The following is a 144179-nucleotide window of genomic DNA, read 5'->3' as shown; positions in this document are numbered from 1 at the left end:
GGGACACTCGTATACAGTATAATATACTGTATGTCTATATGTACAGTATGTACTGTATGTATGTGTTGTATGGTGTATGTTGCATGGTGCATGTCAAATGTTGCATGTCACATGTTGCATGTTGTTGCATGTTGTCGCATGTAGCACGTTGCATGTGCAGCGCCCCAGAGTCCTGGTCGTTGCAGTAATGTCGCTCTGCCACTAAGGGGAGTGATGTTACGTCTGATTGCACTAAAGGAGTTTCTCTGACCAGGTAACACTCACACTACACTTCACACTCCGGCCACCAGGGGGGGTGGTTCTATCTAGTAGGCCACTCCTCACACTCTGGTAAAACTGGGGGTTGGACAGGAAGACAGAGAGAGAAGTAACTGGGAAGAGCTAGTGAGAGGACCTGTCAGGGATGGGATCCTGGCAGACTCCTAAGAGCAGAACTAACCAGTGAACAACGGGAATACAGAAAAGAGGCATTAGGACCAGAAGGAGTCGTGCTGTTAGACCGAGGCAACATCCTTCTGAGGCGCAAACAGTCGGTGGCCGGAACGCCGAGCAAGTAAGAGACTCTAAGTACTACTGCAAACCACGGCCGGACAGCCAATTATAGGTTGGCTGTCTCACACAAATCACCTAAGCAGACAACGGAGGCAGCTGTGGGAGAGGGGCGACTCTAGGGTCCCGGAAGAACTCCAGGCCTACCCCGTCATACGGGTGCGTCCTACCATATCATCTGGGGGGACGGAGAGAACGAACATCAGAGACAGACAGACTCAGTTGTGAGGACTATCCCGGGAGCTCAGCAGGGAAGGACTACAACACACAGCGTTAGAAGGTAGACACTGATTCCCACCTGTAAAGAGAACTCCTGATGTGCCTTTGGACCGGCCGGTCTCTGACAGCCCTGTTGACAGCGCTCTGGACTGAGGATTCTAAAACCTTCAGTAAAGAGGTAAAGAGACTGCAACCTGGTGTCCTCGTTATTTACTACGACCTACACTGCACCGCAATATCACCACCATTTACCACCACCTTTCACTGGATGCCCCTCAGCAGGGTCACGGACCGGGTCTAGCCACCGTGACAACCCCAGAACAGAGACTCAGAGGCCCGATACCAGGTACCCCTTGGCCCTGCGGCAGTGGGGGCGCTCCACATGTTGTCGCATTTTGCATGTTGTCGCATGTTGTTGCATGTCACATGATGCATGTTGTCGCATGTTGCATGTTGTCGCATGTTGCCCCATATTGCATGTTGTCGCATGTTGCATGTTATTGCATTTTGACGCATGTTGCATGTTGTTGCATGTTACATGTTGCATGTCACACCTCATATTGCATGTTGTCGCATGTTGCATGTCACATGTTGTCGCATGTTGCATATCGTCGCATGTCGTATGTTGTCGCATGTTTCATGTTGTCGCATGTTTCATGTCACATGTTTCATGTTGTCGCATGTTGCATGTCGTTGCATGTCGTCACATGTTGTCGCATCTTGCATGTCGCATGTTGTTGCATGTAGCATGCCATCGCATGTTGTTGCATGTTGTCGCATGTTTCATGTTGTCGCATGTTGCATGTTGTCGCATGTTGCATGTTGTCACATGTTGCATGTTGTCACATGTTGCATGTCGTCGCATGTTTCATGTTGCATGTTGTCACATGTTGTATGTTGTCGCATGTTGCATGTTGTCGCATGTTACATGTCACACGTCTCATGTTGCATGTCACATGCCGCGTGTTGCATGTTGTCGCATGTAGCATGTTGCATGTCATCGCATGTTGCATGTCACATGTCATTGCATGTTGCATGTTGTCGCATGTTTCATGTTGTCGCATCTTGCATGTCGCATGTTGTTGCATGTCGCATGTAGCATGCCTTTGCATGTTGTCGCGTGTTGCCTGTTGTCACATGTTGCATGTTGTCGCATGTTATTGCATGGTACATGTTGTATGTCGTTTGTTGCATGTCGTATGGTGTATGTTGTGTGTTGTAAACTGACAGGAGACAATGGCTCCTGCTGTGTATCACTGAGGTTACCTCAGTTCAGGGTCTCACTTTATGGCATTGCTGCGTGGGAACTTTCTCACACAGCAGTGCCACAAGTGAGACTAAGGACTATTTTTTACAGTGGCGGAGGAATACAGTGCGGAATGATACCTTTCCTTCATTGTATTCCTGGAGCTCCTGGTGAGCGGTCGCATCAGCTGATGCTGCTGCTCTCCACTGGAGATCGTCGTGGGACACTCGAATACAGTATAATGTACTGTAAGTCTATATGGATGTATGTACTGTATGTATGTGTTGTATGGTGTATGTTGCATGGTGCATGTCAAATGTTGCATGTCGCATGTTGTCGCATGTTGTCGCATGTAGCATGTTGTCGCATGTAGCATGTTGTTGCATGTCACATGATGCATGTTGTCGCATGTTGCATGTCGTCGCATGTTGCCCCATGTTGTCGCATGTTGCATGTCATCGCATTTTGACGCATGTCGCATGTTGTCGCATGTTACATGTTGCATGTCACACCTCATGTTGCATGTTGTCGTATGTTGCATGTCACATGTTGTCGCATGTTGCATGTCGTCGCATGTCGTATGTTGTCGCATGTTTCATGTTGTTGCATGTTTCATGTCGCATGTTTCATGTTGTCGCATGTTGCATGTCGTTGCATGTCATCACATGTTGACGCATCTTGCATGTCGCATGTTGTTGCATGTTGTCGCATGTTTCATGTTGTCGCATGTTGCATCATGTCGCATGTTGCATGTTGTCGCATGTTGCATGTTGCATGTTGTCACATGTTGTTGTATGTTGTTGCATGTCGCATGTTGTCGCATGTTACATGTCGCATGTCACACGTCTCATGTTGCATGTGGCATGCCACGTGTTGCATGTTGTCGCATGTAGCATGTCACATGTTGACGCATGTTGCATGTCGTCGCATGTTGCATGTCGCATGTCATTGCATGTTGCATGTCGTCGCATATTTCATGTTGTCGCATCTTGCATGTCGCATGTTGTTGCATGTCGCATGTAGCATGCCGTTGCATGTTGTCGCATGTTGCCTGTTGTCACATGTTGCATGTTGTCGCATGTTGTTGCATGGTACATGTTGTATGTCGTTTGTTGCATGTCGTATGGTGTATGTTGTGTGTTGTAAACTGACAGGAGACAATGGCTCCTGCTGTGTATCACTGAGGTTACCTCAGTTCAGGGTCTCACTTTATGGCATTGCTGCGTGGGAACTTTCTCACACAGCAGTGCCACAAGTGAGACTAGGGACTATTTTTTACAGTGGCGGAGGAATACAGTGCGGAAGGATACCTTTCCTTCATTGTATTCCTGGAGCTCCTGGTGAGCGGTCGCATCAGCTGATGCTGCTGCTCTCCACTGGAGATTGTCGTGGGACACTCGAATACAGTATAATGTACTGTAAGTCTATATGTATGTACTGTATGTATGTGTTGTATGGTGTATATTGCATGGTGCATGTCAAATGTTGCATGTCGCATGTTGTTGCATGTTGTCGCATGTAGCACGTTGCATGTTGTCGCATGTAGCATGTTGTCGCATGTTGTTGCATGTCACATGAAGCATGTTGTTGCATGTCGTCGCATGTTGCATGTTGCATGTTGTCGCATGTTGCATGTTGTCGCATGTTGCATGTCATAGTGTTTTGATGCATGTCGCATGTTGTCGCATGTTACATGTTGCATGTCGCACCTCATGTCGCATGTTGCATGTTGTCGCATGTTGAATGTCACATGTTGTCGTATGTTGCATGTCGTCGCATGTTTCATGTTGTTGCATGTTTCATGTTGTCGCATGTTTCATGTCGTTGCATGTCGTCGCATGTTGTCACATCTTGCATGTCGCATGTTGTTGCATGTTGCATGCCGTTGCATGTTTCATGTTGTCGCATGTTGCATGTTGTCGCATGTTGTCCCATGTTGCATGTCGCATGTCGTCGCATGTTTCATGTTGTCGCATGTTGCATGTCATCGTATGTCATCGCATGTTGCATGTTGTCGCATGTTGCATGTCGCATGTTGCCGCATGTCGCTTGTCGCATTTGTCGCATGTTGCAAGTCGCATGTCACACATTGCATGTCGCATGTTGCATGTTGCATGCCGCGTGTTGCATGTTGTCGCTTGTTGCATGTCACATGTTGTCGCATGTAGCATGTTTCATGTTGTCGCATGTCATCACATGTTGCATGTCGTCGCATGTTTCATGTTGTCACATGTCGTCGCATCTTGCATGTCATTGCATCTTGCATGTCGCATGTTGTTGCATGTCGAATGTAGCATGCCGTCGCATGTTGTCACATGTTGCATGTTGTCGCATGTTGTTGCATGGTACATGTTGTATGTCGTTTGTTGCATGTCGTATGTTGTATGGTGTATGTTGTGTTGTAAACTGACAGGAGACAATGGCTCCTGCTGTGTATCACTCAGGTTACCTCAGTTCAGGGTCTCACTTTATGGCATTGCTGCGTGGGAACTTTCTCACAGCAGTGCCACAAGTGAGACTAGGGACTATTTTTTACAGTGGCGGAGGAATACAGTGCGGAAGGATACCTTTCCTTCATTGTATTCCTGGAGCTCCTGGTGAGCGGTCGCATCAGCTGATGCTGCTGCTCTCCACTGGAGATCGTCGTGGGACACTCGAATACAGTATAATGTACTGTAAGTCTATATGTATGTACTGTATGTATGTGTTTTATGGTGTATGTTGCATGGTGCATGTCAAATGTTGCATGTTGCATGTCGCATGTTGTTGCATGTTGTCGCATGTAGCATGTTGCATGTTTTCGCATGTTGTATGTTGTCACATGTCACATGATGCATGTCGTCACATGTTGCATGTCGTCGCATGTTGCATGTTGTCGCATGTTGCATGTCATCGCATTTTGACGCATGACGCATGTTGTCGCATGTTACATGTTGCATGTCGCACCTCATGTCGCATGTTGCATGTTGTCGCATGTTGCATGATGCATGTTGTTGCATGTTGCATGTTGTTGCATGTTGCATGTTGTCGCATGTTGCATGTTGTCGCATGTTGCATGTCATCGTATTTTGACACATGTCGCATGTTGTCGCATGTTACATGTTGCATGTCGCGCCTCATGCCGCATGTTGTCGCATGTTGCATGTCACATGTCGTCGCATGTTTCATGTCGTCGCATGTTTCATGTTGTCGCATGTTTCATGTTGTCGCATGTTTCATGTCGTTGCATGTTGTCGCATCTTGGATGTCGCATGTTGTTGCATGTTGCATGCCGTTGCATGTTGTTGCATGTTGTCGAATGTTGCATGTTGTCGCATGTTGTCCCATGTTGCATGTTTTCGCATGTTGTCGCATGTTGCATGTCGCATATCGTCGCATGTTTCATGTTGTCGCATGTTGCATGTCATCGCATGTTGCATGTTGTCGCATGTTGCATGTCGCATGTTGCCGCATGTCGCTTGTCGCATTTGTCGCATGTTGCATCTTGTCGCATGTTGCATCTTGTCGCATGTTACAAGTCGCATGTCACACATTGCATGTTGCATGTCGCATGTTGCATGTCGCATGCCGCGTGTTGCATGTTGTCACATGTTGCATGTCACATGTTGTCGCATGTAGCATGTTTCATGTCGCATGTCATCGCATGTTGCATGTCGTCGCATGTTTCATGTTGTCACATGTTGTCGCATCTTGCATGTCGCATGTTGTTGCATGTCGCATGTAGCATGCCATCGCATGTTGTCACATGTTGCATGTTGTCGCATGTTGTTGCATGGTACATGTTGTTTGTCGTTTGTTGCATGTCGTATGTTGTATGGTGTATGTTGTGTGTTGTAAACTGACAGGAGACAATGGCTCCTGCTGTGTATCACTGAGGTTACCTCAGTTCAGGGGCTCACTTTATGGCATTGCTGCGTGGGAACTTTCTCACACAGCAGTGCCACAAGTGAGACTAGGGACTATTTTTTACAGTGGCGGAGGAATACAGTGCGGAAGGATACCTTTCCTTCATTGTATTCCTGGAGCTCCTGGAGAGTGGTCGCATCAGCTGATGCTGCTGCTCTCCACTGGAGATTGTCGTGGGACACTCGTATACAGTATAATGTACTGTATGTCTATATGTATGTACTGTATGTATGTGTTGTATGGTGTATGTTGCATGGTGCATGTCAAATGTTGCATGTCACATGTTGTTGCATGTAGCATGTTGTCGCATGTAGCATGTTGCATGTTGTCGCATTTTGCATGTTGTCGCATATTGTTGCATGTCACATGATGTCGCATGTTGTCACATGTCGCATGTCATCGCATGTTGCATGTCGCCCCATGTTGCATGTTGTCGCATGTTGCATGTTGTCGCATGTTGCATGTCGTCGCATTTTAACGCATGTTGCATGTCGCACGTCTCATGTTGCATGCCGCATGTTGTTGCATGTCACATGTTGTCGCATGTCACATGTTGCATGTTGTCGCATGTTGTTGCATGTCACATGTCGCATGTCATCGTATGTCATCGCATGTTGCATGTCGCATGTCGCATGCCGTCGCATGTTGTCGCATGTTGTTGCATGGTACATCTTGTATGTCGTTTGTTGCATGTCGTATGTTGTATGGTGTATGTTATGTGTTGTATGTGCACACAGTGTAGACGAGTCCAGCTCTGCTACATCTGGATGCCTGACATCCGGATGTAGCAGAGCCTGTAGATGATCGCCGGGGATAACTCTCCAGCGATCACCTACACTACTGCGTTCTTGCAAACAGCTGATCAGCTGAACCAGACTAGTGACCGGAGATAACTGCCGGTCACATGCACGGCAGTTCTCGCGATAACATAAGTTATTGTGAGAACTGCAGTGGACGAGGGACTTCCGGCGGCGGGACAGGTGAGCCGGCAGACATGCATAGTAATCTGCGTGTACGCAGTTTCTACGCATGTGACTAATCATTAGATGCGATTTTATCGCATCTAATGATAGTCTATGGTAAATTTACGGCACAGCTTTGTAAACAGACATGCTGCGTTCTGAAAAGACGCACCGCATGTCCATTTATGTGGGTCTGTCGCCTGCGTGTTTTACCGTTTAGTGGAGACGGGATTTCATGAAATCCCCTCCACTATGCTGTAACATCTGGACTCTGCGTGTTTGACGCTGCGGCTCTACGCAGCGTCAAACACGCAGCATTTCCTGAACGTGGAAACATACCCTTACAGTACAGATTTTGCTCACTTGTTTGAGGGTGCCATGTTAAATTGACAGAGCCCCTGAGGTGCCAGAACAGCAGAACCCCCCCTCCCCCCATAAGTTACCCCATTTTACCAATTAAACCTCTCAATGAATTCATCTAGGGGTGCAGTGATTATATTTATACCACAGGTGTCAAAAACTTTTATACCATTGGGAAGTGAAGAAAAAATAATTTACATTTTTACCACCAAGATTGTGTCAGCCCCAAGTTTTACATATTCACGCTGGGAAATGGGTAAAAATGGCACCAGAATTTATCCCACAATTTCTGCTGAATTTAGACATATCCCATATGTGGCTGTACAGCATACTGAGTGACTCTGGAGGGGCAGAATGCTATTTGCCTCCTGGAGGCATCTACTCAGATGTTCCAAGACTAGTTTGTGGATTACATATAAAGAGCCCCTAAGTGCTAGAAAAGCAGAATCCCCCCCTCAAATGACCCCATTTTGGAAAGTATTACCCTTTGGGAATTTATCAACAGATGTAGTGACGATTTTGACTCCATGGGTGTTTTCCAGAAACAGGCAGTAGTGGATGTTGCTAAGTGAAAATTGCAAACTGCGGTTGTAGTGACAGTACATTATGCCCAGCTCATGCTTCTAGAGACACGCACCTGTAAATTAGGCAGGCTTTCATCACTACATAAATCCCAAACATGTGGGAGCTATATGTGGTTTAGGCACACTGGGGCTCAGAAGGGAGAGGGGCATTTGGATATTGGAGCAGAGAATTTGCTGAATTTCTTTTGGAGGGTGAGGAGTCATTTTGCTTTTCCAGAGCCTTTGTGCTACCAGTAACGTGGAAGCCCCCCTTTATTTCTGTTAACAGATGACAGATCTGAGTGGGGTCTTGCTTTTCTTGTGGATTGAGTGGAAGTTTTTATTGGGAACATTTTACATAATGTTTGGGATCACATTTGTCCAGCGCTCTACGCTGACCACTTACTTTGGAGTTTCCATCTAAATTTGTGGGTGATGTGATTCAGACATACCTCCCAACTTTTGAAAAAGGGAAAGAGGCACACAGTGCTCCATACTGTATTATGGCCACACAGTGTTCCATACTGTATGATGGCCACACAGTGCTCCATACTGTATAATGGCTACACATAGTGCTCCATACTGTATAATGGCCCCACATGGTGCTCCATACTGTATAATGGCCACACATTATGCTCTATACTGTATAATGGCCACACATGATGCTCTATACTGTATAATGGCCACACATGATGCTCCATACTGTATAATGGCCACACATGATGCTCTGTACAGTATAATGGCCCCACATGATGCTGCATACGGTATACTTGCCCCTCGTGATGCTCCGTACAGTAATTGGGCCCACATAGTTACATAGTTACATAGTTATTAAGGTTGAAGGAAGACTGTAAGTCCATCTAGTTCAACCCATAGCCTAACCTAACATGTCCTAACATGTTGATCCAGGGGAAGGCAAAAAAACCCCATGTGGCAAAGAGTAACTCCACCATGGGGAAAAAAATTCCTTCCCGTCTCCACATACGGCAATCAGACTAGTTCCCTGGATCAACGCCTTATCAAGGAATCTAGTGTATATACCCTGTAACATTATACTTTTCCAGAAAGGCATCCAGTTCCCTCTTAAATTTAATTAATGAATCACTCATTACAACATCATACGGCAGAGAGTTCCATAGTCTCACTGCTCTTACAGTAAAGAATCCGCGTCTGTTATTATGCTTAAACCTTCTTTCCTCCAGACGTAGAGGATGCCCCCTTGTCCCTGTCTCAGGTCTATGATTAAAAAGATCATCAGAAAGGTCTTTGTACTGTCCCCTCATATATTTATACATTAACATAAGATCACCCCTTAGTCTTCGTTTTTCCAAACTAAATAGCCCCAAGTGTAATAACCTATCTTGGTATTGCAGACCCCTCAGTCCTCTAATAACCTTGGTCGCTCTTCTCTGCACCCGCTCCAGTTCAGCTATGTCTTTCTTATACACCGGAGACCAGAACTGTGCACAGTATTCTAAGTGTGGTCGAACTAGTGACTTGTATAGAGGTAAAATTATGTTCTCCTCATGAGCATCTATGCCTCTTTTAATACATCCCATTATTTTATTTGCCTTTGTAGCAGCTGCCTGACACTGGCCACTGAATATGAGTTTGTCATCCACCCATACACCCAGGTCTTTTTCATTGACGGTTTTGCCCAGAGTTTTAGAATTAAGCACATAGTTATACATCTTATTACTTCTACCCAAGTGCATGACCTTACATTTATCCCCATTAAAGCTCATTTGCCATTTATCAGCCCAAGCTTCTAGTTTACATAAATTATCCTGTAATATAAAATTGTCCTCCCCTGTATTGATTACCCTGCAGAGTTTAGTGTCATCTGCAAATATTGAAATTCTACTCTGAATGCCCCCTACAAGGTCATTAATAAATATGTTAAAAAGAAGAGGGCCCAATACTGACCCCTGTGGTACCCCACTGCTAACCGTGACCCAGTCCGAGTGTGCTCCATTAATAACCACCCTTTGTTTCCTATCCCTGAGCCAGCTCTCAACCCACTTACACATATTTTCCCCTATCCCCATTACTCTCATTTTATGTAACAACCTTTTGTGTGGCACCGTATCAAAAGCTTTGGAAAAGTCCATATATACTACGTCCACTGGGTTCCCTTGGTCCAGTCCTGAACTTACCTCTTCATAGAAGCTGATCAAATTAGTCTGACATGAACGGTCCCTAGTAAACCCGTGCTGATACTGGGTCATGAGGTTATTCCTCTTCAGATACTCCAGCATAGCATCCCTTAGAATGCCCTCCAGGATTTTACCCACAGTAGAGGTTAAACTTACTGGCCTATAATTACCGAGTTCAGTTTTTGCCCCTTTTTTGAATATTGGCACCACATTTGCTATACGCCAGTCCTGTGGTACAGACCCTGTTATTATGGAGTCTTTAAAGATTAAAAATAATGGTCTATCAATGACTGTACTTAGTTCCTGCAGTACTCGGGAGTGTATCCCATCCGGGCCCGGAGATTTGTCAATTTTAGTTATTTTTAGACGCCGCTGTACTTCCTGCTGGGTTAAGCAGGTGACATTTAATGGGGAATTTTTATCACTAGTCATTTTGTCTGCCATGGGATTTTCTTTTGTAAATACTGATGAAAAAAAGTCATTTAGCATATTGGCTTTTTCCTCATCCTCATCCACCATTTCACCCAGACTATTTTTAAGGGGGCCAACACTGTCATTTTTTAGTTTCTTACTATTTATATAGTTAAAGAATATTTTGGGATTATTTTTACTCTCTCTGGCAATGAGTCTCTCTGTCTCAATCTTTGCTGCCTTGATTTGCTTTTTACAGAATGTATTTAATTTTCTGTATTTATTTAATGCCTCCTCACTACCTACTTCCTTTAATTCTCTAAATGCTTTCTTTTTGTCCCTTATTGCGCTCCTTACAGCTCTATTTAGCCATATTGGTTTCCTCCTATTTCTAGTATGTTTATTCCCATACGGTATATACTGTGCACAGGTCCTATCCAGGATGCTAATAAATGTCTCCCATTTTCTTTGTGTATTTTTGTGTCTCAGGATATCGTCCCAGTTAATTGCACCAAGATCCTCTCTCATCCGTTGGAAATTTGCCCTCCTGAAGTTTAGTGTCCTTGTCACCCCCCTACTACCCATCTTATTAAAGGTTACATGAAAACTTATTATTTTGTGATCACTATTCCCCAAGTGACCCCCAACCCTTATATTTGATATGCGGTCTGGCCTGTTGGTTAATATTAGGTCTAGCAGTGCCCCCCTTCTTGTTGGGTCCTGAACCAGTTGTGAAAGGTAATTGTCTCTCATAGTTGTCAAAAACTGATTACCTTTGCTGGAACTGCAGGTTTCTGTTCCCCAATCTATTTCAGGGTAGTTGAAGTCCCCCATAATAATGACTTCTCCTTGAGTCGCAGCTTCATCTATTTGCTTTACGAGGATATTCTCCATTGCTTCCATTAGTTTTGGAGATTTATAACAAACCCCTATCAGTAATTTATTATTTTTTCCCCCTCCCCTTATCTCCACCCACAGGGACTCTACATTTTCATTAAATTCACCTATATTATCACGCAGGATGGGTTTTAAGGAAGATTTTACATATAGACACACCCCTCCCCCTCGCTTATCTGTACGGTCATTTCTGAACAGGCTATAGCCCTGCAAGATAACAGCCCAGTCATGGCTCTCATCCAGCCACGTCTCAGATATCCCCACCATGTCATAATTATGCTCCAACAACATTAGTTCTAATTCATCCATTTTGTTGGCGAGGCTTCTGGCATTAGTATACATGCACTTGATGTTACTCTCTGTACCTCTATTCTTTCTTAAATTACTAACTGTTCTAACCCCACCCCCCATGCCACCGCCACCCCCAACTTCCTTATTTGTGTCACATGATGATGCATACTGTATAATGGCCTCACATGATGCTTTGTACAGTATAATGGCCCCACATGATGCTGGGTACAGTGCAATGGCCCCACATGATGCTGCGTACAGTATAATGGCCACACATGGTTACCCCACCCCTTTATTGCCCTCACACCCCCATCATTGCCTTCTCCATCATTACACACATACACACACACACACCTTTTAGCGAGCTCCCTCGCAGCAGCCGGCATCTTCCACTCCCGCGGCGTTGAATGATGTCATCCAGCCATGCCGCACCGCTGACTGCTCACGTCGCTGCAGCTTCGGTACGCCACTGATAAAGACCTCTCCGTGTCTCCCGTGCCAGTCAGTGTCAAAGCAAGGAGCATTATCTGCTCTGATCCGACACAGCTAGTGTCCGCTCCATACGCCCTCGTACACATGCGGTTCCGCTTTGTACACTTCGTACACACACACGGCTCCGCTCCGTACACCTTGCATGCTCCGCTCCGTACACCTCATACAAACGCGGCTGCACTCCGTACACCTCGTACACCCGCAGCTGCGCTCTGTACACCTCGTACACCCGCGGCTGTGCTCCGTACACCTCATACACCCGCGGCTGCTGTTATGGTTCTCAATGGCAAGAGAACATAGCCCAGCAAACATAAGAACTAGCTCTTGGAAGGATGGAAACTAAACTGACCATGAACTAAACCTGCCGCACAACTAACAGTAGCCGGGTAGCGTAGCCTGCGTTTTATCCCTAGACGCCCAGCGCCGGCCGGAGGACTAACTAATCCTAGCAGAGGAAAATATAGTCCTGGCTCACCTCTAGAGAAATTTCCCCGAAAGGCAGACAGAGGCCCCCACAAATATTGGCGGTGATTTTAGATGAAATGACAAACGTAGTATGAAAATAGGTTTAGCAAAATTGAGGTCCGCTTACTAGATAGCAGGAAGACAGAAAGGGCACTTTCATGGTCAGCTGAAAACCCTATCAAAACACCATCCTGAAATTACTTTAAGACTCTAGTATTAACTCATAACATCAGAGTGGCAATTTCAGATCACAAGAGCTTTCCAGACACAGAAACGAAACTACAGCTGTGAACTGGAACAAAATGCAAAAACAAACAAGGACTAAAGTCCAACTTAGCTGGGAGTTGTCTAGCAGCAGGAACATGCACAGAAAGGCTTCTGATTACAATGTTGACCGGCATGGAAGTGACAGAGGAGCAAGGCTAAATAGCGACTCCCACATCCTGATGGAAACAGGTGAACAGAGAGGATGATGCACACCAGTTCAATTCCACCAGTGGCCACCGGGGGAGCCCAAAATCCAATTTCACAACAGTACCCCCCCCTCAAGGAGGGGGCACCGAACCCTCACCAGAACCACCAGGGCGATCAGGATGAGCCCTATGAAAGGCACGGACCAAATCGGAGGCATGAACATCAGAGGCAGTCACCCAAGAATTATCCTCCTGAACGTATCCCTTCCATTTGACCAGATACTGGAGTTTCCGTCTGGAAACACGGGAGTCCAAGATTTTTTCCACAACGTACTCCAACTCGCCCTCAACCAACACCGGAGCAGGAGGCTCAACGGAAGGCACAACCGGTACCTCATACCTGCGCAATAATGACCGATGAAAAACATTATGAATAGAAAAAGATGCAGGGAGGTCCAAACGGAAGGACACAGGGTTAAGAATCTCCAATATCTTGTACGGGCCGATGAACCGAGGCTTAAACTTGGGAGAAGAAACCCTCATAGGGACAAAACGAGAAGACAACCACACCAAGTCCCCAACACAAAGCCGAGGACCAACCCGACGCCGGCGGTTGGCAAAAAGCTGAGTCTTCTCCTGGGACAACTTCAAATTGTCCACTACATGCCCCCAAATCTGATGCAACCTCTCCACCACAGCATCCACTCCAGGACAATCCGAAGATTCCACCTGACCAGAAGAAAATCGAGGATGAAACCCCGAATTACAGAAAAAGGGAGACACCAAGGTGGCAGAGCTGGCCCGATTATTGAGGGCAAACTCCGCTAAAGGCAAAAAAGCAACCCAATCATCCTGATCTGCAGACACAAAACACCTCAAATATGTCTCCAAGGTCTGATTCGTCCGCTCGGTCTGGCCATTAGTCTGAGGATGGAAAGCAGACGAGAAAGACAAATCTATGCCCATCCTAGCACAGAATGCTCGCCAAAATCTAGACACGAATTGGGTACCTCTGTGAGAAACGATATTCTCCGGAATACCATGCAAACGGACCACATTTTGAAAAAACAGAGGAACCAACTCGGAAGAAGAAGGCAACTTAGGCAGGGGAACCAAATGGACCATCTTAGAGAAACGATCACACACCACCCAGATGACAGACATCTTCTGAGAAACAGGAAGATCCGAAATAAAATCCATCGAGATGTGCGTCCAGGGCCTCTTCGGGATAGGCAAGGGCAACAATAATCCACTAGCCCGAGAACAACAAGGCTTGGCCCGAGCACAAACGTCACAAGACTGCACGAAGCCTCGCACATCTCGAGACAGGGAAGGCCACCAGAAGGACCTTGCCACCAAATCCCTGGTACCAAAGATTCCAGGATGACCTGCCAACGCAGAAGAATGAACCTCAGAAATGACTTTACTGGTCCAATCATCAGGAACAAACAGTCTACCAGGTGGGCAACGATCAGGTCTATCCGCCTGAAACTCCTGCAAGGCCCGCCGCAGGTCTGGAGAAACGGCAGACAATATCACTCCATCCTTAAGGATACCTGTAGGTTCAGAATTACCAGGGGAGTCAGGCTCAAAACTCCTAGAAAGGGCATCCGCCTTAACATTCTTAGAACCCGGCAGGTAGGACACCACAAAATTAAACCGAGAGAAAAACAACGACCAGCGCGCCTGTCTAGGATTCAGGCGTCTGGCGGACTCAAGATAAATTAGATTTTTGTGGTCAGTCAATACCACCACCTGATGTCTAGCCCCCTCAAGCCAATGACGCCACTCCTCAAAAGCCCACTTCATGGCCAAAAGCTCCCGATTCCCAACATCATAATTCCGCTCGGCGGGCGAAAATTTACGCGAGAAAAAAGCACAAGGTCTCATCACGGAGCAATCGGAACTTCTCTGCGACAAAACCGCCCCAGCTCCGATTTCAGAAGCGTCGACCTCAACCTGAAAAGGAAGAGCAACATCAGGTTGACGCAACACAGGGGCGGAAGAAAAGCGGCGCTTAAGCTCCCGAAAGGCCTCCACAGCAGCAGGGGACCAATCAGCAACATCAGCACCCTTCTTAGTCAAATCAGTCAATGGTTTAACAACATCAGAAAAACCAGCAATAAATCGACGATAAAAGTTAGCAAAGCCCAAAAATTTCTGAAGACTCTTAAGAGAAGAGGGTTGCGTCCAATCACAAATAGCCTGAACCTTGACAGGATCCATCTCGATGGAAGAGGGGGAAAAAATATATCCCAAAAAGGAAATCTTTTGAACCCCAAAAACGCACTTAGAACCCTTCACACACAAGGAATTAGACCGCAAAACCTGAAAAACCCTCCTGACCTGCTGGACATGAGAGTCCCAGTCATCCGAAAAAATCAAAATATCATCCAGATACACAATCATAAATTTATCCAAATAATGTCATGCATAAAGGACTGAAAGACTGAAGGGGCATTTGAAAGACCAAAAGGCATCACCAAATACTCAAAGTGGCCCTCGGGCGTATTAAATGCGGTTTTCCACTCATCCCCCTGCTTAATTCGCACCAAATTATACGCCCCACGGAGATCTATCTTAGAGAACCACTTGGCCCCCTTTATGCGAGCAAACAAATCAGTCAGCAGTGGCAACGGATATTGATATTTAACCGTGATTTTATTCAAAAGCCGATAATCAATGCACGGCCTCAAAGAGCCATCTTTCTTAGCCACAAAGAAAAAACCGGCTCCTAAGGGAGATGACGAAGGACGAATATGTCCCTTTTCCAAGGACTCCTTTATATATTCTCGCATAGCAGCATGTTCAGGCACAGACAGATTAAATAAACGACCCTTAGGGTATTTACTACCCGGAATCAAATCTATGGCACAATCGCACTCCCGGTGCGGAGGTAATGAACCAAGCTTAGGTTCTTCAAAAACGTCACGATATTCAGTCAAGAATTCAGGAATCTCAGAGGGAATAGATGATGAAATGGAAACCACAGGTACGTCCCCATGCGTCCCCTTACATCCCCAGCTTAACACAGACATAGCTTTCCAGTCAAGGACTGGGTTATGAGATTGCAGCCATGGCAATCCAAGCACCAACACATCATGTAGGTTATACAGCACAAGAAAGCGAATAATCTCCTGGTGATCCGGATTAATCCGCATAGTTACTTGTGTCCAGTATTGTGGTTTATTGCTAGCCAATGGGGTGGAGTCAATCCCCTTCAGGGGTATAGGAGTTTCAAGAGGCTCCAAATCATAACCACAGCGTTTGGCAAAGGACCAATCCATAAGACTCAAAGCGGCGCCAGAGTCGACATAGGCATCCGCGGTAATAGATGATAAAGAACAAATCAGGGTCACAGATAGAATAAACTTAGACTGTAAAGTGCCAATTGAAACAGACTTATCAAGCTTCTTAGTACGCTTAGAGCATGCTGATATAACATGAGTTGAATCACCGCAATAGAAGCACAACCCATTTTTTCGTCTAAAATTCTGCCGTTCACTTCTGGACAGAATTCTATCACATTGCATATTCTCTGGCGTCTTCTCAGTAGACACCGCCAAATGGTGCACAGGTTTGCGCTCCCGCAGACGCCTATCGATCTGGATAGCCATTGTCATGGACTCATTCAGACCCGCAGGCACAGGAAACCCCACCATAACATCCTTAATGGCATCAGAGAGACTCTCTCTGAAATTCGCCGCCAGGGCACACTCATTCCACTGAGTAAGCACAGCCCATTTACGGAATTTCTGGCAGTATATTTCAGCTTCGTCTTGCCCCTGAGATAGGGACATCAAGGCCTTTTCCGCCTGAAGTTCTAACTGAGGTTCCTCATAAAGCAACCCCAAGGCCAGAAAAAACGCATCCACATTGAGCAACGCAGGATCCCCTGGAGCCAATGCAAAAGCCCAATCCTGAGGGTCGCCCCGGAGCAAGGAAATCACAATCCTGACCTGCTGAGCAGGATCTCCAGCAGAGCGAGATTTCAGGGACAAAAACAACTTGCAATTATTTTTGAAATTTTGAAAGCAAGATCTATTCCCCGAGAAAAATTCAGGCAAAGGAATTCTAGGTTCAGATATAGGAACATGAACAACAAAATCTTGTAAATTTTGAACTTTCGTGGTGAGATTATTCAAACCTGCAGCTAAACTCTGAATATCCATTTTAAACAGGTGAACACAGAGCCATTCCAGGATTAGAAGGAGAGAGAGAGAGAAAGGCTGCAATATAGGCAGACTTGCAAGAGATTCAATTACAAGCACACTCAGAACTGAAGGAAAAAAAAAAATAAAAATCTTCAGCAGACTTCTCTTTTCTCTCCTTTCTCTGTCAATTAATTTAACCCTTTCTGGCCGGTCAAACTGTTATGGTTCTCAATGGCAAGAGAACATAGCCCAGCAAACATAAGAACTAGCTCTTGGAAGGATGGAAACTAAACTGACCATGAACTAAACCTGCCGCACAACTAACAGTAGCCGGGTAGCGTAGCCTGCGTTTTATCCCTAGACGCCCAGCGCCGGCCGGATGACTAACTAATCCTGGCAGAGGAAAATATAGTCCTGGCTCACCTCTAGAGAAATTTTCCCGAAAGGCAGACAGAGGCCCCCACAAATATTGGCGGTGATTTTAGATGAAATGACAAACGTAGTATGAAAATAGGTTTAGCAAAATTGAGGTCCGCTTACTAGATAGCAGGAAGACAGAAAGGGCACTTTCATGGTCAGCTGAAAACCCTATCAAAACACCATCCTGAAATTACTTTAAGACTCTAGTATTAACTCATAACATCAGAGTGGCAATTTCAGATCACAAGAGCTTTCCAGACACAGAAACGAAACTACAGCTGTGAACTGGAACAAAATGCAAAAACAAACAAGGACTAAAGTCCAACTTAGCTGGGAGTTGTCTAGCAGCAGGAACATGCACAGAAAGGCTTCTGATTACAATGTTGACCGGCATGGAAGTGACAGAGGAGCAAGGCTAAATAGCGACTCCCACATCCTGATGGAAACAGGTGAACAGAGAGGATGATGCACACCAGTTCAATTCCACCAGTGGCCACCGGGGGAGCCCAAAATCCAATTTCACAACAGGCTGCGCTCTGTACACCTTGTACACCCGCGGCTGCGCTGCGCTCCGTACACCTCGTACACCCGCGGCTGCGCTCCGTACACCTCGTACACACGCGGCTGCGCTCCGTACACCTCGTTCACACGCGGCTGCGCTCCGTACACCTCGTACACACGCGGCTGTGCTACATCCACACTGTAAACACCTCCTGACCCCACACATAAACTTACCTTCATCCAGCACCATGACAGCCAGCAGAGTCCTGCATGCATAAACGGAGGCCCCGATCATGTGACCCCTGACTCCTCCCCTCTTGTGACCTCATCACAGGTGCTGTGCGCACAGAGCAGCCACATATGTGGTGTGCAGCTCTGCGGGTGGGGTCTTGCTTTTTTTGTGGATTGAGTGGAAGTTTTTATTGGGAACATTTCACATAATGTTTGTGATCACATTTGTCCGGCGCTCTACGCTGACCACTTACTTTGGAGTTTCCATCTAAATTTGTGGGTGATGTGATTCAGACATACCTCCCAACTTTTGAAGAAGGGAAAGAGGGACAAAGTTTGCAGCGCGCCACAGCAAATTTTAGGCCACGCCTCTGACCACACCCATTTCACAACTAGTCACACCCATATCCACACCCCAACCACACCCATTTAGCACTGCTGATGACACTGTTTCATAAACAATAATTATAAACAAAAAATATGGTCACACAGTGCTCCATATTGTATAATGGCCACAGTGCTCCATACTGTTTAATGGCCACACAGTGCTCCATACTGTATAATGGCCACACAGCGTTCCATACTGTATAATGGCCACACAGTGCTTCATACTGTATAATGGCTACACATAGTGCTCCATACTGTATAATGGCCCCACATGGTGCTCCATACTGTATAATGGCCCCACATGGTGCTCCATACTGTAGAATGGCCCCACATTATGCTATATACTGTAAAATGGCCACACATGATGCTCCATACTGTATAATGACCACACATGATGCTCCATACTGTATATTGGCCACAGTGCTCCATACTGTATAATAACCACACATCATGCTCTATACTGTATAATGATCACACATGATGCTTTATACTGTATAATGGCCACACATGATTCTCCATACTGTTAAATGGCCACACATGATGCTCCATACTGTATAATGGCCACGCAGTGCTCCATATTGTATAATGGCCACACATGATGCTGCGTACAGTATAATGGCCCCACATGATGATGCATACAGTATACTTGCTCCTCGTGATGCGCCATACAGTATAATGGGCCCACATGATGATGCATACTGTATAATGGCCTCACATGATGCTTTGTACAGTATAATGGCCCCGCATGATGCTGGGTACAGTGCAATGGCCCCACATGATGCTGCATACAGTATAATGGCCACACATGGTTACCCCACCCCATCATTGCCCTCACACCCCATCATTGCCTTCTCTATCATTACACACACACACACCTTTTAGCATGCTCCCTCGCAGCAGCCGGCATCTTCCACTCCCGCGGTGCTGAATGATGTCATCCAGCCATGCAGCACTGCTGACTGCTCACATCGCTGCAGCTTCGGTATGCCACTGATAAAGACCTCTCCGTGTCTCCCGTGCCAGTCAGTGTCAGAGCAAGGAGCATTATCTTCTCTGATCCGACACAGCTAGCGTCCGCTCCATACACCTCGTACACATGCGGTTTCGCTTCGTACACTTTGTACACATATGGCTCTGCTCCATACACCTCGTACACACGTGGCTGCGCTCCGTACACATGCGGCTGTGCTCCGTACACCTCGCACACCCACGGCTGCGCTCTCTGCAGTCCCTCTGTTCCAGCTGTCCTTGTGTCTCCGCAGTGCTCTTCTATCCTGAATCCCTGCGGCATTCCGTCTGTCACGATTCACACCGTGACCGTCACCCCTACGTCATGGATTGGGGTGACTTTAGGCCAACAGACGCTATCACATGTGCAGGGGTGCTTATCTTAGTTATCCCTCCACTGCTAACAATGTGATGAAAACACACAAGGTTATTGACCTATCGCTTTACAGCAGGAGCTTATTTTAGTTATCCCACTGCTCTACAATATACCACGAATTGCAGGGATTTATGTATATCCCGCTTTACAGTTCCGCTTGAACTTGCAGCTCTCTGGCGCCCCCTTACCCTCAGGTCATATTAGGTACTGCACCTAGGGTAATTAGTCACCAGCAAGGCTGCCTGCTTGGTACTAGCTATTGGGCACGCTGCAGCGAGGCGATATAACTACTCCCACTCAGGCAGGAACAATAATTAAAAACGCCGCCGTCACTACAACGACTCCCAAAGGCACAGAGCAAGGTATGCTGCCACCAGCTTCGATTAAACGGGTCTGAAGCTAACCCAAAACAGTAGCGTAATTCTCTTCAGAAGACTTAGGGTACGTTTTAGAGCAGGAAGAACGAAAACTAGTAGTTTAAATATTTACTCCGAAAGAAGGCAGCGTTTATGAAAATATTACAAGGATGTTACGATATGAGACAATTGAAAATATGTACAAGGTAATTATAAAAATAACAGGGGTTAAATGAGAAATTTAACACTTACATGTGTTCAGAACAGTGCAGGCAACCAGGCTAGTGGGCGGAGTTCCCATATGTCCCAGTTCATCAGGGCTAGCAGTCAGGGCTCCTCAGGTAAGACTCAAGGCTGGGGTGCCTTGCAAAAACTTATAGCTCAGCCTGATGACATTATTAAAAGGGTTGGTTTACCCAAACCCTCCCCTCTCATCAGATTTACCAAATTTAACACAAATTTGTATAATGCTCGTATCTCCACTCCAGAACATGTCAGAATCCCAGCACACCCTTCATTCATCTTCTTTTACCATTGGCTTTCTTTTGGTACTAAATTCGGGCTTGTTGGGTCACCCGGTTCCGGAGAAATCCGTACTCTGTCCCTGTTGGAATTAAAGGCTCATGCTTCCAGTGGCTGACAGATCCACCGACGGAGATTCGCAATATATACTTATTATTTTTGTAGCCCAAATCGGTGGCCCAATATCTTATAACAGAACAAAGAACCGTATGTCTTTGAGAGGCATATCAGACCACTTTCAGCTGGAGGGAGATTTGTGCTGCCACAAGTGCAATAAACCTTCCTGGCTTGGGGGCAGGGCAGAGCATTGAGAAGAATAGCTTCACACACATTCCAGCAAGTAAAACAGAGTGAAGGGGGGTCAATGCCCACCCTATATGTGCTGGCAAGAGAAACTAAAACTTATATTATACATTAACCTCACACCTCCCCATTTTGGTCTGCGCTACAGAGGCAGAACCCCTCGGTATGCCTCCATGCGCACCTCAGTAGTTTCACCCTGGTGGGACAGTCCATCTGCATTGCCATGCTCCCTGCCCATTTGGTGTTCAATGGTGAAGTCAAACTTGAAGGGTAAGGCTCCAGCGTAGCAACCTTCCACTGGTTCCGCACATGGTGTTTAGCCAGCGCAGAGGGTGTTGGTCGGACAACACAGTGAAGGCACGGCCGTACAAGTAGGGCTGCAAGCGCTGCAGGGCCCAGACTATGGCCAGGCACTCCTTCTCAATGGTGGAGTAGGCCACTTCCCTCGGCAAAAGTTTCCGGCTCAGGTATAACACGGGGTGCTCTTGGTCCTCTGAGTCAACCTGGCTGAGCACAGCACCAAGGCCAGACTCACTGGCATCGGTCTGCACCAAGAACGGTCGACTGCTGTCAACTGCCCTCATCACAGGGGCGTTGCACAGCGCGGTTTTCAATGCCTGTAAGGCCCCCTCACAGCCATCGGTTCTGTTGACGATGTGGGGTAGCTTCTTCCTGGTGAGGTACGTCAAAGGTTTTGCCAGGCTACTATAGTGCTGTACGAAGCGCCTATAGTACCCTGCAGTGCCCAGGAAGGACATCACCTGTTTCTTGGTCCTGGGGGTGGGCCAGTTCACGATCGCTCCCATTTTCTCAGGCTCTGGCTTTGGGGTGCCACCGCCTACCCAGTGCCCCAGGTAGTGGACCTCACTCATGCCCATCTGGCACTTTCCCGGCTTGATAGTCAAGCCAGCTCGGTGAATTCGCCTGAGCACCTCCTCGAGATGCTGCAGGTGTTTCTCCCAGGAGGAACTGAAGACGGCAATGTCATCCAAGTACGCCATGGCGTACTTCTCCAGTCCCTGAAGCAGGAGGTTGACCATCCGGTGGAAAGTCGCAGGGGAATTCTTCATGCCGAAGAGCATGACCATGGACTTGTACAGTCCAAAGGGTGTGATAAAGGCGGACTTCTCCTGCGCCTCGGGGCTCAGGGGAATCTGCCAGTATCCTCGACTCAGATCCATTATTGTCAGGTATTTTGCGCCAGCTAGCCTCTCAAGCAGCTCCTCGATGCGTGGCATTGGGTGCGCGTCAGAGGCTGTGATGGCATTGAGCCCCCTGTAGTCCACGCAGAACTGGGTGCTTCGGTCCTTCTTGGGCACGAGAACTACAGGTGAGGCTCACACGCTCTTTGACCGTCGAATTACCCCCAGCTGTACCATCTCATCGATTTCCTGGCGCATAACCTGCTGCACCTGGTCAGAGATTCGATAGGGTGTTCGCCGTAGTGGGGCATGATTCCCAGTGTCCACCTCATGGACTGCTAACTCAGTCCTTCCAGGTCGGTTGGAGAACTTGACCCGGAAGGGTTCCAGCGTGGTTTGCAACTGTAACCGCTGGGGTTCGGTTAGCGAGGCACTTACCTCCAGGTCCTCAATGGACCCACTGGCGTTGGCTTGGTCCAGCATGTCCAGGGGGGGTGTCTTCCTCCCCGTCTTCGGGCAGGCTGCAGACCGGTAGGACGAAAGGTTCACGTTCGTGATGAGCCTTCATCATGTTGATGTGAAAGGCCTTTCGCCTACCCCGAGCATGGTCAAGTGTGACCACGTAGGTGAGTGGGTTGAGCTGTTGGTGGATGATGTACAGGCCCTCCCAGGCTGCCTGAAGCTTATCCTTTGGTATGGGGACCGGACCAGCACCCACACCTTTTGACCCATGTGGTAGGTCCCCTCCGGGGCGTTCTGGTCGTACCAGTGCTTCTGGTCAGCCTGAGCCTGCGTCATGTTGTCATTGCACCAACTGCGTCAAGGTCTGCATCTTGTCACGGAAGCGCATGACATACTCCACTATGGACACTTCAGAAGGGTTCGGCTCCTCTTCCCAGGATTCTCTGACCAACCCAAGGGGTCCCTGGACTCGCCTGATGTACAGGAGCTCGAAGGGGGAGAACCCCGTCGAGGCCTGCGGAACCTCTCGGCAAGCGAATAGCAGGTGGGGGAGGTACCGCTCCCAGTCGCGCCCTTGGGTCTCAACCAGCATGCGTAGCATCTGTTTGAGGGTACCATTGAAGCGTTCACACAAGCCATTGGTCTGTTGGTGATACGCACTCGATACCAGGTGCTTCACCTGCATTCTCTTATAGAGAGCCTGCACTAGGCGAGACATGAATTGGGTCCCTTGATCAGTAAGCATCTCCCTGGGAAATCCTACACATGAAAAGATAGCCAACAGGGCATCCGCCACCTTATCTGCCCTAGTTGACGACAGAGCTACTGCCTCTGGGTACCGGGTAACGTAGTCTACCACAGTAAGGATGTACTGCTTTCCAAAGCTGCTGGAGACGGCCAGCGGGCCCACAATGTCCACCGTGACCCTCTGGAAAGGCTCCTCTATCACTGGCAAAGGGATCAGGGGAGCCTTAAGAGCAGGCCCCGCCTTCCCCACTCTTTGACAGGTGGTACAGGAGCGGCAGTAGTTTGACACATCTGTCCCCATCTTAGGCCAATAGAAGTGTTGAGACAGCCGGGCCTTAGTTTTGCTGATCCCCAAGTGTCCAGCTAGCGGGATCTCATGGGCAATCCATAACTACTCACCCTGGAATTGCTGCGGGACGACCAGCTGTCTTTCCCTCAACCACTCCTTTTGCGATTTTCCGGGTACTGTCTCCCGATACAACCTTCCTCGTTCCCAGAACGCCCTCTCCTTATCAGTCACAGAGGTGGGCGTCTCAGCGATGTACCTCAAATTCTCCAGGCTCGCATCTGTGTGCAGAGCAGCCAGAAACTCCTGGCTAGGGGAAGCCAGAAGCGAAGTCAGGGTCCCTTCCCCATGGGAACCCTCTGGGACCTGCTCTGGGTCCACCTCTGGTTCAGTCACAACGATGACTGAGGAGAGTCCAGAAGGCAGACAGTTATCTGTGTTCCTGGCACTCTGACTGCGGGTGACAGCAGCTACGTAGGCTGTCTCCCCGGGGATTTCTACAGACCCATCAGCCAGGGCTGCTATGGGCTCTACCTCCCCATCCACCCCCATTACCTCAGGAGCAGTGCTACTTATGGGCCAGTTACCTTCTTCGGTGGCACTGGTCACTTTCATGGCATCACCTTTCTCACGGTTCCCATGTATCTCCCCATTTCCTGTAGCACCGACACTTGCCCCTGCTAGGAGTTCCTCAGCCGTCTCACTCCGCAGAGCGACGGGGCTGAGCATTCCTGTACCTATGGACACATCAACCTTCACAGAAAAATCATTATCAGCTTCAGTTGGCACAGGTACAACATTTTCACCATCAATCCTAGGGAAAAAATGGTTATCAGATGCATCATTACAAGATAATGCATGGTCAGGTAACACATGCGATTTCCCATCATCATCATCAGGGTTAATGTTACCCTTATTAGCAGATTGGAGAGGGGTGTCAGGAGCGTAGTATGCTACCATCCTCCCCAAATCAGTCCCCAACAAAACATCAGTGGGCAAATTATCAGAGAGCCCCATTTCCTTCACCCCGCTACCGGCACCCCAATCAATGTAAACCCGGGCCATTGGCAAGGGACAGCTGATGCCCCCAATCCTAGTGACAGTTAGGGTTTTCCCCGGAATGATTTCTTCAGGGGCCTCCAGTTCGGGTCGGATGAGGGTTCATTCAGCCCCGGTGTCCTTGAGGCCTGTAGCAACATGGCCTCCCACGGTGACGTGCTGTACATTGTCACACACCCTCCCAGCCACCCCACCCACCAGAAGAACTGCTGCATTAGGCCCTGGGGCCTTGGATGGGGGGGTTCTTCGGCTTGTCTGGACAGTGGGGACTGATTTGACCAGTCCGCTTGCAGAAGAAACACTGGCAAGGTTCGGTGGTAGGTCTGGTGCTATTGGCCACGGGGACAAGGACCTCTGTTGTGTTGGCTGGCAGGGGCACTGCGCTGCTTTTGTCATGTCTATGGGTTCTCTGTCCATCACGAACTGTCGTACCTCAGCTGGGCAAAGACGTAAGAACTGGTCTTTGATCATCAGGTCTCCCAGCTGCTCAAAGGTGGTCACTGACAGTCCTTGGATCCACTGGTGAAAGTGGGTCCTGAGTCCATGCACCACATTGCCGTAGCTGTCTTGTGGGCCACGTTGGAGGTCCCGGAACTTTCTATGGTACACCTCGGGTGTAAGCTGGTACTTGGCTATGAGGGCCTGCTTGATGGCCTCATAGTCACCATCTTGTTCTTGAGGGAGGGCAGCAAACGCCTCCAGAGCTTTGCCTCTCAGCCCTGGTGTCAGGTATCGTGCCCATTCGTCTGTAGGCAGCTGGTACTGTCTGCAGGCTTTCTCAAAGGCCCGCAGAAAAGTGTCCAAGTCCCCGTCCTTTTCCATAACAGGAAAGTGATCGGGCCGGGGCTTCGGTATCTGAGCGCTGCTGGGCTCACGGCTCTGGGCGGTGGAGGGTATCCCCCCTGCTGGAGCATCTCCAGTTCATGGACTCGCTGGGCTTGGCGCTCGGCTCGCTCCTGGTATTGCTGGATCAGCTGCAGAGGTCCAACACGGTCATCGTCTAATTCACCCTGATTGCTAATAGGGTCGGCATTCAGTGGTTGGACCTCTGCTGCAGCACCATGTTCGCTTGTGCTGGCTTCTGAGGCCACTGGGCTCTGACAGTGGTCTAGAGTGGCTTCCCATTGCACCAGATCTGCGACCAGTTGGGCTTTGTTTTTGCCACGGGAGTTCAGGCCATGGTACGTGCATATCCCCCAGCAAGAGTGTCCTTTTTCTGCTGGGTGTACCAGGCTTCCCCTTTCGCAGCCATGATAATTACCAGTACGCACAATTGTCTCAGGACTAATAAACACTGAGTTCATTCTCCAAACTTATTTGACCAGAGTTCTCGCAAGAACTTTGCAAGTTTTTAGTGAGAGGAATGATTGCTCAAACCAAATCACTAATGCTCTAAGATCCCACCGCACTGCCACCAATTTGTCACGATTCACACCGTGACCGTCACCCCTACGTCACGGATCGGGGTGACTTTAGGCCAACAGATGGCTATCACATGTGCAGGGGGGCTTATCTTAATTATCCCTCCACTGCTAACAATGTGATGAAAACACACAAGGTTATTGACCTATCACTTTACAGCAGGGCCTTATTTTAGTTATCCCACTGCTCTACAATATACCACGAACTTCAGGGATTTATGTATATCCTGCTTTACAGTTCCACTTGAACTTGCAGCTCTCTGGCGCCCCCTTACCCTCAGGTCAGATTAGGTTCTGCACCTAGGGTGATTAGTCACCAGAAAGGCTGCCTGCTTGGTACTGGCTATTGGGCACGCTGCAGTGAGGCGATATAACTACTCCCACTCAGGCAGGAACAATAATTAACAACGCCGCCGTCTCTACAACGACTCCCAAAGGCACAGAGCAAGGTATGCTGCCACCAGCTTCGATTAAACGGGTCCGAAGCTAACCCAAAACAGTAGCGTAATTCTCTTTAGAAGACTTAGGGTACGTTTTAGAGCAGGAAGAACGAAAACTAGTAGTTTAAATATTTACTCCGAAAGAAGGCAGTGTTTATAAAAATATTACAAGGATGTTACGATATGAGACAATTGAAAATATGTACAAGGTAATTATAAAAATAACAGGGGTTAAATGAGAAATTTAACACTTACATGTGTTCAGAACAGTGCAGGCAACCAGGCTAGTGGGCGGAGTTCCCATATGTCCCAGTTCATCAGGGCTAGCAGTCAGGGCTCCTCAGGTAAGACTCAAGGCTGGGGTGCCTTGCAGAAACTTATAGCTCAGCCTGATGACATCACTAAAAGGGTTGGCTTACCCAGACCCTCCCCTCTCATCAGATTTACCAAATTTAACACAAATTTGTATAATGCTCGTATCTCCACTCCAGAACATGTCAGAATCCCAGCACACCCCTCATTCATCTTTTACCATTGGCTTTCTATTGGTACTAAATTCGGTCTCGTTGGGTCGCCCAGTTCTGGAGAAATCCGTACTCTGTCCCTGTTGGAATTAAAGGCTCATGCTTTCAGTGGCTGACAGATCCGTCGATGGAGATTCGCAATATATACTTATTATTTTTGTAGCCCAAATCGGTGGCCCAATATCTTACTATAACAGAACAAAGAACCGCATGTCTTTGAGAGGGATATCAGACCAGTTTCAGCTGGAGGGAGATTTGTGCCGCTACAAGCGCAATAAACCTTCCTGGCTTGGGGGCAGGGCAGAGCATTGAGAAGAATAGCTTCACACACATTCCAGAAAGCAAAACACAGAGTGAAGGGGGGTCAACGCCCACCCTATATGTGCTGGCAAGAGAAACTAAAACTTATATTATACATTAACCTCACACCGTCTGTCCTGTGTCCTTGCCATTCCTGCCTGTTTCAGGTTCTCTTCCACTTCTCTGGCCCTTTGTCTCTATTTTCCTCTCCCCTTTACCTCCTTGGTCCTCCAGCTTCCGTGGCGATAGTCCCTCATGCTCCTGCCCCTAACGCTCCCTGTATAGGGGGTGGTCAATCTGGTCAGCTCGTCCGTGAGGGGATCATCGTCACGGTCCAGAGGGTCCACCTATTTACCTGAGAATCCTCACAATAATTTCCCATCACGTCATCGTTCCCGCTCTTTCTCCTTTTAGTTGGTGGCACCAACTTCCATAATCTCCTTGAATGACATCACCTCAGACTTGGCTGGCAATACAGGAATCTCACGCTGGATAATTCTTCTCTCCCGTTACCTCCGATCCATACAAATTGCCTGGGTCGTGGCCTCCTCCAGGGACCTGGGTGGCGTATGAAGGGCCAGAGCATCCTTGAGAAGATCAGAAAGTCCTCTCTCAAACAGGCATCTCAGAGCAGAGTCACCCCAAGACACCTCAACTGACCACCACCTAAACTCAGGACAATACTGTTCAGCAGTGAGTTCATTCTGGAAGAGACCCATGATCATGTCCTCTGCTACCCTGACCCAGTCTGGTTCATCATAAATCAGTCCCAAAGTCTCAAAGATTCTGTCCACAGACACGTTCAGGGGCAGAAGCAGGTAAAGCGAAAGCCCACAACTGAGGTCCCCCCCGCAGTAAGGAAATGATTATCCCAACCCGCTCACTCTCATCTCCAGCAGATTGGGGTCTAAGAGAAAAAAATAGCTTGAAACTCTCCATAAAAGTATGGAATCTCTCCCTCTCCCCGAAGAAGGGATCTGGGAGCTTGACTGTAGGTTCAGGAGAGTACAATGAGACATCAACAGAGTTAGAGTGTTTACAGTCAATCTGCAATGATTTTACTGTGTCAGAAAGCTCCCTTTGCAGGTGGTTATGAGACGAGGCTAAGGCCCTCTGTTCAACAAACAGGTCTTGTATCATCACTCTCAAACTGTCCATTTGATCCACCAAGGTATGGAGCGGATCCATAGAATACGGAGCACAGAAAAAAAATGCAGAATTCCCTTTAAATGTATTAGGTCAGCTATAATGTCATGCTGCTGCAGTGCAGTATAACGCAGCCTCCACCAGAGTGGGCTTGAGAGGGAAGTGAGACTGCGTACACAGAGAAGCACCACAGAACAGCAGCCCAGGTGCCACCAAGTGGTGAGAGAGTGGTCAGACAATCCGAGTCAAAACACAATCAGAGGCAGAAGTACCAAAAGGGATAAGCAGTAAACATGGTCAGGAACAAGCAAGGAGGTTCAGCAGCAGTCAGAAGCGGATAAGACAAAGTCAGAAGGCAGACGTGAGTCCGAAAACGAGCCAAGACAGGAACCAGAGAATCAAACAGACAAACAGGGAAATGCTGGGAAAAGGGCAGATAGAGGGAGTCAACAGACACGGGGCAAGTCAGGGACCACAGCAGGACAAATCAAGAGCTACCAGACTCAGGTTCACATGCCGAAGGCAGAACTATAGCTGACACCGCCAGCAGGATACATGGGAAGCAAATAGCAAACATGAACTCAGAATGAGGCAGAGCAAAGTTAATCCTTGACATTATCCGCCCGGAAAAAGGGCAGACAAGATTAACCCTGGAACGGATCTTGACACCCGTCCTGTCTACCAGCTGTGCAATATCCAATTCCTGGCCGCTGTGACTCTTTAAGTCCATCCCTGCTTCCCTGCACCACTTAGGGGGTCTACTGCTGTGGCTCAGGTGTCTGTCCTGGAGTGGTACCTGGCATCCACCTGGGTCCAAATCTAAACACCCCATCAAGAGCTCTAGTGAAGAACCAAGTGGTCACTTAGTTATACCCCTCCAGGCTCTCCTCGGACTGTGGCACAGTGGTTCCACAACACATGCGTAATATGTATATTGAACAATCAGAAACGCGATCATAATTCAAATGCAAAGCTGACTTTTAACTGTATAGACACAATATAAATAAACATTAAAATGATTGCTAAAATAGTGTTCCTTTATTCTCCACTGCTAACTACCTTCTCCAAACTGAGTGACTTGTGCACTCTTAGCTGCCTAACATTCCTATCCTGTCTGGACCTGTGAGGCAGTTTACCTCCTGGGCTCCTAATAATGACAAATGTATTTAACAAAAATGTAGAGAAGAGAAACATACAGGTGCTTCTCACAAAATTAGAATATCATCAGAAAGTTAATTTATTTCAGTTCAATACAAAAAGTGAAACTCATATATTATATAGAGTCATCACAAAAAGAGTGATCTATTTCAAGTGTTTATTTCTGTTAATGTTGATGATTATGGTTTACAGCCAATGAAGGCCCCAAAGTCATTATCTCAGTAAATTAGAATACTTTATACCACGAGCTTGAAAAATTATTTTAAAATCTGAAATGTTGACCTACTGAAATGTATGTTCATTAAATGCACTCAATACTTGGTCAGGGCTCCTTTGGCATCAATTACTGAATCAATGCAGCGTGGCAAGAAAGGCGATCAGACTGTGGCACTGCTGAGGTGTTAAGGAAGCTCAGGTTACTTTGACAGCAGCCTTCAGCTCGTCTGCATTGTTGGGTCTGGTGTTTCTCATCTTCCTCTTGCCAATGCCCCATACATTCTCTATGGAGTTAAGGTCAGACGAGTTTGCTGGCCAATCAAGTACAGTAATATTGCTGTTTTTAAACCTGCTATTGGTACTGGTATGAAGTGCTCTAAAATTTCCTGGTAGACGGCTGCGCTGACTTTGGCCTTGATAAACCACAGTGGACCTACACCAGCAGATGACATGGCTCCCCAAACCAACACTGATTGTAGAAACTTCACAGTAGACCTCAAGCAGCTTGGATTGTGTGCCTCTCCACTCTTTCTCCAAACTCTGGGATCTAGATTTCCAAATGAAATGCGAAATTTACTTTCATCTGGAAACAACACCTTTGACCATTGAGCAACAGTCCAGTTCTTTTTCTCCTTGGCCCAGGTAAGACGCTTCTGGTGTTCTCTATTGGTCATGAGTGGCTTGACACAAGGAATGTGACATTTGAATCCCATGTCCTGGATACGTCTGTGTGTGGTGGCTCTTGAAGCAATTACTCCAGCAGCGATTCCTTCCTTGTGAATCTCCCCCAAAATTTTGAATGACCTTTTCTTAACAATCCTTTCAAGGTTCAAGCACACCCCATATACAGCACAACACCCTCCATATACAGCACAGCACCTCCCATATACAGCACAGCACCCCCAATATACAGCACCCCTATATACAATACAGCACAGGACCCCCATATACAGCACAGGACCCCTCATATACAGCACAGCATCCTTCATATACAGCACAGGACCCTCATATACAGCACTCCCCACATACAGCACAGCACCCCCCACATACTGCACCCACCACATACAGCACAGCACCCCCATATACACCACAGCACCCCTATATACAGCATAGCATCCCCATATACAGCATAGCACCCCCATATACAGCACCTGGAGTCTGATGAACACAGACACAGTCACTTGATGCAGAGAGGTAGAATGACTCACAGATGGACCAGTCATTCACACTCCCTGGCTGGAGGGGGCGGATGCAGAGGAGGCAGAGTCAATTGCTGCTGTATTGAAAGTGAAAGTGCAACCAGGCAGTCTCCTCCCTCTCATGTCCCGACCGCAGCTTGCTCTTCTGACTCACTGACAACACACAGAAATGCACGCAGGAACAGGTCACCAAGTGATCTGACTGTAGGGGCGGTGCCACACTGCTGCCCCCTGTCTTCACAGACATACTGCCACCTGAGGCAAAGTGCTCAACTGTCCTCAATATAGGTGCGCCCCTGGTCATGTCAGTCTGGACCAGATGAAAAAGGAAAAGTGAACAACCCCAATCAGAAAGAATGACAGCTGTAAGTCAACATCTATAAATGTACTATAATCACATGAATGTTCTGTGGGACTGGTATCTACCAATATTTGTTACTGTGATATTGCTATTTTTAGTAGCATGTTATTTTCTTTTGTGTTTATTTTTTTACTTAGTAACAGCTTGTTGTATTTCAGTTATTATGTAGAAGGTGTACAGTGCTATCATTGGTCTTTGTATAGAGTGTTTTGCATACCTCCCAACTTTTGAAGAGGGGAAAGAGGGACAAAGTTTGCGGCGCGCAACGCGCGCCGCGGCAACTTTTAGGCCACACCTCTGACCACACCCATTTAGCACTGCCGATCACACTGTTTCATATACAATAATTATAAACAAAAAAATATGGCCACACAGTGCTCCATACTGTATAATGGCCACACATGATGCTGCATACTGTATAATGACCGCACATGATGCTGCATACTGTATAATGACCGCACATGATGCTGCATACTGTATAATGACCGCACATGATGCTCCATACTGTATAATGACTGCACATGATGCTCCATACTGTATAATGACTGCACATGATGCTCCATACTGTATAATGACCACAGTTCTCCATACTGTATAATGACATACAGGCACGCAGCTCACACACAGGCACGCAGCTCACACATGCACACAGCTCACACACACGGCTCACACACACGCAGCACACACACAGCTCACAGCTCACACACGCACGCAGCTCACACACATGCAGCTCACACACACGCAGCATCACACACACATACGCAGCATCACACACACACGCAGTATCACACACACATGCAGCATCACAAACGCAGCTCACAAACACATGCAGCTTTGACACAAATGCATCACACACGCAGCCATCACACACACACGCAGCCATCACACACACACACACGCAGCCATCACACACACACACAGCCATCACACACACACACACACGCAGCCATCACACACACACACAGCCATCACACACACACACAGCCATCACACACACAGCCATCACACACGCACCAGATACCTCATACACACATGACACACATGCAGCATCACACACACACACACATGCAGCATCTCACACACACACATGCAGCATCACACACACACATGCAGCATCACACACACACATGCAGCATCACACACACACATGCAGCATCTTACACACACACATGCAGCATCACACACACACACACACATCACACACACACACACACACACATGCAGCATCACACACACATGCAGCATCACACACACATGCAGCATCACACACACAATCTCCACTGTGGTTCTGGGGCGGCTGATCTGTCCATGTGCAGCTCTTCAGTTCCTCCTGCTCTGCACTGTCCCGGCACCTCCCCCGTCTCTCCTCTGCCGGGATACCAGATAAGAGCAGGAGAAGCCAAAGCTCCGTGCACACACAGGAGGTAGTGAGTCGCTGACCTTTCATCTTGATTGCTGCTGGCTCTCTCCCTCAGCGTGGCAGCGCAGCACAGCGCCGCACAGGGGGCGGGGGGGGGGGCGGTCGGGAGGAGACCCAGCTTTTATTTAAAAAAAAAAACAGCCACAAACCTAAGTTACTCAGGTGCCGCCCCCTGCATTGTCCCCGCCCAAGGCACGTAGTGCGGGACAACTAATGTCCCTCCCGGGATCCCGGGGCTGACTGTCAAAATCAGGACAGTCCCGCGGGATCCGGGACGGTTGGGAGGTATGGTTTTGTTATGCAGAGGTAATGGTTATATTGTATTATGTGCTCACTATGCAGTAGTGATTGTAGTGGACATTGTATAGCCGTATTGTTTTGGCCTTTTATAGTAGTAATATTGATAACAATGGTCTTTGAATAGTGTGTTTTTGGTTAGTAACAGTAGTATACTGTAATTATATATGTATAGATGCAGAGGCAGATATACTGCCGATGTAGCCAGTGCAGATGCACTGGGGCCCGGAGGTGGAGGGGTGCCCCTGCTGGGTGGCTAATAATTAGGGCAATCTGGCCTGTTTCTTTCGCCACCAGGCTCCGGGGGGATCATGGCCACATTGCCCTTATGTGCATGGAGAGGGCAATAATGGGGTTGGTAGAGAGGACAATGATGGATATGGTGGAAATGGCAAAGATGGGGTGGTGGACAAGAACAATGATTGTGGAGGTGGAGAGGGTAATGATGGAGGTGGTGGAGAGGGCAATGATGGAGGTAGTGCAGAGGGCAATGATGGTAAGCGAAGGTAGGAGGACAATGAGGGATGAGGGGATTGTGATGGGAGGAAGGGGGCTTATAATGGACTTAGGAGGAGGAGGACTTTAGATATGTAAGTAAAGTGAATTGGGTGGCAGAAGAGGGTGCTAAGCCCCTGATGGCATCCTCCCCCATCTCACAATTCATTGTGATGCTATGAGGGATTTAAAATATATTGAGGAGAGGAGGCAGTAAGATGCATAGGACACTTCATAATGAATTGAAAGTTGGGAGAAGATACAGTTGGGGACTTGTAATGCATTGGGAGGTGGCAGAGGATGTTCAGTACCTGATAATGTCTTCGTCCACCCTCAAATTCATTAGTATATAAAATGACTGCTGATGAAGCAGCCAGTGACCAGACAACCAGTCCATCAACTCCTTCATTAGAAATGAAGCTTTACCATGCTCCATCAGCCTTCATTGCATTATACTGTATATCTAACAAGACAGGATGGTATGTAATAAGAAAACAGGGGGTGCTATGTAATCCGATATGTAAGGGATGGAGCTGTACATAACAAGAGAGGTCACTGTGTAATAAGGGAGGGCAATATACGTAACAAAGGAGACCATGTAAGATATACAGCGAGGGAAATAAATTATCTGATCCCTTGCTGATTTTGTAAGTTTGCCCACTGACAAAGACATGGGTAGGTTAATTTTAACATTGAGAGATAGAATATCAAAAATAAAATCCAGAAAATCACATTGCATAAATGATATACATTTAAAAACAAGACTTAATACTTGGTGGCAAAACCAGCAAGCCCAGCAGTCAGACATTTTTGTAGTTGATGATGAAGTTTGCACACATGTCAGGAGGAATTTTGTTGCACTCCTCTTTGCAGATTATTTCTAAATCATTAAAATTTTGAGGTTGTCACTTGGTAACTTGGAGCTTCAATTCACTACATACGTTTTCTATGGGAATAAGGTCTGGAGACTGGCTAGGCCACTCCATGACCTTAATGTGCTTCTCTTTGAGCCACTCCTTTGTTGCCATGGTTGTATGTTTTGGGTCATTGTCTTGCTGGAAGACCCAGCCATGACCCATTTTTAATGTCCTGGCGGAGGGAAGGAGGTTATCACTCAGGATTTTATAGTACATGGCTCCATCCATTCTCCCATTGATGCGGTGCCATTAGCAGAGAAACACCCCCAAAACATAATGTTTCCACCTCCATGCTTGACAGTGGGGACGGTGTTCTTTGGGTCGTAGGCATTTCTCTTCCTCCAAACACAGCGAGTTGAGTTAATGCCAAAGACCTCAATTTTTGTCTCATCTGACCACATCACCTTCTCCCAATCACAGAATCATCCAGGTGTTCATTGGCAAACTTCAGACAGGCCTGCACATGTGCCTTCTTGAGCAGGGGGACCTTGCATGCACTGCAGGATTTTAAACCTTTACGGCGTAATGTTTTACCAATGATTTTCTTGGTGGCTGTTGTCCCAGCTGCCTTGAGATCATTAACAAGTCCCCCCGTGTAGTTTTAGGCTGATCTCTCACCTAGAGTTGAGCGACTTTTACTTTTTTTGGATCGAGTCGGGTTTCGCAAAACCCGACTTTGTCAAAAGTCGGGTTGGGTGAAATCGGCCGATTATTGCGTAAAGTCGGGGGCCGACTGAAACACGAAACCCAATGCAAGTCAATGGCGAATCAAAGTCTGCAGTGAGTGGAGGACAGGAAAACACCTACAGTGCCCATTTTAATGCCAAAAACATCAATTCTTATTACTACAGCTTGTCAATCTTAATTTACTTTATAATAATAGTTAGGCATTTAAAACTGGGGGTCATTTGGCTAAAGTTGTGGGGAGGTAGGGCTGGCTCAAGATTTTCATGGGCCCAGGAAACGCGGAATACGTCACGTCGGTGGAGCAGGGAGAGGTAAGTATTTCAACTTTGCAAGTGCTGTGATCCTGAGCAAGCAGTGGGGGCCCACTCGTTGGCATTGGCACTGGCACAGGGCCCCTCATAGTATGGCGGTGTGTTTGACGGCGGGTGGCGCCTCCCACCGGCAGATACACTTTTGCGTACTATGAGGGGCCCTGTGCCAGTGATGTCGCCAACGAGTATGCCCCCTCACCTGATGAAGGAACCTGCACTTTCATCTGCACCTTCCTCTTTGTCCCCGTGTAAGGTGGTATAGTATACGGGAAGGGGAACCTGACTTTCAGCAGGGTCAGATTCTGGCTGTGTAGAGTCCAAGGGGAATGTAGTGGTCTGGGTCAATGTACCAGCAGACTCATCTAGCAGTGGATGGGCAATGGGCAGGATGAGGAGGAAACACAGATATAGGCCGAAATAATAAAGTGGGCTAAATGCAGTTCAAAATTGGTAACAGGACTAACCAGACGGCATTGCTTTGTTCAGCGGAGGACAACTGTAAGGAGTGGCTGACACAGTGAGTAGGCCCAAATAAGTAAGTAGGCTAAATGCAGTTCAAAATTGGTAACAGGACTAAACTGGCGGCATTGCTTTGTTCAGCGGAAGACAACTGTAATGAGAGGCTGACACAGTGAGTAGGCCCAAATAAGTAAGGCTAAATGCAGTTCAAAATTGGTAACGGGACTAACCAGGCGGCATTGCTTTGTTCAGCGGAGGACAACTGTAAGGAGAGGCTGACACAGTGAGTAGGGCCAAATAAGTAAGTAGGCTAAATGCAGTTCAAAATTGGTAACAGGACTAAACTGGCGGCATTGCTTTGTTCAGCGGAGGACAACTGTAAGGAGAGGCTGACACAGTGAGTAGGCCCAAATAAGTAAGTAGGCTAAATGCAGTTCAAAATTGGTAACAGGACTAAACTGGCGGCATTGCTTTGTTCAGCGGAGGACAACTGTAAGGAGAGGCTGACACAGTGAGTAGGCCCAAATAAGTAAGTAAGCTAAATGCAGTTCAAAATTGGTAACAGGACTAACCAGGCGGCATTGCTTTGTTCAGCGGAGGACAACTGTAAGGAGAGGCTGACACAGTGAGTAGGGCCAAATAAGTATGTAGGCTAAATGCAGTTCAAAATTGGTAACAGGACTAAACTGGCGGCATTGCTTTGTTCAGCGGAGGACAACTGTAAGGAGAGGCTGACACAGTGAGTAGGCCCAAATAAGTAAGTAAGCTAAATGCAGTTCAAAATTGGTAACAGGACTAACCAGGCGGCATTGCTTTGTTCAGCGGAGGACAACTGTAAGGAGAGGCTGACACAGTGAGTAGGGCCAAATAAGTATGTAGGCTAAATGCAGTTCAAAATTGGTAACAGGACTAAACTGGCGGCATTGCTTTGTTCAGCGGAGGACAACTGTAATGAGAGGCTGACAGTGAGTAGGCCCAAATAAGTAAGTAGGCTAAATGTCTGCCAAAATTTTTTTCATAAATAAACAGGTGGCATAGCTAGGTACAGGGGTGGGCTCCTCTGCTGAGTAGCAGACAGTGGTAGTAGGCGCAAAGTATAAAGTCTAAATGGAGGCCAGGGCCCCTGTATATTTTAACTATCATCTATCATTTCAACAAATTTGTATTGGCAGTGCCATTGAAGGATTTAACAGCACAGACTACACAGTGGTGGAGCAGGGAAAGGTAAGTATTGCAAGTGGTAGAGCACTGTTCGAGCTGGGGGGAACACTCTCTCGTGGGCGGCGGTACTGGCACAGGGCCCTTCATATTACGACGGTGTGTCTGACGTTGGTTGTGCACCACCACCATCAGAGACACTTCATTGTACTATGAGGGACCCTGTGCCAGTGCCGTCGCCCAAGAGTGGGCACACCCACCTGTCCAGGCAAACGGCACTCGCACGGGTGCTTGCGCCAGGTGGTGACCACGGCCCTGTGGGGGGATTCAGCCCATTTAGGGAGGTATAAAAATGGCCTATGGTGGACATTCAACAGCTGCAAATGGAGGAATTGAAGCAGTCAGTAAGAGGAGGCCAAAAGCAAGATATTTTTCAGGCAAGTTACATGTCAGCAGGGGAAGGTGGGGCCAAATAATTTGAAATCCATGATTGGTTAATTTTAATGAAGGTTAGATCATCGACATTTCGGGTAGCCAGACGTGTCCTTTTTTCGGTCAGTATTGAACCAGCAGCACTGAAGACTCTTTCGGATAGCACACTAACAGCAGGGCAAGCGAGCTCCTGTAATGCATATTCTGCCAATTCAGGCCAGGTGTCTATTTTAGATGCCCAGTAATAAAAGGGGAATGACCTGTGAGGGAGAAAATCGATGAGGGAGGAAAAGTACTGGAAAAATGCTGTCTCCTGTCACTTTGAATCGATGCAGCAGTACCTGTCGTATCAGCGGTCATTGCGAAATCACTCCACAACCTGGACATAAAACCCCTCTGTCCAGCGCCACTTCGGATTTGTGCACCTCTAACACCTCTGCCATGTTGCCCCCTACGGCTTGTGTGAGAACCATCACCGCCGCTGTGTGCTGGGAATGCCTGAACCAAACTGTCTACGAGAGTTGCTTGTTTGGTAGCCAATATTTGCTCAAGGTTCTCATGTGGCATATTTTGTAATTTTCCTTTATATCGTGGATCCAGGAGGCAGGCCAACGAGTAATCATCATCGGTCATCATTTTCATAATGCGTGGGTCCCTTTTTAGGATACGCAAGGCATACTCAGCCATGTGGGCCAATGTTCCAGGTGTCAATTCACTGCTTGTGCTGGGTTGAGGAGCACATTCTTGCAAATCAACATCACTTGTGTCCCGCAAAAACCCTGTACCTGACCTTGCAACGCCACCAGTTTCTATTGCCCCCTGAGAAGCATCCTCCTCCCATAAATATTCATCCCCATCATCCTCCTCCTCTTCTTCGTCTGCCACCTCGTCCAGGAGAGTTCCCTGAGCAGACAATGGCTGACTGTCATCAAGGCTTCCCTCCTCCTCGGCTACAGACGCCTGCTCCTTAATGTGCGTCAAACTTTGCATCAGCAGACGCATTAGTGGGATGCTCATGCTTATGATGGCGTCGTCTGCACTTACCAGCCGTGTGCATTCCTCAAAACACTGAAGGACTTGACAGAGGTCTTGTAGCTTAGAACACTGAACACCAGACAACTCCATGTCTGCCATCCAAGTGCCTGCCCGTGTATGTGTATCCTCCCACAAATACGCCTCTGTTCGCACAGCCTCTGAAGCATGTGCAGTGTGGAGTTCCACCTTGTTGCAACGTCAATTATTAGGCGGTGCTGGGGAAGATTCAGCGATCGCTGGTGGTTCAGCATATGGCTGGAGTGTATGGGCGACCGGCGGATTTTCGAGCAAAGTCTTCGCACCTTCAGGAGCAGGGCTGGTAACCCTGGATAATTTTTCAGGAAGCACTGCACCACCAGGTTCAAGGTGTGAGCCAGGCAAGGTATGTGTTTCAGTTCTGAAAGGGCTATGGCAGCCATAAAATTCCTTCCGTTATCACTGACTACCTTGCCTGCCTCAAGATGTACACTGCCCAGCCATGACTGAGTTTTTTGCTGCAAGTACTCGGCCAGTACTTCTGTGGTGAGTCTGTTGTCGCCCAAACACTTCATTTGTAAGACAGCCTGCTGATGCTTACCACTAGCTGTTCGATAATGGGACACCTCGTGTGCAACACTGGCAGATGCGGATGGAGTGGTCGTGCAACTGCGCTCTGTGGACGAGCTTTCGCTTCTGGAGGAGGAAGAGGAGGAGGAGGGGTGGCGAACGCCTGCAGCCAACTGTTTCTTAGACCGTGGGCTAGGCAGAACTGTCCCACTATGGCTGTCCCCTGTGGACCCTGCATCCACCACATTAACCCAGTGCACCATGATGGACAAGTAACGTCCCTAGCCATGCCTACTGGTCCATGCATCTGTTGTGAGGTGCACCTTTCTACTGACAGATTGCCTCAGTGCATGGACAATGCGGTCTTTGACATGCTGGTGGAGGGCTGGGATGGCTTTTCTCGCAAAGAAGTGCCGACTGGGTAGGTAATAGCGTGGTATTGCGTAGGCCATAAGGTCTTTGAAAGCTCCGCTTTCAACCAACCGGTAGGGCATCATCTCTAACGAGATTAGTCTAGCAATGTGGGTGTTCAAACCCTGTGTACGCGGATGAGAGGATGAGTACTTTTCCTATCGAGAGTCTCTTGTAGGGTGAGCTGGACTGGAGAGCTGCATATGGTGGAACTAGCGGTGGTGGTGGTGGTGGTGGACATGGCGGATTGACAGAGGGTTGGTGATGGTATTCTTGATGTTGGCCTACATACGGTGTTTCCTACCAAAAACCTTGTGATTCCCTGACTGCTTTGGCCTTGCGGCGATACCTCCACATTTGCTGCCGGTGGTGTCCTAACCGGTGGGCTTAGAGTGAGGGAAGCAATGTAGCGTTGCTGACTACCTTCATTCTGAGCAGGTGCACCAACGGTACGGGACGTTTGGTAGTTAGTCCAGGCTTGCAAGTGCATGCTGGTTAAATGGCTATGCATGCATGTTGTATTTAAATTTTGAAGATTCTTCCCTCGGCTTAACGTCTTTGAGCATTTCATACAGATAACTTTTGACTGATCATTCGGATCTTGGTTAAAAAATTGCCACACTGCACTCTTCCTACTATCGAATACCTTTTCAGGCATTGCACACTGTGCTACTTTCACCGGATGGCCACGTTGTCCTAAAACTGTTTTTGTTTTTGACACACGTTTTTGGCCTGATATGGGCCTGCCAGATGACAGCTGTTGCGATGTAGATAGCTGCTGCGGATCATCCTCCTCTGCTTCTGAGCTACTGGCAGCAGCACCCTCTTCCCCCAGTGGCTGCCAATCTGGGTCAACAACTGGGTCATCTATCACCTCCTCTTCAATGTCATGTGCACCTTCCTCTGTGTCACCGTGTAAGGTGCTATAGCGTTCGGGACAGGGCACCATAGTCTCATGAGGGTCAGATTCTGGCTGAGTACACTGCGAGGGCAATTTAGTGATCTGAGTCAATGGAACAGCATAATAATCTAGCTGTGGCTGTGCATCAGTGCACTCCATGTCCGATTCATCTTGTAATGGGCAGTTAACAATTTCCCTTTCTAACCCAGGCACGGTATGTGTAAAGAGCTCCATAGAGTAACCTGAAGTGTCGCCTGACGCATCCTTCACTTTTGGTTTGGGTGAAGGACACAAGGAAACGTCTTGTTCCTGGCCGGGAGCATCCACTGATGACTCGCTGCTTTTATATTTGGAACTTTCTGAAGAGGAGGTGAAAGAGCTAGAGGCTGAGTCAGCAAGGAAAGCCAAAACTTTTTCCTGCTGCTCCGGCTTTAAAAGCGGTTTTCCTACTCCAAGATAAGGGAGCCTTCGAGGCCTTGTGTTGCCAGATGATGACGCTGGCTCAACACCTCCAGCCTTAGGTGTTATTTTGCTTTTCCCACTACCACCAGATTCTCCACCACCACCATCAGTACCAGCTGGCAACGACCGCCAACGGCCTCTTCCACCAGACTTCCTCATTTTTGGGAACACAGATAACAGAATTCACAGATAACTCACCAGACCATTCCTTTTACTCTGTCCATGTCGCCATCCCATGAGGAGACAATATCTCTGCTCGTCATACCTGAGGGTATTGATGAGGTCCTGTTGGGGATACCTTGGTTACGGTACCACTCTCCACATATCGAGTGTTCTTCTGGCAGAATTTTGGGATGGGGTGAGTCTTGTGAGGGTAGGTGTCAAAGGGAGTGCGTTCAGGTTGCTACTACTGAGGTACCCGCAGATCTATCCTCCCTCCCCAAGCAATACTGGTCTCATGCGGACGTGTTCTCCAAAAAGGCGCCGGAGACTCTTCCACCTCACCGCCCCTATGACTGTCCTATTGACCTCTTGCCTGGTGCTGAGCCTCCCCGGGGTCGAGTTTATCCATTATCTCTCCCGGAGACGGAGGCTATGTCTCAGTACATCCAAGAAAATCTGGCAAGAGGGTTCATCAGGAAGTCAGTGTCGCCTGCTGGGGCTGGGTTCTTCTTTGTTCAGAAGAAGAATGGGGAACTGCGTCCATGTATTGACTACAGGGGTCTTAACGCCATCACCGTTAAGAACAAATACCCATTACCCCTGATATCTGAGCTTTTTGATAGGCTACGGGGAGAAAGGGTATTTACAAAATTAGATCTGCGGGGTGCTTACAATCTGATTCGTATCCGTGAGGGGGACGAATGGAAGACGGCTTTTAACACCAGGGATGGGCACTATGAGTATCTGGTGATGCCCTTCGCGCTCTGTAATGCCCCAGCCGTTTTCCAAGACTTTGTGAACGACATCTTCCGGGATATGCTCACCACCTCGGTCGTAGTCTATCTGGATGATATTCTCATCTATTCTCCAGATATCGACTCCCATCGGAGAGATGTTCGCAAAGTCTTTGACCTCTTACGGGCAAACTCCCTCTACGCCAAATTGGAGAAGTGTGTGTTTGAGCAGGAGTCCTTGCCATTTCTTGGTTATATCATCTCTGCCCAGGGTTTGGCTATGGATCCTGCCAAGCTACAGGCTGTGATGGACTGGCAGGAACCCCATTCTCTTAAAGCGGTGCAGCGCTTTATGGGGTTCATTAACTACTATCGACAGTTCATTCCACACTTCTCAACGTTGGTAGCTCCCTTGGTTGCCCTTACCATGAAGGGAGCAAATCCCAAATTGTGGTCTGTGGAGGTCTCCAAGGCCTTTAATTCCATAAAGTCACATTTCGCTAGCGCTCCCATCGTACATCGCCCCGATGTAGACAAACCCTTTATCATGGAGGTGGATGCCTCATCTGTTGGTGCAGGAGCAGTCCTCTTCCAAAAGGATGCTCAAGGTCGGAAGCATCCTTGCTTCTTCTTTTCAAAGACCTTTTCACCAGCAGAGAGGAATTATTCCATCGGGGACAGGGAGTTTCTGGCCATGAAATTGGCCTTCTCGGAGTGGAGACATCTCTTGGAGGGAGCTCGCTTTCCTTTCCAAGTCTTCACAGACCATAAAAATCTGGTGTACCTACAGACAGCCCAGCGGTTAAATTCTCGCCAGGCTAGATGGTCCTTGTTCTTCTCCCGGTTACATTTCACCCTCCATTTTCTTTCTGGGGAGAAGAACATTCGTGCCGACGCTCTCTCTCGCTCTGTGGTGTCATCAGTGGAGGAGGAAGAGGAGCCTCGGCTTATTGTCCCCACTGAGAGCCTGAGAACCGTAGCCCCGGTTTCGCTAGAGTCTGTGCCTCCGGGCAAGACTTTTGTACCACCCAATTTGCAACCGGAGGTTCTCTCGTGGGTAGTGTTGAGCATTCCGATACCGCAAGTATCGGGTATCGGCCGATACTTGCGGGTATCGGAATTCCGATACCGAGATCCGATACTTTTGTGGTATCGGGTATCGGTATCGAAACAACATTAATGTGTAAAATTAAGAATTAAAATAAAAAATATTGCTATACTCACCTCTCCGACGCAGCCTGGACCTCACCGAGGGAACCGGCAGCGTTCTTTGCTTAAAATGCGCGCTTTTACTTCCTTCCGTGACGTCACGGCTTGTGATCGGTCGCGTGCCGCCCATGTGGCCGCGACGCGACCATTCACAGCAAGCCGTGACGTAATTTTCAGGTCCTCAATGCCTAATTCTAGCCATTCAGGAATTTAAAATTACGTTCCGGCTTGTGATTGGTCGCGTCGCGGTCACATGGGCGACGCGACCAATCACAAGCCGTGACGTCACGGGAGGCAGGAGACGCGCGCATTTTTAAAATTACGTCACGGCTTGTGATTGGTTGCGTGCCGCCCATGTGACCGCAACGCGACCAATCACAGCAAGCCGTGACGTAATTTCAGGTCCTGATGCCTATTTCTGCATTGAGGACCTGAAATTACGTCACGGCTTGCTGTGATTGGTTGCGTCGCGGTCACATGGGCGGCACGCAACCAATCACAAGCCGTGACGTAATTTTAAAAATGCGCGCGTCTCCTGCCTCCCGTGATGTCACGGCTTGTGATTGGTCGCGTCGCCCATGTGACCGCGACGCGACCAATCACAAGCCGGAACGTAATTTTAAATTCCTGAATGCCTAGAATTAGGCATTGAGGACCTGAAAATTACGTCACGGCTTGCTATGATTGGTCGCGTCGCGGCCACATGGGCGGCACGCGACCAATCACAAGCCGTGACGTCATGGAAGGAAGTAAAAGCGCGCATTTTAAGCAAAGAACGCTGCCGGTTCCCTCGGTGAGGTCCAGGCTGCGTCGGAGAGGTGAGTATAGCAATATTTTTTATTTTAATTCTTTCTTTTACACATTAATATGGATCCCAGGGCCTGAAGGAGAGTTTCCTCTCCTTCAGACCCTGGGAACCATCAGGGATACCGTCCGATACTTGAGTCCCATTGACTTGTATTGGTATCGGGTATCGGTATCGGATTAGATCCGATACTTTGCCGGTATCGGCCGATACTTTCCGATACCGATACTTTCAAGTATCGGACGGTATCGCTCAACACTACTCGTGGGCTCATTCGTCCAGGGTGGGTGGACATTTTGGGACAAAAAGGACATCTGAGCTGTTGGTGAGGACGTATTGGTGGCCACATATGGTCCGTGATGTCAGGGATTATATTCTGGCGTGTGTCTCCTGCACCAAAAATAAGTCTCCTCGACAACGGCCAGCTGGGTTACTCTATCCATTGCCGGTGGCAGACAGGCCCTGGGAGATGGTCGGGATGGACTTTGTGGTGGGTTTGCCCAAGTCTCGGGGCTGTACCATCATTTGGGTTATCACCGATCACTTCTCCAAAATGGTGCATTTGGTGCCGCTTCAGCGGTTACCTTCGGCACGGGCCTTGGCAGCGTTGTTCATAAAGCACATCTTTCGCCTACACGGTATGCCAGACAAGATTGTAAGTGACCGGGGTCCCCAGTTTGCGTCTCGGTTCTGAAGAGAGCTTTGTCGTCTTCTCAGCACTGAGTTAAATCTCTCCTCCGCATATCATCCCGAGACAAATGGATTGGTAGAGAGGGCCAATCAGACCTTGGTCACATATCTGCGACATTTTGTTTCAGCCAGACAGGATGACTGGGCATCCTTGTTACCGTGGGCAGAGTTTGCGCTGAACAATGCGGTTGCCGACTCCACTGGACAAACCCCATTCCTCCTCAACTATGGTCAGCATCCGCGGGTACCTGTGCCTATGCCCGTGTCTTCTGCCGACTCCAGGGTGGCAGACTGGGCTGTGGAAGCATGGGATATTTGGGACCACACTCAGGATGCCATTCAGGCATCAAAGGAGAGAATGAGGTCCTCCGCCGATGTACATCGGCGCCCCACTCCGACCTTTGCTCCTGGCGACTTAGTGTGGCTCTCCGCCCGTAACATCAGGCTGCGAGTGGAGTCCGCTAAGTTTGCACCTCGCTACTTGGGTCCTTTTAAGGTCCTCGAACAGGTTAATCCTGTGGTCTATCGTTTGGCCCTTCCGCCACGCCTGGGTATCACCGACACCTTTCATGTGTCCCTCTTGAAACCCGTATACATGTCCCGGTTTTCCGAGTCATCTGCTGGGACATCAGGTTCGTCTACGGACGATTACAAGGTGAACGCTATTTTGGGGTGCAAGGTGGTACGTGGCAAAAATTTTATTTGGTGGATTGGAAGGGTCATGGTACTGAGGACAGGTCCTGGGAGTCTGGTGAGCACATTCGGGCTCCGCAGCTCATTGCTGCCTTCGAGCGTGGCGAGGCCCAAGGAGGGGGGGCATGTTAGGGGTCGAGTTCCCACCTCTGCACAGGGGGAATCTCGGGCCATCTCCGCTGCGGTCTCCCATTCTTCTCCTGCCGCAGTGGAGCCTGCTCAGCAGAGACGTCGGTCCCAGCGTCTTGCTCAGTCCCACTCTGTACAAAGAGTTACTGCTGCTTTTCCTGCTTCTGCCATTGAAGTCAGTGCTGGGCAGCGGCGAGCAGACGCTTCTGGGACTAAGTCCTGCGCTTCTCGTTCTGAGCATGCCCTGAGTAAGATCTCTCAGTGGAGATCGAGGGTCACATGGTCAGATACTGCAGCCAAGTCCATTGGTCCTTTCAGGAAGGTCCTGTAGGTGCTAGGACTAAGTCCTGCTTGGCACACACTGAGCATGCCCAGGGCAAGATCTCTCAGTGGAGATTTAGGGTCACATGCTCAGGTATGGCAGCATCTCATTGGTCCTTCTGGGAAGGTCTTTTACTTGCTGCAGCTATATAAGGCTCGCATGGCCGCACGGCCATGCGCTAGTATTGCTTTCATTTATGTACTTTGCGCCAGTGTGGTCTTGTATGTGTGTGTTCAGGGACCCGGCTGAAATAAGCCCCTAGAATGCTGGCACTTCCGGCGAGGAGTTTCATGTGCATGCAAGACCACTGACTGCTCTTGTTTAGACAGTTAGCCTGTGCCTCTATGGAGTCTAACAGGGCACAGCGCTATGAGTTCACGGCTGCTCTGTGAAGTAACAGAGTTAGCTAACACTGCTATTAGTTCCGCTATTTACTAGCAGCAGGTTCTCCTGCACAGTGGACCCCGGGCTGCGAACGCATCTATCCTAATAAAATATATACTTTCATTAGGTGCGTTCCGCTAGCCCTATCATAACAGAGCACCTCACATAAATCATCTCAAGATCTTTCAAGACACACATAACTGTAAATTATAGTCAACATTCAACCCCCCAGGATGACGAGAGCCCAGCCTAGAAATACATCTAAGCTCTTTTTGTTTTAATAACTTGATTCTATCCCCACCCCTTCTCAAGGTGGGTACACTATCAATTACCCTGAACCTTAACTGGCTAACAGAATGCCCACTCTCAATAAAGTGCTTGGGTATTGGTAGTTCTAACATTTTAGTCCTGATGGTACTTTTGTGCTTACTGATACGTGCCTTAATTTCCATAGTAGTCTCTCCTACATATGTCAGTCCACACGGACATACAATCAGATATATCACAAAGCTAGAGGTACACATGTACCTCCCTTTGATGTAAATCCTTTTCCCTGTGTGAGGGTGATTGAAAACCTTTTAATAAATTGCCACAACAGGCACACCCTAAGCAGGGAAAATACCCTAATCTTGGGGGGCCCAAAGTCCTCAGTACACTCGCCTTTGTTGGACCAATATCCGATTTAACAAGTTTATCCTTCAAATTATAGCCTCTTTTATAAGATAAAATCGGGGGACAGGTGAACTCCCCCACCTCTGGCAGCCCCTGATGCAACAGGTGCCAATGTTTCAGTACTATATTCCTTATCTGACCGCTAGCCGTACTAAAGGTGGATACAAAGGGGCAGTAGCGTAGCTACCAGGGGGGCAGAGGGGGCGGTCGCCCCGGGCCCTGTGCTCTGAGGGGGCCCACCCGGAGCTACGCTACTGTCAGGGCCGGCGTTAGGGGCCCCTGCCTCCGGGCAATGTTTATCTTTAATTTTCCCTGCCTTTGTACTGTGTATGTAGCTAAAGTAAGGGTACCTTCACACTGGTCGATTCTGCTACGATTACGACGCATTTGCGTCATATTCGACATCGCAGTACGAGCTCGTAGCCAGCGGTCACACTCTACGATGTTAACGCTTTTTCTGACGTAGTTGCGATGTGAACGTCACGCGTCGCAATCGTACGCTACCCTTCACACCGCCATAGTCCTACGACTCCGAGCGTGACGTATTACCAGCATGGGCGTGCTAAAACGTCACGCCCAATCAGGAGACAGGTATGCGGAAGCCCAACCCACGTAGTCGCATTACGAGCTCGTATGACCGCCGTCACATACTACGATTTCGACCGCCACAGCGGGACATTTACGACGAAAGAAAGTTCTGCTCTTTCTTTCACATCGTACGATGCTGGGCTGCGTCGCAAATCGTAACGCCATGTCACACTTTGCAACCTCGGAACGAGGACGGATAAACGTCACAAATCGAACGCTCGTTCAGACTTTGATTGCACAGTGTGAAGGGGCCCTAACATGCACGGTACAAACGCTCACAGGAGGGAGCCAGCAGAGAGAAGAGAAGGCCTCCAATCAGAGTGCAGGGAGTGAGTCATGTGATCGCTCTTCTGCAGTCTGTGGAGGAGAGGGGGAAGGGAGGTCACTCACCACTCACCCAATCCCGGCTGAGCGCGCTCTGCTTCAAAGCTCCTGTGCTGCAGAGAAGTGATCAGCTCCAGCAGCAGCAGCCGGGGACGCAGGGGGACTCTGCCTCTGACCTGAGCTCACTGCCTGCACATGATGTCTGCAGCATCTGACTTGGAGGAGCCTGACGAGCAGCCCCCAGGACCAGAGGACACTCTCCACACAGCATGATGAGTATCTTGGCACATGTCATTTGCTATTTGATATGTCTGATCTGTTGCCTTGAATACATACATACAGGCACAGTATATAAAGCAATGAAGGTTCTTAAAGGGAACCTGTCACCCCGTTTTTCAAAGATGAGATAAAAATAGCGTTAAATAGGGGCAGAGCTGGGCGTTACATTAGTGTATTTTTGTGCCTTTATTCCCCAGCTATGCTGCCGAAATACCTTTGTAAAGTCGCCATTTTGGGCTGTCACTCACGCTGGTCTGGTCAAATGGGCGTGGTGACATCGCTGTTTCTTCCCCCAGATCTTGCTTATCTGCCCGTTGGTGGCGTAGTGGTGTGCGCATGTCCAGCTGCCGAATCCACTGCGCAGGTGAAGGAAAAGAGCGCGATCTGCGCTATTCCCCTGGTGATCGGTGGGGGCGGCCATCTTCCTGAGGCCGCGCGTGCGCAGATGGAGTGCTCTGCTGCACGGGGCTTCAGGAAAATGGCCGCGGGATGCCGCACGTGCGCAGATGGAGATCGCGGCGGCCATTTTCCTGAAGCCCCGGGAAGCCGAGCACTCCATCTGCGCATGCGCGGCCTCAGGAAGATGGCCGCCCCCACCGATCACCAGGGGAATAGCGCAGATCGTGCTCTTTTCCTTCACCTGCGCAGTGGATTCGGCAGTTGGGCATGCGCACACCACTACGCCACCAACGGACAGATAAGCAAGATCTGGGGGAAGAAACAGCGATGTCACCACGCCCATTTGACCAGACCAGCATGAGTGACAGCCCAAAATGGCGACTTTACAAAGGTATTTCGGCAGCATAGCTGGGGAATAAAGGCACAAAAAAGACACTAATGTAAAGCACAGCTCTGCCCCTATTTAACGCTATTTTTATCTCATCTTTAAAAAACGGGGTGACAGGTTCCCTTTAAACTTGTATGTCTTGTTTATCCTGCAATCTGGACAGACACTGAACACTGACATGTGATCGATAAGTGTCTTGGCACATAATGTATTTACTGCTGATTAGCTTATGAGAAGGAGAATGATTATTTTCTTAAGTTTGCGAGCGGCTGGAATCTTGCAGGACGGCTTTTACATGTGGGAGCCTGTCATCATATAAGGTCCGGCCAGCATCTGTACTATGCCCTCACATAGTGTTCTAGAATGCTCTCTATGTCCCCAATCCTCTATGCAAGGCACAAAAAAGAGCTTTTATTATACTCACGGATGGCGCAGTCCGGGCGCTGACCCTCTTCCTGTGATCGCTGTCCCTCTTCGTGTGGAAGATGCGTCCTACATCATGCATTCAGTGTCCTCTATCGCACTCTCATGCAGGTGCACTTCTCTTTGCCCTGCTGAAGTCAGAGCACAGTATTGTAGTGCACATGCGCCAGCTTTATTTCCAGGTAATCAGCTATTTGGCCTTTCCCAGCGCACAAGCACTACAGTACTTGGCTCTTCTTTCAGCAGCCTAGAGAGAAGTGCGCCTGCACAGGAGCGTGATGGGTGACACTGTGTGGATGACGTAGGATGTGTCATACAGCTGAAGCAGTAATGGAGGATGGCGATCTTAAGTCAAGACCAGTGATGCCTTGGTGAGAGCCATTGGTGAGTATAATGAGAGGTCATTTTTATGCCTTGCGGAGGGGATTGGGGACACATTTACAGCCTTCCTTATAGAGGCTGCCTATGGGAGCTGCATTATACTATAAAGTCTTCCTATGTGAAGGGCATTATACTATAGGGTCTGCCTATGGGGAGTGCATGATACTATATGGAGGCCTATGGGGAATGTATTATACCATATTGAGGACTATCTGGTGTATTATGCTATATGGAGGCTATCTAGAGGGCCATCATTCAGTGTGGAGATTACAGCGACGGGGCCATCATACAGTATTGGAGCCAGTTTGGGGGATATTAACGGGTCAGTATATACAGTGAGGGGGCATCATACTGTGTATAGGGGAGCTGTACAGTGGGGGAGACTCTGGACTTTATTAAATGTAAAGTGGGCACTTATTCTTACAGGGGAACTCAGGTTACTGTGACTATCAAAGGGTCACACACAGAGGGCATTATTACTTTCTAGGGGACAAAATGTGGGCACTGTTTTCTAGGGCACTTGCCCCTGACATTACTATATTATAGAGGGGTGCTTTAGAATTTAGAGGGCACAGAGAACCACACAGCAGGTGCAGTAATAGGGACACACACGGCAGCAGCGGCTCAGTATTGGGGTATCAGGGTCAGTAATAGGGACACGTACAGCAGCAGCGGCTCAGTATTGGGGTATCGGGGCAGTAATAGGGACACATACGGCAGCAGCGGCTCAGTATTGGGGTCTCAGGGGCAGTAATAAGGACTCATACGGCAGCAGTGGCTCAGTATTGGGGTATCAGGGGCAGTAATAGGGACACATACGGCAGCAGTGGCTCAGTATTGGGGTATCGGGGCAGTAATAGGGACACATACGGCAGCAGTGGCTCAGTATTGGGGTATCGGGGCAGTAATAGGGACACATACGGCAGTAGTGGCTCTGTATTGGGGTATCAGCAGGATGAGGAGGTTGTGCAGGTTGGGAACAGATGGTGATGGGGCTGGAATGTGAGAAGTGAAACGTGTCTTTGTTGTATTCTCTGCAGATGAGTTGTAGCTGGAAGAAGTTGTCATGTCGGTCTGGGCCAGATGGAAAAGACGGGAAAAATGAACAATTCTATCAGAAAGAACGTCAGAGGTAAGTCATTATCTGTAACTGTGCAGTGATCTGTTATATGTTCTGTAAGACTGGTATTTACCACTGACCATATGGCGGTAATATCAGTGTAGGTCTTTATATAGAGATTATCTTCAGTAATAGCGCGGTCATCTGCTGAGGTTCTCCTCCACTATTAGGGCGCATCACTGAATTGTAATGAAGGTTACCTGGTTAGGGGCCCACTCAGAAGCTTCGCCCCCCCTGGACCAAAACCCTAGCTACGCCTCTGCAAAGGGGATATGTGTTGTGAATTTGGTTTCTGGGCTCCCCCGGTGGTCACTGGTGGTACTGAACTTGTGTGCTTCATCGCCTCTGTTCACCTGTTTCCATCAGGATGTGGGAGTTGTCTATTTAGCCTTGCTCCTCAGTCATTTCTATGCCGGCCAACAATGTTACCAGAAGCCTTTCTGTTGCATGTTCCTGCTCCTAGACTACTATCAGCTAAGTTGGACTTGTAGTCCTAAGTTTGTTTTGCATTTTTGTTCCAGTTCTCTGTGATTGTTAATTTCTGAGGCTGGAAGCTCTTGTGAACTGAAATTGCCACTCTGGTGTCATGAGTTGATATTAGAGTCTTAAAGTAATTTCAGGATGGTGTTTTGAAAGGGTTTTCAGCTGACTGTGAAGTTCCCTTTTCTGTCTTCCTACTATCTAGTAAGCGGACCTCAATTTGCTAAACCTATCTTCATACTTCGTATGTCAATTTCCTCTGAAATCACCGACAATATATGTGGGGGCTACTGTCTGCCTTTTGGGGAAAATTTCTCTAGAGGTAAGCCAGGTCTGTATTTTCCTCTGCTAGAGTCAGTCAGTTCTCCGGCTGGCGCTGGGCGTCTAGGGATAAAACGTAGGCACGCTACCCGGCCACTGTTATTTGTGCGGTAGGTTTAGCTCACAGTCAGCTCGAGTTCCCATCTTCCAAGAGCTAGTCCTTTTTGTATGCTTTACTACTTTCTCTTGCCATTGAGAACCATGACAGATATGTTTATCTCTCATCTTAACCTTCTTCTTTCTCACATCAAGTCTCGATATCCCTCTTACTCTTCTCATATGTTCCTTAACACCACCAACAGGATAGCCCCTATTCAAAAATTTACTACACATCTCCTCCAATCTAGGATCAAGGAGCGAATCATCAGATATTATTTTATGCACTCTGAGCATCTGGTTCCAGGGTAGGGACTCAACCATCCTTCTTGGATGATGACTGTTAAAGTGCAATAGGCTATTCCTGTCTGTACCTTTCACAAATAAATCAGTTTTTAAAGTTGACCCATCTTTGTATTCCACCGTGTCCAAAAATTGGATGCTCTCATCAGAATATGTCACTATAAAACCAAGTTCTAGAAAGATGCCATTGAGCTCCCGATGAAAATCTAAGAGCTCGCTAAGCTGCACTTCCCACACTACAAACACATTTTCAATGTAGCGCCACCAGGCCCGGACAAGGGGCCAAAAATGAGAGCCGTACACGTACTGCTCCTCAAGTACCGCCATGAAGATGTTAGCATAAGTGGGGGCCACATTGGACCCCATAGCGGTACCTCTCAGCTGCAAGTAATAATCATCCCCAAACAGGAAATAGTTCCTTCTGAGGATGAATTCAAGCAGCCGGAGGATCAGACGTGCACGGCTAGGCCCCACGTCCGAGCCCGATAGCACCACATCAACGGCTGCCAAACCCTTCTCGTGTTCTATAGAGGTGTACAAAGAGACCACGTCAAATGAAACCAATATCGTATTGGCTGTTACATTTACATTTTCAATTTTATCCAAAAAATCATCAGTATCTCGGATATATGATCTTGCCGTAAAGGCAAACCTAGAGAGCACTTTATCAAGAAAAATCGCCACTTTACTAAAGATAGAACCCCTGCCCGACACAATCAGGCATCCTGGAGGGTTGAAATAATCCTTATGTATTTTAGGTAGGATATATATCAAAGGTTTAACAGGGCAATCCGTCACCAAATACTCAGACAGCTTAGAGTCAATCAGGCCATGCATTAAGGCCTCATTGACTACAAGCTGCAATTCCTTCTGAAAACTTACTGTGGGGTCCCCAGACAATTTACAGTAAACATCATTGTCCACCAACTGGCGTAATATCTCGGCTCTATAGTTAACAGTGTCCATCACAGCCACCGCCCTGCCTTTATCGGCGGTCTTTATTGTAATTGATGTATTTTTAGAGTATCTAGAGCTCTTTTTTCATCTATGGTAAGGTTGTGTTGACCATGATTCCTATAGGTCTTTCTCAATGCTTCAAATTCTCTTTCCACCAGCTGGATATACGTTTCAACAACATGATTTTTAATGGGGGGCTGAAAATCACTTTTACCATATAGTCCAACACCCTGTAATGAAAAAACATCACTCCCTTCAATCGGTCTCAACATTTCTTGTCTGAAAAGAATGATGTTAAATGACATCTCCTAAAAAAAGCAAACAAATCAGTCTCAAGTTCAAACCAATCAGGTAAGTTTGTAGGGCAAAATGATAAGCCCCTCTCAAGAATTTTTAATTCAATTTCAGACAATACGACAGACGAGATATTCACCACCAAAGTCTTTTCATTCAATTGTTGACCCTCCGTCTCTCCTCTACATTCCTCAATTTCGTTGTGGTGTTGCGCGTTATCCTCTGTTCTTGTGTTGGTTTTATTCCTTTTGTGTTTCCTGCCGCCTCTCCGATGTTTCCTCTTGGGGTGGTATCCACCATTGTTTCCTTTGCTAAAAAATGCGTGGATGTTGAGGCTCCATGTTGGAATTGTCTGTGGAGTCAGAGTCACCAGTGTACAATTTTCATAGTCATGAAAATACAGAAAAATCTTTAAATGAGAAGATGTGTTCAAACTTTTGGTCTGTACTGTACTCTTCCAGAAAGGCTCTATTCCACCATAAGCGGTTGCATCTGTGCATGAGTTCCTTATATCTACTTGTGAACTACACATTGTCCTTAGACCTAGAGTCCAAATTGACAACTGGACCTCTGCCAAAAACCTTTTCAAATTGTAACAGCCACGCCTTTTCGCGTGCTTTAAAGTCCATATGTTTGGAGATGCTAGCTGTGAAAACACAGAACAAGGATACAATCAATATCAACCAAACCAACAAAGCATTTAGGACACCAAATAGTGTCATTGCATGTATTACTGGACCAGAAAAAACGGACACTCTCCTAGATCTACAACCTATAAGAGACAGAGTACAAAATTCAAGCGTAAAAAGTAACAAAATTATTAAGAGAAAAGTATAAAATATAACAATAATATACATAATAACAAAAGGCAATGGACAAGTGGCGCACAGTGTCAAAAGAAACCATTGCACTGTTCCACCCATGAAGTATCAGGCGCAAGGTAGAGATAGGCACATTACTTATAATGAAAAATATCAAGTTGTAAACACTGGTCACTTGGCAATAATCAAGGGACCAGAATAATCCCTAAAGTTCATAAGGATGCCTCTAATCCTCCTGGGCGTCCGATTGTCTCTGGCATGGAAGGACTATGTGATCCTATCTATAAGTATATAGATCATTACCTCAAATCTCAGGTAGAGGCTGACCTCCTATGTCAGAGACACCACGGACGCCCTGAGGTGTCTAGACGGCCTACATCTTGAACCCGATATGTACCTGGTGACCGCTGATGTAGAGTCATTGTATACGTCTATTGACGATGATATCGGCCTTGAGGCCACTAAATTTTATTTATGGTCAAGTAATATCCAGACTGAGGTCTGTGACTTGGTGTTGGAACTGTTGCGGTTCGTGCTGACCCATAATTGCTTCACATTTAAAGATCGTTTTTTCTTACAATGTCGCGGTGCCGCCATGGGGGCGGCATGTGCGCCTTCATATGCCAATCTCTTTATGGGATACTGGGAGAGGGAGATTTTTCAGAGGGGCGCACATTCTGCTCCCCAGATTAGTGGCTGGTACCGCTATATTGACGATATTTTGTTTATTTAGCAAGTGTCTGTTCAAGACCTACATACATTCATGTCCGCACTGAACCACAACAGGTCCAACATCAGACTCACATATATATTTCACCAAAGAGAGATCTCATTTCTGGATATTCATCTCAGTGTTCGGGAGGATGGATGTGTGGAAACTAATCTTTACCGCAAGGAGACATTTACTAATGCTCTATTACATGCCTCCTCTGCTCACTCTGCTTCTGCCATCAAGGCAATACCAATTGGACAGTTCCTCTGAGCTAGGAGGATCTGTTCATCTGATTTGGAATTCGAACAACAGGCCCTTGATCTTGAGAAAAGATTTGTGGATAGTGGGTACAGCAAAATATCCATCAAAAAGGGCTATAAGCAAGCCAAGAATAGTAAACGGGCTGATTTGTTGGCTGGTTCTAAAAATAAGAAGGAAGATTATGCGATACGCTTCATCTCCACTTAGAACCATCAGTGGGAGACAATGCGTAAAATTTTGAACCGACATTGGTCGGTTCTGATGACTGAACCCACTTTATCCAAGTCCTTATATCAAACCCCTCTTATGACATCCAGGAGAAGTAAGAACCTCCGTGACATCCTTTTCCATAGCCTAGAAACTTTTTTTGGAGCAGGCAAACAGAGATGGGGCTTTTTACCCTGCGGCGATTGTTTGGCGTGTAGCAATATGATAAGATCTACCAACTTTTTTTCATCCGACCACAATAGAGAAAACAGGATCACACAGTACATGTCATGCAGTACCGACTACGTCGTGTACTATGCGACATGTGCTTGTGACCTGGTATACATAGGACATATTATAGAGCATATTAGAGATATCATGGTGGCTAGGGATGTATCTGAGGTTGCAACATTGAAAACAATCCCACACCACTTTAATTTATACCATCATTGTAATCCTGACGGATTTAAAGTAAGGGGGATTGATAGGATTAGGGGAGGAGTCTGAGGGGGGGACCTGAAGAAAAAACTGGTGCAATTGGAATGCCGTTGGATTAGTCTACTTGGCACTATGACACCAGTAGGTTTACATGAACAGCTGAGCTTCTCTTCATTTTTATAAATTCTGTGCTTGAGTTACTTGTGAGCTCTACTTTGCCTGAACCTTATTTTAATTGTGTGTTTTTTGTATTTTCTGTTTTTAATGCTCCCAGTTTTTATTCGTTATCGTTTTTGGAGTGTTCATTCAATAACAAAGGATAATATGGGCCCTTGTTTTTTACAAAGAAATGGATCAACATCTAATATGGATTTATTGCATATTTCTGGATCAACCTCTTATTTATAACACGTCTACTCTTCACTTCTGAATGATCACCAAGTTACTATGGATACATCCTATGTGGATTAATGTATTTTGCACATTCTATTCGAATTAATGACTTTGTCCTATTCTGTCTTTTTAATATTCTGCATGTATTTTACTGTGAAATAGGTGTTATTATAATATCAACGTTTATATTTATATTGCTACTTTTTATTCACAATCACACTTTGTTGTTTGTATATATGTAATCTGCACTGTTGAATTTGAAGTATGTGATCGGTAGACATCTACTCTGATATTTACCTTTGTCGCTAGGATACCATATTGTTCTCATATGCAAAAAAGAAAAATATAACAGCACTGCTGTGGGGTCAACCATATGCTGAATGGAGTGCTTTCCGGATAGAGACCGCCTCTATCGACTCCGGGTGCTCATGCAAAAACAGGGTGTATGCAGTATATACCATATTGTTCTGTTCCTCCCACAATGCAGTTCAGGCTGGACGCATGCACTCTGTGGTCATTTGTGTTCCAGCACTGCTGTCAGCGCTCGATTATGACTCCTGCGGGAAATGACGTCACTTGGGGAATTCCCCTACCTGCAGCACCACTACGAATGCCGGAAGCAGTGTTATGGTAACGATGAGCTTCATGGCGCATGCGCCGCTTCCCTGCCTGCTGCAGAGTAATACACATGGAGGTAATTTCATTAATGAACTTGCTCCTATATATTATCGCCTTAGCACACAGAGTCAAGGCCCCCCGAGGAAGGCCATGTGAAACGTGCATTGGAGCTGTCTTCCATTGCACTACGTGACCGCACACAGGCTACTATGGGTGAGATTTTTTTGTGCATCTACATTTGTATTGGTTTAATCTTATTGCGCAAATACCGGTGGGATTGTTCACATATACTCTGCATATTACAGTATAATTACTTGACTATGTGAATATTTACCTGCCACAGACACACTATATTAATGTAGGAGGGTGGTGCTGTTATGGACAGTAAGGAACACGCTGTTACTTTAAGAGACTGCACCCCCTTGTCTGGCAGGATGGAATGTTCTGCTTCTCCCCTGGGATATACTGTGTGAATGAACTGGACTGTGCAGATGGCAGGGGTTGAGCCTGAACAGGATGTGTGAGCTGAGGCTGCTGCAGAGAGAACTTTGTGCTGATAGCTGCAAGAGAGGAGAGCTGTGTCCTGAGATAGCTGCAAGAGAGGAGCCCCAGCCTGTAATGGAGTGGGCTTGTGAGATTTCACAGACTTTTCAAGGTGAAGCGAGGGTGGCTGTCCTGTGTTAGTTCGAGGAGCCACGAAGATACCGAGAAAGGGATTTACAGTTTCCAGGAGCACCTCCAGGACCCAGAAGCAAGGAGAAGACCACGTTTCACGGAGCTGGCAGAAAGCCATGTGCACCACCGTACTAGGCTGTAGGGGGGCCCCCGGGACTGAATCTGAGTCCCCAACATCACCGTTTGTTCCTGTTTTGTGCACATGTCAGGGCCTAGTGTAGGCTTCAATAGTTGGAACACGGCAGCTGTGAGGCCTGCTTAGTAAAGGCCAGGGAGGGTATACATAGAGTAGCATCATTCTTTGTTTATTGTTTGCATTTACTTGTGTGACATATATTGAGTCTGTAACAGTTGGAGCACCGTGCTATTTTACGGACAAGCTAAAGAATATAACTCTTGTAAATTATGTTTTGCCATTGCATACCCCTGTTTGCATCTTCCTCTTCCACTTCATTCCTTGCCTTCCAATAAATCTACCCTTTGTTGTTTGCACCTCATCTTGTGTATAGTAGTCTTCCTGTATCATGGTGGTCCCCCGGCCATCGCTTCATTAATGTATGTATTGATTATTCTGGTCCCTTGATTATTGCCAAGTGACCAGTGTTTACAACTTGATATTTTTCATTATAAGTAATGTGCCAATCTCTACCTTGCGCCTGATACTTTATGGGTGGAACAGTGCAATGGTTTCTTTTGACACTGTGCGCCACTTGTCCATTGCCTTTTGATATTATGTACATTATTGTTAAATTTTATACATTTGTCTTAATAAATTTGTTACTTTTACGCTTGGATTTTGTACTCTATGTCTCTTATTGGTTGTAGATCTAGGAGTGTCCGTTTTTTCTGGTCCAGTAATAAATGCAATGACACGATTTGGTGTCTTAAATGCTTTTTTGGTTTGGTTGATATTGATTGTAAGTTGAGGTTGCCTGCCTCGCTCCGTATCTATTATTATTATTATTATTATTTATTGTTATAGCGCCATTTATTCCATGGCGCTTTACAAGTGAGGAGGGGTATACATAATAAAAACAAGTACAATAATCTTGAACAATACAAGTCATAACTGGTACAGTAGGAGAGAGGACCCTGCCCGCGAAGGCTCACAATCTACAAGGGATGGGTGAGAATACAGTAGGTGAGGGTAGAGCTGGTCATGCAGCGGTTTGGTCGATCGGTGGTTACTGCAGGTTGTAGGCTTGTCGGAAGAGGTGAGTCTTCAGGTTCCTTTTGAAGGTTTCGATGGTAGGCGAGAGTCTGATGTGTTGTGGTAGAGGGTTCCAGAGTAGGGGTGATACGCGAGAGAAATCTTGTATACGATTGTGGGAAGAGGAGATAAGAGGGGAGTAGAGAAGGAGATCTTGTGAGGATCGGAGGTTGCGTGTAGGAAAGTACCGGGGGATGAGGTCACAGATGTAAGGAGGAGACAGGTTGTGGATGGCTTTGTACGTCATGGTTAGGGTTTTGTACTGGAGTCTCTGGGCAATGGGGAGCCAGTGAAGGGATTGACAGAGGGGAGAGGCCGGAGAATAGCGGGGGGACAGGTGGATTAGTCGGGCAGCAGAGTTTAGAATAGATTGGAGGGGTGGGAGAGTGTTTGAGGGGAGGCCACAGAGCAGGAGGTTGCAGTAGTCAAGGCGAGAGATGATGAGGGCATGGACTAGGGTTTTTGCAGATTCTTGGTTGAGGAATGAACGGATTTGTGCAATATTTTTGAGTTGAAGTCGGCAGGAAGTGGAAAGGGCTTGGATATGTGGTTTGAAGAAGAGATCAGCATCAAGGATAACCCCGAGGCAGCGAGCTTGTGGGACTGGGGAGAGTGGGCAGCCATTTACTGTAATGGATAGGTTCGTTCGTATCTGCTCTGTCCCTTTATGCTTCCAGTGTGTGCGTACTCTGCTCAGTCCCTGTATGCTTCCAGTGCATGCTCTGCTCTGTCCCTGTGTGCTTCCAGTATGTGCGGGCACTGCTCAGTCCCTGTACGCTTCCAGTGAGTGCTCCGCTCTGTCCCTGCATGCTTCCAGTGCGTGCGTGCTCTGCTCAGTCCCTGTACGCTTCCAGTGCGAGCTCTGCTCCGTCCAGGATTCGGTACCCTCTGAATGAACCCTGCCGTGTCCTGAGTTCCGGGTTTTCTAAGTGGCTGCTCCGCCTTTCTGGTCCTTGGTGAGTACCCTGATTCTCCTCTAGCCGCCCCTCTGGCACAAGCTATCGCGGTGTATCTCCCTCCTAGGCTTGCCCCTAACGGTGCCTGTATAGGGGTCGGTTCCACCTGGTCAGCCTGCCTAGGAGCGGTCGTCAGTGCGATCCAGTGGGTCCACTCCAGGAATCATAACCATCTTAACCCCTTAACAACTGTCGATACGCCTTTTAACGGCGGCAGTTAAGGGCACTTATTCCTCAGCGACATTTCTTAATGGCACTGACAAATAAGGTTATAGCATCCCCCAGCTTTGGAAATTCTCTGGGTCTCAGTTCCCAGGTGTAGCTGAGACTCCGGAGAACGTGATTTCGTTGCAATCACTGTTATTAATGGAATAATGGCGACCGCAAAAAAAAGTCAGATCATTTAATTTCATTCTCCTCTGATATGATCTAGCATATCAGAGGAGAGAGAAATGGGGTCACCGAAGCACTGCCGGTAACTCCAGTGTCCCTGGATCCATCTGCAACACCCGGTCCTGTCCCCCGGTCATCGGCATCTTCTTCTGTGATCAAAATAAAAAAAAAAAAAGTAAATCAAATCCCCCTTTATCACTCCCTTAGTTAGTTAAAAATAATAAAATAAAAAATTTATTTATTTCCATTTTTCTATTAGGGCTGGTTGGGATAGGGGTAGGGTTGGGGCTAAAGCTAGGGTTGGGCTAGGGTTTAGGGTTGGGGCTAGAGCTAGGGTTGGGGCTAGAGCTAGGGTTAGGGTTGAGCTAAGGTTAGGTTTGGGCTAGGGTTAGGGTTGAAGCTAGTGTTAGGGTTTGGGCTAGAGCTAGGATTGGGGATATAGCTAGGGTTGGGGATAGAGCTAGGGTTGGTTTAGGGCTATGGTTAGGGTTGGGGCTAGGGTTAAGGTTGGGCTAGGGGTAAGGTTGGGGTTAGAGCTAGGGTTGGGCTAGGCTTAGGGTTGAGCTAAGGTTAGTGGTGGGCTAGTATTAAGATTGGGGCTAGAGCTAGGGTTAGGGTTGGGTTAGGTTTGGGGCTAGGGTTAGGGTTGGAGCTAGGGTTGGGGGTGTGTTTAGGGTTATGGTTGTGGTGATGGTTGGGATTACGGTTAGTGTTGGGGTTGTGGTTAGGGTTATGGTTGGGATTAGGGTTAGAGGTGTGTTGGGTTTAGGGTTGTGGTTAGGGTTATGGTTAGGGTTGGGATTAGGGTTAGGGGTGTGTTGTTGTTAGTGTTGGAGTTAGAATTGGGATTAGGTGTGTGTTGGAATTAGGGTTGTGGTTAGGGTTATGGTTGGGATTAGGGTTAGGGGTGTGTTAGGGTTAGGGTTGTGGTTAGGGTTATGGTTAGGGTTGGGATTAGGGTTAGGGGTGTGTTTTTGTTAGTGTTGGAGTTAGAATTGGGGGTTTTCCACTGTTTAGGTATATCAGAGACTCTCGACACGACATGGTGCCCACCATTGTTTCCAGCCAATTTTTCGTTCAAAAAGTAAAACGGTGCTCCCTCCCATCTGAGCCTTGCCATGCACCCAAACAGTGCTTTCTCCCACATACGGGGTATCAGCGTACTCCAACAAATTTTGTGGTCCATTTTCTCCTGATACCCTTGTGACAATAAAAAATATGGTTGCAAAGTACATTTTTTGTGAAAAAAGTAAAATGTTCATTTTTTTCCTTGCACATTGCGAACCACCTGAAGGTTAATAAACATCTTGAATGTGGTTTTGCGCATCTTGAGGTTTTTAGAATGGTGTAGCTTTTGGGTATTTTCTGTTATACTGACCCCCAAACTCACTTCAAATGTGAGGTGGTCCCTAAAAAAATGGTTTTGAAATTTTGTTGGAAAAATGAGAAATAGCTGGTCAACTTTTAACTCTTATAACTTCCTAACAAAAAAAATGTTTCCAAAATTGTGCTGATGCAAAGTAGACGTAGGAAATGTTATTTGACTATTTTGTGTGACACCACTCTCTGATTTAAGGGCACAAAAATTAAAAGTTTGAAACTGCAAATGTTTCAACATTTTGGCCAAATTTCAGTTTTTTTCATAAATAAACGCAAGTCATATATATTACATGTCTTCTTCTCGCTGAGGAGGCTGAAGTTTGTTTTTTATTTGTTCAGTTTCTTATTCGGAGCTGAAGTTGGTTTCTTATTTGTCAGTTTCTTATTTGGCAATTTTTTCTTTTCTGTTTTTTATAGGTTTAAGAACAAAAAATAATCATCACAATAATAGCATACAATGCAGCGAGGTGCCCTGATGTGAATACACTTAAAAACAGCTACAAAAACAATAAAACTAGCACAAAAATGGGCATCAAAGTGGGCACCAAAGAGCGTTGAAGAAAGGGTTAAATGACTTTGGGCCACTGATCTCACACTGTAGACATATAGAACAGGGGGCCCCACATCAAAACCAGGTATCTCCAGCCTGGCCCAACTGGGTTCTGGGCATCAGAACTGGCATCAAAGTGGGCAGACAGTCAATTTTGGCCATTTGAATAAGTAACTGGTGTTTTTAAAGGGTTAAATGACTTTCGGCCACTGATCTCACAGTAAGAATAGACAGATAGTGATGCCTCCCATGAAACCCAGGTCCCTCCAGCCTGACCCAAATGGGTTCTGGGCATCAGAACTGGCATCAAAATGGGTAAACAGACGATTTTCACAGATTTGAATAAGTAACTGATGTTTTTAAGGGGTTAAATGCCTTTGGGCCACCGATACCACAGTGCATACATATAGAACATGGAGCCCCACATCAAAAGCAGGTCTCTTCAGCCTGGCCCAAAAGGGTTCTGGGCATCAGGACTGGCATCAAAGTGGGCAAACAGCTGATTTGAATAAGTAACGGATGCTTTTAAGGGATTAAATGACTTTGGGACACTGATCTGACACTTAAAATACACAGATAGTGATGCCCTGCATCAAACCCAGGTCCCGAAAGCCTGGCCCAAATGCATTCTGGGCATCAGAACTGGCATCAAAGTGGGAAAACAGCCCATTTTCACAGATTTCAATAAGTAACTGATGCTTTTTTAAGAGGTTAAATTAATTTTGGCCACTGATATCACAGTGCATACATATAGAACAGGGAGCCCAACATCAAAAGCAGGTCCCTCCAGCCTGGCCCAAATAGGTTCTGGGCATCAGAACTGACGTCAAATTGGGCAAACAGCCCATTTTCACAGATTTGCATAAGTAACTGATGTTTTTAGGGAGTTAAAGGGAATCTGTCGCCCCTTTTTTCGATTTGAGATAAAAATATGGTTCAATTGTGCCTGAGCTCTGCTTTACAGCAGTACCTTTTATATCCCCCGATTCCCCACCTTTGCTGAGAAAATACCTTTGTAATATCTCCGTTTTCCTATGTAAATTACCCCGATCCGGTATGATGGGCGGGGCCAATTTGCCATTTCTCCCCACCTCTTACCTTGCTCTACGCATTAATTTATCTTCTGTCCTACGTTGTCGTTGCTTTTCTGCGCCTGCACATTTTAGTGGCTTCTTGCGCCACAACAATGGGCAAAGCATACAACTCATTATTGCGCATGCGCCATTTTACATTACGTTCTATGCCCGGTAGTCTTGCCATGCAAGGGGGCGTAGAACGTAATGAAAAATGCGGGCGCATGCGCAATAGTGATTTTATGCTTTGACCACAGTTGGGCAAAGCATACAACGCAGGCGCTAGAGGCCAATTCAATGCGCACGCGCAGAAACTATACGGAATTTGTGCTGTTCACAGATCTCGTTACATGAAGCACACCGAGGAGCGGGGGGAGAGACAGCGAATAGGCCCCGCCCATCGGACCGGACCAGGGTAATTTATATACGAAAACGGAGAGATTACAAAGGTATTTTCTCAGCAAAGGTAAGGAATCGGGGGATATGAAAGGTACTACTGTAAAGCAGAGCTCAGACACAATTGACAGATTCCCTCTAAATGACTTTGGGCCACTGATCTCACACTAAGAATACATAGATAGTGATGCACTGCATGAAACCCAGGTCCCTCTAACCTGGCCCAAATGGGTTCTGGGCATCAGAACTGGCATCAAAGTGGGCAAGCAGCCAATTTTCACAGATTGGAATAAGTAACTGATGTTTTTAAGGGGTTAAATGACTTTGGGCCACTGATCCCACACTTAGGATACACAGATAGTGATTCCCTGCATCAAACCCAGGTCTCTTCAGCCTGGCCCAAATGGGTTCTGGGCACCAGAATTGACATCAGTGTGGTCAAACAGACAATTTTCACAGATTTGAATAAGTGGTTTTTAAGGAGTTAAATGACTTTGGGCCACTGATCTGACACCATTATTACATGCATTTTAATGCCCTGCATGAAATTCATGTCACTTTAGCTTTTCCCAAATGGGTTCTGGCCATAAGAATTGGCATCAAAGTTGGCAGACAGTCTGTTAGGGTTCAAGTTCCTGCCTCTGCACAGGGGGAATCTCGAGCCATCTCCGCTGCGGTCTCCCATTTTTCTCCTGCCGCAGTGGAGCCTGCTCAGCGGAGACGTCGGTCCCAGCGTCATGCTCAGTCTGACACTGTGCGAAGGGTTACTGCTGTCCTTCCAGCTTCTGCCATTGTGGCCAGTACTGGTCAGCAGCAAGCAGACGTCTTTGGGACTAAGTCCTACTTTTCCTCTTCTGAGCATGCCCAGGGTAAGATCTCTCTTTGGAGATCAAGGGTCACATGCTCAGGTACTGCAGCAAATCCTATTGGTCCTCTAGGAAGGTCCTGAAGGTGTTCAACGTCTGTAGCAGTCTCTCATTGGTCCTTCTAGGAAGGTCCTGTACTTGCTGCAGCTATAAGAGGTGCGCATGACCGCACGGCCATGCGCTAGTGTCAATTTATGTACGAGCTCAGTGCCAGTGTGGTCATGTTTGTGTGTGTATTCAGGGACCCAGCTGAAATAAGCCCCTAGAATGCTGGCACCTCCGGCGAGGAGTTTGGTGTGTGTGTATTCAGGGACCCGGCTGAAATAAGACCCTTGAATGCTGGCACCTCCGGCAAGGAGCTGCGTGTTTGCATTTGACTGCATGACCACCATCTGCTCTACTAAGTAGCTGTGTTCCTCTGTGAGCCAAACAGGGCACAGCGTTATCCTTGCTAACAGACTCTGTGAAGTAACAGAGTCTGTTTATATTACTAAATTGTACCGCCATATCTAGCTGCAGGTACTTTCCTGCACGGTGGATCCCGGGTTGCGAACGCACCAACTTCTTCTAATAAATATATATATTCGTTGCGTTCCGCCAACCCTAACAGTACACTAGCGCCAGGATCTGGAATCTCTGGTCCTGGTCCCTGAGTCACATGAGGCCATGGTAGGGTCACGAGCGGGATCTAAGTCCCGGACCGCTCGTGCACTCCAGGCTTGTCATGTTTGCCAGCAGTTAGGACATCTTGCCACCAGATGTCCTCAGCGGTCGAGGGAACGTCAGCATCTAGTGGTAGTAGGTGGAGGTACACTAGACACGGCGACGTTTGCCTCCAAATTGTCCTTTAAGGGGACAATTACTATAGGCTCATTTACCCACTCGGTAGAGCTCTGTGTGGATTCTGGGGCGGAGGGCAATTTTATGTCTTCTGCCTTTGCCCAACGTCACTCAATTCCCCTGGTAATGTTAGCTCAACCAGTAACAGTACGTGTGGTAAATGGGTCGACACTGCCTTCACAGATTACACACCAGACCATCCCTTTTACTCTGTCCTTGTCGCCGTCTCATCAGGAGATTATATCTCTGCTCATCATTCCTGAAGGAATTGATGAGGTCCTGTTAGGGATGCCTTGGCTACGGTACCAGTCTCCTCATATCGAGTGGTCCACAGGCAGAATTTTGGGATGGGGTGAATCTTGTGGGGGTAGATGTCAGAGGGAGAGCATTCAGGCTGCGACAACAGAGGTACCCGCAGATCTTTCCTCTCTGCCCAAGCAGTATTGGTCCTATGCTGACGTGTTCTCCAAAAGGGTTGCGGAGACCCTTCCGCCTCACCGCCCCTATGACTGTCCTATTGACCTCTTGCCTGGTGCTGAGCCTCCCCGGGGTTGAGTCTATCCGTTATCTCTCCCGGAGACAGAGGCAATGTCTCAGTACATCCAGGAAAATCTGGCAAGAGGATTCATTAGAAAGTCAGTGTCACCCGCAGGGGCTGGGTTCTTCTTCATGCAGAAGAAGAGTGGAGAACTGTGTCCATGCATAGACTACAGGGGTCTTAACGCCATCACCGTTAAGAATAAATATCCTCTGGCCCTGATATCTGAGCTTTTTGATAGGCTTCGGGGAGCAAGGGTGTTTAGTAACCTAGATCTGCGTGGAGCTTACAACCTGATTCGCATCCGTGAGGGGGATGAATGGAAGACGGCTTTTAACACCAGGGATGGGCACTATGAATATCTAGTGATGCCCTTCGGGCTCTGTAATGCCCCAGCCATTTTCGAAGACTTTGTAAACGATATCTTCCGGGATATGCTCTCCACCTCGGTCGTAGTCTATCTGGATGATATTCTCATCTACTATCCAGATATTGACTCCCACCAGAGAGATGTTTGCAGAGTCTTCGACCTCTTACGAACTAACTCCCTTTACGCCAAGTTGGAGAAATGTGTGTTTGAGCAGGAGCCCTTACCTTTCCTGGGCTATATCATCTCCACCCAAGGATTGGCTATGGATCCGGCCAAATTACAGGCTGTGATGGACTGGCAAGAACCCCATTCCCTTAAAGCGGTGCAGCGCTTCATGGGGTTCATTAACTATTATCGCCAGTTCATTCCTCATTTCTCTTGGGAGCACTCACCAAGAAAGGAGCAAATCCCAAATTGTGGTCTGTGGAGGTCTCCAAGGCTTTCATTTCTATTAAATCTCATTTTGCTAGCGCTCCCATTCTACATTGCCCCGATGTAGATAAGCCGTTTATAATGGAGGTGGATGCCTCTTCCGTTGGTGCTGGAGCAGTCCTCTTTCAAAAGGATGCTCGAGGTCGGAAGCATCCTTGCTTCTTCTTTTCCAAAACCTTCACACCAGCGGAGAGGAATTATTCCATCAGGGACAGGGAGTTGCTAGCAATGAAGTTAGCCTTCTCAGAGTGGAGACATCTCCTGGAGGGGGCTCGTTTTCCCTTCCAAGTATTCACAGACCACAAGAATTTGGTTTATTTACAGACCGCCCAGTGGCTAAATTCTCGCCAGGCCAGATGGTCCTTGTTCTTCTCTCGGTTCCATTTCACCCTCCATTTTCTTTCCGGGGAGAACATTCATGCCGACGCTCTCTCTCGCTCCGTTGTATCATCTGAGGAGGAGGAAGAGGAGCCTCGGCTTATTGTCCCTTCCGATAGCCTGAGAACTGTGGCCCCGGTTTCGCTAGAGTCTGTGCCTCCGGGCAAGGCTTTTGTACCATTCAGTTTGCGTCCGGAGGTTCTCTCTTGGGCTCACTCCTCTAGGGTGGTGGACATTTTGGGACCAAAAGGACATCTGAGCTCCTGGCGAGGACATATTGGTGGCCGCATATGGCCCGTGATGTCGCAGACTATGTTCGGGCATGTGTCTCCTGCGCCAGGAACAAGTCTCCTCGTCAATGGCCAGCTGGGTTGCTTCATCCCCTGCCGGTGGCAGACAGACCCTGGGAGATGGTCGGGATGGATTTTGTGGTGGGCTTACCTAAGTCTCGTAGCTGCACCATTATTTGGGTTATCACCGACCATTTTTCCAAAATGGTGCACTTGGTGCCTCTTCCACAGCTACCTTCTGCACGGGCTCTGGCGGTGTTTATCAAACACATATTTCGCCTACATGGTATGCCGGACAAAATTGTCAGTGACCGGGGTCCCCAGTTTGTGTCTCGTTTCTGGAAAGAGCTTTGTCGTCTACTCAGCATTGAGTTGAATCTCTCTTCAGCTTATCATCCTGAGACGAATGGGTTGGTAGAGAGAGCCAACCAGACCTTGGTCACATATCTTCAACATTTTGTCTCAGCCAGGCAGGATGAATGGGCATCTTTGCTACCGTGGACGGAGTTTGCGCTGAATAACGCCGTAGCTGACTCCACCGGACAGACCCCATTCCTCCTAAACTATGGACAGCATCCGCGGGTACCTGTGCCTATGCCTTCCGCCGACTCCAGGGTGGCAGATTGGGCTGTGGAGGCGGGGGACATTTGGGACCACACTCAGGATGCCATTCGGGCCTCCAAGGAGAGAATGAGGTCCTCCGCCGATTCAAATCGGCGCCCCGCTCCGACCTTTGCTCCTGGCGACTTAGTGTGGTTCTCCACCCGTAACATCGGGCTGCGAGTTGAGTCCACTAAGTTTGCTCCTCGCTACCTGGGTCCTTTCAAGGTCCTGGAACAGGTTAACCCAGTGGTCTACTGTCTGGCCCTTCCGCCACGTCTGGGTATCACCGACAACTTTCATGTGTCCCTCTTGAAGCCCGTATACATGTCCCGGTTTTCCGAGTCATCTGCTGGGACATCGGGTTCGTCTATGGATGATTATGAGGTGAATGCTATTTTGGGGTGCAAGGTGGTACGTGGCAAAAAAGTTTATTTGGTGGACTGGAAGGGTTATGGTCCTGGGAGCCTGCTGAGAATATTCGGGCTCCGCAGCTCATTGCTGCCTTCGAGCGTGGCAAGGTCCAAGGAGGGGGGGCAATATTAGGGGTCGAGTTCCTGCCTCTGCACAGGGGGGAATCTCAAGCCATCTCTGCTGCAGTCTCCCATTCTTCTCCTGCCGCAGTGGAGCCTGCTCAGCGGAGGCGTCGGTCCCAGCATCATGCTCAGTCTGACACTGTGCGAAGGGTTACTGCTGTCCTTCCAGCTTCTGCCATTGTGGCCAGTACTGGTCAGCAGCGAGCAGACGTCTTTGGGACTAAGTCCTACTTTTCCTCTTCTGAGCATGCCCAGGGTAAGATCTCTCATTGGAGATCAAGGGTCACATGCTCAGGTACTGCAGCAAATCCTATCGGTCCTCTAGGAAGGTCCTGAAGGTGTTCAATGTCTGTGGCAGTCTCTCATTGGTCCTTCTAGGAAGGTCCTGTACTTGCTGCAGCTATAAGAGGTGCGCATGACCGCACGGCCATGCGCTAGTGTCAATTTATGTACTAACTCAGCGCCAGTGTGGTCATGTTTGTGTGTGTATTCAGGGACCCGGCTGAAATAAGCCCCTAGAATGCTGGCACCTCTGGCGAGGAGTTTGGTGTGTGTGTATTCAGGGACCCGGCTGAAATAAGCCCCTTGAATGCTGGCACCTCTGGCGAGGAGCTGCGTGTTTGCATTTGACTGCACGACCACCATCTGCTCTACTAAGTAGCTGTGTTCCTCTGTGAGCCAAACAGGGCACAGCGTTATCCTTGCTAACAGACTCTGTGAAGTAACAGAGTCTGTTTATATTACTAAATTGTACCGCCATATCTAGCTGTAGGTGCTTTCCTGCACGGTGGATCCTGGGTTGCGAACGCACCAACTTCTTCTAATAAATATATATATTCGGTGCGTTCCGCCAACCCTAACACAGTTAATTTTGATAATTTCAATAAGTAAATTATGTTTTTTTAAGTGGTTAAATGACCTTGGGCCATTGATCTCACACCACCGTTACATACACAGGCTGGAGACACACTAGCTGTCTCGAATCACAGGGGGGATATTTTTATCATCCCCACCGCTCACACCAACATGTCGTGAACCCGGGTTGTTTGGTTGCCCCAGTTCTTTTGTGAAGGGGATTTATCTATATAATTATTATTATAGTGCCATTTATTCCATGGCGCTTTACATGTGAGGAGCGGTATACATAGTAAAAACAAGTACAATAATCTTAAACACTACAAGTCACGACTGGTACAGTAGGAGAGAGGACCCTACCCGCGAGGGCTCACAATCTACTATATCCCACTTCCCAGTTCCGGTTTGGAACTTGCAGCTCTCTGGCGCCCCCTTACCCTCAGATCAGGCAGGGTACTGTACCTAGGATAATCAGTCACCAGTAAGGCTGCCTTACTATGTACTGGCTAATGGGCACACTGCAGCGAGGGCAATATAACTACTCCCACTCAGGCGGGAACAATAATTATCAATGCCGTCCGTCGATACCAGGTTTCCCAAAAGCGCAGGACAATTTCGGCTGCCATCTCTGGATTAAGGGGTCAGGAGCCAACCCAACTAGTAGCGTGATTTTACTTCAGAGGACGTTATAGAGCAAGGAGAAACGAAGCTAGCAATTTTATATATTTTACTCCAAAAAGGTAGGCAGTGTTTACAAAAGGGTAAAAAGATATTATTAAAGAAGACAAGTATCGTATGTACAAACATTCACAAATAAAAAGGGATTAATGGTGAAAATCAGCTTACAGTTCTTTCTTATCATTCAATGGTGCGCCATGTGGTGGCTGGGGGAGGGGAACTTCCCCAAAATCTTCAGGTCAGATTGCACAGCCAGTCGTAGCTGAATCCCCAGGCAAAAGACCCCCCCTTGTCTGAGCCTCTGAGTTTTATATCTTTGCTCAAAACTAAGGGACTACCCCCTGGATGACCTCATGGGGTGGGCAGAGCTATGGAATGCACTCCTCTTTCTTGAGTATATGAAAAAACATCATCCCACATAACTCGGCATATGAACCTCGTAGAAAGACGACACCCGTGTTGTTATGCTCAGCGTGACATGGGTGTTTGTTTAAGTATAGACATGGGGTGGCTGGGTGACCAAGTTACGTAGTAATCCGTTTCTCAATTGTGCTGTTTCTGGGGCCTAGAAAACTCACTGGCTGGTAGTTCTACCAAGGCACATGCCAAAAATGTATTTGTCCCACTTCTATCATTAATCGGTGCTATGATACAAGTACAAAGGAACCTTGGTTTTTCCATGTGCTTCTACTTGTACTTTCAGTTTAACCCCTTCACGACCTTGCCCTTTTCCGTTTTTGCGTTCTCTCTTTTCGCTCCCCTCCTTCCCAGAGCCATAACTTTTTTATTTTTCCATAAATATGGCCATGTAAGGCCTTGTTTTTTGTGGGACAAGTTGCATTTTTCAATGACATCATTGGTTTTAGCATGTCGTGTACTAGAAAATGGGAAAAAAATTGCAAGTGCGGTGAAATTGCAAAAAAAGTGCAATTCCACACTTTTTTGGGGGGCTTTTTTGCTAGGTTCACTAAATGCTAAAACTGACCTGCCATTTTGATTCTCCAGGTCATTATGAGTTCATAAACACCAAACATGTCTAGGTTACGTTTTATCTAAGTAGTAAAAAAAAATTCCAAACTTTCCAATACCCATAGCGTCTCCATTTATCGTGATCTGGGGTCAGGTGAGGGCTTATTTTTTTGCGTGCTGAGCTGGCGTTTTTAATTATACCATTTTGGTGCAGATAACGTTCTTTTGGTCGCCCGTTATTACATTTTAATGCAATGTTGCAGTAACAAAAAAAAGTAATTCTGCATTTCAAATTTTTTTCTCACTATGCTGTTTAGCGATCAGGTTAATCCTTTTTTTTTTATTGATAGATCAGGCGATTCTAAGCACGGTGATACCAAATATGTGTAGGTTTGATTTTTTTTTATTGTTTTATTTTAAATGGGGCGAAAGCGGGGTGATTTAAACTTTTATATTTTTTCATATTTTTTTAAATTCTTTTTTTTTTCTTTTGCCATGCTTCAATAGCCTCCATGGGAGGCTAGAAGCTGACATAGCCTGATCGGCTCTACTACATAGCAGCGATCATCAGATCGCTCCTATGTAGCTAAATTGCAGGCTTGCCGACCACAGGGTGGCGCTCACAGCAATCCGGCATCAGCAACCATAGAGGTCTCAAGGAGACCTCTGGTTGCTATGCCGACGCATCACTGACCCCCGATCATGTGATGGGGTCGGCGATGTGCTCATTTCCGGCCGCGCGGCCGGAAGCGCCGGTTAAATGCCGCTGTCAGCATTTGACAGCGGCATTTAACTAGTTAATAGCGGCGGGTGATTCGCAATTTCACCCGCCGCTATTGCGGGCACATGTCAGCTGTTCAAAACAGCTGAAATGTCCCGGTTTTGAAGTGGGCTCAGCGCCGGAGCCCACATCAAAGCAGGGGATCCGACCTCCGCAGTAATAGTATGGCAGAGGTCGGTAATTCCATAAAACTTCTCAGTGAGGGTTGCTGGCACTCTGGTCTCACATTATAGCTGTTTAGCAGGGGGAGGGAGGGGGAGTGAAAGTGCAGCGTGTGTCTGGAACCATGGACCTTCTAGAAAATTACTCAGAACATGGCATATTTACATTATCATGACACTGGGACACCTGGCCTTATCTCTAAACCATTGAGGCACAGCACAATACACTGCCTTTTTTTTAAAAGCTGTCATGCGAAACATGCGTCAAGGATCAGCGGAGGGACGCGTGGATGCTAGCACTCACTATGGGTAAGCAGGATTAGCCCTTCGAGGTATTCATGTCTGGTGTATTGTACGTTTACCTTTGACTGTTCTCCAGCCTTGTTACTATGTATATTATTGTCAGTACTGGCATTTGGTGATTTATGTGATTCTGCCTACCCTTGGCTATATGTCATCCACCCTCTCTCTGCTGTACCAGCATGTCTCCTTGATTTTCTCTGTTATGGTGCTTTAATACTGATTACACATTGTGTTGATATTTGATAACTATTTAATAAAATGTAGCTATTTTATTGTATGGTGGACTTTTTGTACTCTTTTTTTCTCTTTTTTTTCTTGGTGTTCTATACACTAAATAGATGCAGAATGATTTAGGTTAGATTTAGTTAAATATGTATATATCAGTGACCAATACAATTAGTATGGTGTGTGAATGCAAATTAGGGGACGGGTAAGTAATTAATAAAACATTCTTTTGGCGGAAAAAATGGCGTGGTCTCCCGTGCAATTTTCCAATCCAGAAAGGGAAAGCCAGCAACTGTGGGCCATTGTTTATAGCCTAGGAAGGGGTTAATACCCATGGATCTTCAAAGGCTATGAATATCAGCCCACAGCTGTATATTTAGCATTTACTGGCTATTAAAATAGGATGGCCCCTCAAAACATGATGCGGGGTCCCCCTATAATTAATATCCAGATAAGGCTATGCTGACAGCTGCAGGCTGATACTCATAGCCTAGGAAGGGGCCATGGATATTGACCCCTACCCCTGGCCACAAACACCAGCTCTCAGCCGCCCCAGAAATTGCGCTGTCATGGTTTGTTCGGGATTTCTTTGGCAGTACTTCTAGGGTTAATTTATGTGGCCTATCTTTGGGTTGAGGAGGGCTATATTTACCTGCCCCTGTGCGGTGCCCGTTGTCAGTTATACATCGGATCTCGGCTGAGCAGCTGACCATGTGAATACCTGTGTGTATTTCTTATTCCTGTTTGCGTGCTTGTGTATGACTCGGTCTGTCCCCCGTTTTTGCATTTGTCTCCTGATTTGGTCCTTCTCATGATACGCCTGGTTTTGATCTCTGCTTTGTCCCCTGAATTCCTGCTCGTTAATCCTTCTGGTACCTCGTGTCTCTCTCTGACTTCTGACCCCGGCTTGTCTCTTACCATGCTATGAATCTCTCCCCATGGCTACCACTCTGTCCTCTGGTCTGATTTTGGCTCACCTGACACTTTTCTCAGCTTCTCTGGCTCCTGTCATCATCCCTGGGAGTTCAGGACCTAGCCCCGCCTCCAACCACTCCCACGGTGGTCAAGGGCTGCAGGTCCTGTTCATCTGCACGCGTGCTCACAGCAGCATCTCATGTCACAGCAGAAGTTCACGGCTTTCCCAGCACGTCCCTGGACACCTGTACAGACCCAGGGGGTAAGTCTGTTACGGTGTCCGTTACAGGCGCATCTTTAAGGCTGGTTTCACACTTGCGTTTTTTGCCGCTGCATTTTAGCGCTAAAAAACACATGCGGTTTTTTCTATACTTAACATTAAAAACGCATGCTTTTTTTGCATGCGTTTTGACGTGTTTTTGGCAACGCATGCATTTTTTTATGCTTGCCTTTTGTTGCAGAAATGCAACCTGTAGTAATTTCTAGCGGCGTTTTTTTGCCGCAAAAAAATATATAGCTGTCTATGTAAACGCATGCGTTTTTAAGCACATGCAATTGCATGCATTTTTAAACGCATGCGTTTCTATAGAAAAACACAAGAAAAAACAAGAAAACCCTAACCCTAGGGTTACTAGGGATCCTAACCCTAACCCTAAGGTTAGGATCCCTAGTAACCCTACGGATCCTAACCCTAACCCTTAGGGTTAGGATCCCAAGGGTTAGGGTCCCTAGGGTTAGGGTTAGGATCCCTAGGGTTTGGGTTAGGATCCCTAGGGTTAGGGTTAGGATTTGGGTTAGGATCCCTAGGGTTAGGGTTAGGATCCCTAGGGTTAGGGTTAGGATCCCTAGGGTTAGGGTTAGGATCCCTAGGGTTACTAGGGATCCTAACCCTAACCCTAGCTATTTCTGTTTATAGTGGGTTTTCTAGTTGATTTTGATGATTGGCAGCTGTCACACACTTCTCATCATGCGTTTCAAAAACGCAAACGCAGGAAAAAACACTTGTAAACGCGTCAAAACGCCGTGTTTTTTTTTACCACATGCAAAAACGCACGCGTCTAAAAAACGCAGCGTTTAAACACGTTAAACGCGTTTACATGCGTTAAAAACGCTGCGTTTTTAAACGCAAATGTGAAACCAGCCTAAGATGCGCCAATTACAGCACTTAGCCTCTCTCTTCCCACTGCCCTATAGCGGTGGCATGTGGGGTAATAGATGGGTGGTTGATGTGATCTTTGAATTGTAAGGTCACATCAAGCCTGGCTTAGTAATGGAGAGGTGTCAATAAGACAGTTATCCATTACTAATCCTATAGTAGTTAGAGGTTCAATAAAGACACAGCCAGAATAAAGTCTTTTAATGAAATAAAACACTAAACACAGTCTGCCACCTTTATTATCCAGCTAATCCATGAGACGCCCTTGATTTCCTGTAATAAATAAAAAAAAAAAACAACCATATACCATACCTGCCCGTTGTTTTGTCCCACGCAGTAATCCATATCTGGTGAAAATACAGTTTGCAACCAGGACGGTGCTAAGATGCTACCAGCCCAGCTGCAAACTACTGGAGAATGAGTAGATGTTGCCAGTGCAGCCTCCGTGACTAGCGGTGAAGTCACTGAGTCTATCCTCCCTGCTGGCCTGACCCGTGCTGAACTCTGGAGCATGGGAAAATGCCAGTTCATTTTCCCACGCTGCAGAGTTCATCGCAGTTCAGGCCGGCAGGGAGGGCAGACTCAATGACGTCAGTGCTAGTCTCTGAAGCTGCGCTGACATTATCTCATTCATTCACCAGTAGTTTGCAGCCATGGCGATCGCATTTTAGCACCGCTCCTGGTTGCAAACTGTATTTTCCCCAGATATGGATTACTGCATGGGACAGAACGACGGACAGGTATGGTATATTATTGTTTGTTTTTTTATTTATTACAGGAGGACGAGGGCATAATATGGATTAGCTGGATAATAAAGATGAAAACTGTGTTTAGTGTTTTATTTCATTAAAATACTTTATTCTGGCTGAAACTATTGAACCTGTAACAACTATAGGATTAGTAATGAATAGGTGTCTTATTGACACCTCTCCACTGCTAAGCCGGGCTTGATGTGACCTTGCAATATAAACATCAACCCCCAAACTATGCCACCGATACAGGGCACTGGGAAGAGAGAGGCTAAGAGCTGGAATTGACGAACCTTAAAGATGCGCCATTTCTGGTGCGGCTGAATGCTAGTGTTTGTAGCAGGGGTGTCAATATCCATGGCCCCTTCCTAGGCTATGAATATCAGCCTGCAGCTGTCTGCATACCCTTTTCTGGATATTAATTATAAGGGTACCCCACATCATTTTTTGGGGGGCCACCCTATTTTAATAGTCAGTAAATGCTAAATATACAGCTGCGGGCTCATATTCATAGCCTGGGGAGATCATGGGTATTAACCCCTTCCTAGGCTATAAACAATGGCCCACAGTTGCTGGCTTTCTCTCTCTGGATTGGAAAATTACACGGGAACCCATAACATTTTTTCTCCCCAAAATAATCTTTTATTAAATTAATACATGTCCCCTAATTTGCACACACACTGTACTAATCGTATTGGTCACTGACATATACATATCTAACTATTCTGCATCTATTTAGTGTATGTAAACAATGTCTTCTATCCTGTCGGCTCCTGCAGTGTGATTTTACAGAAGCTGACAAATAAATTACCGGCTTTTCTTCTATCTCTCTCTGCAATAGAAAGATTATATATATATATATATATATATACATATACATATACAATAGTAGCTGAAGAGCCCGGCGTTGCCTGGGCATAGTAAATATCTGTGGTTAGTTATAGCACCTCACGTCACTTATTTTCCCATCATGCCTCTCATTTTCCCCCTCACATCTCTCATTTTCTCCCTCACACCTCTCATTTTCCCTCTCTCATTTTCCCCTCACTCCTCACATTCCCCCCACTCCTCTCATTCCCCCCTAACACTTGTCATTTCGACCTCACATCTGTCATTTTCCGATCACTCCACTAGTTTCCCTCACTCCTCTCATTTTGCACTCACACCTTTTCATTTTCACCACACCTCTCATTTTCACCTCAATGTTTGTCATCTCCCTTATATGTAGTATACACCTGTATGTCATCTCCTGTATATAGTTTATATGTGTATGTCATCTCCCTTGTAAATAGTATATACCTGCTGCATGTCATCTCCTCCTGTATATTGTATATACCTATGTGTCATCTTCTTCTGTATATAGTATATACCTGTATGTCATCTCTTCTGTATATAGTATATACATGTGTCATCTCCTCCTGTATATAGTATATACCTGTATGTCATCTACTCCTATATATAGTATATACCTGTAAGTCATCTCCTCCTGTATATAGTATATACCTGTATGTCATCTCCTCCTATATGTAGTATATACCTGTATGTCATCTCCTGTATATAGTATATACTTGTATGTCATCTCCCCTGTATATACCTGCTGTATGTCATCTCCCCTGTATATAGTATATACCTGCTGTATGTCATCTCCTCTATATACCTATGTGTCATCTCCTCTTTTATATAGTATATACCTGTAGGTCATCTCCTCCTGTATATAGTATATACATGTGTCATCTCCTCCTGTATATAGTATATACCTGTAAGTCATCTCCTCCTGTATATAGTATATACCTGTGTGTCATCTGCTCCTGTATATAGTATATACCTGTGTCATCTCCCCTGTATATAGTATGTACCTGTATGTCACCTCCTCCTGTATTAGACCTTGTTCACACGTTATTTGGTCAGTATTTTTACCTCAGTATTTGTAAGCTAATTTGGCAGCCTGATAAATCCCCAGCCAACAGGAAGCCCTCCCCCCTGGCAGTATATATTAGCTCACACATACACATAATAGACAGGTCATGTGACTGACAGCTGCCGTATTTCCTAATTCCTATATGGTACATTTGTTGCTCTTGTAGTTTGCTTATTAATCATATTTTTATTTTTGAAGGATAACACCAGACTTGCGTGTGTTTTAGGGCGAGTTTCATGTGTCAAGTTGTGTGTGTTGAGTTGCGTGTGGCGACATGCATGTAGCGACTTTTGTGAGATGAGTTTTGTGTGGCGACATGCGTGTAGCAACTTTTTGTGTGTCGAGTTGCATGTGACAGGTTAGTGTAGCAAGTTGTGTGCAGCAAGTTTTGTGCATGGCAAGTTTTATGCGTGGTGAGTTTTATGTGTGGTGCGTTTTGAGTATGTGCAAGTTTTGTGTGAGGCAACTTTTGCATGTGTTGCAACTTTTGTGCATGTGGCAATTTTTCCGCATGTGCAAGTTTTACGTGTTGCGAGTTTTCCATGAGGTGAGTTTTGCACGTGTGGCGAGTTTTGCATGTGGCGAATTTTGCGCGTGGCGAGTTTTGAGTGGTGACTTTTGTGTTTCGACTTTTATGTGGCGAGGTTGGTGTATGTGTGGTGAAATGTGTGCTGAGAGTGGTATACATGTTCAAGCACGTGGTAGTGTGTGGCGCATTTTGTGTGTGTGTTCATATCCCCGTGTGTGGTGAGTATCCCATGTCAGGGCCCCACCTGAGCAACTGTATGGTATATACTCTTTGGTGCCATCGCTCTCATTCTTTAAGTCCCCCTTGTTCACATCTGGCAGCTGTCAATTTGCCTCCAACACTTTCCCCCCACTATGTAGACAGCGGCAAAATTGTTTGGTGAATTGGAAGACGTGGGGTAAAATTTCGCCTCACAACATAGCCTATGTCGCTCACGGGGTCCAGACGTGTGACTGTGCAAAATTTTGTGGCTGTAGCTGCGACGGTGCAGATGCCAATCCCAGACATACACACACACACACACACACACACACACACTCAGCTTTATATATTAGGTGTGTATGTGTGTGTGTCACTGACACATATATATATATCACAGGTTAGGCACGCATCTCCGGCAGCAAAGTATCACGGCAGCTAAAGTATCGTGAAGTGCAGTTATTTCAACGGTCGGAAATTAACATCAATCTCCTCTTTTTACACAGGTACAATCTCTGCTTGCTGTCATCTGCTGCTTATCATCCTGCAACAATTCCTTTAATGGTACAATCTCTGCTTCCTGTCATCTGCTGCTTATCATCCTACAGCAATTCCTTTAATGGTATATAACAGTGCCTGCTGAATGCTTGCTAAATTCATTTGTTGCATTGTATTCAATACTTACTGCTGTACATCCATGCTGGGGTCACAGGAGATATTATCTGGTGCAAGGTGTTACAGCATATGGTTGTAACCAGTCCCAGTGCATCATGGAGCGCCCCCAAGGGCGGCGGGGTACTCAGTACCGGGTCCTTCAGTGTGCTGCGGGGATGTCACGGTGGCTGACCCCGTCCGTGGCCCTATGGGAACGTCCGTTGTAAAATAAGGGGAAAGGTCTTTAAAGGGATAATGTTCGTGACGCCACCTGTGGTATTCGGTCAGGGTGACCGACGCTGCTTAGGGGTCCGCTGGGGTGATGTTATGGCAGCTTGATGGTATACCTTCCCACAGGTGAAGTGTATCCCCAGGGCTTCCTAGAGTGTAGATGATGAATGGTGTGAGGCGCAGTAAATAACGAGGACACAAGGTTGCAGTCTCTTTACCTTTACTGAAGGCTTCAGTGTCCACAGTCCAGGGTACGAACCACAGGGTAGGCAGAGTCCGGCCGGTCTGAAGGCAAATCCAGAGTCCCCTTATCCAGGTGGAATTCAATAGCTTTCCTCTAGCGCCTGGGTGTTGTAGTACCTCCCTGCTGAGCTTCTCTGGTAAGGTCCTCACAACTATTGGAGATGTTAAATCTTTTTCTCTCTGTCCCCCTGATGGATAGGATAGGACAAAACCCGTATGACTGGTGGCGTGAGGCTTTTTACAGGGACCCTACGACGCCCCGGCCCCCACAAGTTGCCACCGTGCCTCCTGGGTATAAGGTGGGGCAGCTAACGTGCAATTAACTGTCCTGCCAGTCTCTGAAGTAAAGCGTAGAGATCCTTACTCCCTCGGTATTCTGGCCACCGGGATTCCTGCGTCTCCGAAGGAGGCAGCCTTTCACAGGGCAGAACTCCTTCTGGTTTCCTCTCCTTTTGCTATGACTTCGTTTCTCACTCACTGCAATACACTTCTCTTCTAATGTCTCTTTCTTAGGATGCTGCCGCACGTGGGGCAGGCGCAGCTCCGTGGACCCTCGTCCTCCTCAGACCGCAGTCTGGATCTGGCTGGAGCTCACTCCAGCCAGCTTCTGCCAAACTCCGTCGGGTTCTGACTGGGTGAAGCCCAGTCCACTTCTGACTAACTTTCTAACCAACCCACCAGTTTTACCTAACTGTGAGGAGTGCCCTAATAGATAGAAGCGTAGCTCCCCCTGGCGGCCTGGAGTGTGAAGTGTGCTGTGTGGATTGTGATACCTGGCAAGAGATCTCCTTTATTGCCCTCAGACATAATATCACTTCCCCTGGTGGAAGAATGACGTTACTGCAATGGCCAGGACTCTGGGGCGCTGCACTCCTCCCCGTTAAATCCAGTACTCCCGGACTGGGAAAAGAAAGTCATAGTTACTCACCGATAACGGTGTTTCTCGGAGCCCATGACAGCACTACAGAGAGAGGGGATCCGCCCTTCAGGGACAGGAAACCTAACAATAAAAGGGCGGTACCTCTCCCTCGCATCAGTTGGTTTACAGAGCATCGGAGGACCTCCAGGTTAGTTACAACAGAGAAAAAATCATATTATAACATTTCTTAATAAAGGAACCCTGTGCCTAGACTATATTATATAAATTATATAAATTATATGTACTTAAAGGTGCTCACCGCACTCGTGATGGGAGGGAATAAGCGAGTGCTGTCATGGGCTCCGAGAAACACCGTTATCGGTGAGTAACTATGACTTTCTCGGTCTCCCATGACAGCACTACGGAGAGAATTGCAGAGACTAAGCTTAGGGAGGGACCACCACCTCGAGAACCCTTCTCCTGAAGGTCAAGTCAGACACAGAGGCTAGATTTAATCTATAGTGTCTAAAAAAGGTTGATGGTGATGACCAGGTGGCCACCTTACAGATTTGTTCTATTGATACCTCTGACCTCTCAGCCCATGAGGTAGCTACTGCTCTTGTGGAATGCGCTCTTATACCATCCGGGATCGTATTCCCCGTGGATGAATATGCCAACGCTATTGCCTCCTTTATCCACCTTGTCAATGTACCTTTGGATGCCCGGAATCCTTTTCTGGGACCCTGAAAACAGACAACAAAGAGCCTTCCTTCCTATACTCCCTGGTGGAATCTAGATATTGGACTAGACATCTTCTGACATCTAGATTATGAAAGTTCTGCTCTTTTTTATTTCTGGGGTTTGGGCAAAAGGACGGCAGGGATATTTCTTGTGACCTATGGAATTTTGATGCCACTTTTGGCAAATAGGCCGGGTTGGGTCTAAGAGTGACTCTATCATCCAATATTTTTGTAAAAGGTGGGTTAGAGGATAGGGCTTGAATATCACTTATTCTGCGCGCAGATGTTAGGGCAACTAGAAGAATGGTCTTAAGTGATAGTGTTTTTATGGGAATCGTCTCTATGGGTTCAAATGGAGGACCAGATAACGCTGAGAGGACTAAATTTAGGTCCCACGAGGGCATTTTTTGAGTAACTAAAGGTTTTGATCTTGTTACCGCTTTAAGGAATCTTATTACCCATGGGTTAGCCGCAATATTTTGGTTATAGAGTGCTCCCAGACCTGCTATCTGTACCTTAAGAGTACTGACCGCTAACCCCTGTTCCAGACCTTTTTGTAGGAACTCAAGTATTTTATTAATTGAGGGCCCATCCTGGATTTTTACTTTGGAGACAGACAAGAATTTTTTCCATGTTTTCCCATATATTTTAGTAGTAATAGGTTTTCTACATTTTAACAATGTAGCAACTACCGTATATACTAGAGTATAAGCCGACCCGAGTATAAGCTGACCCCCCTAATTTTGCCACAAAAAACTGGGAAAACTTATTGACTCGAGTATAAGCCTAGGGTGGAAAATGCAGCAGCTACCGGTGAATTTCAAAAATAAAAATAGATGCTCCATACCGTTCATTATAGCCCCATAGATGCTCCATATAAAGCTGTGCCACATATAATGCTCTGCACCGTTCATTATGGCCCCATAGATGCTCCACATAAAGCTGTGCCATATATAATGCTCTGCACCATTCAGTATGGCCCCATAGATGCTCCATAGAAAGCTGTGCCATATATAATGCTCTGCACCGTTCATTATGGCCCCATAGATGCTCCACATAAAGCTGTGCTATATATAATGCTCTGCACCGTTCATTATGGCCCCATAGATGCTCCATAGAAAGCTGTGCCATATATAATGCTCTGCACCATTCATTATGGCCCCATAGATGCTCCATAGAAAGCTGTGCCATATATAATGCTCTGCACCGTTCATTATGGCCCCATAGATGCTCCTTATAATGCTGTGCCATATATAATGCTCTGCACCGTTCAGTATGGCTCCATAGATGCTCCATAGAAAGCTGTGCCATTTATAATGCTCTGCACCGTTCATTATGGCCCCATAGATGCTCCACATAAAGCTGTTCCATATATAATGCTCTGCACCGTTCATTATGGCCCCATAGATGCTCCATAGAAAGCTGTGCCATATATAATGCTCTGCACCATTCATTATGGCCCCATAGATGATCCATATATAGCTGTGCAATATATAATGCTCTGCACCGTTCAGTATGGCCCCGTAGATGCTCCACAGAAAGCTGTGCCATATATAATGCTCTGCACTAGGGTTGAGCGAAACGGGTCGGCCATTTTCAGAAGTCGCCGACTTTTGGCAAAGACGGGTTTCATGAAACCCGACCCGACCCCTGTGTGGGGTCGGCCATGAGGTCAGCGATCTTCTGAATCTGGTATCGGAATTCCGATACCGAGTTCCGATATGTTTGCGATATCGGGAATTGGTATCGGAATCCATATTTAAGTGTTAAATAAAGAATCAAAATAAAAAATATTGATATACTCACCCTCGGACGCGCCCTGGTACTAACCGGCAGGCTTCCTTCCTAAGAATGAGTGCGTGAATGACCTGCGGTGACGTCGCAGCTTGTGATTGGTCGCGAGCGGTCACATGGACAAGCCGCGACATCAGCTAAGGTCCTTCACGTGCTCATTCTTAGGAAGGAAGGCTGCCGGAAAGAAGCAGGGCGCGTCCGAGGGTGAGTATATACCTAATAGGAATATACTCACCCTCGGACGTGCCCTGCTTCTTTCCGGCAGCCTTCCTTCCTAAGAATGAGCGCGTGAAGGACCTTAGATGACGTCGCGGCTTGTCCATGTGACCGCTCGCGACCAATCACAAGCCGCGACGTCACCGCAGGTCATTCACGCGCTCATTCTTAGGAAGGAAGCCTGCCGGTTAGTACCAGGGCGCGTCCGAGGGTGAGTATATCAATATTTTTTATTTTGATTCTTTATTTTACACATTAATATGGATCCCAGGGCCTGAAGGAGAGTTTCCTCTCCTTCAGACCCTGGGAACCATAGTATCCCATTGCACTGCATTGGGTTTCGTGTTTCGGCCGACCCCGACTTTTTTATAGGATCGGCCGATTTCACTCGACCCGACTTTTGAGAAAGTCGGGTTTCGTGAAACCCGACCCGATCCTATAAAAATAAAAGTCGCTCAACCCTACTCTGCACCGTTCATTATGGCCCCATAGATGCTCCACAGAAAGCTGTGCCATATATAATGCTCTGCACCGTTCATTATGGCCCCATAAGATGCTCCATATAAATCTGTGCAATATATAATGCTGCTGCTGCTGCAATAAAAAAAAAAATGACATACTCACCTCTCTTGCTGCCCGCAGCTCCTCAGCGTCCCGTCTCGGCGTCTCTCCGCACTGACTGTTCAGGCAGAGGGCGGCGCGCACACTAGTACGTCATCGCGCCCTCTGACCTGAACAGTCAGAGCAAGAGGACGCGGAAGACGGAGCGGCGTGTGGAACGCAGACAGGTAACTATGACATACTTACCTGCTCCCGGCGTCCCTGGCTCCTTATCCCGGACAGCTGGTCTCCGGGTGCCGCAGCCTCTTCCTCTGTCAGCGGTCACCGTTACCGTCATTAGAGGAATGAATATGCGGCTCCGCCCCTATGGGAGTGGAGTCCATATTCATAACTTTAATGAGCGGTCCCACGTGACCGCTGAACAGGGGAAGAGCTGCGGCACCGAAGACCGTGGGACGGGCAGGGGGAGCGCCAGGAGCGCCGGGACTAGGTGAGTATGCGACAGTCCTCTCTCCCCCTCACCCGCCGACCCCACCGCCGATCATGACTCGAGTATAAGCCAACAGGGGCACTTTCAGCCCAAAAATTTGGGCTGAAAATCTCGGCTTATACTCGAGTATATACGGTAAGTTGTCTGAGAAACCCCTTTCTTTTAATAGTCTCCGTTCAAAAGCCAGGCTGTCAAATGCAAGTTCGACTCTTGTGGGTGGAAGATCGGTCCTTGCTGTAGCAGGTCTGGCATATTCGGTAGGATCCATGGGTCTGAGACCAATAGCATCCTTAGCCAGGAAAACCATGTCCTTTTTGGCCAGAACGGGGCTATAAGGATCATTTTTGTTTTGTCTTCTCTGACTTTCCGAATGACTGCCGGAATCAGAATGATTGGCGGAAAAGCATATGTCAGCTTGTGGGTCCATGGGATCAGAAAGGCATCCAGAGCCTGGGGATTCCCTTCCGGATTCAGTGAGCAGAATTTGCTTACTTTTTTGTTTTTGGAATTGGCGAATAAGTCTATTGTTGGAGTTCCCCACATTCCTGTGATCTGGTTGTAGATAGACTGATTCAGGGACCACTCGCCTTGTTTCAACTGGGTTCGACTCAAGTAATCTGCTTTCTCGTTGTTTGAACCCTGAATATGTAGCGCAGAGAGGGACAGTAGATTTTTTTCCGCAAGGCTGATAATCTTGGCGGAGGAACTCATCAGTGACCGAGACCTTGTTTCTCCCTGGTGATTTATATATGCTACTGTCACTATGTTGTCCGAAAAAATTCGGACATGATGTCCTCGAATGTAGGTTAGGAAAGATAGAAGAGCACGATGCACCACCCAAAGTTCTTTTTGGTTTGAGGATGCTGATAGTTCCTGAACTGACCAGTTGCCCTGAGCCACTCTGTCTTCCATGTGGGCCCCCCACCCCCTGGGACTCGCATCGGTTGTTATTACCCGAGATATTTTTGGTACCCAAGGAATTCCTTTTGAAATATTCTGATTCTTTCCCCACCAAAGAAGGGAATGAATAACTGAGGAATTTAGGATGACTCGACTTTCCAAATTGTTTTTTAATATTAACTGCCACTCTAGTATGTGCCACTGAAGCTCCCTTGTGTGGAATTGTGCGAAAGGTATCGCTGGCAGGCATGAAGATAGAGAGCCCAGTAGTGACATTGCCCTCCTTAGTAGGGTTGAGCGACCTTTACTTTTTTGGGGTCGAGTCGGGTTTTGCGAAACCCGACTTTGTCAAAAGTCGAGTCGAGTGAAGTCGGCCGATTATCGCGAAAAGTCGGGGATCGACCGAAACATGAAACCTAATGCAAGTCAATGGGGAAGCATAGTCGGCAGTGAGTGGAGGCCAGGAAAACACCTACAGTGCCCATTTTAATGGCAAAAACATCCATTCTTGTTACTGAAGCTTGTCAATCTTAATTTACTTAATAATAATAGATAGGCATTGGAAATTGGGGGTCATTTGGCTAAAGTTGTGGGGGGTAGGGCTGGTTCAAGTTTTTAGTGGGCCCAGGAAACGTGGACTACGTCACGGTGGTGGAGCAGTGAGAGGTAAGTATGTCAAGTTTGCAAGTGCTGTGATCCTGAGCAAGCAGGGGGGGCCCACTCGTTGGCATTGGCACTGGCACAGGGCCCCTCAAAGTACAGCGGTGTGTTTGCACGGCGGGGGCGCCTCCCACCGGCAGCGACACTTTAGCGTACTCTGAGGGGCCCTGTGCCAGTGACGTCGCCAATGAGTATGCCCCCCCAACCTGATGAAGGAACCTGCACTTTCATCTGCACCTTCCTCTTTGTCCCTGTGTAAGGTGGTATAGCATGCGGGAAGGGGAACCTTACTTTCAGCAGGGTCAGATTCTGGCTGTGTAGAGTGCAAGGGGAATGTAGTGGTCTGGGTCAATGTACCAGCAGACTCATCTAGCAGTGGCTGGGCAATGGGCAGGATGAGGAGGAAACACAGATATAGGGCCAAAGAATAAAGTAGGCTAAATGCAGTTCAAAATTGGTAACAGGACTAAACAGGCGGCATTGCTTTGTTCAGTGGAGGAGCAAACCCAGGGGCAGCAGACACCGTTTTAAGGGCCCAACCACACTAGTAGGCCAAATGCAGTTTAATATCTGCTACTATAGGCCTAAAGACTGAAGCTCAGCTTTATACAGTGGAGGACAACACCAGGGAGCAGCACACACCGTTAGTAGGGCCCAACCAAAGTTGATGGCCAAATGCAGTTTAATATCTGCTACTATAGGCCGAAAGCCTAAAGACTGAAGCTCAGCTTTATACAGTGGAAGACAACACCAGGGAGCGGCACACACCGTTAGTAGGGCCCAACCAAAGTTGAAGGCCAAATGCAGTTTAATATCTGCTACTATAGGCCGAAAGCCTAAAGACTGAAGCTCAGCTTTATACAGTGGAGGACAACACCAGGGAGCGGCACACACCGTTAGTAGGCCCCAACCAAAGTAGTAGGCCAACTGCAGTGTGACATTAAAAAATACTTAATGAGAGCTTGAAGGTTGAAGCTCAGACAAGGAAACCTGGAGGAGAACACCAAGGAGGAGGGCTGTTGTGAATTCTGCTCTTGGGCTCCCTCCGGTGGTTATAAGTGGTAGCGCTGCTGTCTCTGGATCGCAGCATTTATCAGGTGTGTTCACTTTGTGCAATTATGACTGGGCTATTTAGTCTTGCTTGATCCTATAGTCAGTGCCAGTTGTCCATTGTTCCTGGAGGATTCACATCCCTGCCTGGTCTCTTCTGCTTTGCTGTTCTTTTCAACAAAGATAAGTTCTGGCCTTGATTTTTTGCTGTCCACATGCTGTGGGCCTTATTGTTCAGTTCTTTTCTATGTTTTTGTCTAGTCCAGCTTGGTCTGTATAAGGATTTGTTTAGCCAAGCTGGTATCTCTGGAGATGCAGATATACCCTCCATATCTTTAGTTAGATGTGGAGATTTTGTATTTTCTGTGGTGGATATTTTCTAGTGTTTTAATACTGACCGCATAGTACTCTGTCCTATCCTTTCTATTTAGCTAGAAGTGGCCTCCTTTGCTAAATTCTGATTTCAGTCTGTGTATGTTTTTTCCCTCACCTCTCACAGTCAATATTTGTGGGGGGCTGTCTATCCTTTGGAGATTTTCTCTGAGGCAAGATAGAAAAGGGAAAACTATCTCTAGGGGTAATTAGTCCTCCGGCTGTGTCGAGATGTCTAGGGAGTGAAAGGTACATTCCACGGCTACTTCTAGTTGCGGTGTTAAGTTCAGGGTCTGCGGTCAGTACAGGTACCACCTTCTCCAGAGTTCGTCTCATGCTGCTCTTAGGCCACCAGATCATAACAGAGGAGAACACCAAGGAGCGGCAGACACCGTTACTAGGACCCAACCAAAGTAGTAGGCCAACTGCAGTGTGACATTAAAAAATACTTAATGAGAGCCTGAAGGTTGAAGCTCAGACAAGGAAACCTGGAGGAGAACACCAAGGAGGAGGAGAACACCAAGGAGCGGCAGACACCGTTACTAGGACCCAACCAAAGTAGTAGGGCAACTGCAGTGTGACATTAAAAAATACTTAATGAGAGCCTGAAGGTTGAAGCTCAGACAAGGAAACCTGGAGGAGAACACCAAGGAGGAGGAGAACTGTTGTGAATTCCGTTCTCGAACTCCCTCCTGTGGTCATGAATGGTACTTCGGCGAGTTCTGTTCGTGGACTCCCTCTGGTGGCTGTGAGTGGAACTGCTGGTTCTGAGGTTGTGTCCTCAGCTGCCCTCGTTTGCGGCTAGGCTGGCTTCTCTATTTAACTCCACTCAGATCGTTACTCCATGCCAGCTGTCAATGTATCGGTATTGGTTCAGATCTCTCTCGGATCTTTCTGATGACCTGTCTACTCCAGCATAAGCTAAGTCCCTGCTGGTTCATTTGTTGTTCATTGGTGTACTAATATGTTTCTTAGTGCTTGCTAAGTTCTTGTCCAGCTTGCTAACATGATATTGCCTTGCTAGCTGGAAGCTCTGGGTTGCAGAGTAGCACCTCCGCACCGTGAGCCGGTGCGGGGGTCTTTTTGCACACTCTGCGTGGCTTTTTGTAGTTTTTTGTGCTGACCGCATAGATTCCTTTTCTATCCTCAGTCTATCTAGTAAGTCCGGCCTCCTTTGCTGAAACCTGTTTCATCCCTGTGTTTGTGACTTTCCTCTTAACTCACAGTTAGTATATGTGGGGGGCTGCCTTTACCTTTGGGGGAATTTCTCTGAGGCAAGTTAAGGCTTATTTTCCTATCTTTAGGGGTAGTTAGCTCTTAGGCTGTGAAGAGGCATCTAGGGAGAGTTAGGTACGCTCCACGGCTATTTCTAGTGTGTGTGTTAGGATTAGGATTTGCGGTCAGCAGAGTTCCCACTTCCCAGAGCTTGTCCTGTCTTTCAGTTTAACCATCAGGTCATTCCAGGTGCACCTATCCACCAGGTCCATTACAGTACAGCTGGCCTACAAAGTGTTAATGCATCTCAAAAGAGGGATAAGAGAAGTTCTGAGACCATTTTTTTTTCTCTGCAGTGTTTTTTGTCTTTCTTTTCCCCTTAACCTCTGGGTGGTTCAGGACTCAGGTGTAGATATGGACATTCAAGGTCTGTCCTTTTGTGTTGATCACCTCACTGCGAGGGTACAAAGCATTCAAGATTATGTAGTTCAGAATCCTATGTTAGAGCCTAGAATTCCAATTCCTGATTTGTTTTTTGGAGATAGATCTAAATTTCTGAATTTCAAAAATAATTGTAAACTGTTTCTTGCTTTGAAACCCCGCTCCTCTGGTGACCCCATTCAGCAAGTAAAAATCATTATTTCTTTGTTACGTGGCAAGACTGGGCATTCTCCCTTGCGCCAGGAGATCCTGCACTGCTTAATGTAGATGCGTTTTTTCTGGCGCTTGGATTGCTTTATGACGAACCTAACTCTGTGGATCAGGCAGAGAAAATCCTGCTGGCTTTGTGTCAAGGTCAGGATGAAGCGGAGGTATATTGCCAGAAGTTTAGAAAGTGGTCTGTGCTTACTCAATGGAATGAGTGTGCCCTTGCAGCAATTTTCAGAAAAGGTCTTTCTGAAGCCCTTAAGGATGTTATGGTGGGGTTTCCCACGCCTGCTGGTATGAATGAATCAATGTCCTTGGCCATTCAGATCGATCGGCGCTTGCGTGAACGCAAGGTTGTGCGCCATTTGGCGGTGTCCTCTGAGCAGAGGCCTGAGCCTATGCAATGTGATAGGACTTTGACCAGAGCTAAACGGCCAGAACACAGACGTCAGAATGGGCTGTGTTTTTACTGTGGTGACTCCACTCATGCTATCTCTGATTGTTCTAAGCGCACTAAGCGGTTCGGTAGGTCTGTCACCATTGGTACTGTACAGCCTAAATTTCTTTTGTCCGTTACTCTGATTTGCTCTTTGTGGTCCTACTCTGTTATGGCATTTGTGGACTCAGGCGCTGCCCTGAATTTGATGGACTTGGAGTTTGCCAGGCGCTGTGGTTTTTTCTTGGAGCCCTTGCAGTATCCTATTCCATTAAGGGGAATTGATGCTACGCCTTTGGCCAAGAATAAACCTCAGTACTGGACTCAGTTGACTATGTGCATGGCTCCTGCACATCAGGAAGATGTTCGCTTTTTAGTGTTGCATAATTTGCATGATGGGGTTTGCCATGACTACAGGTCCATAATCCAGTATTGGATTGGAAATCAATGTCTGTGTCCAGTTGGGGTTGTCAAGGGGTACATGGTGACGTTCCGTTGTTGTCAATTTCTCCTTCTACTCCTTCTGAAATCCCTGAGTTTTTGTCGGATTACCGAGATGTATTTGATGAGCCCAAATCCAGTGCCCTACCTCCTCATAGGGATTGTGATTGTGCTATTAATTTGATTCCTTGTAGTAAATTTTCTAAAGGACGGCTTTTCAATTTATCTGTGCCGGAACACGCCGCTATGCGGAGTTATATAAAGGAGTCCTTGGAGAAAGGGCATATTCGCCCGTCGTCGTCACCGTTGGGAGCAGGGTTCTTTTTTGTGGCCAAGAAGGATGGTTCTCTGAGACCCTGTATAGATTACCGCCTTCTCAATAAAATCACAGTCAAATTTCAGTACCCTTTGCCTCTACTGTCTGATTTGTTTGCTCGGATTAAGGGGGCTAGTTGGTTCACCAAGATAGATCTTCGAGGGGCGTATAATCTCGTGCGTATTAAACAAGGCGATGAATGGAAAACAGCATTTAATACGCCCGAGGGCCATTTTGAGTACCTGGTGATGCCATTCGGGCTTTCTAATGCTCCATCTGTGTTTCAGTCCTTTATGCATGACATCTTCCGAAAGTATTTGGATAGATTCATTATTGTATATTTGGATGATATTTTGGTCTTTTCGGATGTTTGGGAGTCTCATGTGAAGCAGGTCAGAATGGTGTTCCAGGTTCTTCGTGCTAATTCTTTGTTTGTGAAAGGGTCTAAATGTCTCTTCGGAGTTCAGAAGGTTTCTTTTTTGGGCTTCATTTTTTCCCCTTCTACTATCGAGATGGATCCTGTTAAAGTTCAGGCCATTTATGATTGGACTCAGCCTACATCTGTGAAGAGCCTTCAGAAATTCCTGGGCTTTGCTAATTTTTACCGTCACTTCATCGCTAATTTTTCTAGTGTTGTTAAACCATTGACTGATTTGACCAAGAAAGGTGCTGATGTGGTGAATTGGTCCTATGCGGCCGTTGAGGCCTTTCGGGAGTTGAAACGTTGTTTCTCTTCGGCCCCTGTGTTGTGTCAGCCAGATGTTTCGCTCCCTTTTCAGGTCGAGGTTGATGCTTCTGAAATTGGAGCAGGGGCTGTTTTGTCTCAAAGATCTTCTGATGGCTCTGTGATGAAGCCATGTGCTTTCTTTTCTAGAAAGTTTTCGCCTGCTGAGCGTAATTATGATGTTGGCAATCGGGAGTTGTTGGCTATGAAGTGGGCGTTCGAGGAGTGGCGACATTGGCTTGAGGGAGCCAAGCATCGCGTAGTGGTCTTGACGGATCACAAGAATCTGACTTATCTCGAGTCTGCTAAGCGGTTGAATCCTAGACAGGCTCGATGGTCGCTGTTTTTCTCCCGTTTCGATTTTGTGGTTTCTTACCTTCCGGGTTCTAGGAATGTGAAGGCCGATGCCCTTTCAAGGAGTTTTGTGCCTGATTCCCCGGGAGTTCCTGAGCCGGCTGGTATTCTCAAAGAGGGGGTAATTCTGTCTGCCATCTCACCTGATTTGCGGCGGGCGCTGCAGGAGTTTCAGGCTGATAGACCTGACCGTTGTCCAGCAGAGAAACTGTTTGTCCCTGATAGATGGACTAGTAGAGTTATCTCTGAGGTTCATTGTTCGGTGTTGGCTGGTCATCCTGGGATTTTTGGTACCAGAGATTTGGTGGCTAGGTCCTTTTGGTGGCCTTCCTTGTCACGGGATGTGCGTTCTTTTGTGCAGTCCTGTGGGACTTGTGCTCGGGCCAAGCCCTGCTGTTCTCGTGCCAGTGGGTTACTTTTGCCCTTGTCAGTCCCGAAAAGGCCTTGGACGCATGTTTCCATGGATTTTATTTCAGATCTCCCTGTCTCTCAAAGGATGTCGGTCATCTGGGTGGTTTGTGATCGCTTCTCTAAGATGGTCCATTTGGTACCCTTGCCTAAATTACCTTCCTCCTCTGATTTGGTTCCACTATTTTTTCAGCATGTGGTTCGTTTGCATGGCATTCCGGAGAACATAGTGTTGGACAGAGGTTCCCAGTTTGTTTCAAGGTTTTGGCGGTCCTTTTGTGCTAAGATGGGCATTGATTTGTCTTTCTCGTCAGCTTTCCATCCTCAGACAAATGGCCAAACCGAACTAACTAATCAGACTTTGGAGACCTATCTGAGATGCTTTGTTTCTGCTGATCAGGATGATTGTGTGACCTTCTTGCCATTGGCTGAGTTCACCCTTAATAATCGGGCCAGTTCGGCTACTTTGGTTTCGCCTTTTTTTTGTAATTCTGGTTTTCATCCTCGTTTTTCTTCAGGGCAGGTTGAGCCTTCGGACTGTCCTGGTGTGGATTCTGTGGTGGACAGGTTGCAGCAAATTTGGAATCATGTAGTGGACAATTTGACATTGTCCCAGGAGAAGGCTCAACGTTTCGCCAACCGCCGTCGCTGTGTTGGTCCCCGACTTCGTGTTGGGGATTTGGTTTGGTTGTCGTCTCATCATGTCCCTATGAAGGTTTCTTCTCCTAAGTTTAAGCCTCGTTTCATTGGTCCTTATAAGATTTCTGAAATTCTCAATCCTGTGTCGTTTCGTTTGGCCCTTCCAGCTTCTTTTGCCATCCATAATGTGTTCCATAGGTCGTTGTTGCGGAGATATGTGGCGCCTATGGTTCCCTCCGCTGACCCTCCTGCTCCGGTGTTGGTCGAGGGGGAGTTAGAGTATGTGGTGGAGAAGATTTTAGATTCTCGTGTTTCGAGACGGAAACTTCAGTACCTGGTCAAATGGAAGGGCTATGGTCAGGAGGATAATTCCTTGGTTTTTGCCTCCGATGTCCATGCGGCCGAGTTGGTTCGTGCCTTTCATTTGGCTCGTCCTGATCGGCCTGGGGGCTCTGGTGAGGGTTCGGTGACCCCTCCTCAAGGGGGGGGTACTGTTGTGAATTCCGTTCTCGAACTCCCTCCTGTGGTCATGAATGGTACTTCGGCGAGTTCTGTTCGTGGACTCCCTCTGGTGGCGGTGAGTGGAACTGCTGGTTCTGAGGTTGTGTCCTCAGCTGCCCTCGTTTGCGGCTAGGCTGGCTTCTCTATTTAACTCCACTCAGATCGTTACTCCATGCCAGCTGTCAATGTATCGGTATTGGTTCAGATCTCTCTCGGATCTTTCTGATGACCTGTCTACTCCAGCATAAGCTAAGTCCCTGCTGGTTCATTTGTTGTTCATTGGTGTACTAATATGTTTCTTAGTGCTTGCTAAGTTCTTGTCCAGCTTGCTAACATGATATTGCCTTGCTAGCTGGAAGCTCTGGGTTGCAGAGTGGCACCTCCGCACTGTGAGTCGGTGCGGGGGTCTTTTTGCACACTCTGCGTGGCTTTTTGTAGTTTTTTGTGCTGACCGCATAGATTCCTTTTCTATCCTCAGTCTATCTGGTAAGTCCGGCCTCCTTTGCTGAAACCTGTTTCATCCCAGTGTTTGTGACTTTCCTCTTAACTCACAGTTAATATATGTGGGGGGCTGCCTTTACCTTTGGGGGAATTTCTCTGAGGCAAGTTAAGGCTTATTTTCCTATCTTTAGGGGTAGTTAGCTCTTAGGCTATGAAGAGGCGTCTAGGGAGAGTTAGGTACGCTCCACGGCTATTTCTAGTGTGTGTGTTAGGATTAGGATTTGCGGTAAGCAGAGTTCCCACTTCCCAGAGCTTGTCCTGTCTTTCAGTTTAACCATCAGGTCATTCCAGGTGCACCTAACCACCAGGTCCATAACAGAGAACACCAAGGAGCGGCAGACACCGTTACTAGGACCCAACCAAAGTAGTAGGCCAACTGCAATGTGACATTAAAAAATACTTAATGAGAGCCTGAAGGTTGAAGCTCAGACAAGGAAACCTGGAGGAGAACTCCAAGGAGGAGGAGAACACCAAGGAGCGGCAGACACCGTTACTAGGACCCAACCAAAGTAGTAGGGCAACTGCTGTCTTATGTAAACAACTACTTAATGAGAGCCTGAAGGTTGAAGTTCAGCTTTTTCAGTGGAGGACAGCGTGATTGAGTGGCGCCGCAGACAGACAAAGGTAGTATGTGTTAACTTAAAAAGTTGGCGCTATGCATTTTTAAATTAGTTTCAGGGGTACACAGGCAGCATTGGTGTGGTCAGCGGAGGACAATTGGAAGGAGGGACCGCAGACAGAATTCCTAGGCCTAAAATAATAAAATAGGCTCTATGCAGCTTCCATTAGGTGGCAGGGGTACACAGGCAGCATTGGTGTGGTCAACGTAGGACAATTGGAAGGAGGGACCGCAGACAGAATTCCTAGGCCTAAAATAATAAAATAGGCTCTATGCAGATTCCATTAGGTGGCAGGGGTACACAGGCAGAATTGGTGTGGTCAGTGGAGGACAATTGGAAGGAGGGACCGCACACAGACTTCCTAGGCCTAAAATAATAAAATAGGCTCTATGCAGCTTCCATTAGGTGGCAGGGGTACACAGGCAGCATTGGTGTGGTCAACGTAGGACAATTGGAAGGAGGGACCGCAGACAGAATTCCTAGGCCTAAAATAATAAAATAGGCTCTATGCAGCTTCCATTAGGTGGCAGGGGTACACAGGCAGCATTGGTGTGGTCAGTGGAGGACAATTGGAAGGAGGGACCACACACAGACTTCCTAGGCCTAAAATAATAAAATAGGCTCTATGCAGCTTCCATTAGGTGGCAGGGGTACACAGGCAGCATTGGTGTGGTCAACGTAGGACAATTGGAAGGAGGGACCGCACACAGACTTCCTAGGCCTAAAATAATAAAATAGGCTCTATGCAGTTTCCATTAGGTGGCAGGGGTACACAGGAATCATTGGTGTGGTCAGCGGAGGACAATTGGAAGGAGTGTCTGACACAGTAAGTACTCCGAGTCCCAAAACCTAAATTGATGTTAATGTATCCCAAACAAAAAAAAAAAAAAAAGGGGTGGCATACTTTAGGTACAGGGGTGTGCTCCTATGCTGACTTTCAGACATTGTAATTTGGCGCAAAGTATTTACTGGTGTAAATGTAGGACAGGGCCCCTGACTATTTTAACTAGCATCATACATGTCAACAAATTGTTATTGTCTGTGCCAGGCATGGAAGGATTTCAGCGCATAGACAAAACAGTGGTGGAGCAGCGACAGATAATTTTGCAAGTGGTAGAGCACTGTTTGACCTTGGGGGGGGGACACTCTCTCCTGGCCGGCGGTACAAGCCCAGGGCTCCTCATGTTACAACGGTGTGTCTGACGTTGGGTGCGCGCCACCACCGCCAGAGACACTTCATTGTACTATGAGAGACCCAGTGCCAGTGCCGTCGACCAAAAGTGGGCACACCCACCTCTTCAGACAAACGGCACTCTGACGGGTGCTTGCGACAAGTGGCGAGACCACGGCCCCGTGGGGGGAGTTAGGCCATTTAGGGAGGTGTAAACATGTCGTATGCTGGACAAACAGCAGCTGCAAATTAAGAGATTGGAACAGTCAGTAACACCAGTCCCAAAGCAAGACCTTTTTACAGGAAAGCTAGGTGTCAGCCGGGAAAGGTGGGGCAAAATAATTTTAAATCCATGAGTGGTTCATTTTAATGAAGGTTAGATCATCAACATTTTGGGTAGCCAGACGAGTCCTTTTTTCGGTCAGTATTGAACCAGCAGCACTGAATACTCTTTCTGATAGCATACTAGCTGCTGGGCAAGCAAGCTCCTGCAATGCATATTCAGCCAATTCAGGCCAGGTGTCTATTTTGGATGCCCAGTAATCAAAGGGGAATGACGGTTGAGGAAGAACATCGGTAATGGAGGAAAAATAGTTAGTAACCTGTTGTGAAATTGGATTTTGGGCTCCCCCGGTGGCCACTGGTGGAATTGAACTGGTGTGCATCATCCCCTCTGTTCACCTGCTTCCATCAGGATGTGGGAGTCGCTATTTAACCTTGCTCCTCTGTCACTTCCATGCCGGTCAACATTGTAATCAGAAGCATTTCTGTGCATGTTCCTGCTGCTAGACAACTCCCAGATAAGTTGGACTTTAGTCCTCGTTTGTTTTTGCATTTTGTTCCAGTTCACAGCTGTAGTTTCGTTTCTGTGTCTGGAAAGCTCTTGTGATCTGAAATTGCCACTCTGATGTTATGAGTTAATACTAGAGTCTTAAAGTAATTTCAGGATGGTATTTTGATAGGGTTTTCAGCTGACCATGAAAGTGCCCTTTCTGTCTTCCTGCTATCTAGTAAGCGGACCTCAATTTTGCTAAACCTATTTTCATACTACGTTTGTCATTTCATCTAAAATCACCGCCAATATATGTGGGGGCCTCTGTCTGCCTATCGGGGAAATTTCTCTAGAGGTGAGCCAGGACTATATTTTCCTCTGCCAGGATTAGTTAGTCCTCCGGCCGGCGCTGGGCGTCTAGGGATAAAAAACGTAGGCAACGCTACCCGGCTACTGTTAGTTGTGCGGCAGGTTTAGTTCATGGTCAGTTTAGTTTCCATCCTTCCAAGAGCTAGTACTTATGTTTGCTGGGCTATGTTCTCTTGCCATTGAGAACCATAACAGTAACCATACTGGACAAATGTTGTCTCCTGTCACTTTGAATGGATACAATGGGAATGTGGAAAACCACATAAGAAACGACCAAACTGGGTATTAATGCAACAAAATCTTTATTGAAAATAACCACAAATAAGTAACACACTTAATAAGGCTCAGGACAGAAAATGGAACAAGGTGCTAAAATGGTGGCTGTGCACCTATAACATGGCCACCATGTATAAAAACCGTGCGGACCCAAACCCAACAGCTACCTACTCCAAGTAACATCCAGTCAATATCATATAAATTGTACCCCCCTGGTCATCAAAGACCGTGCAGCTCCAACTGTCTATGCCTGGAAAACCAGGACTAATCACCGCAATAGCGGTCGGGAGTTTACCTGTAAGCAGGGGGATGTGGAGGAGGAAGCCAGGAACGGTCACCACACGGGCACCCGACGCGCGTTTCGGAGCGGAAGCTCCTTCGTCCACTTTGAATGGATGCTGCTGTACCTGTCTTGTCTGCGGTCATTGCGAAATCACTCCACAACCTGGTCAGAAAACCCCTCTGTCCTACGCCACTTCTGATCTGTGCACCTCTAACACCTCTGCCCTGTTGCCCCCTGCAGCTCGTGTGAGAACCATCACCGGCGCTGTGTGCTGGGAATGCCTGAATCAAACGGTCTACAAGAGTAGCTTGTTTGGTTGCCAATATCTGTTCGAGGTTCTCATGTGGCATGATATTTTGCAATTTGCGTTTATAGCGAGGATCAAGGAGGCAGGCCAACCAGTAATCGTCATCTGTCATCATTTTTATAATGCGTGGGTCCCTTTTGAGGATACGCAAGGCATAATCCGCCATGTGGGCCAATGTTCCAGTTGTCAAGTCAGTGCATATGCTGGGTTGAGGAGCACTTTCTGGCAAATCAACGTCACTTGTCTCCTCAAAAACCCTGAACCCGGCCTTGCACCGCCAGCAGTTTCTATTGCCCCCTGAGAAGCTTCCTCATCCAAAAAATAGTCATCCCCATCATCCTCCTCGTCCTCCTCCTCTTTGCCTGCCACCTCGTCCTGTAGACTTCCCTGAGCAGACAATGGCTGACTGTCATCAAGGCTTCCCTCGTCCTCGGCTGCAGACGCCTGTTCCTTTATGTGCGTCAAACTTTGCATCAGCAGACGCATTAGGGGGATGCTCATGCTTATTACGGCGTTGTCTGCACTAACCAGCCGTGTGCATTCCTCAAAACACTGAAGGACTTGACACAGGTCTTGGAGCTTCGACCACTGCACAGCTGACAACTCCATGTCTGCCATCCAACTGCCTGCCCATGTATGTGTATCCTCCCACAAATACATAACAGCACGCCTCTGTTCGCACAGTCTATGAAGAATGTGCAGTGTGGAGTTCCACCTTGTTGCAACGTCGATGATTAGGCGATGCTGGGGAAGGTTCAAAGACCGCTGATGGTTCTGCATATGGCTGGAGTGTACGGGCGAACGGCGGATGTGAGAGCAAAGTCTGCGCACTTTCAGCAGCAGGTCGGGTAGCCCCGGATAACTTTTCAGGAAGCACTGCACCACCAGGTTTAAGGTGTGAGCCAGGCAAGGAATCTGTTTCAGTTGTGAAAGGGCTATGGCAGCCATAAAATTCCTTCCGTTATCACTCACTACTAGTGTTGAGCGATACCGTCCGATACTTGAAAGTATCGGTATCGGAAAGTATCGGCCGATACCGGCAAAGTATCGGATCCAATCCGATACCGATACCCGATACCAATACAAGTCAATGGGACTCAAGTATCGGACGGTATCCCTGATGGTTCCCAGGGTCTGAAGGAGAGGAAACTCTCCTTCAGGCCCTGGGATCCATATTAATGTGTAAAAGAAAGAATTAAAATAAAAAATATTGCTATACTCACCTCTCCGACGCAGCCTGGACCTCACCGAGGGAACCGGCAGCGTTGTTTGCTTAAAATTCGCGGGTTTACTTCCTTACGTGAAGTCCCGGCTTGTGATTGGTCGCGTGCCACCCATGTGGCCGCGACGCGACCAATCACAGCAAGCCGTGACGTAATTTTAGGTCCTTCAGGATTTTAAAATTACGTTCCGGCTTTGTGATTGGTCGCGTCGCGGCCACATGGGCGACGCGACCAATCACAAGCCGGGACGTCACGGGAGGCAGGACACGCGCGCATTTTAAAATGCGCGCGTGTCCAGCCTCCCGTGACGTCACGGCTTGTGATTGGTCGCGTCGCCCATGTGACCGCGACGCGACCAATCACAAAGCCGGAACGTAATTTTAAAATCCTGAAGGACCTGAAATTACGTCACGGCTTGCTGTGATTGGTCGAGTCGTGGCCACATGTGCGGCACGCGACCAATCACAAGCCGGGACTTCACGTAAGGAAGTAAACCCGCGAATTTTAAGCAAACAACGCTGCCGGTTCCCTCGGTGAGGTCCAGGCTGCGTCGGAGAGGTGAGTATAGCAATATTTTTTATTTTAATTCTTTATTTTACACATTAATGTTGTTTCAATACCGATACCCGATACCACAAAAATATCGGATCTCGGTATCGGAATTCCGATACAGCAAATATCGGCCGATACCCGATACTTGCGGTATCGGAATGCTCAACACTACTCACTACCTTGCCTGCCTCAAGATGTACAGTGCCCAGCCATGATCGAGTTTCTTGCTGCAAGAACTCGGACAGAACTTCCGCGGTGTGTCTGTTGTCGCCCAAACACTTCATTGCCAATACAGCCTGCTGACGCTTGCCACTAGCTGTTCCATAATTGGACACCTCGTGTGCAACAGTGGCAGCTGCGGATGGAGTGGTCGTGCAACTGCGGTCTGTGGACGAGCTCTCGCTTCTGCTGGAGGACGAGGAGGAGGAGGGGGGACGAACGCCTACAGCCAACTGTTTCCTAGACCGTGGGCTAGGCAGAACTGTCCCAATATTACTGTCCCCTGTGGACCCTGCATCCACCACATTAACCCAGTGTGCCGTGATGGAGACGTAACGCCCCTGGCCATGCCTACTGGTCCATGCATCTGTTGTCAGGTGCACCTTTCTACTCACAGATTTCCTGAGCGCATGGACAATGCGGTCTTTTACATGCTGGTGGAGGGCTGGGATGGCTTTTCTCGAAAAGAAGTGTCGACTGGGTAGCTCGTAGCGTGGTACAGCGTAGTCCATCAGGGCTTTGAAAGCTTTGGTTTCAACTAACCGGTAGGGCATCATCTCTAACAAGATTAGTCTAGCAATGTTGGCGTTCAAACCTGGTGTACGTGGATGCGAGGATGAGTACTTCCTTTTCCTAACGAGAGTCTCATGTAAGGTGAGCTGGACTGGAGAGCTGCATACGGTGGAACTAGCGGGGGTGCCGGTGGACATGGGTGACTGAGAGAGGGTTGGTGATGGTATTCTTGATGGTGCCCTACATACAGTTTTTCTGACCACGAACCTGGTGATTCCCTGACTGCTTTGGCCTTGCGATGAAACCGCAACATTACCTGCAGGTGGTGTGATAAACGGTGGGCTTACAGTGAGGGAAGGGATGTCGCGTTGCTGACTAGCTTCATTGTGAGAGGGTGCTACAACGTTAAGGGACGTTTGGTAGTTTGTCCAGGCTTGCAAGTGCATGTCTATGCATGCAACTTGTATTTAAATTTTTAACATTCTGACCTCTGCTGAAGGTCCTTGAGCATTTCTTACAGATGACTTTGCGCTGATCATTGGGATCTTGGTTAAAAAAATTCCAGACTGCACTCTTCCTATCGGATACCTTTTCAGGCATTGCACACTGAGCTACATTAACCTGATGGCCACGCTGTCCTACAACTGGTTTTGGTTTTGCCACACGTTTTTGGCCAGATACGGGCCTGCCAGATGGAACCTGTTGCGATGTTGATGCCTGCTGCGGCTCCTCCTCCTCCGCTTCAGAGCTACTGCAGCCTGCACCCTGTTCCCCCAATGGCTGCCAATCGGGGTCAACAACTGGGTCATCTATGACCTCCTCTTCTATGTTCTGTGCACCTTCCTCTGGGTCACCGTGTAAGCCAGTGCTATAGTGTTCGTGATGGGGCTCCATAGTCTCATCGGGGTCAGATTCTGGATCAGTACACTGCGAGGGCAATGTTCTGATCTGAGTCAAAGGAACAGCATAATAATCTGGCTGTGGCTGTGCACTCCATGTCCGATTCATCTTGTAATGGGCATGGCCTGTTAACAATTTCCCTTTCTAACCCAGGCACGGTATGTGTAAAGAGCTCCATGGAGTAACCAGTTGTGTCGCCTGACGCATCCTTCACTGTTGTTCTGGGTGAAGGACACAAGGAAGCGACTTGTTCCTGACCGGGAGCATCCACTGACGACGCACTGCTCTGACATTTGGCACTTTCCAAGGAGGAGGCGAAAGAGCTAGAGGCAGAGTCAGCAATGAAAGCCAATACTTGTTCCTGCTGCTCCGGCTTCAAAAGCGGTTTTCCTACTCCCAGAAAAGGGAGCCTTCGAGGCCTTGTGTAGCCAGACGAGGACGCTGGCTCAACAACTCGAGACTTAGGGGCTATACTGCTTTTCCCACGACCACCTGATGCTCCATGACCACCACCACTACCATCATTACCAGCTGCCAATGATCGCCCACGGCCACGACCTCTTCCACCAGACTTCCTCATTCTTGGAAAAATGTTACCAAACTAACAACCGTTATGTGGTCCTGTAAAACCAGGTACAAGGTGTGCGTGAACTTGTTGGGAATGTAAATCTCCCTTTTTTATGTGTGGGAGAATGCAGTGAAAAATGAGGCCCACTGTATTACACTAGACAGTTTGATTGGCAGAAAGAGGCTGGCAGATATGGCACTAACAGGAGTGACGCAGATAAAAACACTGGCAATAGAAATGTCCCTCTTTATGTGTGGGAGAATGCAGTGAAAAATCAGGCCCACTATATTACAGTAGATAGTTTGATTGGCAGAAAAAGGCTGGCAGATATGGCACTAACAGGAGTGACGCAGATGCACACACTAGCAATAGAAATGTCCCTCTTTATGTGTGGGAGAATCCAGGGAAAAATCAGGCCCACTGTATTACACAACAACACAGTTTGATTAGCAGAAAGAGGCTGGCAGATATGGCACTAACAGGAGTGACGCAGATAAAAACACTGGCAATAGAAATGTCCCTCTTTATGTGTGGGAGAATGCAGTGAAAAATCAGGCCCACTGTATTACACAACAACACAGTTTGATTAGCAGAAAGAGGCTGGCAGATATGGCACTAGCCGGACTGACGCAGATGCACACACTGGCAATAGAAATGTCCCTCTTTTTTTTATATGGGAGACAAGGGATTGAATCAGGCCCACTATATCACGGTATAGTTCCTGTGGCACAAAATGACTGACAGATACCACAGACAGCACTCGCACAGATGCACAGGTTTGGCAAGATTATTCTTCCTTTATTTAAATTTTTGGGAGGGATATGTGAGACAAGTGATTTAATCTGGCCACTGTTATACAGTAGGTTTTCTGTGGCAGAAAAAAACAAAAAAAAAATGCCATACACAGGACTGGCACTAATGCAGATTTGCCAATCTTAATCTCCCACTTTTATTTTTTTTTTTCCTGGGAGAATTGTGAATAAATCTGGGCCACTGTATTAGAGTATATTTTCTGTGGCAAAAAGTGGCTTGAAGAGATAAAAAAAAAAAAAAAAAAAAAAGGGACTGTACTACAATTACTATCTCCCTACAGTTATATCAGAAAAGTATGTCAAGCAGCAATAAAAAGGACTGCTGCACACAAAAGTCAAAAGTGTGGACAAACAAACAAGATAGCTGTGCAGAAAGGAAGGAGCAACAGGATTTGTGCTTTGAAAAAAGCAGTTGCTTTGCACAGCGGCGTACACACAGCAACGCAGCTATCAGGGAGCCTTATAACCTACAGAGCTGTTGCACAGAAATCGAGCCTCCACTGTCCCAAAAAGAAAAGGTGGAGTTGGACAGTGGAAATCGCTACAGCACAAGCGGTTTGGGGCTTAATTTACCCTGCCTAACGCTATCCCTGCTTCTGACGAAGCGGCAGCAACCTCTCCCTATGCTCAGATCAGCAGCAGTAACATGGCGGTCGGCGGGAACGCCCCTTTATAGCCCCTGTGACGCCGCAGAAAGCAAGCCAATCACTGCCATGCCCTTCTCTAAGATGGTGGGGACCAGGACCTATGTCATCACGCTGCCCACTCTGCGTGCACCTTCATTGGCTGAGAAATGGCGCTTTAAGCGTCATAGGAAACGCGACTTTGGCGCGAAGATCGTGTACCGCATGGCCGATCCCACGCTGGGATCGGGTCGGGTTCCCGACTTTGCCAAAAGTCGGCGACTTATGAAAATGACCGATCCGTTTCGCTCAACCCTACTCCTTAGAGTCATGGAGGGGTTTTGTAGAGTTCGTGCTATCATGGTCAATATTTTGTCCTTTTTGGGGCCCGGGAGTCGGCATTCTTGAACCTGGGAGTCTAACGTCAGTCCTAGGAACTCCTGTACTTGACAGGGTTCCAACTTTGATTTTTTTACATTTATGAGCCAACCCAAGTCTTTTAGAATAGTCATTACTCGGTCTCTCTGTTCTCTGCAACTTTGAGCTGAGTCGCTCGCAATAAGAAAATCGTCCAAGTAAGGGACTATGATAATATTTTGTTCCCTTATGTGGGCCATCATTTCCGCTACTATTTTCGTGAATATTTGCGAGCAATTGAGATCCCAAACAGGAGGGCCCTGTACTGGAAATTTCTTATTTGTCCCTCTATGGAGACCGCCATCCTGAGAAATTTTTGAGATTGTTTGTGGATGGGCACATGGTAGTATGCGTCGGTTAGGTCTATTATGACCATGTAGCAATTCGGGAAGAGAAATTTTAACGGTAGACTTTATTGTCTCCATTTTGAACTTGTGATTTTTTACATAATTGTTTAAGTTTTTTAAGTTTATAATCGTCCGAAAGGACCCGTCGGGTTTCGGTACTAGAAACAGAGGGGAGAAAAAAACCTTCCCCTATTTCTTGAGGGGAGATTTCCTGAATTACGGATTTCTGCAGTAGGGAAATAATTTCTTTCTTTAATGCCACTTGTTCTGCTGTCGAAGTTCTTGTTTTTGTCACTATATAATTTCGGGGGGGGGGGGAAGGGGGGGAGAAAGAAAATCTATTTTTAGACTGGATTGTATGAGTTTTAAAATCCAGGTGTTGTTGGATATTTTCTTCCAGGCAGGAAGATAAGTGGCGAGTCTTCCCCCCACCGTAGGAAAAATGTCATTTGGAGGGCTTTTTATCACGGGAAGTGTTGCCAAAAAGGTAACCTCTATCCCTTCTTCTCCCTTCTTCCCATTTATTCTGTTCCCTGGGAGGCCTCCGATGAAAACAATTCCGGTTCCGAAAGGACTGTCTGAATGGGGCTGGTCCCAGATTTGGAAACCCCTTCTTTTTGTCTCCAGCTTTCTGGAGGATGTCATCCAGGGTTTCCCCAAACAAGAAATTTCCCTCACATGGGATAGAACATAACTTTAGCTTCGTTTGGAGGTCCCCTGGCCAGCTCTTAAGCCATAATGTTCTTCTGGCTGCGTTGGAGAGGGCAGCGGCCTTAGATGTTAGACGCACTGAGTCCGCTGAGGAGTCCACTAGGAATGCTGCTGCTGCCCTAATTGCAGGGATTGAGTCTAGCAATTTACTCCTGGGTGACCCATCCTTAATCTGGCTTTCCAGCTGGTCATCCCACACCATTAAAGACCTGGAGGTGCAGGTCGCTGCAACTGCAGGTCTCAAGCTACCCCCAGCCGATTCCCACGCCCCCTTAAGAAAAGTGTCTGCTTTCTTATCTAAGGGTATGTGTCCACGTTCAGGATTGCATCAGGATTTGGTCAGGATTTTTCATCAGTATTTGTAAGCCAAAACCAGGAGTGGGTGATAAATGCAAAAGTGGAGTATATGTTTCTATTATACTTTTCCTCTAATTGTTCCACTCCTGGTTTTGGCTTACAAATACTGATGAAAAATCCTGACCAAATCCTGATGCAATCCTGAACGTGGACACATACCCTAAAGGGTCTTTGAGGGTACCCATATCCTCAAACGGGAGCGCAAATTTTTTCGAGGATTTGGCCACCGCTACGTCCAGTTTTGGTGCCTTGTCCCAAGAAGTGGACGCCTTGTCTTCAAAGGGATACTTTCTTTTAAGCGAGGGCACCGAAGAATTTCTCCTGTCCGGTTTCTCCCACTCTTTTTTGATCATTGGGATTTAATGGAAAAGTTCTCCGCTTTTTTTGGCCCAGACCTCCGAACATTATATCTTGAGCCGTTTTATCGGGTCTGGGATCCTCAACCCCCATAGTAGCTCTAACGGCTTTCACTAGAGCATCCACCTCCTCTAGTGGAAAGCAAGGACGGCCCGAATCTTCATCGGAGGAAGATAGGGAGGATTTAGGGAGGATTTAGAATCGTCAGAGTCCACGTCCTCAGATGAGGATCGGACAGAGTGGGGATATACCGTCTCGTTCACCTTATCCTTCCCTTTTTTGGAAGATAAAAGGGCATTCTGAACCTCAGATCTAATTATAGTTTTAAGTTCAGATGCGAAATCAGGGGTCTCTTCACACAATAAATGTTGAATGCATGATTTACAAAGCTTTTTGTTCCAGGCTACCGGCAAAGCTTTGTTACAGGTGGGGCAGGACCTATTTTTCTTTTTCTCCAGCCTCTTCTTACCCTAGTAAGGGAGAAGAGGGAACCCCATTATAAAATATGTACTTTCACGGAGATCACTCACCATTCGGATGTGGAGGTAGGTACCGGTTCTGGAGGAGGGCCCGGATCTGGTAGAGGAGTCTCTTGAGGAGGTGAGTTAGTCCTTGCAGCAGATCTGCTGCGCTGCGTGGACTGACTGCTAGACCCACTTCTCCTGGAACTCTTAGGGTCTACCTTCTTATGGTGCTGCTGCCTCAGCTGCAGTTGCTGCTGTGGATCGCTGTCCTCCATGCTTACAGGGAGATGGTGCACACATAGTTGTCGCACTATCTCCCTATTTGAATCCGGCGCCACCCCCGGCGCTTACCGCACTTCCGGTCCCACGCACATCCTCCAGGGAGAGAAAGACTACCGCGCATGCGCGCGGAGATGACCCGGAAGTTCTTGCCGCATTTCCGGAGCGGTGGCCATCTTTCTACACCCCGGAGCGTGCGCTAATCTGCACAGGAGCTCCGGGTGATCCAGCGCCCCTTCCTCCTCAGAGTCGGCGGCGTTCTCTCCCCCGCACACCCTGAAGAACCCCTCGGTTCCAGCGTGGCGGCTTCGGGTGTCGGACAAGCTGCGGCAGGAGCCTCCTCGCTGCCGGAACCCGACTGCCCGGTCCCGGTCCGTGATACGGTGTCTTCTCAGGTACCACCAAGAAGAGGTTCCCCGTCAGTGACAGGAAACCAACTGATGCGAGGGAGAGGTACCGCCCTTTTATCGTTAGGTTTTCTGTCCCTGAAGGGCGGATCCCCTCTCTCCGTAGTGCTGTCATGGGAGACCAAGAAAACAACAATACATTAGCAGAAGACATGCAAAATTTTTGAAATGCTATAAAACAAGTTAATATAACTGTGCTTCCCTTTATGGGAGGTGAGGACACTTTAACGTTACAAATAAGAACATATTTATATTGTGCATACGCCTTTAAATTAAGTACATAACAGTTGTTAACTAACTATGAAACACAATTACCCATACAGGTATACTATCTATTATCTACTAAGTGCAATTACCCTCTAAGGGTGTACTATCAAAGTGCAAATCAAAATTCTCTTCTACATGCAGGACTGTCTATCAACCCCCACAGGCTCACTGCATTTCCCGTCAAATTATTCAACCTCAATTTTATTCAAAGTACATCATTTAACATTTTATTCTCAAAACACTTCAAACGTGCTACCAGGAGCTACAGACTCTCACATCTGTTCAGCTATTCTCTTTACGTACCAGCTGATGTTCCATGACAAGCTCTCCTTTATTTTACTCAACAGTACATTAACAAACATTTTACTACTATTTTCCAACTTTCTGACTACATAATATTAACCATGTAATACATTAACTCTTTGGTAAACCATCCCCTTAAGGGCAAAGTCAAGTCTCTCAATGAGGTAGTGCAAAGCAATCACATCAGCAACATTCAAGTTTATTTAAAGGCGACGTGACGCAATATGAGGGACCAGTTACGAACCCCCGAACGTTGGTCTTGGGTGAGCTACAAGACGTGTAATCCTGACCTGGAATTCTGCCACACCAACAGGTTTTTCTTCAGGTCTGTAAGGCAAAGCAGTTATTTTTACAGCACATTTAACAGCAGTTTCTGTTAAGAGGCAGTCTCTGTAAAAGCCTCCTATGTAAAACCAGTAGAGAGCACCTTTAAGAAGGTGCAAACTATTTACAAGCAGTTTGTGACCATGCACAGTCCATGATTCCACAGTTCTTTAAAAGAAATGATAACTTGTGCAAAACAGGTGCCAACTTAGAATCCTCCTGGAACTGAGGACCCCTTTAAGGCATAACCATGGACGGGTTTAAGCAGCAAAGAAAAGAAAATGTTTTTAAACTATTTACAGGCTTGTCGGTATTACAAGGTTTATTCAGGTGGTTTCCACCAGGGCTTTACCTGGCACGGAACCCTTTTTGGCCTAGGAAGGGTAGAATCCAGGATTACACCTGGCACTGGATAAACACCATTAGCCTGTCTTCCATGCACGGTCAGGTCGTGCGCAGCAATGAAAGTTTGGGTGGCCTGGTGGTGAGCATCGGTTAAAGCAGGGGCTGCGGCAGCTGCATCGGCGGTGAGTTCATTCTCCTGGGTCCTAGGTACTGCCATGAGGGCAGCGCATCTCTGCACATCCCGATCCCAACAACTGTTCCCCTTCCGGTACCGTATGTAAGTCATGGCATCCCCGGGGTACAAGTCTGGGTCCACGTAGTCCCCTTGAAGGCAGGATTCCACTTCATCTCGAGTGACGTGGACTCTCACCGGTAACCCGATCTGGATGAAGCCCTTTCCTTTCTGGGGGTGAAAGATCACAACAACACCCCACTTTGGTGGAAAGTCATCCAGCGGTTCACCCCTGGCATCTTGTTCCACTTCCTCTTTATATTGCGAGATTAGATGTCGCCGGTACTTTCCCCAGGGAAAGGCCCTAAGGTCATGCCCTTGCGATCCGGGGCCTGGCGGCAAGGCCATCAGGGCTCCAGCGGTCGCAGCGGAGAAGGGAGCAGGCGCTGGGGGCAAGCAGATTCCTGGAATGCCGCTGTAGCGAGTACCTGCACGCGAGGTGGTTCCACTGATGCCATTCCGCTCCTCCGAGGAAGGCGCTGGGACCAGCGGCGGCGCTGACAGTGGGTCCCCCACGAACAGCTCCCAAGGATCCACTCTCCAGTGGCAGCATGCCCCAGTACTCCTCCGGTGATGGGGGTCCGCGCTGGGCCATTTTCTTTCTTGAGTCCCCACCGATCTCCATCTCTGCTTCTTCTTCCCCTGGAGAACGACTTCGTTTTTTCTGTCTCCGCCCGCCATCAAGAATCAGGAGGCGGATCTCGGCTGTTGACGGACACGTCCCGAAGGTACAGAGATATTTGGACTGGGCGGCCATTACTTTTTGCGCTCTTAGTCAGCTTACGACCACAATGACACGCCCTTCCTCTTCTCCGGCGCTCCTCGTGGCGCTGCTATGGCGGCGGTTTTGGCGGCAATTTTTGCAGTAATGGCAACAACAGTCTTTAAGCAAATCGCAGTTCCAATACAATCCTGGCACAGTTCTTAGGCGCACATGACCCGATTTTTCAGGCTTAAGTAGATCCTGTTCGTGATGCCAAAGTTGGAGTGCCCCCAATGGCGGTGGGGTACTCGGTACCGGGTCCTTCGGTATGCTGCGGGGATGTCACGGTGGCTGACCCGGTCCGTGGCCCTAGGGGAACATCCGTTGTAAAATAAGGGGAAAGGTCTTTAAAGGGATAATGTTCGTGACGCCACCTGTGGTATTCAGTCAGGGTGACAGACGCTGCTTAGGGGTCCGCTGGGGTCATGTTATGGCAGCTCGATAGTATACCTTCCCACAGGTGAAGTGTATCCCCAGGGCTTCCCAGAGTGTAGATGATAAATGGTGTGAGGCGCAGTAAATAACGAGGACACAAGGTTGCAGTCTCTTTACCTTTACTGAAGGCTTCAGTGTCCACAGTCCAGGGTACGGACCACAGGGTAGGCAGAGTCCAGCCGGTCTGAAGGCAAATCCAGAGTCCCCTTATCCAGGTGGAATTCAATAGCCTTCCTCTAGCGCCTGGGTGTTGTAGTACCTCCCTGCTGAGCTTCTCGGTAAGGTCCTCACAACTATTGGAGATGTTAAATCTCTTTCTCTCTGTCCCCCTGATGGATAGGATAGGACAAAACCCATATGACTGGTGGCCTGAGGATTTTTACAGGGACCCTACGACGTCTCGGCCCCCACAAGTTGCCACCGTGCCTCTTGGGTATAAGGTCGGGCAGCTAGCGTGCAATTAGCTGTCCTGCCAGTCTCTGAAGTAAAGCGTAGAGATCCTTACTCCCTCGATATTCTGGCCACCGGGGTTCCTGCGCTTCAGAAGGAGGCAGCCTTTCACAGGACAGAACTCCTTCTGGTTTCCTCTCCTTTTGCTATGACTTCGTTTCTCACTCACTGCAATACACTTCTCTTCTAATGTCTCTTTCTTAGGATGCTGCCGCACGTGGGGCAGGCGCAGCTCCGTGGACCCTCGTCCTCCTCAGACCGCAGTCTGGATCTGGCTGGAGCTCACTCCAGCCAGCTTCTGCCAAACTCCGTCGGGCTCTGACTGGGTGAAGCCCAGTCCACTTCTGACTAACTTTCTAACCAACCCACCAGTTTTAACTAAATGAGGAGTGCCCTAATAGATAGGAGCATAGCTCCCACTGGCGGCCTGGAGTGTGAAAGTGTGTTGTGTGGATTGTGATACCTGGCAAGAGATCTCCTTTATTGCCCTCAGACGTATTATCACTCCCCCTGGTGGAAGAATGACGTTACTGCAACGACCAGGACTCTGGGGCGCTGCAATCATGTAACTTCCCCTGGTGTGTTGGCCAATTGCTAATTTATCCCAAATAAGGTCCCACAATCCCTCTCACCTGATCTTCTACTTAGTCTTATAAATTTAGTAGCATTCTAGGGGGGCACGTGTGCGGGTCAGGCAGGCGTCTCCCAGTAGCAAAGTATCATGGCACCTAAAGTATCGTGAAATGCAGTTATTTCAACGGCAGTTATTCACGGCAAGAGTCAGAACCCCACTCTATGTATCTGTCTCTTTTGGGTATGTCTGCTGAATAAGCACTTCTTATTACAGTGCCTACAAGTAGTATTCAACCCCCTGCAGATTTAGCAGGTTTAATAAGATGCAAATAAGTTACAGCCTTCAAACTTCAAACAAGAGCAGGATTTATTAACAGATGCATAAATCTTACAAACCAAAAAGTTTTGTTGCTCAGTTAAATTTTTATAAATTTTAAACATAAAAGTATGGGTCAATTATTATTCAACCCCTAGGTTTAATATTTTGTGGAATAACCTTTGTTTGCAATTACAGCTAATAATCGTCTTTTATAAGACCTGATCAGGCCGGCACAGGTCTCTGGAGTTATCTTGGCCACTCCTCCATGCAGATCTTCTCCAAGTTATCTAATTTCTTTGGGTGTCTCATGTGGACTTTAATCTTGAGCTCCTTCCACAAGTTTTCAATTGGGTTAAGGTCAGGAGACTGATTAGGCCACTGCAACACCTTGATTTTTTGCCTCTTGAACCAGGCCTTGGTTTTCTTGGCTGTGTGCTTTGGGTTGTTGTCTTGTTGGAAGATGAAATGACGACCCATCTTAAGATCCTTGATGGAGGAGCGGAGGTTCTTGGCCAAAATCTCCAGGTAGGCCGTGCTATCCATCTTCCCATGGATGCGGACCAGATGGCCAGGCCCCTTGGCTGAGAAACAGCCCCACAGCATGATGCTGCCACCACCATGCTTGACTGTAGGGATGGTATTCTTGGGGTCGTATGCAGTGCCATCCAGTCTCCAAATGTCACGTGTGTGGTTGGCACCAAAGATCTCGATCTTGGTCTCATCAGACCAGAGAAGCTTGAACCAGTCAGTCTCAGAGTCCTCCAAGTGATCATGAGCAAACTGTAGACGAGCCTTGACATGACGCTTTGAAAGTAAAGGTACCTTACGGGCTCGTCTGGAACGGAGACCATTGCGGTGGAGTACGTTACTTATGGTATTGACTGAAACCAATGTCCCCACTGCCATGAGATCTTCCCGGAGCTCCTTCCTTGTTGTCCTTGGGTTAGCCTTGACTCTTCGGACAAGCCTGGCCTCGGCATGGGAGGAAACTTTCAAAGGCTGTCCAGGCCGTGGAAGGCTAACAGTAGTTCCATAAGCCTTCCACTTCCGGATGATGCTCCCAACAGTGGAGACAGGTAGGCCCAACTCCTTGGAAAGGGTTTTGTACCCCTTGTCAGCCTTGTGACCCTCCACGATCTTGTCTCTGATGGCCTTGGAATGCTCCTTTGTCTTTCCCATGTTGACCATGTTTGAGTGCTGTTCACAAGTTTGGGGAGGGTCTTAAATAGTCAGAAAAGGCTGGAAAAAGAGATAATTAATCCAAACATGTGAAGCTCATTGTTCTTTGTGCCTGAACTACTTCTTAATACTTTAGGGGAACCAAACAGAATTCTGGTGGGTTGAGGGGTTGAATAATAAATGACCCTCTGAAAAGACTTTTCACAATTAAAAAAAAAAATAAACAAAGAAATAACATTCTTTTTTGCTGCAGTGCATTTCACACTTCCAGGCTGATCTACAGTCCAAATGTCACAATGCCAAGTTAATTCCAAATGTGTAAACCTGCTAAATCTGCAGGGGGTTGAATACTACTTGTAGGCACTGTACTTGTATCTAGCTTTTCTATTAACCCATGTTTACATATGCCCTTACAGTGCTTGCTCCACTAATCCTCTCTCTTCTTAGCTATCCTCAAACCCCAGCACCCTCTAACCAAATAATCATCTCCCCTTCCCTCTTACCTACCCACCTGTCCTCCTCTGCTGACCTGCTCCTCAAACTCAAATCCGTCCTAATAAAACATAAAACAAGCCGGCCACTCTCCTTCTCCCACCTGCTCTCCCTCTCTCTGCTTCTCCTCAATGCTGGTGACATATCTCCCAACTCTGGACCCCCCACAGCTCATACCTCCCATTACGACCCCCTACTACTGCTTCCTATCTAATATGCACTACCGCAATCTTTCCAACATAAAACCCGTGACCCTGACACCCACCCCCCTGCTCTCTGTCTCTGGAGCACTCTGGAATGCCCGCTCAATCTGCAATAAGCTTCATGTGATTCATGACCTTTTTCTCTCTCACAAGCTTGCTTTCCTCGGCCTCACGGAACCATGGCTAACACCCTCTGACACCGCCTCCCATGCTGCGCTGTGTTACGGCGGCTTCCACTTAACCCACACACCTCATCCCGGCAACAAACATGGTGGAGGAGTGGGTCTTCTCTTTTCTTCAAACTGCACCTTTAACCCAATCCCAACACTACCCTCCCTTATCCTCCCCTCTTTTGAAGTCCACTTTGTCCGCATCTCCTCTTCCTCTAACCAAGTGGCCATCATATACCGACCTCCGGGCCCGGCCACTGCCTTTATTGACCAATTCTCCACCTGGCTTCTTCACTTTCTCTCTGCTGACATTCCCACCATCATCATGGGTGACTTCAACATCCCCACTGATACCCTTCAGTCAACAACCTCCAAACTTCTGTCCCTTACTTCATCTTTTGGACTTACTCAGTAGTTCTCTGCAGCCACCCACACAGATGGACATACACTAGACCTGGTCTTCACCTGTCTCTGCTCTCTATCTAACTTCACCACCTCCCCTCTCCCTCTATCCGACCACCATCTGCTCACTTTCTCATCCCTGTCGTCCTCACCAGTCACCCATGTCCAGCAACATGCACACCCCCACAGAAAACTTGCACACCTAGACACCCACACACTCTATCCTACCACTGGCCTTCATATTCTCACTCCATGACACAGACAGTGCCACTGCTTTCTACAATGCCACTCTCGCATCAGCTATTGACACAGTTGTCCCTCTCATTCATAGCAGAGTGCGACGTATCAACAGACAACCCTGGCACAATAACACCACTAAAAAGCTCCGGCAAGTGTCCGGGGTTGCAGAGTGGATTTGGAAGAAAACACATTCGCAAGATGACTTCACTGCATTCAAACAGGTAACACTCGCTTTTAAATCAGCTCTCACCTCTGCTAAACAGGCCTTCTTCACAACCCTCGTATCTTCCCTATCCTACAACCCCAATCAGTTATTCAAAACCTTTATCTGGACGTCACCTCTCTGCTGTCCAGAATCACGGAGTGTCTATCAGCCATATACTCCTTCTCCTCTCGCTTCCTCAAACTCAATGTGGACAAATCTGAACTCATCATCTTTCCTCCATCTCATAGATCTTCCTCCCATTCCCTCAGCATTCCCAGTTCAAATTACTAATACTAACCTACAAAGCCATCTATATATCTCTGAACTAATCTCCTGATATCCTCCCTCACGTAATCTCCGGTCCTCCCAAGACCTCCTTCTCTCCTCCACACTTATTGATTCCTCTCCCAACCGCCTCCAAGACTTCTCCCGAATATTCCCATCCTCTGGAATTCTTTGCCCCATCACGTCCGACTATCAACCACATTTGGATCCTTCAGACGGAACCTGAAACCCACCTCTTCAGGAAAGCCTACAGCCTGCACTGACTGTTGTGAATTCTGCTCTTGGGCTCCCTCCGGTGGTTGTAAGTGGTAGCGCTGCTGTCTCTGAATCGCAGCATTTATCAGGTGTGTTCACTTTTTGCAATTATGACTGGGCTATTTAGTCTTGCTTGACCCTTTGGTCAGTGCCAGTTGTCCATTGTTCCTGGAGGATTCACATCCCTGCCTGGTCTCTTCTGCTTTGCTGTTCTTTTCAACAAAGATAAGTTCTGGCCTTGATTTTTTGCTGTCCACATGCTGTGGGCCTTATTGTTCAGTTCTTTTCTATGTTTTTGTCTAGTCCAGCTTGGTCTGTATAAGGATTTGTTTAGCCAAGCTGGTATCTCTGGAGATGCAGATATACCCTCCATATCTTTAGTTAGCTGTGGAGATTTTGTATTTTCTGTGGTGGATATTTTCTAGTGTTTTAATACTGACCGCATAGTACTCTGTCCTATCCTTTCTATTTAGCTAGAAGTGGCCTCCTTTGCTAAATTCTGATTTCAGTCTGTGTATGTTTTTTCCCTTTCTTCTCACAGTCAATATTTGTGGGGGGCTGTCTATCCTTTGGGGATTTTCTCTGAGGCAAGATAGAAAAGGGAAAACTATCTCTAGGGGTAATTAGTCCTCCGGCTGTGTCGAGATGTCTAGGGAGTGAAAGGCACATTCCACGGCTACTTCTAGTTGCGGTGTTAAGTTCAGGGTCTGCGGTCAGTACAGGTACCACCTTCTCCAGAGTACGTCTCATGCTGCTCTTAGGCCACCAGATCATAACAACTGACCCCGCTGCCTCCTCACCACTACTGAAGCTTTCGCCTCACCAACACCGGAGCAGCTGCAACCCTCAACCTATTGTCTCCTTCCCCACCATCCTGTAGAAGGTAAGCTCACAAGGGCAGGGCCCTCACCCCTCTGTAATTGTTAGTTTGCTTACTGTAAGTGATATCTGTAATTTGTATGTAACCCCTTCTCATGTACAGCACCATGGAATCAATGGTGCAATATAAATAATAATAATATATATACATACATATATACACACATGTATTCTATGTGTGTATCTCTATTCTATCTATTGTAATCTAACCTGTCACTCTATGATCATTTGCCGGCTTTTAATCTATCTATCTGTCTGTCTATCTAGAATATAAATTATATATATATATATATATATATATATATATATATATATATATATATATATACACACACACTGCTCAAAAAATAAAGGGAACACTAAAATACCACGTCGTAAATATCACTGAATGAAATATTTCAGTTGCAAACCTTTATTTATTACACAGTGGAATGTGTTGAGAACAATAAAACATAAAAATGATCAATGCAAATCAAAATGAAAATCCCATGGAGTTCTGGATTTGGAATGATACTCAAAATAAAAGTGAAAAATCAAATTACAGGCTGACCCAACTTCAGTGAAAATGCCTCAAGACAAGGAATTTATGTTCAGTTGTGTGTGTGTTGCCTCCATGTGCCTATATGACCTCCCTACAATGCCTGGGCATGCTCCTGATGAGGCAGCAGATGGTCTCCTGAGGGATCTCCTCCCAAACCTAGACTAAAGCATCCGCCACTCCTGGACAGTCTGTGGCACAACATGACGTTGGTGGATGGCCCAGATGTGTTTAATCGGATTCAGGTCTGGGGAACGGGCGGGCCAGTCCATAGCTTCAATGCCTTCATCTTGCAGCCACATGAGGTCTGGCATTGTCCTGGATTAGGAGGAACCCAGGGCCAACCACACCAGCATATGGTCTCACAAGGGGTCTGAGGATCTCATCTCGGTACCTAATGGCAGTCAGGTTACCTCTGGCGAGCACATGGAGGGGTGTGTGGCACCCAAAGAAATGCCACCCCACACCATTACTGACCCACTGCCAAACCGGTCATGCTGAAGGATGTTGCAGGCAGCAGATTGCTCACCAAGGCGTTTCCAGACTCTGTCACGTCTGTCACATGTGCTCAGTGTGAACCTGCTTTCATCTGCGAAGAGCACAGGGCGTCAGTGGCGAATTTGCCAATCCTGGTGTTCTGTGGCAAATGCCACGCGTCCTGCACGGTGTTACGCTGTGAGTACAACCCCCATCTGTGGGCGTCGGGCACTCAGACCATCCTCATGGAGTTGGTTTCTAACCGTTTGTGCAGACACATGCACATTTGTGGCCTGCCGGAGGTCATTTTGCAGGGCTCCGGCAGTGCTCCTCCTGTTCCTCCTTGCACAAAGGCTGAGGTAGCGGTCCTGCTGCTGGGTTGTTACCGTCCTACAGCCCCCTCCACATCTCCTGGTGTACTGGCCTGTCTCCTGGTAGCGACTCCAACCTCTGGACACTATGCTGACAGACACAGCAAACCTTATTGCCACAGCTCGCATTGATGTGATATCATGGATGAGCTGCACTATCTGAGGCACTTGTGTGGGTTGTAGAGTCCGTCTCATGCTACCACGAGTGTGAAAGCACAATCAACATTCAAAAGTGACCAAAACATTAGCCAGAAAGCATTGGTACTGAGATGTGGTCTGCGGTCCCCACCTGCAGAACCACTCCTTTATTGAGTGTGTCTTGATAATTGTCAATAATTTCCATCTGTTGTCTATTCCATTTGCACAACAGCATGTGAAATTGATTGTCAAACAGTGTTGCTTCCTAAGTGGACAGTTTGATTTCACAGAAGTTTGATCTACTTGGAGTTATATTCTGTTGTTTAACTGTTCCCTTTATATTTTTGAGCAGTGTGTATATATGTATATGTATATATATATATATATATATATATATATATATATATATATATATATATACACATACACACACACACACACACACACACAAACAGTACAGACCGAAAGTTTGGACACACCTTCTCATTTAAAGATTTTTCTGTATTTTCATGACTATGAAAATTGTACATTCCCACTGAAGGCATCAAAACTATGAATTAACACATGTGGAATTATATACTTAACAAAAAAGTGTGAAACAACTGAAATTATGTCTTATATTCTAGGTTCTTCAAAGTAGCCACCTTTTGCTTTTATGACTGCTTTGCACACTCTTGGCATTCTCTTGATGAGCTTCAAGAGGTAGTCACCGGGAATGGTTTTCACTTCACAGGTGTGCCCTGTCAGGTTTAATAAGTGGGATTTCTTGCCTTATAAATGGGGTTGGGACCATCAGTTGTGTTGTGCAGAAGACTGGTGGATACACAGCTGATAGTCCTACTGAACAGACTGGTAGAATTTGTATTATGGCAAGAAAAAAGCAGCAAAGTAAAGAAAAAGGAGTGGCCATCATTACTTTAAGAAATGAATGTCAGTCAGTCCAAAAAATTGGGAAAACTTTGAAAGTGTCCCCAAGTGCAGTGGCAAAAGCCATCAAGCGCTACAAAGAAACTGGCTCACTTGAGGACCGCCCCAGGAAAGGAAGACCAAGAGTCACCTCTGCTTCTGAGGATAAGTTTATACGAGTCACCAGCCTCAGAAATCACAGGTTAACAGCAGCTCAGATTAGAGACCCGGTCAATGCCACACAGAGTTCTAGCAGCAGACACATCTCTACAACAACTGTTAAGAGGAGACTTTGTGCAGCAGGCCTTCATGGTAAAATAGCTGCTAGGAAACCACTGCTAAGGACAGGTAACAAGCAGAAGAGACTTGTTTGGGCTAAAGAACACAAGGAATGGACATTAGACTAGTGGAAATCTGTGCTTTGGAAACAAAGATCTCAAATTTGGACTCATCAGACCAACCACCGTGTCTTTGTGCGACGCACAAAAGGTGAAGGATGGACTCTACATGCCTGGTTCCCACCGTGAAGCATGGAGGAGGAGGTGTGATGGTCTGGGGGTGCTTTGCTGGTGACACTGTTGGGGATTTATTCAAAATTGAAGGCATACTGAACCAGCATGGCTACCACAGCATCTTGCAGCGGCATGCTATTCCATCCGGTATGCATTTAGTTGGACCATAATTTATTTTTCAACAGGACAATGACCTCAAACACACCTCCAGGCTGTGTAAGGGCTATTTGACCAAGAAGGAGAGTGACAGGTTTTGCCTAAAATCACTTTATGTTACTTACCCTACACTCAGCAGCAACAACTGATCCATCCTCCTCCCTGCATGTTACTGTCCTGAATCCTCCTCAGTCCTGACTAATACTATGATACCAAACTATCTGCTGAGTCCCTCCTCCTATCTACTATATAATTGTCTAAGGGTCACTTCCGTCTTTCTGTCTGTCTGTCTGTCACGGATATTCATTGGTCGCGGCCTCTGTCTGTCATGGAAATCCAAGTCGCTGATTGGTCGCGGCAAAACGGCCACGACCAATCAGCGACGGGCACAGTCTGGCGGCAAAATGGCCGCTCCTTCCTCCCTGCACTCAGTGCCCGCTCCATACTCCCCTCCAGTCAGCGCTCACACAGGGTTAATTGCAGCGGTAATGGACCGCGTTATGCCACAGGTAACGTACTCCGTTACCGCTGCTATTAACTCTGTGTGACCAACTTTTAACTATTGATGCTGCCTATGCGGCATCGATAGTTAAAAGATCTAATGTTAAAAATAATAATTAAAAAAAAAAAAAAATCGTTATATACTCACCGTCCGTCGGCCCCTCGGATCCAGAACCGGCCTTTCCCGCTCCTCGCGACGCTCCGGTGACCGCTCCATGCATTGCGGTCTCGCGAGATGATGACGTAGCGGTCTCGCGAGACCGCTACGTCATCATCTCGCGAGACCGCAATGCACTCTTGGGTCCGGAGCGCCCGAGGAGCGTCGGTAACCACTTCGCCTGGATCCGGGGCCAACGGAAGGTGAGTATATAACTATTTTTTTATTTTAATTCTTTTATTTAACAGGGATATGATGCCCACATTGCTATGTACTGCGTGGGCTGCGCAATATAATACGTGGGCTGTGCAATATACTACGTGGGCTGTGCAATATACTACGTGGGCTGTGCAATATACTACGTGGGCTGTGCAATATACTACGTGGGCTGTGCTATAAACTACGTGGGCTGTGCAATGTACTACGTGGGCTGTGCAATGTGCTACATGGGCTGTGCAATGTACTACATGGGGTGTGCAATGTACTACATGGCCTGTGTTATACACTACATGGCGTGTGTTATACACTACGTGGGCTGTGTTATACACTGCGTGGCCTGTGTTATACTGTACACTGCGTGGCCTGTGTTATATACTGCGTGCATGGGCTGTTATATACTACGTGGCTGTGTTATATGCTATGTGGGTTGTTATACACTCCGTGGGCTGTGCTATATACTACGTGGCTGTGCTATATACACCGTGGGCTGTGCTATATACTCCGTGGGCTGTGCTATATACTACGTGGGCTGTGCTATTTACTGCGTGGGCTGTTATATACTACATGGCCGGCCACGAACAATCAGCGACAGGCGCAGTCCGGCCACGAATTGGCGCGGGATTTGAACCACGCTTCGCTAATTGGTCACGGCCAGCCGAATCCTGTGTATTCAATGTATTATTCTAAAATCTTCATAAATAAACTACATACATATTCTAGAATACCCGATGTGTTAGAATCGGGCTACCATCTAGTACATACTATATACAGTATGTGTATGCCATGCATGAGGCCAGTAAACTACCGTATATACTCGAGTATAAGCCGACCTGAGTATAAGCCAACCCCCTAATTTTGCCACAAAAAAACTGGGAAAACTTAATGACTCGAGTATAAGCCTAGGGTGGAATATGCAGCAGCTACCTGTAAATGTCAAAAGTAAAAATAGATACCAATAAAAGTAAAATTAATTGAGACATCAGTAGGTTAAGTGTTTTTGAATATCCATATTGAATCAGGAGCCCCATATAATGCTCCATAAAGTTTATGATGGCCCCATAAGATGCTCCATATTAAAATATGCCACATATAATCCTGCATAAAGGTTAATAATGGCCCCATAGGATGCTCCATAGACACATTTGCCCAATATAATGCTGCACAAATGTTGATTATGGCCCCATAAGATGCTCAATAAAGATATTTGCCCCATATAATGCTGCACAAACGTTAATTATGGCCCCATAAGATGCTCCATAAAGATATTTGCCCCATATAATGCTGCACAAACCTTGATTATGGCCCCATAAAATGCTCCATACAGACACTTGCCCCATATAATGCTCCACAAACGTTAATTATGGCCCCATAAGATGCTCCATAAAGATATTTGCCACATATAATGCTGCACAAACCTTGATTATGGCCCCATAAGATGCTCCATATAGACACTTGCACCATACAGTGCTGCACAAACGTTGATTATGGCTCCATAAGATGCTCCATACAGACACTTGCCCCATTTGCTGTTGCTGCGATAAAAAAAAAAAAAAAAAAAATCACATACTCACCTCTCCGTCGTTCAGGCCCCCGGCACTTTCAATATTCACCTGACTTCGTTCTGGCACCGCTCCATCTTCAGCATCTTCTGCACTGACGTTCAGGCAGAGGGCGCATACTAACCACGTCACCGCGCCCTCTGACCTGAGCATCACTGCAGAAGATGCTGAAGACGGAGCGGCACCGGAACGAGGAGCAGGTGAATATCGAGCAGCGTTCCCCTCCCCGTTATACTCACCTGCTCCTGGCACAGTGCAGTCCCTGCTTCCCCGACACCGCAGCTTCTTCCTGTATTGAGCGGTCACCGTTACCGCCCATTACAGTAATGAATATGCGGCTCCACCCCTATGGGAGGTGGAGCCGCATATTCATTACTGTAATGAGCGGTACCATGTGACCGCTCAGTACAGGAAGAAGCTGGGGTGCCGGGGAGCCAGGGACTGCGCAAGGAGCAGGTGAGTATAATTAGACAGCCCCCACTCCCCCTCCCCTGCCTACCCGTGGGTATGACTCGAGTATAAGCCGAGAGGGGGACTTTCAACCCCAAAAAATGGGCTGAAAATCTCGGCTTATACTCGGGTATATACGGTATGTCTTTATTTGGGACTAAGGTAACTCAAATCTTGACTCCAGCACTGAAGGATGGTGAAAGGCTGCCATCAAACTAGCTGTATTTGGTCAATATTTTACATCAGTATTTGTAAGCCAAAACCAGGAGTGGGTGATAAATACAAGGCTGAAGTTGGTTTCTTATTCGTTCAGTTTCTTATTCGGAGCTGAACTTGGTTTCATATTCGTCAGTTTCTTATTCGGCAATTTTTTCTTTTCAGTTTTTTATAGGTATAAAAACAAAAAATATGATGGGAATACACTTAAAAACAGCTACAAAAACAATAAAACTAGCACAAAAATGGGCATCAAAGTGGGCACCAAAGAGCTCTGAAGAAAGGGTTAAATGACTTTGGGCCACTAATCTCACACTGCAGACATATAGAACAGGGCGCCCCACATCAAAACCAGTTATGTCCAGCCTGACCCAAATGGGTTTTGGGCATCAGAACTGGCATCAAAGTGGGCAGACCGTCAATTTTGGCCATTTGAATAAATAACTGGTGTTTTTAAGGGGTTAAGTGCCTTTGGGCCACTGATCTGACACTTAAAATACACAGAAAGAGATGCCCTGCATCAAACCCAGTCCCTGCAGCCTGGCCCAAATGGGTTCTGGGCACCAGAATTGGCATCAAAGTGGTTAAACAGCTAATTTTCACAGATTTGAATAAGTGAGGTTTTTAAGGGGTTAAATGACTTTGGGCCACTGATCTGACACCATTATTACATGCATTTTGATGCCCTGCATGAAATCCATGTCACTTTACCTTTTTCCAAATGGGTTATGGCCATGAGAATTGGCATCAAAGTTGGCATTGATTAATTTTGAGGATTTGAATAAGTAATTGATTTTTTTAATGGGTTAAATGACCTTGGGCCACTGATCTCACACCACCATTACATACACAGGCTGGAGACACACTAGCGATTTAAAATTTTGATGCAGGAGAGTCGGACGAGTGTAATGCAATTGTCATGTGTCATGCGTTTTTTTATGCGAGTACAATCTGACACCTAGCACCCGATCTACATCCGACTGCAATGCGATTTTAGCTTGAGATTTTACATAGAGAAATGTTCTAAATCATTTACACATCGTTTTAAAAAGAAATATTTTTCAAACTATATATATATATACATACACACACAGTCATGGCCAAAAGTATTGACACCCCTGCAATTCTCTCAGATAATACTCAGTTTCTTCCTGAAAATGATTGCAACACAAATTCTTTGGTATTGTTATCTTCATTTAATTTGTCTTAAATGAAAAAACGCAAAAAGAATTGTCCTAAAGCCAAATTGGCTTTTTTTAAACATAAAAAAGGGGGTGGACAAAAGTATTGGCACTGTTCGAAAAATCATGTGATGCTTCTCTAATTTGTGCAATTAACAGCACCTGTAACTTACCTGTGGCACCTAACAGGTGTTGGCAATAACTAAATCACACTTGCAGCCAGTTGACATAGATTAAAGTTGACTCAACCTCTGTCCTGTGTCCTTGTGTGTACCACATTGAGCATGGAGAAAAGAAAGAAGACCAAAGAACTGTCTGAGGACTTGAGAAACCAAATTGTGAGGAAGCATGAGCAATCTCAAGGCTACAAGTCCATCTCCAAAGACCTGAATGTTCCTGTGTCTACCGTGCGCAGTGTCATCAAGAAGTTTAGAGCCCATGGCACTGTGGTTAACCTCCCTAGATGTGGACGGAAAAGAAAAATTGACAAGAGATTTCAACGCAAGATTGTGCGGATGTTGGCTAAAGAACCTCGACTAACATCCAAACAAGTTCAAGCTGCCCTGCAGTCCGAGGGTACAACAGTGTCAACCCCTACTATCCGTCGGCGTCTGAATGAAAAGGACTGTATGGTAGGAGACCCAGGAAGACCCCACTTCTTACCCCAAGACATAAAAAAGCCAGGCTGGAGTTTGCCAAAACTTACCTGAAAAAGCCTATAACGTTTTGGAAGAATGTTCTCTGGTCAGATGAGACAAAAGTAGAGCTTTTTGGGCAAAGGCATCAACATAGAGTTTACAGGAGAAAAAAAGAGGCATTCATAGAAAAGATCACCGTCCCTACAGTCAAACATGGCGGAGGTTCCCTGATGTTTTGGGGTTGCTTTGCTGCCTCTGGCACTGGACTGCTTGACCGTGTGCATGGCATTATGAAGTCTGAAGACTACCAACAAAATTTGCAGCATAATGTAGGGCCCAGTGGTGAGAAAGCTGGGTCTCCCTCAGAGGTCATGGATCTTCCAGCAGGACAATGACCCAAAACACACTTTAAAAAGCACTAGAAAATGGTTTGAGAGAAAGCACTGGAGACTTCTAAGGTGGCCAGCAATGAGTCCAGACCTAAATCCCATAGAACACCTGTGGAGAGATCTAAAAATGGCAGTTTGGAGAAGGCACCCTTCAAATATCAGGGACCTGGAGCAGTTTGCCAAAGAAGAATGGTCTAAAATTCCAGCAGAGCATTGTAAGAAACTCATTGTTGGTTACCGGTAGTGGTTGGTTACCGGTAGTGGTTGGTTGCCGGTAGTGGTTGGTTGCAGTTATTTTGGCTAAAGGTTGTGCAACCAAGTATTAGGCTGAGGGTGCCAATACTTTTGTCTGGCCCATTTTTGGAGTTTTGTGTGAAATGATCAATGTTTTGTTTTTTGCTTCATTCTCTTTTGTATTTTTTCATTTAAGACAAATTAAATGAAGATAATAATACCAAGGCATTTGTGATTGCAATCATTTTCAGGAAGAAACTGAGTATTATCTGACAGAATTGCAGGGGTGTCAATACTTTTGGCCATGACTGTATTCTAGATAGATTGATAGATTAAAAGCCGGAAAATGATCAGCAGCGTACATTTTAATCACAGAGTGACAGGTTAGATTACAATAGATAGAATAGAGATATAGATATTGTAAGATTGCTCTTACTGAGTGTATTGGGGGACACTCGCTTGACACGGGATTGACGTAGTCAGGCACGATTTTTCGCTTAAACACAGTCTATACGGTTTATTAAAATGTCATAAACTGGGTTATGCACAGTTCATTATATACATTTCACGAAACACAACAGGCACCAACTGGTGATATTAACTTGCAGCTTTATCTTAAACACTTTATTTACGGCTTTGACTCACGGACACTAAACATGCTGGACCTCTCACTTCACCCAGTTACCATGGGTGTCCGTACGCCGTACAGTTCACCAATGTCCCAAGTCACATATAGCGCATATGACACTGGGTCGCGGTCTCTAAACACGCCGAACCTCACTCCGTTCAGTTGCCGTGGGAGACCACACAGTTCATAGAACAACACAAGCACCAACAGTCTGTATAGGTACCTGACGGGAGCTCCTGCTCTACCTGCTGACTCCTTGTCAGTCCTCTCTTCCGGGTAAGCTGCCTCACAGGGATCACCAACTTGCCTGGGCGGCACACATTAGTCAGTCCAGACCCACCGAAGGACTGTAGCTTCCCCACACAGTAGCTGTCACTGGCTCTGCAGATCCCGGTCCTCACCTCGTGCTATTCAGGGATCCGGTCCTACTCCCAGGACCTCCCAACACCCAGGATCACACAGGTGGCCAGTCCGGGTACTATTCAGGACGTCCATCCCCAGCTGAGACCATCCAATACCCAGGTCACCAGTAGCAAAGTCCCACCGTGTGCTATTCAGGATTCCTACTCCCAGGAATTCCAACACATACTTCCAGGACCTTCACCACTCAGGTCCAAACACTGGAACCATAGAGGAACATGTGACCCACACCCTGGTCACATTATATACCCTTAACCACTCCCCTGGATGGGAGTGTGGATGTGTGGCTAGTTTTTCCCACCCATCTCACACAACTAGCCTAGTAAGTCTCCCTTGACTATTATACAACACTACACAAACTCTTGAGGGACTACAAGTCCCAGAACAACCACATTACATCAGACTTACCACGCAGACTCCCTCTGCGACACATATCGGCCATTCACAACAATGCCAGTCACTGTTTCACCACCATTATCACAACAGATATGCCTCCATGCATATCCCAAGGAACACACACAGCACCCCCTAGCTGCCACAGGGGTCACTGCACCACAATATAGAATAAATGTGCATATATAATATATATATATATATATATATATATATATATATAACGCTAGGAGCATCACTCTGTCCGAAGCCTTTATAGACTGCGCAGACCCTGCAGAGTTAAGCATCTGGGGAGGAGGATTGTGGCCCAGGAGATCGCGGTATGCGTAAGCACTGAACGCATACTGCGATCTCCGAAGGAGAAGAAGGGACGTGCCAGGAGGGTGAGTATGATGGGGGAGGGTGAGCCATGCGATAATTCACCTGTCCCTGTTCCATCGGGCTCTGTCTTCCTCATCCTCTGAACAGTCACTGCAGAGAGCCGGAAAAACCAGCGGCACGTGGCGCAGGAACAGGGACGGATGAATATCGCTGTTGCGGCGCGCCCCCACACCGCCGCAGGGCCGAGGGGTACCCGGAGCCGGGCCTCTAGGTCTCAGTCCTGGGGTTGTCACGGTGGCTAGACCCGGTCCGTGGCCCTGTCCGTCAGTGGGGGACGTCCGGTGAAATAAGTGGTGCTAATGGTGGTGTAGCGGTGCAGTTGTGGGGTGCAGGTCGCGGTAAATAACGAGGACACCAGGGTGCAGTCTCTTTACCTCTTTACTGGAGATCTCTGAGTCCTCAGTCCAGAATACGGTTCACCAGGCTGCGCAAGTCCGGCCGGTCCAATGGCACTTCCAGAGTTCTCCTCTCAGGTGGAAATCTGTGCCTTCCTTCTTAGCGCTTAGTGTTGTAGTCCTTCCCTGCTGTGCTTACGGAAAGTACCCCACAACTGTTGTGTCTGTTTCTTAAGTTCCCTCACAACTCGATTAACTGGTCTTCTGCTAATCTTCCGTCCCTTCCTGATGTTACAGTAAGAACGGCACCCGTTTGTCAGGTAGGCCTGGAGTTCTTCCGGGACCCTAGAGACGCCCCTCTCCCGCAATTGCCCCCCAAGACTTCATAGGTGATATGTGGTAGACAGCCCGCCTGAGACTGACTGTCCTGCCGCTGTTTGGAGTATGGCTTAAAGCTGTATATTATTCCACTCCCTCGGCGTTCCGGCCACCGGTAATGCGCCTCAGCAAGGTGCTGCCTCTTTCAACAAAACCCCTGCTGGTATTCTCCTTCTGCTTGATCTCGTTTCTCACTCAGCACAATCTGTCTCGCTTCTAGTCCTTTCTTGGGCACCGCCGCTATGCTGAGCAGGCACGGTCCCGTTACGTTCTTTCAATGCCAAGCCTCTGCCAGGATCCCACCCCTGGCAGAGACCCTACCGTCTCTCCCTTCACAACACCCTCTGCCACCAGGTGTTGCTCCGTTCAATCCCGTCAGCGTTCTGTCTAACTTCCTGCCTGACCCCCAGTTTACCCACTATGGTGGGGAGTGGCCTAATGAATAGCACCCTTAGCTCCCCCCGGAGGCCCTGCTGTGAAACATATTGGTGTCTGTGATACCTGTTCAGAGGAACTCCTTCAGTGCCATCGAATGCACCATGGCTCCCTGTTGTGAATTTGGATTCTGGGCTCCCCCGGTGGCTACTGGTGGAATTGAACTTGTGTCATCATCTTCCCTGTTCACCTGTTCCCATCAAGTGTGGGAGTCGCTATATAACCTGGCTTCTCTGTTAGTTGCTTGCCGGTCAACAATGTTATCAGAAGCCTCTCTGTGCTTGTTCCTGCTCCTAGACAACTACTAGATAAGTTGGACTCTTGTCCATGTTTGTTTTTGCATTTTTGTTCCAGTTCACAGCTGTAGTTTCGTTACTGTGTCTGGAAAGCTCTTGTGAACAGGAATTGCCACTCTGGTGTTATGAGTTAATGCCAGAGTTTTAAAGTAATTTCTGGATGGCGTTTTTTTTAGGGTTTTCAGCTGACCATGAAAGTGTCCTTTCTGTCTTCTGCTATGTAGTAAGTGGACCTCAAATTTGCTAAACCTATTTTCATACTACGTTTGTTATTTCATCTCAACTCACCGCCAATACATGTGGGGGGCCTCTGTCTCCTTTCGGGGTATTTCTCTAGAGGTGAGCTAGGACTAATATTTTCCTCTGCTAGCTTTATTTAGTCCTCCGGCTGGTGCTGGGCATCTAGAATCAACGTAGGCATGCTACCCGGCCACTGCTAGTTGTGCGTTAGGTTTAGTTCATGGTCAGCTCAGTTCCCATCTTCCAAGAGCTAGTTCCTATATATGCTTATGCTATGTTCTCTTGCCATTGAGATCATGACAGTTTGACCGGCCCTCAAAGTGTTAATTGTTTGGGCTGAAGCAGGAGAAAAAGAAGTGTTGAAGGGAAATTTTTTTTTTTTTCCCCTCAGAGTTTTGCTGCCTAGCCCTTAATTGCTGTCTAGCTGCTTCTTACCTCCTCTTAACCCTTGAATGGCTCTGTGTCCACCTGTTTGTAATGGATCTTCAGAGTGTAACTGCAGGTTTGAATAATCTCGCCACGAAGGTACAAAATTTGCAAGATTTTGTTTGTCATGCACCTGTATCTGAGCCGAGAATTCCTTTGCCGGAATTTTTCTCGGGGAATAGATCCGGGTTTCAGAATTTTCGAAATAATTGCAAATTATTTTTGTCCCTGAAATCTCGCTCTGCCGGAGACCCTGCACAGCAGGTCAGGATTGTGATTTCCTTGCTCCGGGGCGACCCTCAAGACTGGGCTTTTTCATTGACACCAGGGGATCCTGCGTTGCTCAATGTGGATGCGTTTTTTCTGGCCTTGGGGTTGCTTTATGACGAACCTCATTTGGAGCTTCAGGCAGAAAAAACTTTGATGTCCCTATCTCAGGGGCAAGATGAAGCGGAAATTTACTGCCAAAGATTCCGTAAATGGTCTGTGCTTACTCAGTGGAATGAGTGCGCCCTGGCGGCGACTTTCAGAGAGGGTCTCTCTGATGCCATTAAGGATGTTATGGTGGGGTTCCCTGTGCCTGCGGGTCTGAATGAGTCCATGACAATGGCTATTCAGATCGATAGGCGTTTGCGGGAGCGCAAACCAGTGCACCATCTGGCGGTGTCCACTGAGAAGTCGCCAGAGAGTATGCAGTGTGATAGAATTCTGTCCCGAAGCGAGCGGCAGAATTTTAGACGGAAAAATGGGTTGTGTTTCTATTGTGGTGATTCTACTCATGTTATATCAGCATGCTCTAAGCGCACTAAAAAGCTTGGTAAATCTGTTTCCATTTGCACCTTACCGTCTAAATTTATTCTATCTGTGACCCTGATTTGCTCTTTGTCATCTATTACCACGGACGCCTATGTCGACTCTGGCGCCGCTTTGAGTCTTATGGATTGGTCCTTTGCCAAACGCTGTGGGTATGATTTAGAGCCTTTGGAGACTCCTATTCCTCTGAAGGGGATTGACTCCACCCCATTGGCTAATAATAAACCACAATACTGGACACAAGTAACTATGCGTATTAATCCGGATCACCAGGAGATTATTCGCTTTCTGGTGCTGTATAATCTACATGATGATTTGGTGCTAGGATTGCCTTGGCTGCAATCTCACAACCCAGTCCTTGACTGGAGAGCTATGTCTGTGTTGAGCTGGGGATGTAAGGGGGCTCATGGGGATGTATGTTATGGTTACCCCAATGACCATGGGAAAAAAATACAAAACGGACTAGCTCTCGGGTGATGGAAACTAAGGTCGACCGTGACCTGAACCTGACCCAACACTTACAGTAGCCGGGGGATGTACCTACGATGCCCTAGACACCACGCGCCAGCCGGAGATCTAACTACCCCTATAAGAGGAACATACAGGCCTGCCTTACCTCCAGTGAGGAACCCCAAAAGATGATAGTAGGCCCCCACAGATATTGACGGTGAGTTCAGAGGAAATGACATACGTAGGATGAACAGCAGATTTAGCACAGTGAGGTCCGCTTACTAGATAGCAGAAGGACAGGAAAGAGTTACTTCACGGTCGACCTAAAAATCACTATTCAAAAACACCATCCAGAAATTACTTTAAACTCCAGTGACAACTCATGCCACTGGAGTAGTAATTTTCTGTCCACAAGAGCTTCCAGCACTGAAGAGTCACATTGCAGATAGCTGGACAAAAATAGCAAAACAAGAAACAAAATTCAACTTAGCTGAACTGGAACTTGAGGCAGGTGAATGCAACAGAATGCTACTAGCACATTGTTGGCCGGCATGTGACTAACAGCCAAGCAGCCTTAAATAGGAAACTCCCCAAGAGGGTGGCGACAGGTAATCAGAGATGGAGGAAGGCACATAAGAGACACTACCATAACAGACCACCGGGGGAGCCCACAAACCGAATTCACAACAGTACCCCCCCCTTAAGGAGGGGGCACCGAACCCTCACCAGAACCACCAGGGCGACCTGGATGAGCACTATGAAATGCACGAACCAAATCGGGAGCATGAACATCGGATGCTGTCACCCAAGAATTATCCTCCTGGCCATAACCTTTCCACTTAACCAGATACTGAAGTTTCCGTCTGGAAACACGGGAGTCCAAGATCTTTTCCACCACATACTCCAATTCACCCTCAACCAACACAGGAGCAGGTGGATCAGCAGAAGGAACAACCGGTACCTCATACCTCCGCAATAATGACCGATGGAAAACATTATGGATATTAAAAGATGCTGGGAGGTCCAAACGAAAGGACACAGGATTAAGAACCTCCAGAATCCTATAAGGGCCGATAAACCGAGGCTTAAACTTAGGAGACGAGACCTTCATAGGAACAAATCGAGAAGACAGCCACACCAGGTCCCCAACACAAAGACGAGGACCAATACGCCGATGACGATTAGTGAACTGTTGAGTCTTCTCCTGGGACAACTTCAGATTGTCCACAACCTGTCCCCAAATCTGATGCATCCTATCAACCACAGCATCCACTCCAGGACAATCCGAAGACTCCAATTGACCGGACGAAAACCGAGGGTGAAACCCTGAATTACAAAAAAATGGAGAAACCAAAGTGGCAGAACTAGCCCGATTGTTAAGGGCAAACTCTGCCAATGGCAAAAAGTCAAGCCAATCATCCTGATCAGCGGACACAAAACACCTCAAGTAAGTCTCCAAGGTCTGATTAGTACGCTCAGTCTGGCCATTAGTCTGAGGATGGAATGCAGACGAAAAAGACAAATCGATACCCATCCTGGCACAGAACGTCCGCCAAAATCTAGACACAAACTGAGTACCCCTGTCAGACACTATATTCTCAGGAATACCATGCAAACGCACCACATTCTGAAAAAATAGAGGAACCAACTCAGAGGAGGAGGGCAATTTGGGTAAAGGTACCAAATGAACCATCTTGGAAAAACGGTCACAAATCACCCAGATGACAGACATCCTACGAGAAACCGGAAGGTCAGAAATAAAGTCCATAGAGATGTGCGTCCAAGGCCTCTTAGGAATAGGCAAGGGCAACAACAACCCACTGGCCCTAGAACAGCAGGGCTTGGCCCGAGCACAGACATCACAAGACTGCACAAACATGCGCACATCTCGAGACAAAGAAGGCCACCAGAAGGACCTAGACACCAAATCCCTGGTGCCAAAAATTCCAGGATGACCTGTCAACGCGGAAGAATGAACCTCCGAGATAACTCTACTGGTCCAATCATCAGGGACAAACAGTCTACCAGGCGGACAGCGATCAGGCCTATCCACCTGAAACTCCTGCAAAGAACGCCGCAGGTCTGGGGAGACAGCTGACAATATCACCCCATCCTTCAGGATGCCGGTAGGTTCGGAATCACCAGGCGAGTCAGGCTCAAAACTCCTAGAGAGGGCATCCGCCTTCACATTCTTGGACCCAGGCAGATATGACACCACAAAATTAAATCGGGAGAAAAACAACGACCAGCGCGCCTGTCTAGGATTCAGACGCCTGGCCGACTCAAGATAAATTAGATTCTTGTGGTCAGTGAGGACCACCACCTGGTGTCTAGCACCCTCAAGCCAATGACGCCACTCCTCAAACGCCCACTTCATGGCCAGAAGTTCCCGATTTCCCACATCATAATTTCGCTCAGCGGGCGAAAATTTTCGGGAGAAAAACGCACATGGTCTCATTACTGAGCAGTCAGGATCTTTCTGCGACAAAACTGCACCTGCTCCGATCTCCGAAGCATCCACCTCAACCTGGAACGGAAGTAACACATCAGGTTGGCGCAACACAGGAGCGGAAGAAAAGCGGCGCTTAAGCTCTTGAAAGGCCTCCACAGCCGCAGAGGACCAATTAGCAACATCAGCACCCTTTTTGGTCAAATCAGTCAAAGGTTTAGCAATGGCAGAAAAACCCGCTATAAATCGGCGATAGAAATTAGCAAAACCCAAGAACTTTTGCAGACTCTTCAAAGAAGTAGGTTGCATCCAATCACAAATAGCCTGGACCTTGACAGGGTCCATCTCCATAGATGAAGGGGAAAAAATATATCCCAAAAAGGAAATTCTCTGAACTCCAAAACTACACTTTGAGCCCTTTACAAAAAGAGAATTAGCTCGCAAAACCTGAAAAACTCTCCTGACCTGTTGAACGTGAGATTCCCAGTCCTCCGAAAAAACAAGAATATCATCCAAATACACAATCATAAACTTATCCAGATATTCACGGAAAATATCGTGCATAAAGGACTGAAAAACGGAAGGGGCATTTGCGAGACCGAAAGGCATTACCAAATACTCAAAATGGCCTTCAGGCGTATTAAATGCGGTCTTCCACTCATCCCCCTGCTTAATCCGCACCAAATTATACGCACCACGTAGATCGATCTTAGTGAACCACTTAGCCCCCTTTATACGAGCAAACAGATCAGTCAGTAAAGGTAACGGGTACTGGTATTTAACTGTAATCTTATTCAAAAGTCGATAGTCGATACAAGGTCTCAATGAACCATCCTTTTTACCTACAAAGAAAAATCCTGCCCCTAGTGGAGACAACGAGGGGCGAATATGACCCTTTTCCAAGGATTCTCTGATATACTCCCGCATAGCAGTATGTTCAGGTACAGACAAATTAAACAAGCGACCCTTAGGAAACTTACTACCGGGGATCAATTCAATAGCGCAGTCACACTCTCTGTGGGGAGGGAGAGAATCAACTTTAGGCTCTTGAAAGACATCATAAAAATCTGACAGAAATGCTGGGATCTCAGAGGGAGTAGATGAAGAAATAGGAACCAAAGGTGCATCCCCATGAATACCCCGACATCCCCAGCTCAACACAGACATAGATTTCCAGTCCAAGACGGGATTATGAATCTGTAACCATGGTAATCCAAGCACTAAGACATCATGTAGGTTATATAATACAAGGAAACGAATAATCTCCTGATGGTCTGGGGTAAGACGCATAGTCACTTGTGTCCAATATTGTGGTTTATTGCTAGCCAAAGGTGTAGAATCAATACCCTTCAGGGGAATAGAAACTTCCAACGGCTCCAAATCAAACCCACAACGCCTGGCAAAGGACCAATCCATGAGACTCAGAGCGGCGCCAGAATCCACATAAGCATTCACAGTCACAGATGATAAGGTACAAATCAATGTCACGGACAAAAGAAATTTTGACTGCAAGGTACCTGTAGAAAAAGATTTATCAACCTTTTTATCAACCTTATTTATACGTTTAGAGCATGCTGATATAACATGAGCTGGATCTCCACAGTAGAAGCACAATCCATTTTTGCGCCTGTAATTTTGACGTTCGCCTCTAGACAAAACACGATCGCATTGCATATGCTCTAATGCCCTTTCAGAGGTCACCGCCAATTGGTGCACAGGTCTTTGCTCAGAAGACACCGCCATATGGTGCACAGGTTTTTGCTCAGAAGATACCGCCATATGGTGCACAGATTCTTCCTCAGAAGACCCCGCCATATGGTGCACAGATTTGCGCTCCCGCAAACGCCGATCAATCTGGATAGCCAATTTCATGGCATCATTCAGACCTGTAGGCACAGGGAACCCCACCATGACATCCTTCACGGCATCAGAGAGACCTTCTCTGAAATTAGCTGCTAAAGCGCACTCATTCCATTTAGTAAGCACCGACCATTTACGGAATTTCTGGCAGTATATCTCAGCTTCATCTTGCCCTTGGGAAAGAGCTATCAAGGCTTTCTCAGCCAAAATCTCCAAATTAGGTTCTTCATAAAGCAACCCCAAAGCCTGAAAAAACGCATCTACATTTAACAACGCAGGATCCCCTGGCGATAATGCAAATGCCCAACTTTGTGGGTCGCCGCGCAGTAGAGAGATAACAATTTTAACTTGTTGAGTCTGATCACCAGCAGAGTGAGATCTCAGAGACAAAAACAATTTGCAATTTTCTCTGAAACTCAAAAACCGGGATCTGTCTCCGGTAAAGTATTCAGGCAGAGGAATCTTAGGTTCAGACATTGGAGCACATATAACAAAATCTTGTAGGTTCTGTACTTTTGTCGCAAGGTTATTCAAACCCGCAACTAAACTCTGTGGATCCATGTTTCAAATGGGTGTAACCCAAGCATTCAGAGGTTAAGAGGAGAGGAGAAAAAAAAAAAGGCTGAAGACTGCAGTTTAAGCAAGGAATACAAATGATCAAACTAAGGTGCACTTTCAAACACAGAAAAAAAAAACCTTTTCTTCTCCTTCCTACTTTAGTGCATATTTTAACACATAGATTTTTTACTGGCCGGCCAAACTGTTATGGTTACCCCAATGACCATGGGAAAAAAATACAAAACGGACTAGCTCTCGGGTGATGGAAACTAAGGTCGACCGTGACCTGAACCTGACCCAACACTTACAGTAGCCGGGGGATGTACCTACGATGCCCTAGACACCACGCGCCAGCCGGAGATCTAACTACCCCTATAAGAGGAACATACAGGCCTGCCTTACCTCCAGTGAGGAACCCCAAAAGATGATAGTAGGCCCCCACAGATATTGACGGTGAGTTCAGAGGAAATGACATACGTAGGATGAACAGCAGATTTAGCACAGTGAGGTCCGCTTACTAGATAGCAGAAGGACAGGAAAGAGTTACTTCACGGTCGACCTAAAAATCACTATTCAAAAACACCATCCAGAAATTACTTTAAACTCCAGTGACAACTCATGCCACTGGAGTAGTAATTTTCTGTCCACAAGAGCTTCCAGCACTGAAGAGTCACATTGCAGATAGCTGGACAAAAATAGCAAAACAAGAAACAAAATTCAACTTAGCTGAACTGGAACTTGAGGCAGGTGAATGCAACAGAATGCTACTAGCACATTGTTGGCCGGCATGTGACTAACAGCCAAGCAGCCTTAAATAGGAAACTCCCCAAGAGGGTGGCGACAGGTAATCAGAGATGGAGGAAGGCACATAAGAGACACTACCATAACAGACCACCGGGGGAGCCCACAAACCGAATTCACAACAGATGTACCTGTGGTTTCCATTTCATCATCCATTCCCTCTGAAATTCCTGAGTTCCTGTCTGACTATCGTGACGTCTTTGAAGAATCCAAGCTTGGTTCGTTACCTCCGCACCGAGAGTGCGATTGTGCCATAGATTTAATCCCGGGTAGTAAATACCCAAAGGGTCGTTTATTTAATCTGTCTGTGCCTGAACATGCTGCTATGCGAGAATATATAAAGGAGTCCTTGGAAAAGGGACATATTCGTCCATCGTCATCTCCCTTAGGAGCCGGTTTTTTCTTTGTGTCAAAAAAAGACGGCTCTTTGAGACCATGTATTGATTATCGGCTTTTGAATAAAATCACTGTTAAATATCAATACCCATTGCCGTTGCTGACTGATTTGTTTGCTCGCATAAAGGGGGCCAAGTGGTTCTCTAAGATTGACCTTCGTGGGGCGTATAATTTGGTGCGAATCAGGCAGGGGGATGAGTGGAAAACCGCATTTAATACGCCCGAGGGCCACTTTGAGTATTTAGTGATGCCTTTTGGTCTTTCTAATGCTCCGTCAGTTTTCCAGTCCTTTATGCATGATATTTTTCGCGATTATTTGGATAAATTTATGATTGTGTATCTGGATGATATTCTGATTTTTTCGGATGACTGGGACTCTCATGTCCAGCAAGTCAGGAGGGTTTTTCAGGTTTTGCGGTCTAATTCTTTGTGTGTGAAGGGTTCTAAGTGTGTTTTTGGGGTACAGAGGATTTCCTTTTTGGGATATATTTTTTCCCCCTCTTCCATTGAAATGGATCCTGTCAAGGTTCAAGCTATTTGTGATTGGACGCAGCCCTCTTCTCTTAAGAGTCTTCAGAAATTTTTGGGCTTTGCTAACTTTTATCGTCGATTTATTGCTGGTTTTTCGGATATTGCTAAGCCATTGACCGATTTGACTAAGAAGGGTGCTGATGTTGCTGATTGGTCCCCTGATGCTGTGGAGGCCTTTCGGGAGCTTAAGCGCCGTTTTTCCTCTGCCCCTGTGTTGCGTCAGCCTGATGTTGCTCTACCTTTTCAGGTTGAGGTCGACGCTTCTGAGATCGGAGCTGGGGCAGTGTTGTCGCAGAAAAGTTCTGACTGCTCCGTGATGAGGCCTTGTGCCTTCTTTTCCCGTAAATTTTCGCCTGCTGAGCGGAATTATGATGTTGGGAATCGGGAGCTTTTGGCCATGAAGTGGGCTTTTGAGGAGTGGCGCCATTGGCTTGAGGGGGCCAGACATCAGGTGGTGGTATTGACTGACCACAAAAATTTGATTTATCTTGAGACCGCCAGGCGCCTGAATCCTAGACAGGCGCGCTGGTCATTATTTTTCTCTCGGTTTAATTTTGTGGTGTCATACCTACCGGGTTCTAAGAATGTTAAGGCGGATGCCCTTTCTAGGAGTTTTGAGCCTGACTCGCCTGGTAACTCTGAGCCCACAGGTATCCTTAAGGATGGAGTGGTATTGTCAGCCGTTTCTCCAGACCTGCGGCGGGCCTTGCAGGAGTTTCAGGCGGATAGACCTGATCGTTGCCCACCTGATAAACTGTTTGTTCCTGATGATTGGACCAGTAGAGTCATCTCTGAGGTTCATTCTTCTGCGTTGGCAGGTCATCCTGGCATTTTTGGTACCAGGGATTTGGTGGCAAGGTCCTTCTGGTGGCCTTCCCTGTCACGAGATGTGCGAGGCTTTGTGCAGTCTTGTGACGTTTGTGCTCGGGCCAAGCCTTGTTGTTCTCGGGCTAGTGGATTATTGTTGCCCTTGCCTATTCCTAAGAGGCCTTGGACGCACATCTCGATGGATTTTATTTCAGATCTGCCTGTTTCTCAGAAGATGTCTGTCATCTGGGTGGTGTGTGACCGTTTTTCTAAGATGGTCCATTTGGTTCCTCTGCCCAAGTTACCTTCTTCTTCCGAGTTGGTTCCTCTGTTTTTTCAAAATGTTGTTCGTTTGCATGGTATTCCTGAGAATATCGTTTCTGACAGAGGGACCCAATTCGTGTCTAGATTTTGGCGGGCATTCTGTGCTAGGATGGGCATAGATTTATCTTTTTCGTCCGCTTTCCATCCTCAGACGAATGGCCAGACCGAGCGGATTAATCAGACCCTGGAGACATATCTGAGGTGTTTTGTGTCTGCTGACCAGGATGATTGGGTTGCTTTTTTGCCATTGGCGGAGTTCGCTCTCAATAATCGGGCCAGCTCTGCCACTTTGGTGTCTCCGTTTTTCTGTAATTCGGGGTTTCATCCTCGATTTTCCTCTGGTCAGGTGGAATCTTCGGATTGTCCTGGAGTGGATGCTGTGGTGGAGAGATTGCATCAGATCTGGGGGCAGGTGGTGGACAATTTGAGGTTGTCCCAGGAGAAGACTCAGCTTTTTGCCAACCGCCACCGTCGTGTTGGTCCTCGGCTTTCTGTTGGGGATTTGGTGTGGTTGTCTTCTCGTTTTGTCCCTATGAGGGTCTCTTCTCCTAAGTTTAAGCCTCGGTTTATCGGCCCGTATAAGATATTGGAGATTCTTAACCCTGTTTCCTTCCGTTTGGACCTCCCTGCATCCTTTTCTATTCATAACGTTTTTCATCGGTCATTATTGCGCAGGTATGAGGTACCGGTTGTGCCTTCCGTTGAGCCTCCTGCTCCGGTGTTGGTTGAGGGTGAGTTGGAGTACGTTGTGGAGAAAATCTTAGACTCTCGTGTTTCCAGACGGAGACTCCAGTATCTGGTCAAGTGGAAGGGATACGGCCAGGAGGATAATTCTTGGGTGAATGCATCTGATGTTCATGCCTCCGATCTGGTTCGTGCCTTTCATAGGGCCCATCCTGATCGCCCTGGTGGTTCTGGTGAGGGTTCGGTGCCCCCTCCTTGAGGGGGGGGTACTGTTGTGAATTTGGATTCTGGGCTCCCCCGGTGGCTACTGGTGGAATTGAACTTGTGTCATCATCTTCCCTGTTCACCTGTTCCCATCAAGTGTGGGAGTCGCTATATAACCTGGCTTCTCTGTTAGTTGCTTGCCGGTCAACAATGTTATCAGAAGCCTCTCTGTGCTTGTTCCTGCTCCTAGACAACTACTAGATAAGTTGGACTCTTGTCCATGTTTGTTTTTGCATTTTTGTTCCAGTTCACAGCTGTAGTTTCGTTACTGTGTCTGGAAAGCTCTTGTGAACAGGAATTGCCACTCTGGTGTTATGAGTTAATGCCAGAGTTTTAAAGTAATTTCTGGATGGCGTTTTTTTTAGGGTTTTCAGCTGACCATGAAAGTGTCCTTTCTGTCTTCTGCTATGTAGTAAGTGGACCTCAAATTTGCTAAACCTATTTTCATACTACGTTTGTTATTTCATCTCAACTCACCGCCAATACATGTGGGGGGCCTCTGTCTCCTTTCGGGGTATTTCTCTAGAGGTGAGCTAGGACTAATATTTTCCTCTGCTAGCTTTATTTAGTCCTCCGGCTGGTGCTGGGCATCTAGAATCAACGTAGGCATGCTACCCGGCCACTGCTAGTTGTGCGTTAGGTTTAGTTCATGGTCAGCTCAGTTCCCATCTTCCAAGAGCTAGTTCCTATATATGCTTATGCTATGTTCTCTTGCCATTGAGATCATGACAGCTCCCCTTAGTGGCGGAGCCACAGTACTGCAACGACCAGGACTCTGGGGCGCTGCACTCCCCCCTGGTTAAACACAGTACTCCGGGACTGGGAAGAAAAACAACAATACAGATTAGCAAAAAGACATACAATTTTGTTGAGTGCAAAACAATAAGCATACTTGAACAGGCTTCCCTTTATGGGAGGTGAGGACACTTTAACGTTACAAACATAGTCAACTTTATAAATCACAGGCTATACATAACTCCTGTTACCCAACCGGGTATTCTACTTAGTGCAATTACTGGAACAATAAATTAACATTGCCTTTAAGAAACTTACACTCTTAGTCTATCAAAGGCCTTCCTATAATCACATTACAGGGCAAGGTAACTTCGCATTCTCCTACTTTGAACCTGCAGGACCGCCTGTCCCTATGGCACCAGACCTACTGCCTCTCCTTTCTTTTACAGGACCGCCCCGTTCAGCCGGGGCCTACTGCCTTTCGCTACTATACATGGTATAGACATAACATTCCTTTCGTTTTAGAGAACTCTGAGCCAGCTCTACTCGGCTCCTTTAAGGACTCACTCTCTAACCCCTACGGGTTCGCTTTCTGTCCTTAGTAACAAAGTAACTTTCTATGGGGACGCAGGGTTTACCTTCTATCCTCACCTTCATCATTACTTCTTTACTTTCAGCTATGCAGATCTCTACTTCTACCCCTACGGGCTCTCTGCATCTTTTCCTTTCACAAAACATTATTTTTAGATTTCACAATTCAAACAAATTAAACACATATAACTTTTCATGTAAAACAGTTACATTCTTTTCAAAGCATCATCATATTACTGTTCTAAAACAGTATCGCTTTCAAGTTCAATTCCACACATCCCCTTTAAGAGGGGATCAAGCCTTTCTGAGGTAGCTCGTCTTCTCAGCCTACCAGTCCACGCAAAGGCTCTGGAATGGCATCTTCGCAAAGTGTCTTTTAACTAAAACCAGTAGGAAAGGTATCTTCGCAAAGTGTCTTTTAACTAAAACCAGTAGGAAAGGTATCTTCGCAAAGTGTCTTTTAACTAAAACCAGTAGGAAGCACCCTTAAGAAGGTGCAAACTATTTACAAGAAGAGTTCGAATCATGCACAGTCCATGATTACTGCAGTTTGTGTAACTTCTGTGCAAAACTTCAAGGAAACAACAGTAGTGACCCCGGGTCAACAAGGGGTCACCTTTTTAAAGTTTACCCTAGACGGGTTCAGCAGCAACAGGAACAGTTAAAACAATAAAATAGCAACTATTTACATTTTCTGACAGCACTGTCTTACTGAGGCTCTGCGGAAGGTGATCTCTTTTCTGGCCTCACCAGACCAACAGATCGGCCCGGTGAGCCAGGACGCCGTTCTGGTCCCAGTAAGGATAAGATTCCCCTCCGGGAGGTCCTCCTTGTCGGCAGGTGCACACGTCCCTCTGGAGTGCGGCGAGGCTGGGCTCCTTGCGGTTCCGCAGGGCCGGGTTCTGCTGCCTTTCCTCCGGGACTATCCCCTTCTGGTGTCCCCGCAGCAGCCTGGAGGGCGATGCATCGCTGGACCCCTTGAGCGAACCAGCCCGTCTCACTGGCGTCCCTCTTCCACCTCGTATAGGTGACGGCATCTCCTGGCTCCAGGTCGCGATCAAACCCCCCGCGGCAAGGTTCCACCTCTTCTCGGTCTATCCGAACTTGTACTGGCTCTCCAATTTCTTGGATCACTCCTCTCCCATATCGGGGATTAAAGGCCACCACCACACCCCAGTGCGAGGTCGGAATCTCCGGCGCGCCAATCAGATCAATCTGCTCCGCAGGCTGGGGTCGGCTCCGCCAGGCGGCCATCAGACGCCGGAAGTGTTCGGCGTCCGGGATTATTTTCAGGTCCGGAGTCGGTAGCGTACCTTCGGACGCGGCCAGGTGGGACGGAGCGGGGGATACTGGGGACAAGCGGATCTCCGTTGGTTGACCCATCCGAGCAAACACACGGGCATCCTCTTTCAGCCGGCGTGCTAACTGTCGGGCCTCGGCTGCAGCCGCGCACTCCGCGGACATCGGCACAGGGGGTCGGCCCATCTGTGGCCCTGCGAGGGTCAGACCCCGCAGTGTTGGTATCTCTGGGGCTACCCCAGACTGCGCAGCCTCAGGCCGGGCCGGGTCAGCTCCGCATGGTGCTCCGGGTGTCGCCATCTTTTCCTCCTTTCCCGCGTCTTCTTCCCGCGGTCTCTTCCGTGGGCGGCCCCGTCCCCATGGTCTCCACCCTCCGACCAAGATCAGGAGGCGTACCTCAGCTGTTGACGGGCACGTCCTCAGGACACAGAAATACTTAGACTGGGCGGCCATTGTTGTTCGCGCTCTGCAGCTCGTCTACGCCCACTCCACGCCCCTCTTCTCTTCCTGCGCTCTTCTCAGCGCTGCAATGGCGGCGGATTTTGGCGCGAACTCTCAACGGCAAGCAGTACACAGTTCTCTCAATAAAGTACAGTCCAAGCACAGTAAATCACAGTCTCTAGGCACACATGACCTGATTCTTCAGGCTTAAGTAGATCCTGTTCGTGACGCCAAGTTGCGGCGCGCCCCCACACCGCCGCAGGGCCGAGGGGTACCCGGAGCCGGGCCTCTAGGTCTCAGTCCTGGGGTTGTCACGGTGGCTAGACCCGGTCCGTGGCCCTGTCCGTCAGTGGGGGACGTCCGGTGAAATAAGTGGTGCTAATGGTGGTGTAGCGGTGCAGTTGTGGGGTGCAGGTCGCGGTAAATAACGAGGACACCAGGGTGCAGTCTCTTTACCTCTTTACTGGAGATCTCTGAGTCCTCAGTCCAGAATACGGTTCACCAGGCTGCGCAAGTCCGGCCGGTCCAATGGCACTTCCAGAGTTCTCCTCTCAGGTGGAAATCTGTGCCTTCCTTCTTAGCGCTTAGTGTTGTAGTCCTTCCCTGCTGTGCTTACGGAAAGTACCCCACAACTGTTGTGTCTGTTTCTTAAGTTCCCTCACAACTCGATTAACTGGTCTTCTGCTAATCTTCCGTCCCTTCCTGATGTTACAGTAAGAACGGCACCCGTTTGTCAGGTAGGCCTGGAGTTCTTCCGGGACCCTAGAGACGCCCCTCTCCCGCAATTGCCCCCCAAGACTTCATAGGTGATATGTGGTAGACAGCCCGCCTGAGACTGACTGTCCTGCCGCTGTTTGGAGTATGGCTTAAAGCTGTATATTATTCCACTCCCTCGGCGTTCCGGCCACCGGTAATGCGCCTCAGCAAGGTGCTGCCTCTTTCAACAAAACCCCTGCTGGTATTCTCCTTCTGCTTGATCTCGTTTCTCACTCAGCACAATCTGTCTCGCTTCTAGTCCTTTCTTGGGCACCGCCGCTATGCTGAGCAGGCACGGTCCCGTTACGTTCTTTCAATGCCAAGCCTCTGCCAGGATCCCACCCCTGGCAGAGACCCTACCGTCTCTCCCTTCACAACACCCTCTGCCACCAGGTGTTGCTCCGTTCAATCCCGTCAGCGTTCTGTCTAACTTCCTGCTTGACCCCCAGTTTACCCACTATGGTGGGGAGTGGCCTAATGAATAGCACCCTTAGCTCCCCCCGGAGGCCCTGCTGTGAAACATATTGGTGTCTGTGATACCTGTTCAGAGGAACTCCTTCAGTGCCATCAAACGCACCATGGCTCCCCTTAGTGGCGGAGCCACAGTACTGCAACGACCAGGACTCTGGGGCGCTGCACTAGTGTCGGGGGCCTGAGCCAGCGGTGACTTCGGCACCTGACCCCCATAATGCGCCAGTGTCCCCAAAATGCTCAGGCCCCCTGCACTCGGAGCCCAGCGATGAGAGGTGAGTATGTCATTTTTTTTTAAATCGCAGCAACGGTGGATAACACCAGTCAAAAATACGTATCAAAGCAGGGTGTGACTGATAAAATTAAAAAATAACCTTTAATAATATTAGCTAAAAAGTTGGTTAAGCCAACTACATATGAAAAAACATAAAGACTCACAGGAAAATATTCCCAAGCAGGGGAATTAATCAATAGCTAATTGCCCAAGACCCTCTGGTCCACACAGATATAACATTCTTTTTTGGGGAAAAAACGCTCCTATCTAGGAGTATACAGACCATATACACCTCAAGCCGCATATCACTTGTCCCCATCCATAAAATGGAGATGCAGTATTTCCAGACAGTGTATAGTAAATGGAACGATCTCACCTCAGGATCTCCTTTTTGAGCCGGGTAAGACCTCTCACATCCTCAGCATCCGGAAGGGGGGGCATTCAATTGCAGCCACACACATACCCATCCACGCTGTTTAGGAGGGAGATTTGAGCATTATAGCATCCCATACGTTTCCCTACGCGTTTCGTAGTAACTCATCAGGGGAAAACATAGTATCCAGGATTGCCTATATCCTCCCATTATTGCGGGTCCCCCACCGTTGTGGAGGGACTATACTATGTTTTCCCCTGATGAGTTACTACGAAACGCGTAGGGAAACGTATGGGATGCTATAATGCTCAAATCTCCCTCCTAAACAGCGTGGATGGGTATGTGTGTGGCTGCAATTGAATGCCCCCCCTTCCGGATGCTGAGGATGTGAGAGGTCTTACCCGGCTCAAAAAGGAGATCCTGAGGTGAGATCGTTCCATTTACTATACACTGTCTGGAAATACTGCATCTCCATTTTATGGATGGGGACAAGTGATATGCGGCTTGAGGTGTATATGGTCTTTATACTCCTAGATAGGAGCGCTTTTTCCCCAAAAAAGACTGTTATATCTGTGTGGACCAGAGGGTCTTGGGCAATTAGCTATTGATTAATTCCCCTGCTTGGGAATATTTTCCTGTGAGTCTTTATGTTTTTTCATATGTAGTTGGCTTAACCAACTTTTTAGCTAATATTATTAAAGGTTATTTTTTAATTTTATCAGTCACACCCTGCTTTGATACGTATTTAAATCGCAGCAGCAGCATAAGGGGCATATTATGTTATGGAGCATCTTATGGGGGCCATCAACCTTTATGCAGCAACATACGGAGCATATGGATGGGAGCAGCACATGACAGAATGGGGGCGCAGGATCAGAGCAGCACATTACAGAATGGAGCTGCAGGATGGGAGTAGCACATGTCAGCATGGGGGCGCAGGATGGGAGCAGCACATGACAAAATGGGGGCCAGGATGGGAGCAGCACATGACAGCATAGGGCACAGGATGAGAGCAGCACATGACAGAATGGGGAGCAGGACAGGAGCAGCACATGACAGAATGGGGCGCAGGACGGGAGCAGCACATGACAGAATGGGGCGCAGGATGGGAGCAACACATGACAGAATGGGGCGCAGGATGGGAGCAACACATGACAGAATGGGGGCGCAGGATGGGAGCAGCACATGACAGAATGGGGCGCAGGATGGGAGCAGCACATGACAGAATGGGGGCGCAGGATGGGAGCAGCTCATGACAGAATGGGGGCGCAGGATGGGAGCAGCACATGACAGAATGGGGGCGCAGGATGGGAGCAGCACATGACAGAATGGGGGCGCAGGATGGGAGCAGCACATGACAGAATGGGGGTGCAGGATGGGAGCAGCACATGACAGGATAGGGCACAGGATGAGAGCAGCACATGACAGGATGGGGGCGCAGGATGGGAGCAGCACATGACAGGATGGGGGTGCAGGATGGGAGCAGCACATGACAGAATGGGGGCGCAGGATGGGAGCAGCACATGACAGAATGGGGGCGCAGGATGGGAGCAGCACATGACAGAATGGGGGCGCAGGATGGGAGCAGCACATGACAGGATAGGGCACAGGCTGAGAGCAGCACATGACAGGATGGGGGCGCAGGATGGGAGCAGCACATGACAGGATGGGGGCGCAGGATGGGAGCAGCACATGACAGAATGGGGGCGCAGGATGGGAGCAGCACATGACAGAATGGGGGCGCAGGATGGGAGCAGCACATGACAGAATGGGGGCGCAGGATGGGAGCAGGAGATGACAGGATAGGGCACAGGATGAGAGCAGCACATTACAGGATGGGGGCGCAGGATGGGAGCAGCACATGACAGGATGGAGGCGCAGGATGGGAGCAGCACATGACAGAATGGGGGCGCAAGATCAGAGCAGCACATGTCAGCATGGGGGCGCAGAATGGGAGCAGCACATGTCAGCATGGATAGTAATACAATTGGCGCACAGCAAAATGGAGAAATTCTCACAATATCAATAGGGGTGCAAGCCAAGTTAACAAAAAGCAGGAAATGGCACAAGAAAAAAGAAGTCACTTATAAGGTATGCACACCACCCAATATCATATAATATAAAACAGCAAACTTTATTGGTAACAAAATTTTAAAACCAATTAAAAACAATGCAACACTCCACCACATACCCCCCCCTACCTGTGTGAAAAATAGCAATACACAGTGTTATACACTAAAACAATAAGTAATGGCAGCCAGAGAAAATACACCCATGGAGGTATGCGCATATTTAATACTACCAGGGTGTGCTGGTAGTATTATAGATCAGATCAGAGATCAGTGGCCCGAAGGCATTTAACCCTTTCTGCAACGCTCTTTGGTGCCCACTTTGATGCCCATTTTTGTGCCAATTTTGTTTTTTTGTAGCTGTTTTGAAGTGTATTCACATCAGGGCACCTCACTGCATTGTCTTTTATTATTGTGATGATTTTTTGTTGTTAAACCTACCTATAAAAAATAGAAAAGAAAAAACTGCCGAATAAGAAACTGCCGAATAAGAAATCAACTTGAGCTCCGAATAAGAAAGTGAACGAATAAGAAACCCACTTCAGCCTCGAGTGATAAATGCAGAAGTGGAGCATATGTTTCTGTTAGGCTGGAGTTACACTTGGCGTAAGACAATACGCCACGTATTATACGTCCGTACTACGGCCGTAATACGGAGAAATGTTCCCAAAATAGTGATCCGTAGTCAGGGTGTGTCAGCGTATTTTGCGCATGGCATCCTCCGTATGTAATCCGTATGGCATCCGTACTGCGAGATTTTCGCGCAGGCTTGAAAAACCGACATCTAATGGATTTATGTGCTCAAATGTTAGGGAAAACATATATACAGTATATATATATGTCATTGAGACACATATATATATATTCTGTATTTAGATTTCATTCAGCGCGATATCTGTGAAAAGTCGGTAATTCAATTGCCGGCTTTTCATTTCTCCTGCACAAACCCGACATGATATGAGACATGATTACATACAGTAAACCATCTCATATCCCCTTTTTTTTTGCATATTCCACACTACTAATGTTAGTAGTGTGTATGTGCAAAATTTCAGCGCTGTAGCTGCTGAAATAAAGGGTTAAATGGCGGAAAAAATTGGCGTGGGCTCCCGCGCAATTTTCTCCGCCAGAGTGG

This window comes from Ranitomeya variabilis, chromosome 3, assembly GCF_051348905.1.
Source record: "Ranitomeya variabilis isolate aRanVar5 chromosome 3, aRanVar5.hap1, whole genome shotgun sequence".
Classification (NCBI taxonomy): Eukaryota; Metazoa; Chordata; class Amphibia; order Anura; family Dendrobatidae; genus Ranitomeya; species Ranitomeya variabilis.
The sequence above is the reverse complement of the archived record's forward strand: the minus strand, read 5'-3'. Positions refer to the sequence as shown.